The 128,554-nt window shown below is 44.1% G+C and overlaps 8 protein-coding genes across 12 annotated transcripts; 3 read left to right on the forward strand and 5 right to left on the reverse strand.

The window, feature by feature from the left end:
* Positions 1 to 3,439: 3,439 nt before the first annotated feature.
* On the forward strand, positions 3,440 to 5,835 carry KLF2 (KLF transcription factor 2). Its single transcript, XM_009909834.2, has 3 exons — positions 3,440 to 3,523; positions 3,658 to 4,549; positions 4,960 to 5,835. The coding sequence occupies exons 1-3, from the start codon at positions 3,449 to 3,451 to the stop codon at positions 5,133 to 5,135; spliced, it is 1,143 nt and encodes a 380-aa protein (XP_009908136.2). The 5' UTR covers positions 3,440 to 3,448; the 3' UTR covers positions 5,136 to 5,835.
* Positions 5,836 to 15,989: 10,154 nt separating this feature from the next.
* Positions 15,990 to 56,243, reverse strand: EPS15L1 (epidermal growth factor receptor pathway substrate 15 like 1). The gene is made up of 24 exons (XM_054174872.1): positions 56,185 to 56,243; positions 51,475 to 51,520; positions 51,163 to 51,248; positions 50,766 to 50,813; positions 49,568 to 49,663; positions 48,741 to 48,803; positions 47,753 to 47,878; positions 46,651 to 46,710; positions 46,082 to 46,318; positions 45,114 to 45,271; positions 44,513 to 44,669; positions 41,995 to 42,080; positions 40,864 to 40,936; positions 40,302 to 40,463; positions 39,293 to 39,490; positions 38,891 to 39,055; positions 37,314 to 37,440; positions 37,129 to 37,179; positions 36,622 to 36,758; positions 35,044 to 35,104; positions 34,590 to 34,672; positions 33,251 to 33,383; positions 21,859 to 22,064; positions 15,990 to 17,008 (listed from the first exon to the last, which is right to left on the reverse strand). The coding sequence occupies exons 1-24, from the start codon at positions 56,212 to 56,214 to the stop codon at positions 16,862 to 16,864; spliced, it is 2,736 nt and encodes a 911-aa protein (XP_054030847.1). The 5' UTR covers positions 56,215 to 56,243; the 3' UTR covers positions 15,990 to 16,861.
* Positions 56,244 to 58,780: 2,537 nt separating this feature from the next.
* On the forward strand, positions 58,781 to 64,985 carry C31H19orf44 (chromosome 31 C19orf44 homolog). Its single transcript, XM_054175422.1, has 8 exons — positions 58,781 to 59,179; positions 59,262 to 59,900; positions 60,567 to 60,942; positions 61,506 to 61,582; positions 62,722 to 63,193; positions 64,019 to 64,114; positions 64,243 to 64,409; positions 64,862 to 64,985. The coding sequence occupies exons 1-8, from the start codon at positions 58,781 to 58,783 to the stop codon at positions 64,946 to 64,948; spliced, it is 2,313 nt and encodes a 770-aa protein (XP_054031397.1). The 3' UTR covers positions 64,949 to 64,985.
* Positions 64,981 to 77,387, reverse strand: CHERP (calcium homeostasis endoplasmic reticulum protein). Of its 2 annotated transcripts, XM_054174856.1 has the most exons (18): positions 77,287 to 77,387; positions 77,008 to 77,181; positions 76,273 to 76,454; positions 75,871 to 76,008; positions 75,513 to 75,664; positions 75,049 to 75,160; positions 74,617 to 74,706; positions 73,840 to 74,074; positions 73,332 to 73,507; positions 72,531 to 72,927; positions 70,406 to 70,644; positions 69,461 to 69,594; positions 69,082 to 69,168; positions 68,645 to 68,794; positions 68,425 to 68,541; positions 67,856 to 67,950; positions 67,331 to 67,516; positions 64,981 to 66,175 (listed from the first exon to the last, which is right to left on the reverse strand). In XM_054174856.1, the coding sequence occupies exons 1-18, from the start codon at positions 77,309 to 77,311 to the stop codon at positions 66,171 to 66,173; spliced, it is 2,694 nt and encodes an 897-aa protein (XP_054030831.1). In that variant the 5' UTR covers positions 77,312 to 77,387; the 3' UTR covers positions 64,981 to 66,170. The 2 variants fall into 2 exon arrangements, with proteins under 2 accessions (XP_054030831.1, XP_054030830.1); XM_054174855.1 differs by lacking the exon at positions 64,981 to 66,175 and having other exon boundaries at positions 67,323 to 67,516.
* A 4,421-nt stretch (positions 77,388 to 81,808) lies between these two features.
* Positions 81,809 to 86,984, reverse strand: SLC35E1 (solute carrier family 35 member E1). The gene is made up of 6 exons (XM_009909836.2): positions 86,582 to 86,984; positions 86,019 to 86,089; positions 85,483 to 85,620; positions 84,702 to 84,827; positions 83,991 to 84,236; positions 81,809 to 83,394 (listed from the first exon to the last, which is right to left on the reverse strand). Exons 1-6 carry the CDS (start codon positions 86,982 to 86,984, stop codon positions 83,161 to 83,163), a joined length of 1,218 nt encoding a protein of 405 aa, XP_009908138.2. The 3' UTR covers positions 81,809 to 83,160.
* A 2,723-nt stretch (positions 86,985 to 89,707) lies between these two features.
* Positions 89,708 to 112,234, reverse strand: MED26 (mediator complex subunit 26). Of its 3 annotated transcripts, none has more exons than XM_054175256.1 (3): positions 111,899 to 112,234; positions 93,366 to 93,440; positions 89,708 to 92,132 (listed from the first exon to the last, which is right to left on the reverse strand). In XM_054175256.1, exons 1-3 carry the CDS (start codon positions 111,971 to 111,973, stop codon positions 90,438 to 90,440), a joined length of 1,845 nt encoding a protein of 614 aa, XP_054031231.1. In that variant the 5' UTR covers positions 111,974 to 112,234; the 3' UTR covers positions 89,708 to 90,437. The 3 variants fall into 3 exon arrangements, with proteins under 3 accessions (XP_054031231.1, XP_054031233.1, XP_054031232.1); XM_054175258.1 differs by lacking the exon at positions 111,899 to 112,234 and adding an exon at positions 104,476 to 104,490; XM_054175257.1 differs by lacking the exon at positions 111,899 to 112,234 and adding an exon at positions 103,960 to 104,103.
* Positions 112,235 to 113,643: 1,409 nt separating this feature from the next.
* SMIM7 (small integral membrane protein 7) lies at positions 113,644 to 116,074 on the reverse strand. Its single transcript, XM_054175022.1, has 5 exons — positions 115,994 to 116,074; positions 115,870 to 115,911; positions 115,723 to 115,775; positions 114,940 to 115,030; positions 113,644 to 114,397 (listed from the first exon to the last, which is right to left on the reverse strand). The coding sequence occupies exons 1-5, from the start codon at positions 116,017 to 116,019 to the stop codon at positions 114,382 to 114,384; spliced, it is 228 nt and encodes a 75-aa protein (XP_054030997.1). The 5' UTR covers positions 116,020 to 116,074; the 3' UTR covers positions 113,644 to 114,381.
* Positions 116,075 to 116,136: 62 nt separating this feature from the next.
* TMEM38A (transmembrane protein 38A) lies at positions 116,137 to 121,306 on the forward strand. 2 transcript variants are annotated; one of them, XM_009909837.2, is made up of 6 exons: positions 116,137 to 116,443; positions 117,104 to 117,260; positions 117,798 to 117,982; positions 118,662 to 118,749; positions 118,854 to 118,971; positions 119,278 to 121,306. In XM_009909837.2, exons 1-6 carry the CDS (start codon positions 116,320 to 116,322, stop codon positions 119,500 to 119,502), a joined length of 897 nt encoding a protein of 298 aa, XP_009908139.1. In that variant the 5' UTR covers positions 116,137 to 116,319; the 3' UTR covers positions 119,503 to 121,306. The 2 variants fall into 2 exon arrangements, with proteins under 2 accessions (XP_009908139.1, XP_054031149.1); XM_054175174.1 differs by having other exon boundaries at positions 116,331 to 116,443; positions 116,986 to 117,260.
* Positions 121,307 to 128,554: the final 7,248 nt, after the last annotated feature.

Raw genomic sequence — 128,554 nt, forward strand, 5'->3', positions numbered from 1 at the left:
ACACAAGAGCTTATTAGACATAGCTTAGGTCACAGTCTAGTAAGTTTTGTTACAGAACAATCCATAACATCCTGTCCATAGCCATTAAAGGTCTGGTCAAAAAGCCTCCTTTATAAAATTAATTCATGATGTTACATTGATCAAATAAAAGGTCTACAGGATTAAATAACCCTCCCCAAATTAAGAAATGCCTGGGTAGGTCATTTTATGTGGTTGTTTACATCATTTTATTAACTTCCTTTGGAGCAGACTCTGAAAAGTACTAACTGGGAATCTGCAGCTTATAATTAGTAAAAAATTCTATAGTCAACAGATGTATTACAGTTTGAGATGCAGACAGGGAAATCCTTGGATAATGCTTGTCTCATTTAAACAAGTGGTTGGTCACAGTGTTCCTAGCACTGTGATTTTTGTATAGTAGTGCTAAGAGGTCTCCTTCTCAGCTCGTTTACTCTGCTACTATTACGTTTGTTCTAGGTGTAGCCAGGATTTTCTGAGAGCAATCCCACGAGAAAGGACCTTTTTGTTTGTTTGTATGTTTGAGTTCTGTAATGACTCAGAGAGTTCCAGCAGCCAGGTGAGACAGACATTCTCACCAACCCATCTAGCTGCAGGCCTCAAGGACTGTAGCTCACCACACAGCCCATTTCCCATTCTTCTGTTAATATATGGAATCTTGGGTGCAATCCCTGAGAAAGTTTCTCTTGATGTAAAAGAGATCAGCAGCAACACCTAGAAAAAAAACCACAACTCTGCTGCACAAAAATGACTGAGCCTGTGTTTACTTTGGCTGGAAAAGAAATCACAAATCATTTAGCCATCCTCTACCTGCAGCAGATTAACAAATACTTTCTAATCTCACGTTCTTCATGTTAATACACCAGCAGCATCACTCCTAGTATGTGCTGCCATGGGTTAGATCAGTGCCAGGGTCTTGGGTTTAGATGCACACAGCAAAAGACAGAAAAGGTCAGCACAGCAATCACGGACCAAGTGGAAGGTCATAGCAAAGTTGTACTCGGTTTGTGCAGAGCTAGTGACTCACAGTATAAATAAATTCTCACATTTGTCCCACAAGGTTTGGTGCAGCTCAAGTTTTTTAGCTTCACCACTTTACTTGAAAACAAAAAGAAACTAAAGGCAGTGAATTTATTATTTTGTGCACTTGGCTTTCATCCTCACTACCCACTAAACGTTTCCTTTATGCAAAGAAAAAACACAGTTAGGTGACAGTCAGTGCAGTTCTATAAACAAAAGTCCATCCAGTGCCTAATGGAAAAGAGCATCTGACTGAAGCTTCTCAGTGAAACCTGCAGCACAGTTGTATATCCTAGAAACAAAATATTTTGTTGTAGCTGTTGCTGAAATTGCAGGCACATAAACTGACACAGACATTTGGGGTGTGTTATCAGGGGAACATTCGCATTCATTCTGAATTCATCAGAGTATATTTCTTGGCTGACTCACAGCACCATATATACGTATTGTGCACTTACTAACATTTTATTAGAGGAAAAGAGTTTACATTGAGAGATTACACAAGTGTGACATTACATACCTATGAGTCATACATCTTTGTGTACTTTGTTACCATGCATTCAGTATATTGACTCTGCTCCAGTCACAGAAGTTTGGCTGCTCCTCCTGGCCATCCTGTGAACTTTTAAAATAAAAAGTATAGAAAGTTGAACACCAGATATTCATTATTTGAAACATGTGGAGCTATTGAAAAAATAATTTGCTCAACCTAGCAACCGTACTTGCCTGAGACGGCACAGGACAGCCACAAGCTTGGGATGGGTTCTAGCAAAAGGGCTCAAAATGCTCCTGAGAACCAGAGCCTACCAAGAGCCATTGCTCTTTCCTCACATGAGACACACACCTCATAGAAATGAGAGTTGTTCAACATTCTTCTGATCTCCAGCTCACTTAGAAATCCTTTAAGTGATTGCAAAGGAAACATGGAAGAGATAAGGGTAAAGCATAGCTCTTTCTCTGAACAAGCTTTTGAAGAATTTTCCTGTCCTGATGGATTACAATTTTTACTCCTTTAAGAATTGCCACTTTTTCTCTTTCACTCTCGGATGATTGCCAAGCAGCTGTGATCCTCAAAGACAGGAGGCAGGGGCTTGTTATAAAAAATTATTTGCAATAGCTCCTTCAAACTGGGCATCTGAGCTAGAGGCCAAGGTAAAGGCGAACACTCGTCCCTTCTGAAAAATACAGCCCAGGACCACAAACTGGCTACAACCAGAGATCACAGAAGCTGCTTGAATTATCTCATACTGTCATAGGGAAATGTTGATTTTGGCAATCTTTGTGCAGCAAATGGAAACTCTGGTAGAGGCCTGGATTTCCATTAAACACAAGACTCCAGCAAAGTAGCATTAAACACCTTTCTGCCAGTATCAAGATGGGTCTGGAACCTTTAGGGCAACCAGAGACAGACTTCCATTACCAGCTCACCAGTGCATTTACCTGCACGAAGCAGGGACTCTGCCTCCCTTGCTGTGCTTGTTACACCCTCCACTTCCAAACTTGTTTTCTGTGTCCAGTTTCACCATGTATCCCAGGGGTGACACAATGTCGTGGGGCAGCTGCTGTGAGGGGTGTGGGGAAACTAGCCCCTCGTTCACTATGGCTTTCTCAGTGTCCCCAGGGTAGGGACCCGCTAGCACCCCTCATCCCTCAGCAGCTACCTCACAGTCTCTGCTGGTATTTGGACCCATCAGTGTCCCGTCACATCACAGACCATTCCTTGGTGTTTCTAGGGGTGAGGCATCCCCTCACCCCACAGCAGGTCTCTCTAGGTGTCTGTCAGCACATGGTCTCCTCCTATCAGGAAGGATCCCTCAGTATTCCATCATGTCATGGAGAGTCCCTGGAAACACCAGGGCAGGGAGGGATCCCTGTGTTCCCCATCCAGCATTAAGTCCCTCATGATGTCTCGCAGCACATGGTTCCCTCATGTCCTGACATTGTCCCTCAGTATCCTCAAGACTGAGACCCCCTCCTGTGTCCTTTCACACCTCAGCATCCCCAGGGAACGCAAAGACCTGTCAGTGTCCCCTCAGCTCACGGGGGTACTTCGGTGTGCCTGGGGCAGGGACACCTCAGTTTCCCCTCGGCGAAGGACTCCTCTCCACGGCTGACCCCCGGCCCCGCGCTGAGGGGACAGCAGTGAGGGGTAGGGGGTCCCGCTGGCCGTGCCAGCTCCAGCCCAGCTCCCCTCCTCTCCGCTCCGCCCTGCTCAGGCTGGGACCGCCGCCGCCGCGTCCTTTTATACCGGGGCTAAATTTAGGCTGCGCCCGAGCCGCTGCCTGGCGCCCGCCCCGTCCGGGACGCGTTTCCTTCGCTCCCTGCAATTGGCTTGAAGGAGCCCGCGCCCGGGTTATAAGGTGGGGAGGGCGGCTCTCGGCGCCGTCCCGCTGTCCCGCCCGGCCGTACCATGGCGCTGAGCGACACGATCCTGCCCTCCTTCGCCACCTTCGCCAGCCCTTGCCGGGAGAAAACCCTCCACGAAGTGAGTCTCGATCCCTCTCCCGCCGCCGCGGCTCATTTCACGGGTGGGCGGCAGTGCCGCAGTCCCGCTTCTCTCTAATCCCAGCCCTCCCCCAGCCAGCACCTCTAACCTTCTCCCGTTTCTTTCTACCCCAGAGGTGGAAGTGTGACCAGGAGGCCAAGACCCCCGCCGGTTCCTGGGGTGGCCTCTCGCCGCGCAAGGAAGATGAAGATCTCAACAACGTACTGGATTTTATCCTTTCCATGGGCAGTGATGGCTATGGCCAGGGCACGTCCGGTGGTGACTATCCCCCTGCCCAGGGGGAGACTGGCAGCTTTTACCAGACCAACCCGTCCCCGGGATGCTACAATGCCCCAGAGCAAGGCAGCCCCCCACCCTACAATGCCAGCATCATACCAGAGATGATCCGCTCCGAGATGGACTCCAACTACTGCCCTCCCGGCAACATCCATGGGCGATTCTTTGTGACACCCAGCTTTGGGGGCCCACAGTTCATTGACAATGTTAAGCCCGAGCCTAACATGGACAATTATGGGCCTGTCCTGGGTCTAGTGCCCCAGGTTTGCCCAAAGATAAAGCAAGAGGGCAATGCAACCTGCATGATGGCCTATGAGCAGCCCCGTGTGGCCAGCTCTCCCCAGATCCCCGGGGCAGAGACACCCCCGCTGAGCCCTGACGATCTCATGGTGAATGACTGCCACACGCAGATGATGTGCCCCTCGTCCATGTCCTTCCAGCAAAGCTACCACCCAGCCTCCAGCTACCACCACCCACAGACCCATCTCCAGTACCAGAACACCTCCCAGTTTGGGCTTTTCGAGGACAGCCTGCCCTTACAACCTTCTGCTCCCAGAGGCATGCTCACCCCTCCTTCGTCCCCGCTGGAGCTACTGGACTCCAAACCAAAAAGAGGACGCCGATCCTGGCCACGGAAGAGGACGGCCACTCACACATGCACCTATGCAGGTTGTGGGAAGACCTACACAAAGAGTTCGCACCTGAAGGCTCACCTCAGGACACACACAGGTAAATAGAGCTGGTGGCCTTCATCCAGAGAGATGCTGCTGGCCCATTACAATAGCCTGTGTAAACCCATTTTGCAGCCTGAGCTTTAACCTTGTGATCTCCTAAACTCCAGGAGTATTCATGGCTGAGCTATGACAAGTGGTCAGATCTAGAATGTCTTTTTCCTTGGGCATTTGGAGGTCAAGGCTTTTCTAAGCACTTCTAATGCCCTTTCTCAAAAGATAGAGGTAGTAAGGGAAGTGCTAGAGCAGTCTTGTTTGGCTTAAAAGCACTTTGGATGTTGTTGTAGAAGGGCTTGGTAGCAAATAAAAGGATCCACAGAGATAGATGGGGGAGGCTGCCTGGCATGTGATGCTGCCTGGCTGTGGGAGTGCCGCACTGAGTCACGCTCACTCTGCTTTCTCCACCAGGTGAGAAGCCCTACCACTGCAACTGGGAAGGCTGCGGCTGGAAGTTTGCTCGCTCTGACGAGCTCACCCGTCACTATCGCAAGCACACCGGGCACCGGCCCTTCCAATGCCACCTCTGTGACAGGGCATTCTCCAGGTCAGACCACCTGGCACTGCACATGAAGAGGCACATGTAGCGTGAGAGACGCTGACCTGCCAACAGTGGACATTATTAAACTGCTCAGGTGCAGAAGTGATAAAAACTTGTAGCTGGTACTACGTAGGAAGGCACCAATGCTCTCGTGATAGAAGCTGAGGAGGATTTGACACAAGGAGACTTAGCCAGCCATCTCCTGCAGAGAATCTAATGTGACTCTATCAGTGAACCTGCCTGTCTTGGGTGGGAGAACAGGGGTTATTTATGCAGCTTCTGTGAAGGGTAAATTCCATACATCTTGTATAGAAGGAGCTGTAAATATGTTTTTTCCTGATTCTAACTGCCTGGTCCTAAGCTTTAGAAGACAATGTTTGTATGGAAACTGCCTGAAGTTGACCCTAGAAGAGATAAAATGAATGTTTCTGTAGCTAACGATGTTATTTTAGATCTCAGTTGAAGGCATGGCTAAGAGAACACTCGGATGTTAGACTGTTTGTTTCACAGGTGCAATAATATTCTTGTCTGCCGTGATCTACACTATAAGTACAGGGCTTGAGGTCTTGTAAGAAAATAACCTATTTTACTGTAATTTTTTATACATTGTAAATAATTTTATACAGTGAGAGATATTGTATATGTAAATAGAAGACAAATGGGTATTTTGCCTATTTCTGGTTTTATAAAAATGTAATTTTTCAATGTTTGAAAACATGACATCTTTTTAATAAAATAAGTTTTAAATTGCTGGTAGTTCCTTCATTTTCCTGTGAGAGCTCCCCTGGTGCTTTTCTTGCCCTGATGGCTGGGACCAACAACAACCTGGTTGTGTTTTAAATTATCAGCGACTGCAAGAAGACACTTAAAAGCCTGAGCTCTGGATTTTTCTGAGGTACACCACAGAGCTCATCCTTCACCTTGGTGGTAAACAAGGTACAACATGGTGTTTTATCACAAAATCAAGGAGGAAGGTAGATCATATTCTAAATACACTTCCTAAAAACGGTTAAGTAAGCACCACTGTAATTTCAGTCTCATTTTTCTAGTTTATGCTGGACTATTTTAATAGCATCCTTAATGTTTTCCAGATGCAGTTACAGTTTTGCCAGCACCGTGTGGGTTTTTACTATAAATTTAAACACTGCGTTTTTGTAATTACGGAGGCTTATTTTAAGGCATTCTCATCCATAAATTATCCCCGCTCTCAAGAGCTCAGTGCAGGGTTCCAATAGAACAGTAGTGGAATTCAACCATCAGTTCACAACACAGGTGAAAACACCTTCATAACTCATTCCACCCAAAACTTAAATTCACTGATTAATTTGTAATCCCACCTCAACTTCAGTAGTAAAGAACAATATTAACTATTTCAGAGGAAAATAAGAGCAAGGAATCCAGAACACTGGTTTGAAATCAGCTGGCTCCTGCAATGGCTGTAGCAGTGGATTGATGTAACAAGTCCAGCAGAGCCCCTCCAAACACCCTAGCACAGCTGAAAGTGAGAGCACAAGTCCAAGTGATACATTGCTGCAATTACCCTGATGAGGACCCTCTGGTTTTACAGCCATGGTTTAGTGGTGAGCCTTAGTACCTCCGGCACAAAAATCACTGTTAATTAACTATGCAGGGTCAGCCTCTCATCGAAGCATTTTTCTGTAACATCTGAATACTTGGAACTTGAGATTGCAATCAAGATTTTCTGAATGATTTTTTTTCTGACTTTCCAAGTTAGAATACCCAGGAATGAAGTCAATAGGTTTACATTTAAAGTAACTACAAATATAATTATTCTTCTGTGAAAGCAAAGACTGCAGCTGTTCATGTGGAACAGACATATTTTGGGCTCCTGATCACTGACATGGAAGAATGAGTTCCACATCTCAGTTTTATAGCTCTTTCAAAGTGAAATGCAAGGGAGATTTAACACTTCTCCATTAAAAACAAGACTCATTTATTTGCTAGGGGAAAAAAAATTGCATAATTTAATTCCAGAAAGTGAAGATGACTTAAAGATGTTCTAAAATTAGCACATTCATTGTTGCAACAGTTCTAGGTATTTCCTGCCCTTTCACCATAGCAGAAGTTCACATTTCAGCCTTTCTTTTGGTGTTTAGAACCTTAAGAACACGCTGTTTGAAATGAGGCCTTATCCTGTGTAGTCACCTGGCTTTCCCTTGCTCTTTCTGAGGCACTGGCCATGGTTTTAGTTGTTCCCAGGTTTCAGTGGTATTGTGCAATCTCAAACTACTCCCTCTTTTGTAATGTAAGGACACAGCAGTGACCCCTCACTGTGGTGGGTACAGCCACCGGGTACTGCATAGGACCACAGTCACCCTTAGGAAGTGCTCCAGAAGGGCTCTCCATCAGTAGGGGTGAGCTTAGAAGCACTGCAATGCACTTGTCTGGCTCTGCTCATCCCCAGCTCTCTCTCTGTTAGAGAATACTGGGCTTGATGGCTCTTCCTCTGTCCCCTTTTGTGTCCTCCCAAACGACGGAGGTGGAAGATGGCTACAGCTGGTGAACCAGCACAGAGCATCTGAATGCTGCAGAGTGCCTGCGAGCAAGGAGATGTTACTCCATTCACCAACCCCCAAAAAACCTTTGTGCGTCTCCTCTGTAGTACTCACCACAATGGGTTCTCCTTCTCCCTCCTGCAGTACCTCTGCATGGGACCATCCAAGCTTCCCATTGCTCCAGTGAATGGTCTAGCAGAGGTCATAAACCTCTGCTCCTTCTACTCCTGTTCACTAGAACATCTTCAGATAAAGACACTTGTTTATCTGCATGGTAATCAAACAGCACCCAGATCAGGACAAATAGTGGGGACATACTCTGCTGTGCATTGATCACTATGTAAAGATGAGGAGGTCGAGTCCTCTCAGCTTTTAGTTGTGCCTCGACTGAAAATAGGGCCAAGTCATCTTCATACATAAATATAACATATAAATACAGGCCTTTACAAGAGAGGAGGGATGGGAAGAAAAAAAAGAACTTCTAATAAAAGCTCCTGACCAAATTGATGTTATTTAAGGGAGGGCACATAGGATAATTTCTGTGTGGTCTTTACAGGAAACAGCAGGTTCTTGAATCACAAGATAATCTTGCAGCAGATAGAGATGCTGATCTCATTCTTCTCACAGTCTATTACGAGTATTTGCCAGCTCCTCTCTTGCCTTTTTTTCCTCTCGATTGCTTTAAATTTGTTTACCCTAAAATGCATCTATGTGATCCCACCAATCTTCCAAGCCTCCTCCAGCAGGAAATCACTAACACTCTGTAATGTCTTCTCTAGAAGAAGATCTTCTAATAAGAGATCACCACCAGGTCATCATCTTTTAAGTAATTTTATTCTAAGTAACCCAAAAGACCCAGCTCACCTTGTGCAGGGATGGGGGACTTCAGTCTGTGAGTCCTTGGTTACTCACAGCTGTTTCCAAACTGCCTGAAAACATCAACTCTCTCAAAACTTTGGTCCTCAGTCCACAAGAAGTGCCAAAAAGAGTTTGTCCATTCTTCAAATTATAGGATAGTGTGGTTCTGTGGTTTTCTGTGGTAGAAGCTCTGTGGTTTCTGAAGTTATTTTGTGCACCTATAACACAGAGTAGCTGTTAGGCTTTTTCCTAAGCTGAATTTTCAAAGCCAGAATCCCAATCTCCAGTAATTTCTTTTGCTATATTTAAATATAACAACCCTAACAAAGTCATGTAGCCATTGCTATGGTAACTGGCAGTGTTGGGAGGAAACACATAGAGGAAAATTCAATCCCAGCCCCAATGTAATGTAATAGGGAGAGAGCTATCCCTGTTGCTAACATCTGAAACACACACTCGGTGGCCACTACAAACCTTGGAATTCCTGTGTGTCTTTGAAGCAGCCATCCTCAGCTGGAGCTGTAACAGGTCCCACCTGCCTGGGACTCATCCTGCATGCCAAGAGCTGAGTGGTTGGAACTCCTGAAACCCACCTGCAGCTGCCCCGCTCTGCCATGAGTGAAGAGCCAGGCTGAGGCACACCTCCATTCAAGAAAGTGCTTCCCATAGACTTGGGGGAGAAAGGTTTACAAGCCAACTAACAGTAACCTAAAGCATGCAGCCATGCACGGTTCACAGGCACTGGAGGTAACTGGCTCAACTTACTGATTCCCAGAGACTCCTTAAAACTCTGAGTTCTTTGATCCCAACCAACCAATTCCCTATCACTTAGGCTGACAGTGGGAACAGCCTCTGCCACCAACAGTACTCTTAAATGGAAGTGCATAGAGGAGGCAGAGATTTGTCTTGGTTAGGCAGAAAATATATTTGATTTAATCTTTTAAGGCCTGTCTTTTCAGCCAGAATTATTGCATCTTATAATATTTTATGTAGACAAGGGGGGGAGGAAGGGGGGGGAAGGTCATATAATGAAGATGTACTAACTTTACCAAAAATCACCTTTCCAACCCAAGGAGAGCAGAAGCATCAAAGTTTTCATTTAGTCTTTAAATACGCTTCAAATATAACCCCTTTTAACAAATCAAAAATATTGTGCCCTTTGTAGTGACCATAAAGCCAAGCAACACAGAAACCGCAGCTGAACTTACCTATTACCAGTTGGTAATTAGATACAATAGCCATTTAGTAACTTTTACTTTGGTTTCCAGCACTTACAGCTCTGACCACTCGTGGAGTTCTGAGTTCCATTATGCCAGTAGGAATACCTGGAGTATCACACTGGACATCCTCCATGAGATTTAATATATTAGGTGACAAGCGACCAAGCCTGAGACTTAAACACAAAACCCAAACTGAAAAATCCTCAAATTCCTACAACCACTATCTTTACAGCCTGTGCAGGATGACAGTTTGTGTGGGTTTTGATACGAACGATTCTATAGAATCATAAAATTGTTTCAGATCATTAAATCCAACTATCAACTGAACGTCACCCTGGCCACTAAACCACATCCCCAGGTACCATATCCACAGGCTTCTTGAACACCGCCAAGGGTGGCGACTCCACCACCTCCCTGGGCAGCCTGGTCCAGTGCCTGACCCCTCTTGCAGTAGAAAGATTTTTCATAATACCCAGCCTAAACCTCCCCTGCTGCAACTTGAGGCCAATTTCTGTCATTCTCTTACTTGATAAAAGGGAGAAGAGACTGTTCACCATGTCACTACAACCTCCTTTTAGTTGTATCACAAGCACTTGCCAAACAAGTGCTACAGGATGCCTGGGTGCCCTTCCTGCGGGCACAAGGGACAGGCAGGGAGAGCACAGAGGGCTTTGTTCTTCTGTACAGTTTCCTTTTGAAAAGCTGTGATTGAGGACAATGTTTATGGGATGTTAAACAGAAAAAATATGTTTGCAGCTGGAAAAGAGCATTAGGAGAATTTATCAGTAAGGAAGGTCATAGTGTCTGGAAGAAATGCTGCATCAGCACCAATAAAGAGTTTTAACTGCAATCATTAAATGAAAAAAATGCTAACCAGACAGGAGGGAAAAGGTATTCTGGGTGACTACACTGACAGTCATGTACAACAGACAGGAGATTCAGCCCTTTTCTCCCTGTAGTACCTCCTGAGGAAAGATATGACTGTGATTACATAGCTAGGGATGGCAACAAAGGCACCAGCTTAGGCTTCCACAGCACAAGGTCATCTTGGGTTGTCTTTAGGCAGTCATATAACAAATGCAAATTTACTTCTGAGGATTAACAGCCAGGCTCATAGCTTTGAGCACCTTTATGTCAGAGTTCCCACTTCCCAATGTTTCTCTTAGAACACAACACCAATGCTTTTCTCTTTCCAATGAAGGGCCTGTTGGCCTCTATGCAATGCCTGGCACAGGGAGTCCCTTTGGATTAGGCACAGACACTGCAGGTGAAGCAAGTATGTGGGAAGGCATAAGGACAAGAACGTTATGCATGTCAGACTCCAAAAACTCAACCACGAGCAAAACAGGGAACAGTGGCCCATGTTGTAAGTGGAGGTGGGCAGCACACGCCGAGAGGAGCTGAGTAAGAAGTTGTGCCTGCCTGTGACATGCTAGACTCAAATCCTGCCTTCAAAATGTCAACACACTAAAAATATTGCTGAAGAGCAACTTCAGGAGAAACCCGCTTTAGCAATCTGTCCTCAGCCATGCCAATGCAGAGCCAATCAAACAGACAAGAGAATAATGAGCTGAAGTGAATAATGTTGGAGGCTATGATAGTGAGGTGTGTTTTTCCAGCAAGCTGCAAGGGCTTGTCTCTGGTGATCTCTCCAACCCCTCCCAGTATAAATGGCCTGGATGTTTAGCATTGCGGCACACAAATTGTTCTGGAAAGGGTGCGGCACTGGATTTTCTGACTGGTTGGTGCAGACCAAATGGGGCTGGGACAAGGGAGAAGTGGAGTGACCAGAGGGAAAAGAGTGCACAGAGGGCACCAGGCAAGAGAAGAAAAGATCTGAATGCAGAGAATCAAGCAGTTGTTCTAAGCAGGATTCATGGAAATTCAGGATTCATGTGAAATTACGGACACAAAACCAAGAAAGATTGCCGAAGTCTCAGAGCTCCAAAAAGTAACTTTTCATTTATTATATTAAACAATAACATTTATCTTATTATATTAAACAATAAACACATGAGATGGGTTAAAATACTTTTCAATTTGTTATGATATCTGAAAGATAAATATAGCTACAATAATGTACATATTTGGAGATATTAGTCAAATTTAGGTCAACACTGCAGTTTCCACTTTGTGTTTCCACCTCTTTTAGGTCAGAGTAAAGAATGCTATGTTAAAAGGGACACCAGAAGAGCTCTCTGTACTTGTAACAGCAGAAGGAGCTAGAGTCACTAGGAGTTTTCTTTTTAGAGTTAAACTGAAAGGGGCAGGCAGAAGCTGGAAAGATAATTCCATTTTATAACAAATTAGCCTTTACTTATAAAACTTTCAAGTAAAAAGAGCAGTCTATAAACTGAGACAACAGGTGTATCAATGAGTAATCATTAACGGATTTACTCTAAAAATAAATCTTTTATAATTCCACCATACTCCAAGCAAAATGCTAAGGAAAGGTGTTTGTGGAGAAGACTACAGAGAGGCAATGGTTGACACACAACAAAAACTGAGCTGTTCCACTGGTGTAGGGAGGAGATATTTGGACCAGATCATTATTAGCACAGATCAATTACCTTGAACAGAGTTTCCAACTCTAAGTAAGGATTAAGCAGAAATCAAATTTCTGAGAGGAAGGAATAAAACACAGAAGAAGGAAGAAAAAAACCTCTCACACAAGGGCAAAAAAACAATTCTATTTGGACCAAAATTCCTTAGGCCTTAGTTCTACAGAACAAATACTCTTCTCAATGGAGAAACACTAAAGAAGAAATAGTAACCCCAAAAGGATTATAAGAAGAATCCAAGAAAAGTGCATTATCATTGAGCATAAGATGACAAAATAATTTCTACACAATTTCACAAATGGGAATTAGGAAAAAAAAATAGTTACAGTCAGACACAGCTTGGAATTTCTTACACTTTGAGAGCATGTTACAGGAAAAATCCAGCAAGGACTGATGAAGCTCCGCCAAGGGCAGAGATTCATGAGGAAAAGTTTGCCAATATAAAAGTATTTCATACAGCATTACTGCAGAAGTCCTAGTTTTATGAGCATCTGCTCTCCTTGCAGAATGACTGGTATGCTTTACAAGGAGACTATGTGAATATAATCCAGAGAAACCACTCAAGGCAAACGCAGACATACTGGCCTATAGAGGACAAGGTGGGTATCTCAATACCGGTGTCCTATGTGCAGTCTGTGTGCACAGGTTCATGTGGATAATTGTCTGTCTATCCTGTTTTAACTGCTGTGTGCAACTCACCCTTTTCTGTGAGCCATTCCAGCAGTGCTGATGCTCTGCACAAAACACATATGTGCCACTACAAAAGACTACTCAACTCTTTGTGATTGCTCTCTGCACCAGAGACTCCAGTAATTTTGTCTCAGTAGGAAGTAGAATTACATCCATTCTTCCCTCAAAGTCAAGAATGTGACAGACAGTCTTTCCTCCTGAAGGAAAAGCTTAGGTGGAAATGGAGGAAAAAGAGAGCTGCAATCCAGATGACAATTATGTGCAGCCTAGAGAAATGGAATGGAGCCAGAGAAACATGTTTTCCACCTTAGCATGCAACTGGATGGAGAGGGCAGGGGTATATGGGAAAAGCTCCTTGAAAAGAATTTGGGGGGGGGGAGGGGGGGGGAGTGGCTGTGTGTGGAAGCTAGAAGCAAATGTAGGAGAAAAATCATTGCCTCAGCCTAGAGAAAAAAAGCAGAGATCATACTGCATGACCATCACCTGCAAGAAGATCAGAAATTGAACCCACTTCAAAAACTCAAGAAGAATGTGAAATCACATTGGGTGCAGATGACACCTACTTTCTTCTAGGTGTCCCTCTCACACTTGGTACAGCCAGTGAACACAGATTTTCATGACAATGAAAGTAATCCAGAAATAAATGTACCAGAAGTAGCAATTTTGCCTTTGTTTTCTTTCACCAGAACTTTGAAAGTCTAAGAGCCACAATCTAATCAGCTTTTGGGTAAATATCCATTTCTGTAGTCACCTGTTTAGAGAATACATACACATGAGCTTTAATATATAGAATATATCTGCACATTCTACATATTGTCTGTATATACAGATCCTATGTACAGCACAAGGTAGTCTAGACTAGGAGAGTGTGTGGACATGTATAGTATATACACACACCATTATTATATCAGACAATACTCTACATATATACACACATAGACACAGATCATATGGCTCTCATAATGCACACTCCTTATGCATTGTGTATACTCACATTTTACATACCTTGCACTGTACACATTTTCTCTGTCCACATAGCAACACAACGCTTTAAATTTCACTGTTCTGGAGGATGAAGATTGATATCTTGGGGTGGAAGGTTTGCTTTAGAAGAACAAGTGCAGGTATGGTACAAAATATGGAGTTAGAAGAGAAGGTGGATAATCTTCCTTTTTATAGGGAAAACTGTCTTTAATAGGTGGGGAGAAATCACATCTAAGTTTTCTTCTACTGTGGTGCCAACAATTTTGACTCAAATGTTTCAGTAAACCGAAGGTTACTAAATCTAATACACTACATAGAGGGCATCTCAGTTTGCTTGATCTTCTGTTAACTGTCCAAGCAAACGTGAAGAATGAGTAATAAGGAAACAGGAAAATGAGCAATTAGTTCTATCACTTTATGGAATGCTCCATCAATTCACATTTCTGTCTTCCTGCTGGATATCTCAAAAACACCAACCCCTTGCTTTAGAAGCATGATAAATTACAGCATTTCAGAGCACTGACAAAGCAGCAGAAAGTCTTGTTATGGTACATAACTCAGAAAATGAGTCAGGATGTTTAGCTCATCCACCCCATCCCACTGGAGTGACATCATCCAAGGAGTAGCCCAGAAGTGGTTTTCCTTTCTAAAATGGCACTACATATAAAAGGGGTTTATTGGAGTAAAAGAGACACCGCAAAAATTCTGGCCCAAATGAAAATAAACCGGAGAAGCCTAGACACGGATAGAATGTGCTTAACTTCACTGAGAATCCTGCAGCCAGTCCGTTTTGAAAATTGTTCTTTCACAGCAAAAGTTTTATCTCACATGAGCTAGAGACAGATGCAAGTTTGCTCTCAGAGACTTCAAGTCCTGTACACCAAAAGAGAATCTGTTGACATTTTGGTAGGTTTGATCATTTAATCGTATTTTAGAGACAAAAATTACTACAGTGGGAAGGGATTTCAAATCAGGTTCTGTAAAATCAGAAATATTTTCTACTGCATTCTAAAGAGGTCATTAAAAGAGGGTCTTAAAGATCATCTGTGACTGGCTGTCATACCAGAATGCATCTTCTCCACTTCTGCAGGGAATGAAAGATCCACATTGCTTGCCTCCGAAGAGCACCCAGGCAATTGCGGCTGTAAAACTGCACTTTGAGATCTGGGGCTTCACTTTTGTCCTGTGTATTGCTGCAGTTGTAAATGCATGCAGGGGGGAAGGTCGGGGGTGTACGCATAGACACAGACACGTGCTTACCCATACACCTACTCACAACAGCCTGAGACAACAAATTCCACATCTTAGCTGCATTGTAGAGCTTAAAACTACTGAGGAGATTAAAATGACCCAATCTGATTCTCATCCCTGTGTAAGGAAAGCATCCAGAGTAAGGCAATTACAACAGAACAGGGAAGACTATTTTCACTCAGTGAACAGGCACTATCATTGGATAACAAAAACTAAAAGTAAGGAAAGCAAGGACATAAAAAATACAAATGCATGAAAGATGATGATGAAATACCACATTATCAAGAAAAAAGTGAAAATGTTTAAGATGAGGGCTGCATCAGTAAAAACTCAGACTTCAGCTTTGTGTTCCTATAGAGCAAGGACAGGAAACCAGATATATTGAGAACATTTAAAAACTGTTGTGATAGATGCCTACTCTACTTAGACATAGAAGTTTTAGAATTCTTGTCCTCAGAAAAGGCATTTTTAGTAAGCAAGTAATTCAGACTCCTCATATGGACTTATTGCATATAAGACATGCAAAACACTCTGTATTACCCTTACCAGGTGGAAGCACTGAGTTCTACAGGTGTATATAAAACCTGCTCCTGCTTGGACTCACTACCTCAAGCCATACTTTAAAGCCACTGCAGTCTAACAGTATTTCTACAAGTCACACATGAACATGTATTTGGCAAATGAAATCTGCTTCAACTTGGCCTTATTTCAGCTAAATTATGTTTGATTTGTAAGCACATAATAAAAGACAAGTGGAATTAAGGAAACAGAGGTAGGGACTGTCACATGCAGTCAGCTGGGTAACACAAATAACATGGTCTGTGCTCTGGTGGCTGGAGCTAAAGAGGGTAAAACGAGTTGTAGGGATGAACACAGCTCAAGCGTAGTAAGTTTTCCACTGCTAGATTTTAGAGGAAAGCAGCACTCAAACCTGTATCACTGTAATCAGATTTGCAAGACTTTACCTAATGAATTAATTGCCAAATGATTTGCCCAATTTACTATAACTGAATTGAATCCCTCTTGGACATCATCAGAATTGTTAAAACTAAAGTTAAAATTAGAACTTCTCATTTGCAGAGACTTCAAATTCCTACTGTTTTGTGCTGTTCACTATGTTTGCATTGATCACCTATAAACCACCAGATTCTTCTGCAAAAGCCACACCTCCTGGGTGAAAAGGAACCATCTAATAATTAATTTATGCTGAAGGCTTTGTCACAGATGATGCAGATGATGTACTGATTAGCCTACCATGAACTATTAAATGAATGTAACATGTAATTCTATAAACATTCTATTTTTATGACATTTTCTTTGAAATTCAAACTGCAGCCTCAGAAAACCCCAATAGAATTCGGGTAAGAAAAAGCCAGGTTCACAAGCTGCACTTTCCTATATGCAACACTCTTCCAGATAAAGAAATTTGCTTTCAGTATCTTAGGATCATATGTTAAATTTCTTACAAGCAGTAAATTGTATCCAAAACACACAACACAGCTTATACAGTGTTTCCTGCATACTATGCACTTGGAAAGCCACACGGAGCCTAGTTTGATGTAACCAGCCAGCCTTGTTTAGAGTTGAAGGTGACTAAAATTATTTTCACGACATAACCCAAGAGTTTAGTATTTTTATAAAAGCCACGTTTAAAGGTTTCACTTGGACAGGGTGGAGTCAAAGAACCTCTACTTAAGAGTTTGGCATATCAGCCTTACTGAGTGCAATAGCCAACTCAAGGTCTTCTTGTTCTTGTCTCCGCAACCGAGCTAGTCTTTCTTGCTCTGCTTTTTCACTCTCACGCTTTGCCCACGCCAGCTGCTGCTCTTCATTTCCAAACTAAAAAATGAAAATGAAAAATAAATTAATAAATTTACCAAATAGCTTAGAAGAAACTATGTGAAAAATGCAATGAATCAGACTTAGTAAATATATGACTCAAGTGTACCAAGTTGTCCTAAGGTAGTTCTTCTAGATTAAAATAAAAATTCACTCACTGATTTCCTCACTTCATCCTCTATTTCCTTATTTTTTTCCTCCTCCCACCAGGAAACTAACCTATCTGGGCTGCACATCCCTGCATCCATGTTTCAGTTTTGTATGAAAATGGCAAGGGGACTAAAGCCAAACAAATACTCCACAAACACACACAAAAAAGGGAAGTTAGTGGTTTGGGAACATAGCAATCTACATCCATTTTTAAAACTAGCAAATGCTTGGTAAAATCCAAAAGTTATTTACTCTTGTGCAACTCCATTGCAGAGAGTTTGGTTGTAGGATTTCCTGCTGAGGGTGAGGGGGTTTAATAATGGCTGTGGATTTGTGGGAAGTTTCATCACCACATCAGAAGTTACAAAAAGTGCTTCTGTCACTGTTCAGAACAACATGTGTAGAGTTTTTCCAGTATAAAATAATGTAACAGAATCCAGTTTACCTCAGCAGAAGACACTAAAGGAATACAAGGCCTTCTAACAGCTGATGATGCCTAAGCCTGTTTGAGCCCCCCCCCACAAACCCATTTAACTGCACTGCTCCAAAACCATTCCCTTATTATACTCTGCTATTCACCACTGCAGCATGCAGAAGTTTGCTTGTTTGAATGCTTTGCAAAAAGTATTGAAATATGTCATTGAATTAATAGAATTTAATCTGGGACAGTTTAATTTTTGCACTGGCTGAGGAGGATGATGTTAACAGAAGCCTTCATGGCTGCAGGCAAATGTTTGCATCATATCCCATATCTAAAATTTGCTTTGTGCTATCTTTTGAATTATTTTGTTGAATGTGCAGACAAACATAGTATTTGGGGTTTTTGAAAGAGAAAACTATATGGAATTTATAGCTTCAGTTCCCGCTGAATGTACACTGCAAAAATTGCCCTGCAGTCCACAGCAGAGTGACTCTGAAGTCAGCAGAATCTCTTGTTGCAAGGCTATGGCTACACCTTCCCGAGCAAACCTGAAACACTGAGTATTAAATGCAGCTTTAAGTGCTAAATCAGTGCCTGGCTGCGTATACACTGTGTGATGGCCCTATCCCAGCCTTTTCCACTCTGCACTGTAGCTGTAGTTTGCACTTTAAAGGTATTGAATTTATTTCAACCCAAGGCCAATTCTCATCTACTCCTCATTCAGTTAAATTATTCTTTATCTACTTCTGGACACTCACAATTCCCACTTGACTTTTGTCAATATGATTCCTCAGATGTTGATGCATGAATAAAAGACTATTTTAAAATTACTCTTCCTTAAACAAAACACCGCCTCTGTTTTCATTGCTAGCAAAATTTAAATGAGAATGTTTGCATTCAACGTTATTGAAATAAGGTAAGAGTGCCACACATTTTAGGGCATTTTACTTTTAAAAAGAAGGAAGCCTTCTATCATTCCTCATTTAAATAATGTCAGTTGACAGTTAAGATTTAGGAGCTCAATAAGATTTTAAATAGACAATTGGTTTCAAGATACAGGAAAAACAAACTCAATGGAAGGAGGATCAAGAAGTCAAGATGATCTTATAGCCGGGGTAGAGAATAACAGTTCCTATTCTCAGAAACACAGTAAGCTTTGGTCAAACCTTCTGGGGATTCTTTTTTTCATATTGAGAAAATAGTTCTACTTATACAGCTTACATATGAGGGTAAGTATTTCAAAGACTATGAAAGACCCAATTCTGACTTGTTTATGATACACAAATGAGATTTTTTTTTTTTTGTGGTTAAAAGGGCTGAGGAAAATAAAAAAATAAAGGAAAAATAGGCAAGTGGCTCACTGGAAGCAAAACTGGATGTGCCTTATTCCAAGTGGTCATCATAAAGTCAAATTTTCAGGAGCATAACTCAGACCATTAGAGAATGAAATGCACAACAGTTCACTAGAGTCAATGATCCTTGCACAGATTTCCTATAAGAAGGTAAAGTAACTAGATAGGGAATAAAAAAACAATTGATCTTGCATGTTTAAACAAGTCTGTAAGTATGTACCATATCTGTCATTTCAGTTAAAAAAAAAAACTCTTTTTGTTTCTCCTTTTTCAGCAGTACAGTTAGACTGAGGGAATAAATGGAATAATAAAAGCAGACTGCAGTAAAAGTGATCAAACACACAAAAAGCTAAACTGACTTGCGTTTACTAAATTAGCAACTTATATGAAGAAAAACTTTTAGTTTAGTTCCAAGTGCTCTGTTTCTTGGAAATTTAAACACTTTCTGTTGGCAGAAAGACTGCTTTTCTTGTTGTTCTGCAAACTGAAGCTGGAACCTAGAAATACCTGAAATATGAGCTACCACAAGACTTTGCTTCATTCCAAAGAGCCGTCATTAATGCCAGTGGTAAAGTGGAGAATGCAGTGAGAATAAACTTAAACTCTGGGTGCGTGAAAGTGCTAGCAACTCAACAAAAAGCCGAATTTCCTAGAGGGCAACTAAAAACTAGTGAAGTTCCTCATGTTTTTTCTTTGCAAAGGTAAAGAGCTCCAATTAAAAATCAGGTTATCCAGTTACTCAAACCTACACAATTCCATGATTCTGTTCTCAGATTCCAAACTAGGTGTCAAAAACAAGTCTGTAAATAAAATTGATTTAATTTCCATGATGACCAAAGTTTCCCAAACATAAGGTAGAGAGAAGCACAGTACTCCTGCAGCTGCTGAGGTAGCTAGTGCACTTCAGACTTGATATGGAAGGATTAAGAATTTCCAAGTGCAGAAACATACTTGTGTTGCAGGCAAGCAAAAAACACCCCAACCAACCAACCATCAAAGTGAAAAGAACAGGGATCAAATCTCTGTATTTTCAGTCAAGTTCAGTTAACACTTTTTTTTTTTCCCCTTTCTCATAGCATTAGAATGCAATTCAGAAAAGCAATTGAACCCATCAAAATTTCATTTGATGAAGTGCTACTTCATAGTGATTCTAGGTCACTGCTACCCAAGATCTCATTTTCCCTATTTTTTCCTTATCTTTTAAAGTCAATCTCATCTCCTGAACACCTGATGGCACAGCAAATTTAACAGTGGGATGAGGATCAGATTTTGGGTAATTTTTTTTTCCATACAATTGCTCAGTATGAGCCACGCTTTCAATGTAAGACATGCAGCCTGTAAAGCAAGATGACAATAACTGGGAAACAGTCACTCCATTCTTGTCTCTCACTGAAAGAAGTAATTAGATGTGGTTCAAGAAATTTCAGATAAAGCAAGTTTTATGTCTTGTTTTTATTCAGAATGTCACGATTTTGTATACAATCACAGAATTTAACTGTGCAAACTCAACAGGCTAGTACTAACTGCGGTAGAGCATACATAGGATCTGGAACTTTGATGTCTTCAGTATAATAGATAAATTAAAGCACTGAGGCCAGCTAAAAGTATGCACAGATGACCTCAGCTAACAGTATGAAATAGGAAAGTGATACATTTACTATTAACTAGGGGTGGGTGGGAACCAAACAAACCAAAGACATTAAAAACAAGCACCCTGAAAGATTCAGCTTAAAGATCTCCACTTGTTGAACACGGAACTTTGTCCATCAGAGTTAAGTAACAGATTAAGTTGGCAATTTCAGCTGCATGGCAGTGTGACAGAATGAAACCACGTGAAAGGAGAAAGAAGCCTGAGGCTACGGGTGGAACAGATTTCTATCTACTTATGGAAGCAATAAGAACCACACTGCTACTACATTTACAACAATTTCCAGTTCAGTAACACACCTGCCAGCACTAAAATCAAAGCCAGGCTACTTTTTAATGAATGGGTGCTTGGCTTTGCTTTCAAACCTTCAGATAATGTCTTCTGGAGTGCAGTATGGGTGTTTCTATATTGGTTCTACAAAACAATTTTGTTTTCTTTGCCTAAAAAGGGCTTTTCCACAATATCAGTAATTGAAACAAAATTCAACAGCTAAATCATCACAGACTGGTTTGGGTTGGAAAGGACCTTCAAGATCTTCTAGTTCCAACACCCTGACACAGGCAGGATCACCTCCTTCTACACCAGGCTGCTTGAGGCCCCATCCAGTCTGGCTTTGAACACTTCCACGTTTGGGCAACACCTCTGGGCAACCTGTTCCAGTGCCTCACCACCCTCATGGGGTAGAATTTCTTCCTAATGTCTCATCTAAATCAAGCTTCCATTTTGAAGCCACTGCCCCTTGTAATGGCTTTTCATCAACTCAGTCTCTGTCTCAGACACGCATCTTTATGACCACACTCCATCACATACAGCAAATATTGTGACAGGATTGTGAGAACTTTTTTCACAAGCAGTTACAAACATTTTCCCTTTAAGGATTTGCTTCTCAGGAGATAGTAAAATCTCTATAGGAACATTTTCAACAATTGGTTTTTAATCTTTACAGCATTGGCTTCCAAAAATCAGTTTACAAAATAGCCTCCATGCAACAAAAACAATACACAGACCCTGCTACAAAGAATTTGTGAGTAAAGGCACACTGCACTAAAATAACTTAAATGCAAGTAAACCCTTTAAAATTTAGTATGAAACTTCTTTTTTATTGAAATAATACCTTTTATTACAGAATTATTAATAATACAAAAACAATGAGGACAGCATGAAGGTACTAAGAGACAGAAGCCAGTCAACAGTAGGTTTGCAGTTAAAACAAAACCCCAATAGATTCCTGCAAGCAGAGCAGAAAGTGGTTTGCTCAGAGACAATGAACTTAACTTACAGAGCTGAAGTCTGCAAACCCCAAGGAAGAGTCTCTAGAAGTTTTACTTGAAGAGGAGGGAGCAAATGGATCTTTTCCACTAAATGGGTCCCCAAACCCCTTTTTACTTTCAAACGGGTCACTGCTGTCAGCCCCAAATGGCTGGAATGGATCATGGGGCTTGGGAAAATCTGAAGACCCAAGGTGGCTTACAGGAGTACTTTTACCTGGAAAGTTTAGGAAAAACAAAACAAAAGGAGAAAAAGAGAAGTTACTTACCAGGGACATTGCAAACCCCTTACACAGGAAACTGTGCTGATACACTTGAGTATGATCCATTCTTCCTGGAGTGGTTTCAAATGTAACCAAATACAATGGTACTCATCTGTCAATGCACATCATCTCAAACACTTTTTCATTTAAATTGATTTATTACCTCACGCATACACATGGCATTATGGATACCATTAAGATTATAAACAATAAAACACAATACAACGACATTTGGTCAGCAGAATTTGACTAGAATGATTGCTCATTTTCCAGGATTAGAGGTATTTCAAGTTTAAATTTGGGATTATACAAAAGGCAAAATAGTTACAAATGTCTAGCACTAATGATGTCAAATAGAATCAGAGAGTAACTTATCTGGGACTTTACAGAACACACTAGGGGATTATTTTTTTTCCCTGGAACTGTTTTTTCCCCTTCTAGCATCACACATAAAAGGGAAAAGAGACTGATGAAGGAATATCCTTGTTCTGGGGTGCTTCTTTGCAACCCACCTTTTGCAGGGGACTTGTTCTTGCTTTCCACCCCACTAACAAATGGAATCACAGCAAATGTTGTGGATGCTCGTAATAATAGCTACATATTTTATTTCCCAAAATTAGAACCTCAAAGTTTTTAATCTCCTCTGCAAAAAGGACAATTTTTTAGGTCAAACAACTAAACAGAAATGTAGTTTTGTGTTTCTCCTAAAAGGGCCACAATCTAGCCTCAAGGATGGACATCCTCTTTGGATGAACAGTACTGATTATAATGTGTACTTGACAAATAAAAGGAGACTCTAGAAACACTTCTAAAAGGAACAAGTATTTACAAGTTCCCATATAACAATTTGCATTAATAAAGTTTTTTAAACTTTATAGTATTTGCTCAAACCTGTGGAAATCCTCATTTGTGAAAGAGAAGTACAGATCAGCAACCTTGCACTAAAATAACTATCCAGTAGCCTTCCTTCACCTGCTGTAAAGGGAAATATGCCCTAGCATACTTCACCCTATAGTGTCCCAAAAATAGAGGTCAAAATGACACCTTTTAAGCTGCCCTTTTCTTAGTTAAACCTGTTGCCGCTGAAACCACTTTGTGGAACTGGTGACTGTTAATCTAAATGTGGCATTTGCAATGTGTTTGCTCAGCAAAGAGATCACAAAGAATAACTTTGCTGTAGAGGAAATTCACCACGAATACTACAGTTACTGCTAATAATATTGCAGATTTCCACTTTACATCCTAAATGCAGTTTTCTTCAGGTTTTTATGTTAAAGAACAGAAAAAGGTTGTAATTTTGTTACTTTGAAGAAACAGTGACAGAGGGTGCCCACTCTGAACACACCAATCCTGGCATTCAGGACAGAGTCCTGAACAAGCCCTCTTCACTACACTTTGTACATTGCATGCAGTTTGCTGTATCCTGCCACGTGCAGCAAATACAGTTTTGAGGTCTGGCAGAAATTGGTTAGTTCAGACAGATGTTCAAATTTACTAACTTACTAGCCAATGAGTAACAACTGCAGTGTGCCCACGAGAATTGTGACAAATACAGTGGTGCTGATCCCGCCAGCCCCACCACTGTGAGCTAGGATACAAACTGACAGAGCAGTCTGCAAGGAGATGACTATGGCTGCAGGGTGGGACTAATGGCCACGATCTGTGGAGCTGGTGGCTATTTTAATGAGGACTTCATGAACGGTACAGTTCCAGTTTCCCACAGCCTACCCCCATTAAGCCCACTGTTTTATCTCTATTTTTAACAGGTGCTTTTCTCCCCAGTTGCCTTTCCCATCTGCTTCAAGGATGCAGCACTTTGTTATTTTTCACTCCCATCCTTTCTCACACGGTTCGGGGTACAACATCTCTTATCACACTCCAGGGCCCCACACAGTCATGAAGGCCAGCTAAACATCCCATCAGCTAGTCCCTGGGTTCCCACAAACACCTCCACCACTATTATCTTTTCTGACATCCTTGCTGGTTTGCATCAAGTGTGAACCTCCTGGCACACTAAGTGTACACTTAAGCACACAAAGACTTTTGTATTCCACATTTAGTATGCAAGAAAGTGGATGAAATATCTTTATAATGTAACACAAAAAACCCCCACTAAATCACATTAAAAAGTCACCAACTGAACTGAAGGACATCAGTAAAATCATAATATTGCACAATATGCTCTTAGCAGTAACTGAGATTGCATTAATCTGGTATTCACTGGAAATGTTACATTTTCACAGGAGACTGCCCATTGTTTTTGAGGCACAGCAGTATGAAAGCGCAAACAGTTGTAACCCTTTACTTATTTGATGTTTCTGCTAATAGTTTCAGGGGGAAAAAAGTTCAGAAAAAAGCAAAACAGGTCTCATTCTGAAACCACAGCAGTTTCAGCAGTTACCCAAGTGGTGCACCCAAACCACACCGAGGACTCACTTCAGCAAAAAGAGATGATGAACAAAATGGTTTACCACAGCAAATGCTGTTAACTTGGAGCGAACTCCACCCATCTGAAGGGTTTATCTAATTTCATGCCCCACAGCAAACTTGAAGGTTGAGATTTCTAGTTCAAGACACTGGCGTAATGCAATTACAGAATTTGTCTTACTGAATTACAAGATCTTGAAAATGAAATGAAACATGGAGAGCCCTCTCTATGTTCTATGTTTCAACACTGCTCCTAATTCTCTGCTTTCCAGAGCCTCTTACTGAATGATGAGAAGCTGCCTGTATTCATGTGTTTGCAAACTGGGCTCTGCATGCTCACAAGCAAATGGGGGCAGATTGAGATGGCACAACTTCAAGCTTTCACTGAACACACAGTCCTTTCCAGGAAACTTTCTGAAGTGAAAAATACGCCTGAAGAAGACAAAGTTGTGCTATAAAAGATAAATATTGACAGCATGCGTTCACTCCATACTTGCAATTATACCTGAACGTACAATACCAGGGCTCCCACCTCTTACATCTTTTCTCAGGCAGAGGAAGTGTTACTCTAGAGAACTCCAGAGACTGTAGAGTGTGAGGTGCCTCCCAGCACTGCCTTCCCTCAGAGCTCTACCAAATATATGTATCGTTCCTAACTTACTCAGCATGTTTTATCCACTACCTAGCTCTTCCACTAACGTGGAATAGAAAGTGCATAAACTGAGACCTTTAGAACATATAGAAAAATAATCACCAGACTTCAAAATGTGCTTGAAGATTAGTTACATTAAAACCAATTTTCTACAGAATACTCAGAGGTATTTGTCTTCAATAGGGGCTATTTCTGCACTATATTTCAGACTCACCTCTTTGCTGGTAATGCTTTTTGCACAAAATCACATCATGTATTTTTAGTAACAGAAGGAAAAAAATTTCCTATGCAAAAAAGCCCTAAACCTGTTTTTGCTTAATATTTGCAAAATCTACTCTGAAAACCTTTGCCCCAAAGAAATATTCTAAAAAGTACAAACTTCTTGAAAGGTGAGAAGATAAATCATTGCACATCCAGCTGAACAATCTGCTTTGAGACAGAAAAACCTTTCACAATCACTTCTTAAATACCATTACTGTGAGAGATCAGCAAAAACAACAGAATCAAAGGGTGAATGGAATTTTTAGATTGTGGCTGGGCAGGTGCTCCACCCATGAGTCATTTATCCTACCCAACACAGGATGCTTGTGCTCTAACGCAACTGTCAGGGCTTCTAGAAAGGATGAAAAAAATTAAAATAAAAAAAGAAATCTTTCCCGTCAGTCAAACTTTGAGGCTGAAGTTTTTGCTCTCGGCTGCAGATGAGGCAAAAACCTGAAGATAAACAGGCACTGTGCTACTGGTGAATAACTCTGGGTACTTGAGAGGTGCTGAGGAAACAGGTGTGTGGCACCACTCAGAAATAAATAACACTCCTGCACACCCATGCAAGGGAATTAGCGCACACTTTTTCCTGATTCATACAGAGCTTTTGTTCATCACTCCTGGTTACATCCTGGTTACACATGGCTTCTGGCTTCTCGAAAATCGAGTAGCTAAATACACGATGCAATGTTGTATGCAGCCTCATATACCAGGCACGTTGCACACGGTGCAAGCCAAGAAGAATGGCCACAAAAATGTGACATGTTTAAGCATTCTGTATTCATCAGATGGAATTTTCTTTCAAGAAATGAAATGGGTAAATGCAGGCAATAAAGCAACCAAGCTTTGTTTTTAACATGGCTTTTTATGCAAGACACTGAGCAAACCACAAAGTCTTAATTTTCATCTAATGGAGATATTGAAGACACAGCATAGAGAAACAAACACTACTAAAAACCAAGTGTATGTTCCCATCCCTGGAGGTGTTTCAAAGCTGAGGGACATGATTTAGCACCAGACTTAGAGTTATAGAATGGTTGTACTCAATTATCTTAACAGCCTTTTCATACCAAAATGATTCTATGAGTCACTAATATACAATATACTTAGTATGAATTATAATATTTACACATATTTAAAAAAAAAGCTAGAGTGGTAAAAATAATTGGTTTGATTAAATAATCATTGCATTCAGAAAGCACACTGAAATTGGAAAATACGTTTTCTCCCCGTGTTTTTAGGACTTTTATATTCTTTCAAGGTTAGAAAGGTCAAAACCACTATAAGCAAGCAATAAAAATTTAGAGGAGGTTGAAGGTTACGCACTGGTTAGTGGTGAAGGTTCTCCCACTAATATCACTGGTTAACAGCACTGTTATAACCGCAATGTGGAATGCATGGTGCTGCATGAAAAGGAAGTGGTAAGGGTGGGGCAAAAGCAGCAGGTCTCACGATCAAAGCACTAGAGCATTGAATTTTACTTATAACCCAATCACTGACACCCACACAGCAACTTCCTGTACTTTAAAAAAAAAGAGAGAGATAAAAAAAAAAAATAAAAATCTGTTTCTCTCTTTTTGTAATCAACAACTTTTACCTAGAAACTACTTAGCGGTGAGCTCTGACTGATTTCAATCTGCAGCTCTGGGCAGAAAACATAATTGTTCATCTGTGAGAACGTACAAAACCCATTTTAACTGACAAGTTCCCATCTATCAGCTCTTTCAGATATTTTTATTTTTAATTACACGAAAGTCCTACCAAACCCAACAATTAGCGTTAAGACGTATAAAAGTGCAGTAGTGTTAAACACTACAGTGAATCTTCTGTGAGACAAAATAACACCTCCTTGAAAATCTACAAAACTCAACTGTGACAAAATAATTTGCACTGGAATTTAGATCCCTGTAACAGGGCACCTTTTCTAAAGCAGATCAGTATACACTACTATTATTTTTGTTAGTAAAAGCAATTAATGTCATGTTACCAAACCCCAAACACAAAGCACAAGCCTGTTTATATTTGGATCAATTTTTGGTGCTTTCTAAGCATTATTTAAAATGCTGCATCAACACATACAGAAAACCTTCCACTTCTCTCCCGAGAAACCTTCAAGTTTTTCACTACCACCTGGTGAATATCAAATTACTTCAGCCAAGTCTCATGGGAGCTGTACGAAATCTAATGTCCATTAGGAACTGCACGGACAGCAAATGCATTCCTGAAGAGAAAGAACATGCACAAACTGCCTCGGGGATTTTATTAGAACAGTCTAGTCAGCGGAACTGGGGCTCTTGCTCAGCCACTCTTCCTCAATCTAAAAGGAGAATCTTAAAGCAGGTAAAGGACAGAGAAGCTGGTTTTTCACATCTTTGCATGTAAGAATAGAATAGAATAGAATAGAATAGAATAGAATAGAATAGAATAGAATAGAATAGTTTGGAAAAGACCTTTGAGATCCTTGAGTCCAACAGGTATGTTGGAGCTTTGATGTACACCCATATCTGCTTCTGAAACACCTTCTCCTTGCCTTTCTCTGGTTTTATTCATTGATTTATCAGCCTTCCTTCAATTCTGTTTAAAGATTCTGCAGTTTACCTTTAGTTATATTGAAAAAACACAATAGAGCATTTAATCAAATTTCTTTTGGACCAAGCAAGCGTCAGTTTAAGACTCTGTAACATCTAAAAGGTCAGGAAAGACATTCAAAGAGGAGTGAGGAAGAAGCTAAATGATTTATGGAGAACAGAGATTCATCCCAAGATACAGCTTTAAGGGGATTATCCCATGACTGTCATCTTCTCTCAACCTTAGTTTTCAAGAAGGGAAAGATACAGATCTCAAGGGTGTCTAATCCATGCCACCAGTAAGTGTTTGCCTATCCCAGACAGTGACAACCACAGACAGCTGTGAAGCAGCTGCTAATACAGTCAGATGATAGCTGCTTCTCAGTGTCCAAGCTTTGAAAAAAACTAAAACACTAACTCAACCAAATCAAACCAAAACAATCAAGCAGTCTTCACTTGACAAGCAGCCAGCACACAGGTCATGGTTTACAAGGCTAAATAAGGACTATCTACTGCAATTCTGCTACTGACAAAGATGGTAGCAGCAGGGAAGTTCCCTTAAATATCCAAAGCCTTTCTGTGAGAGCAGTTAATCTGAACTACATAAACCTTTTTGACAGGTTTATCCAGGTACACCTGAAGGCCTTTTGATCAGACCTTCACTAATGGTAAACAGAGGCTCTGTTTGAAGTGTTTCCCTGGCCCTATTATCAGTTCCAAAGTTGCCTCTGCCTTTGTAAAGAAATGAGATCTGACAGACAACTCCTCACGCACATGGGCCAGGTGGGAACTGTGGCACACTTTGGCCATGCCCTGGTCCAGGACACCCTGCAGTACCTCAATGGACTGATCAGGGGGCTTGTGACACGCAAGCATCTGGAAAACTGCACAAAGAAAAGCACTGAACTGGGAATAATGTCTGGTGGATTTTGCCAGTTTCCCCTATCAACAGAAACCCAGACTCCCAGCACGGTGGGGGGTCACAAGGGACCTCTGGAGACTATTGAGTCCAACCCCCTGCTAAAGTAGCATCACCCAGAACAGGTTGCCCATGTTCAAGTCACTTTGGAATCTCTCCACAGAAGACAACTCCACAACCCTTCTGGGCAGCACATCTCCTCCTTAGGAAATCAGACATCTTTCAATGCTCAACGAAAATATTTGTTAGGAGTGTCTACTTGACAGCAGAATATTGAGGACAAGTAAAGCTTTCTATCGGGTCTTCTTTGCACCTGCCTAACAAAATGCAAGCAAGCCATGCAACTGCTTTTCAATATTAAAAAAAAAACAACCAAAATCTTCTAACAGAAATGAGAGTTTTACTGGGAACAGAAAGGCAAACTACAGATTTGCCTGGTAGTAACTTACATCTATCCATCCTTCAGCAAGATCTTTATCACCGACTTGGTTTTTAATTAGACAGACCAATGAGAAAGGTAAGAAACAACGGAAGTTTCTTGTCTGTTGTTTGTTTTCTGAGCAGCTTTCCCATTTCTAACAGCCACTTGTACGCCTGTATCTCTTGCTAGAATCACACTTTATTACTATATAATTTCTCATGCTTGAAGTAACCACTGAAGATTGTCTTAGTTGTGGAAGGAAGGGAGGAGTGTAACTGCATAAGCACAGGAGGCCCATTTGCTTAAAAAAAAAGAAAAACAAAAAACAACACCCCTGCTTTGTTTCCTCCTCAGCCTATTTTATCATAACAACATTTGCTTTTGGTGTCTCCCAAGCAGAGGGGAAGGAACACGTTTAAACTGATTTTTTTAAAAAGCTGATTGAAGGTTGAGTGCACAAATCTAAATTAAAACCAAACCATTAAAGCTAAAATCCCCAAATCTCTCCCTGTGTACAAAAGAGGGAATCAAGAGACAATCTCGCTGGGGCCTGGCGAGTTCGTTTTAGTCCTGGCTCACTGGAGAGGTCCCAGAGGACTGGAAGCTGGCCAACATGGTGCCCATCCACAAGAAGGGCCGGCTGGATGAGCCAGGGAATTACAGGCCTGTCAGCCTGACCTCAGTGCCAGGCAAGATTATGGAACAGGTCATCTTGAGTGCAATCACACAGCACTTACAGGATGGCCAAGGGATCAGGCCCAGCCAGCATGGATTTAGGAAGGGCAGGTCCTGCCTGACCAACCTGATCTCCTTCTATGATCAGGCGACCCGCCTGGTGGATGTGGGCAGGCCTGTGGATGTAGTCTACCTGGACCTCAGCAAGGTCTTTGACACCGTCCCCCACAGCAAACTCCTGGCCAAGCTGTCAGCCCATGGCTTGGATGGGAGCACACTGCGATGGCTTAGGAACTGGCTGGAGGCTGAGCCCAGAGAGTGGTGGTGAATGGTGCCACAGCCAGCTGGCAGCCAGTCACCAGTGGTGTGCCCCAGGGATCAGTGCTGGGCCCCATGCTCTGTAACATCTTTATTGATGATCTGGATGAGGGCATTGAGTCCATCAGCAGTAAATTTGCTGACGACACCAAGCTGGGGGCAGGAGTTGATCTGCTGGAGGGTAGAGAGGCTCTGCAGAGGGACCTCAACAGGCTGGACAGATGGGCAGAGTCCAACGGCATGAGACTGAACACATCCAAGTGCCGGGTTCTGCACATTGGCCACAGCAACCCCATGCAGAGCTACAGGCTGGGGTCAGAGTGGCTGGAGAGCAGCCAGGTAGAGAGGGACCTGGGGGTGCTGGTTGATGGTAGGCTGAACATGAGCCTGCAGTGTGCCCAGGCAGCCAGGAGGGCCAATGGCATCCTGGCTTGCATCAGGAACAGTGTGGCCAGCAGGAGCAGGGAGGTCATTCTGCCCCTGTACACTGCACTGGTTAGGCCGCACCTCAAGTACTGTGTCCAGTTCTGGGCCCCTCAGTTTAGGAAGGATGTGAGGGGTTTGGAACACAAGCCCTATGAGGAGAAGCTGAGGGAGCTGGGGTTGCTTAGCCTGGAGAGAAGGAGACTCAGGGGTGACCTTATTGCTCTCTATAACTACCTGAAGGGAGGTTGTAGACAGGCGGATGTTGGTCTCTTCTCCCAGGCAGCCAGTACCAGAACAAGAGGACACAGTCTCAGGCTGCGCCAGGGGAGGTTTAGGCTGGATGTTAGGAAGAAGTTCTGTACAGAGAGAGTGATTGCCCATTGGAATGTGCTGCCCGGGGAGGTGGTGGAGTCACCATCATTGGAGGTGTTCAGGCGGAGACCTGATAGGGTGCTTGGTGCCATGGTTTAGTTGTTTAGGTGGGTTGGATTGGTTGATAGGTTGATCTTGAAGGTCTCTTCCAACCTGGTTTATTCTATTCTATTCCGAACGCCCAAAACTCATGTATGTTAGTCAACCCTACAGCATGTACTTCTCATCTCTGCTCCTACCACACTGTGTTTGCTAGAAATAATCATGTTTTGAACAAGAAACAGAAAGCAACCACGTGAAAGAGATAATATAGGTATATTCAGTATTTCACTCCTTCAACTTTACATAAGCCCTTTAAACAATAAATTTTATGTAGACATTTCTTCAGTAAGATGGCTACTTACATATTCGCCTTGAAAAACAAATAAAGAACATTGTTCATAATGGCAATAAGATTAGCTTCAGCTTTTATATTTCTGCTTTTATTTATTTGTGTCCTATTAGTTGATATTTCTCAACATTACATATAATGTGTTTTTTTCAATTACTGAAGGCGCTCTAGTACTTCAATAGTGGAAAATATTTACCTGAAGCAAGAATGGAACAGATCACTTCAATAAGTTTTCCACAGTTCTAGAGCATTTCCTGACAAACCTTCATCAATACTCATCTACAAAGAACCCCCCTAATTTGAAGGCTGCAGTATGCATCATCATCTCTTGAGCAATAAAATCACAGTAATAGGAGCAAAATAATGCCTGCCTAGAAGTCTTCTGTGTTAAATAATATTTTTCCAATCTGTGGGTTAGGTAATGAAATTGTCAGGATACCCCAGTAATAGAAAGCAGTTTCTACCGTATCCAAGGAGACAGTTCCAGCGTAACTGGTTTGAAAACCAGCCAGGTTAACACCACCTGTTTTAAAGAGAATGGGTGCAGGGTGCCTGCTTTGCTCCAAAATGCAACAGCAGAAAGGCAGACAAACTACATATTTAGACAGGGAGACATTAGTAGTAGATGTGTTTTCTTCCTATTGTGCTTCCTAATACCGTCAGTGGATACATGAGAACATTAAATGTTGACCCACGCTGGATGTAAAATTATGTGCCTATTCATTAGCATAATCAGGGGTTTTGATCCAACTGAACATTCACTGCTAGTATTACCTGAACTATACCACTGTTGTTAAAATTAGACTTGAAACTATAAGCTCAGAGTAGCTTTAGTTCTTAAGACAGTTTCACTGGTATCTGAATAGTTTGGAAATCAGCTCTAGGTAGGGCCAACAAGTAGAAGTTGAATCTCCACTAGAAGAGGAATCTCCATTCATCTCTATTAAATCTCTCCAACAGAGAAGATTCCTACCTCTCTTAAGAATTTCCAGACATCATGGACTTGAAGCAGGAACAAGCCATATGTTCAGAAAATGGGTTATATCTCAATAGTGTAGCAGTATGTGAATGCAAGGAGAATCATATCTGGACAGATCAGGCAAGGTTTGCCTAGCCCTATACCCTGTTCTTGTTAGCATCTAGAGGCAGATGCCTCAGGAAGACCATCAGTACAAGATACAAACATACAGCCAGACATCAGACCACCTTGCATACACCCAGCAACACTGGAGCCAGAGAGAGTATTTTGGCTATTGGCAAACCCTATTGCCCCTGATGGATGTCTCTTCTATGAATTATCCAGTTCTTTTTTAGGGCCTTTTAAATATTTTTGCATGCATCGTATTTTCTGGGCAAAAACAAACAAACAAAAATCTTATGAGTATTGTCTAAAAACAAACCTCTTTGTTCATTTCAAAGGTGCAATGACACCATTTACTAATTCCATTTGTTGCCTTCTTGGAAAAGGTAGCATTTCCCACCCCCATTTTTTTCTGCCACAAGTGATTTTATGGCTGTCAGACCACTCCCTGATCATCTGTTTTCCAATCTGAAGAGTTCCAGCCTGGTTTACTGACAATTACTGCTAATTAACTGATTCTCTCATCTATTTCAACCATGTAGGAAGGTAAGATAATGAGATAGAAGACTGTCCGTATGTCCCCAGTAATGGAGGGAACTGGCTATTAAAAGAAGAAAGCCTCCTTACCACTGGGTGGCTTGGGTCGTGGAGGGACATTTTTCTTCGGTGGCAAAGCTGGCATGTCTGATTTCCTTTTGAAAGGGTCATCTGGAAATCCCATCCCTCCAAAAGAGGCAGCAAAGGGGTCTGAAGTTACTGACTACATGAGAAAAAAAATGAAAAGATAAAAAAATGTAAGCACATTGTGGAATAGTTGTTGTTTCATGAAAGCTACAAGTTAACTTGAGTAAAAACATTCACTTCAAAACACGAGGACAGCTGTCCAGAAATGTGTCAGTGGTGTGAGAGGCTGGCACCCACTGACAGAGGTGCAGGGATTTCACTACATTCAGAGCTGCTAATACTCTTCATCGCTAAAACACTTCTTGGACTTTTAGTCCTAGCAAAAAGCTGATGAGAAAAATAAAAGGAAGTAAAACTCTATTTTTTACTATTTGGCAATGAACAGTCATAGTACAGCCTGGCCTTCACTCTGATAAACAGCACCATAACAGAAACTTCAAAACTGTGGTGGATTGCAGAATGGAGAGCATTTCCCCAAGCTTTCCTTAAGTTACACACAGCTATTTGTTTTCTTTGTAATAGCTCAGGGAAAATTCCAAACCCATGTATTTAAAGTTTCATCTTTCCTGTATTCAGTTGGCTCATGTGAAGGGCTCTCATACTGATCGTAAAAAAAAGGCACAAAAAAGTATGCCAGGCAGGCAAATTTATCATTCTGGAAAGAAAAAAATGAAGAATTCTGTGGGCAAAGCAAAAACTCGTAGCTGGACCTTCAGAACTAAAACTCTGAGCTCAAGGCAAACACATCAATATTTGCAAAGGCTGCTGCCACCTCGTGGAATCAAAACCCCCATCAAAGCCGGTAAGAAAGAGCTATGAATTGTCAGCACAACTTGTTTTCCACCTTCCTCTGGCTCCCCATACTCACAGAGAAGTTTCAGAACAAGTCAGGATACTCTCAGAGATGAAGTACCTAAGAAGCAGACTTCAGGACTTAGAGGAAGGTCAGACACGAAAATATATTAGTATCTGGAACAAAAGCCTTTTCTTACAAGTGAGAACTAGAAGTTATTTCTTTGGCTTCTCTGGTACTTGAAAATATTTGTGAAAAGTTGATTCATTGCTACTGAGTCTACCAGCCTTGGCAAGACTTTGCCACATCTGAGATGGATGGAAAACGCTTTGCTAAGTAATTGGTGCAGCTGCTTATTAGAAAAACCAAACAACCCAACCCAAATGAACCCAACCCTGAAAAGTTACAGATGTATCACATCCCTAAAAAACAAAGAGGTATCTGTACACACATTTTTAAAAGGACAGATGCTTTCCCTGTAACCTTTACCTCTGACATCTGCCTGAAGTCTGCAAATCCCTCACCACCACTGAAAGCACCACTGCCAAAGGGATCCAGTGTTCCAAATGGATCTGAAACAGATACAGAACCCCCCCACAATGTTATTTAAAATAGTATTTAACAACTACAAAGAATTATTGGTGCCAGTGAAGCACAAAACTAGGCAGGTGATTAAAAAGCACTTGCGTTTTGACCTGGCATGAGATATTAAAAGAGAACTCCATGAAACAATAGGTTTTCTACCAGTTGTTTGCAGGAAAAAAGACGAGTGGAGTATACAGTGTATGTGAAGACTTAATCTTCATAATCTGTAATAGGGCTGCAATGATTTTTGCCAACCGTTCACAGGACACTTTCTTCATGCTCAACTTTTACATTTGATTCTTCTTTCATAAAGAAATACCTCCTTAGTCATCTTCAAAAGCAAGTTTTTTCTTCTTACCTGGACCTTTTGAAGAGACACTGGAAGGCGTAAAAGGATCACTGCTTTCAAAAGGGTCAGGCTAAATAAGAACAGATACACATTACTATTGTTCTGCTGTACTGTGCATTTGTCTTTTTATGCATATTAAAATCTCTTGCTTTAAGACAAATGAATTCCAATCTCAGACCACTCTGTTCAGTGGCCATATAGTAGGATGAAACTGGCTGATTATATGAAATTTGCATTATTAGTGCATTTGGCTATTGATATCCTTGAACAGAACACCAAGCATCTACAAGTGAAACACATTTCAAGACCAAGTGCAGGGTCCTGCATCTGGGTCGAGGCAATCCCAGGCACAAATACAGGCTGGGCAGTGACTGGCTGGAAAGCAGCCCTGAGGAGCGGGACTTGGGGGTGCTGGTGGACGAGAAGCTCAACACGAGCTCTCAATGTGCACTTGCAGCCCGGAAAGCCAATCAGATCCTGGGCTGCATCAAGAGAAGTGTGACCAGCAGGTCAAGGGAGGCGATTCTCCCCCTCTACTCAGCTCTGGTGAGACCCCACCTGGAGTACTGCATCCAGTTCTGGAGCCCCTATTACAAGAGGGATAAGGACGTGCTGGAAGGTGTCCAGAGAAGGGCCACGAGGATGAGCAGAGGGCTGGAGCACCTCTCCTGTGAGGACAGACTGAAGGAGTTGTGGCTGTTCAGTCTGGAGAAGAGAAGGCTCCGAGGTGACCTAATTGTGGCCTTCCAGTATCTGAAGGGGGCCTACAAGAAGGCTGGGGAGGGACTTCTCAGGCTATCAGGTAGTGATAGGACTAGGGGGAATGGAATGAAGCTGGAGGTGGGGAGATTCAGGCTGGAGGTGAGGAGGAAGTTCTTCACCATGAGAGTGGTGAAGCCCTGGAATGGGTTGTCCAGGGAGGTGGTTGAGGCCCTGTCCCTGGAGGTGTTTAAGTCCAGGCTGGATGAGGCTGTGGCCAGCCTGATCTAGTGTGGGGTGTCCCTGCCCATGGCAGGGGGGTTGGAACTAGATGATCCTTGTGGTCCTTTCCAACCCTGACTGGTACTATGATATCATACTGAAATAGAAGCAATATTAGTTTCCAGAGCAAAACAAGGAGTGTGTCCAGTCTCTGAACAACAGAGACTGAATATTCATAGCATCAGAAAGTCATTGTGGTTGAAAAAGACTTTTAACATCAAGTATACCAAAGCTGGTGCTAAATCAGGTTCTTCAGCCTGTCTCTGGCTTTTAAACATCTCCTGGGATGGGGATTCAGCCTGGGGAGCCTGGTCCAGTGTTTCAGAACCCTTTTAGTGGAGAAATTTCTTCTAAAATCCAATCTAAACCTTCCCTAACACAACTTAAGGCCATTTCCTCTTGCTCCAAAGATCAGCCATTTACATTAATTCAGAGAGTCTCTATATCACTTCTTTATTTTAAATAAGACAGTGTTCAGTTCTATCCACCTTCAGAAGTCTGCTGTTAGCTATGTACAACCCTCTCTCCAATTCACTACATGACTGCACAAACAAAAGCATTGATGAGATGGAGGCAGTGGTGTGAATATTCATTCATGATACTGACCTTGGAGGGTAAAGCAAGGGGTTTTGTGAATGGATCTGAGGTAAATGGGTCACTCTTCCCTGGTTTCTTGAAGAAATCCTCAGGGGCAGAAGTATGAAATAGGTCACTTTCCTTAAATGGATCACCTCCAAATGGGTCTAGGAGGAGTAGTAAAAGGTAAGCAGAATGTAACACCTTGTGGGTCCATCATGAACCGTTCTGTAATTGACCTGTAATTTTTCTAATTAAAACATGTAACAACTTGGTAAATTTGATAAACTTCTAGATATCTATTTAAACAGGGTATTTACTAAGTTTGAGCAAGTACATGTTTATGCTAGGGCTACAGATTTATTAAAGAATTACATGCATGACATTAACATATTGATCCTGAACACACACCCTGTCAGGTTTCTTTATGCCCACATGCAAACCCAAAATCTGAAGCCAGGGAAATCTTGTAAACCTTTTGTGTTTTGCAAGAAATTGTTTATATCACACCTGTCCTATCATCAAAAGGGCTTTTACCTGCTGCAGCAGGTGGCTGTTCTGCAAAAGGATCATGCTGGAATGGGTCACCTATGCAGAACAGAAAAAACATTTGTTTCATCCACTATTTAGTAATGTGATTAAAGTCTGTGATTAATGTGATTAAAATATAATTTACTCAACAATTGGTCTTTGAGGTCTCAGGTAAGCCATTGGTCACTTACTGCCTTTGAAAGGGTCTGCTCCCTTAAATGGGTCAGATTTGAAAGGATCCTCTGACTGGAATGGGTCTGTACGCAACTCCTGTGTATTATTGGTAAACATCAAGGCTTTATTCTTAAAAGGATCGTCCTAAAAATTAAGAAGAGAAACATTACAGCAGTTCACCATGGTTAAAGTCCTCAGTTATTCATTCAGCAGAAAATCTACAGCACCTTGATTCCTGTTTAAAGATCTTAACAATTACTTCCTAAACTTTCAGAGTAAGTGGCTTCTAAGCAAAAGTAATTACACAGTAGAAAGAAATATGTAGCCTAAGACTACACAGAACATGAAAAGATACAATATATAAAACAATAAAGTTTAACTGCTGAAGAAGTCTTAACTAAAAAATTTCCAAAACAGCAGGAATGGAAGGAGGAAAGAAAGGAGGGAGAGAGGGAGGAAGAGGAAAGAATTAAGCATCAGGAAAGGGACAGAATGATTGAAAAAAAGATTTACTATGAACATGTACTGGAGTTTTTGCCCAGTAAGTGGTTCTCAGGTTTTTGCAAGTAAGAGAAAGATCTGAAAGTTGCAACTGGAAATTAAAAATCATGCTTAGGCCAGCCCTGCAAGCATAGAAACTGAGCACTGAAGTGTCTCTCAATGTCTTGCTGGTTTCAATCTGCACTTTTCTTCTGAGCACTTTAGTTTTATAGAGAAAGTGTAACATAGCACATAAAAGCAGCAGGCCTGCTGAACATTTCTTAATATACCATGGATTACACATATTTAACTTCATACTGAACCCATGGTAAGTACTGTGCTTACAAGCAATCTGGAAAATGCTTCCCTAATGCAGAAGCACCAAGTAGATGTCCAAATATAATCAAGCAGGTATACATCTTTTGTATTTAAAGCACAGAAATAGGCTGAAAATTTGAAAAATCTTTTGCTTTAGAGTATTATTAAACGTCCAAATGAACAATACACAAAAGAAATTGAAAAATTTGGAAGGATCTTATGAATGGGGAAAAAATAAAAGAAAACAAAGGAGACAAATGATGCTGGAATTGTTTAAGCAGAAGATAACCATCTATGTATTTTGAGAAAGGAATGTGTTTTTCTGAAACATCTAATAAACAGAGCTCAAGGAAAAGGAGAAATTTGTATAGCTTCTTTAAGAAATATGTGATTAAAAGGAAGTTTACAACAAGAGAAGGTGCCACCCTGGTAAACTGGAGAGCTTAGAAGAAAAACACCAAACATCCAAAGTGGAGAAAAAGTCCTAGCTACTTCCTGAAACTAAAGGTGTGACAGGTTACAAATGAATGTTTAGCATGACCTTTTCTTTTGTTTCCAAAAACCACAGTTTGCTTACATATCCCTGCTGTTACAGTTCTATAGGCTCAAAATCCTAACAAAAGATCTAACCCAAAGCTTAGGGTTTGCCACCAGCATTAAAACCTTTGCCCTCCAGGGCTCACGATATTGACCACCATAGCAAAAGCCAACTAAAGAAACATCTTAACTAGTTCAGAATAAGAGCAAGATGCGAACCTAATTATCGTAAAATACATTAAAAATAGTAGGTTTTTACCATAGCTCCGTAATTGCTTCTTTCTGTCTGCCCAAGGCCTTCACTTATGTCTGCTAAGTTTGTCAGACTACCACCATGAATCCCATTGAGAGCTTCGTTACATTCTTCTATACTCTTATTGACTTCTTGATGGCTCTCTTGAAGCTGAGAAAGTTTACTTCTTGCCTAAGTAGAGAAAAATGCTTTGGCAACTTATTCAAATCATGGTTGCCAGACAGTTGTAATTTTCCCCCCACCAAACTCAAACTGGGAATTAATCTACTAAGCAAAAAAAGGCCTCTTTTTCCATGAACTACCTGTTGGTTTATTTTTAATCTTCTGAAAAAATAATCTTTCTAGCTGATGTGCAACTCTTAGCCATTCAAGAAGCAAAAGAGAAGCTGAACAAACTACAGTGAATACCTGGTTTATTTCATCCTGTGTTGACTTTAAAGATTTTATTATTGTTTCAAGCTGCACTTTTCCAGCCTGGATACTCTGCTCTAGCTGAGTCTCTTCTTGCTGGAGGCGATTCAGCTCTGCTTTTGCTCTGTTAAGGTCATCTTCCTGTAATTTTAAGTCGGATTCCTGAGATTGAATCTGCATTTTTAGTGATGAAATCTGAAACAAAGTGTTAAAATAATCAGAGTGAAATTTGAAATAAATGTAACTTAAACTATAAGACTATATGGAAAGTTGTAAAGCAACCTATCGACTGCTAAGGAAGAACTTGATGTAACTGCATGCTTCTTATGTTATCCAAAATCCTTGAAAAAACTACACAGGACATTCAGTAAAATCAAGAAACAGTAAAGGAAAGAAACACCACACTAATTATAAAGGCAATTAAAAGGTGTTTCTTAGATGGTTACTTTGTAATTTTCAGAACTTGGCTTGTGTTCCATCCAAGCTTTTATCAAGTATTATAAAACAACAGATTTTTAATGTTTCCAAGAGTCAAAATTACACAGCTGCATAGGCCTCTCCTCATACACTTTCTTACATGACCTTACACACTAAGTTTCTAAACTGGAATAATACATCAGCTACTTTGGCAATTGTATTCCCCGAAAACTCACTTTTAACTCACAATATTGACGAAGTTTAATGACCAAATAGGCACCATTGCCTAGGGATTGTCTCCTGAGTCAGGAATACTGCATTAGGTAGAATGTTTCATATGTCCAAAGAACAGCAATGCTCTACATAGAAAGGGACCTCTGGAGATCACCTGGTTCAACTCCCCTTCTATGACTGCTATGAAAGGTATTTAGATTAGCAAAATCCTTTCTTGGACCTCTGTATTTGTGTAGAAATTGCTATTTATGGTAAAAACGAATAAACCAAGCACATTTATTCATTAAACAAGTAGAATTTCCTTCACCAAAAGACACAATACTCTTGAGCATGCCTGGAATTAATGCACACTCACCACCTGTGTTTCTTCCTGGCATTTCTGCCTCACATCATTCAGCATATCTTTCAGTTTGGCTTTCTGCTGGTCCATTTCATCCAAGCGGTCTTGGGCATCTTGTTTCTGAGCCTCTAGCTCTTGCAAGTTACTTGTCTCCCTATCTAAATCATTTTGCAGTTCCTGAGGAAAATTCCACAGTTTGTTACTTACATTTAGCTGCAGTCTTACAGGAATGATCAACAATAGACAAAGTGGCTAGCAAAATCCAGAAGATTTTCTATGTCTTATAGGCTACTGCCTGCACGTGCATGGTCTGTTTCTGCAGAAACTTGTTTGAGACACCAGGAAACAAATCAGTGCCCACATGATGGACAGAGACTGTGACACAGCACAGAGCCATCCTAATTGTCAACAATCTCCTAAATTACAGTGTTAGTCAAACAGATCTTTAAGTTACAGGAAAATCCCATCAGAGGAAAGACTTTCCCAGAAGCAACATAAGGAAAGATAAAAGAAAGAAAGCTTAATTCCCTGTATGTTATTTTAGATTACAATGAAAAATAATAAACAGAATTTTTACCTGAACTTCATTGGTTTTCTGTCTGATTGATTCTTCCCTTTCCCTAATGTCCTGCTCCAACGAATATTTTTCTCTGTAAGATATTCGAGCACAAGATTAGTTCATGGGCTTAATGATTAAAGAATACAACACATACATACAGACACAAAAATCAATTCACTATTATTCTGGAAACACCACACAGCCAAAAATGACAGCCCATATCCACATTCTTTAAAGGAGTAAATGTGTCTATGTGTCAATTATTCCTCATAAAATACTCTGTTCCATAGCCCATCTTCTTAAGTTACCTGATCAAATCTAAGATGGCTTTCCAGAATTAACTGTAGGTTATGAGTAGGAGATTTGCCATCAGCTCCAGGGAGGCCTCAGACCAGCCTTTCAGTATTTGAAGTGGGCTACAAGGGAGCTGCAGAGGGACTTGTTACAAAGTCTGGAATGATAGGATGAGGGATGATGGCTTCAAACTGGAAGAAGCTGGATTTAGATGAGACATTAGGAAGAAACGCTTCCCCATGAGTGGTGAGGCACTGGAACAGGTTGCCCAGAGAAGTTGTGGAGGCTCCAAGTGTTCAAAGCCAGGTTGGATGAAGCCTTAAGCAAAGTGGTCTAGGAGGAGACGTCCCTGCTCATAGCAGTGGGGTTATAATGAGGTGGTCTTTTGTTGGGAAATGGTTTGAACATCTGTGCAAATTAGGCCTTGAAGGACTTTCTGTTATTAATATAGCAATGGAGTAGGAGTTGTGGAAAAGTTCTGATGCTTGGTATGCTGAAGTCAAGCTGCCCCTTAGATGGGAGGCAAACAAGATAAGGAGCTGAGAAAAGGAGCAATTAGACTGAGCTACAAATTCCACAGAGTAGTGCAAACAATGATGTAACCCTTTTACAAAGTAACCAATAGTGTGTGTTAAATTAGAATAGAATTAACTATGTATGAGATAAGACTATAAATAAGGAAGTGTGGAACAATAAAGTTGGATTTCGTGGATCATATTGATCGTTGGCGACCCCTTCTTGCGACAGTCTTTAAGGTCCCTTCCAACCCAAACCATTCTGTGAGTCTATGAACTTCAATCACAAGCAATAATAAACTGGCTAAAAAAAACTGAAAAGTAATGGACACATCAGTACCTCTGCAGCTGTGCAATTTCTTGGCTAATGTCATCCAGTTCTTTCACCCCTGTAAATTCTCCTGATCCAACAGAACTTGAACTATCCTGTTAAGAATAAAATACTCTGTTAAAAGGCCAAGTCATAAGAGATTTTCCTTTGCAAAGGCTGAGGAGAGAGGTGGAAAACAATCCTCATCATGTGCATTAGGAAAAGTCTATCTGAGGCATCAGGTTATTATGCAACAACCACTGAGCATGCCACACAACTCTGCCTGCGAAACACAGTAATTTTCTCTATGCCCATGGAACAGATGGGACAGGAAATACACAGCAGTTAAAGGACATGCACGATGTTGACAGCAAAACTGCAGGCAATAGTAGAATTAAAGAAGTCAGATTGTAATTTCAGTCACCTTCTGTTCATGCAAATATCTGCTATTATAACCACTTCCCAGAACATCATTTCTACAGCTATTCAGGCGTAGAGCAGGGAAGATGCAGAAAGTATCCCTTGCATTTCAGGCAAAAAAGTTGTGATTAGAAGTGATTAAGAAAGGATCTCAACATTTGGTACAAATTTTGTCAGTAGCACAAGAACTTCTTTGAAAAAAAATATAATCACTGCAACTGAGTGAAAACTACAAGACTGAACTCACTGCTAGGACAAGCCAGGAGACCTATCATTTTAAAATAGCATTTTGAGTAGAAGAAACACAGCTTGCTTGTTTGCTCACTTTGAGATTGCTGTGACAATCGCAGAAAGTTTAGCTTTATTCAATATAAAGCCCCCAAGAACCAAGCCAACAAACCACATACAGCACAGTAAAATTTTTTCATGCAAAAATAGGTGGATCTGCAACTTAAATGTGTTCATTAAGTCCTTTCTTTTGGGTGAGCATTTCTTTTGTTAATATATCATTAAGTAATTATAAATAACAATGGCAATCCATACTAATTCATCAAGATAGCAAATCAAAAGCTTATACTATCAGTTCCTTATTTTCAAGCTCAGCTTTGCTGAGACCTGTACTGTAAGCTGTATAGGACCATAGTAAGGTGTTACTCAATTTGATTGTGAAGTTCAATTGAGTGGCTACACTGATTGGGAAAACACAGTCATTGCTCCACATGAGCAGAAAATTGATCTGCTATGTGAAGAGTACCATGGTTTCTTTCATGTGATAGTCAGCTAAAACCAGAGCAGATTTTTAAAAAAAATTTAAAAATGAGAGAGAGACAATGAACTGAAAATAATGGGAGGCTTGAAGCTCTTGCACCATGGGGTATTTATTGCCGACAGCTCCAGAGAACTAGTCCATGAGAAACTTTTATGTGCCAAGGCTCAGTTGCCTGTCAAAGACCTTCCAGCCAGAACAGCGTATCTCAAATTGTGGAAGGAAGCAGAATCACCAGGTCAACAGCCAGTCCTGGTAACTTCACACTGCTGTGACATTATCACCATGCCAAGAGCAAGTGTCACTGAACACAAGAGCAAAGAGACAGCAGAACATGAAGAAATAAATCCCTTGATGTTACAAGTAGCACATACAAACAAAATTCTTTTGGACATTAACAATTACTCACACGACGCATTTCTGTTAGTGCTGAGATCTCAGTTCCTACAGGGGTCAAGTAACCTGTCAGAGTCTACAGGAAAAGGATATAGGAAAAACCTTAAAAGGACCAGCAACAACAACAGTTAAAGTATATGTAACGGCTTTCTGGTTAGGGAAAGCCAAAAAGGGGGGAAAAAAATTACCTTATAGTTGATAGAAAAAATTATATTGACATGATAGAGGTATTTATTCATTTAAATTTCAGACATACACACTATTGAGGACAGGAGCAAAGCAGGGTTCAGTAAAGCAGTACTAACAGCAATAGACATAGGACTATGGACTGTCATGCTGCAGGGGGTGAATCAACCACCAGTTCCCAGAAACTAGGCACTCTTCATTTAGCCATTCAAAAATTTTCTGTTTTCATGGGAGGAATTTAGTTTTGATCATGGTCAGAGACAGGCTATTAAAACAGCTTTTAAGAGTTGCTTTTTCCACTGTGAGGGTGACAGAGCACTGGAGCAGGCTGCCCAGGCAGATGGTGGGGTCTTCTTTCCTGAAGACATTTAAAACCTGCCTGGATGTGTTCCCGTGTGACCTGTCCTAGATGATCCTGCTCTGGCAGGGGGTTTGGACTGGTTGATCTTTCAAGGTCCCTTCCAGCCCCTAACATTCTGTGATCGTGTGAAAGTTAAAAAAATTCCCAACAATTCTCTATGACAAAGGAGTCATGATAGACTTTTCTCAGCATTATTTTTCCTTTATTAAATATTCTACTGATTTTTCTTTACTGTCTTGCACTGTTAAACATCTGTGTATATTTTCAAATGTTAAAGGATTTTGTAAGAGGAAATAAAAAAAAGGCAATCTTTTACCATAAAACTACAAAAAAATTGTTATTTGTAACATTAACACTCAAAATTCATTACCTTCAAAGCACAGAAGCTCAGTATTATCCACAAATAATCCATGACATACCTGTATTGGAGTGTTTCTCTCTGTGGGAGGGATCATATCTGGAGACAACACTTGTGGAGGATCAATCCCTTTACTGACCTTCTGCTGAATGAGATACATTGCTAGTGCAAACTGATCTTTGCTCAGCTTTCCCATCTGTCTTGTGTCTGCCAAAGCCCTAGTAAAAAATAGATCATACTTATAAACAAGAAAAGCTTGTTTCTTCTCTACCAACAAGCCCAAAATACAGATATTCATGTAATTTCCTTTCGATTCAGCCCCATCAGAGCTCGATTATCCTAGTGAAAGAGTTCCATAAACAGAACAGGATTTTATTAGACTTATTAAGTGAATAGAATAGCATTACTCTGAGAAAAAAATATTTAGAGTATTAGAACTCCAAAAAACAATCACAATTCACAGACTGACCTATACTCCCATCCCAGAAAAGCAAAGTAAGTATTTATTTTGCCTTTGTTTTTCCATAAAGTCTACATAATGTAGTAGGGCAACAGAAGATATTGGGGTTTGCTTTAGTTTGTGGGATTTTTAACATTAGGAACACAATTCTGCATGGATAGATCAGCACATTACAAAAACACAGCTACCAGGGAATTCTTACCATATATGTGCTAGGAGATTCTGAGACAGACCTGAATGCATAAAAATGTCCTTTACTTCCTGTCCACTCACAAACCCATCCATGTCTGTGTCTGTTTTTAAGAAAATGTCATCATATCGCACTTTTTCAGATACGGGTACCACCCAGTTCACAGAGGGCTGGAAGACAAGGTTGTAGATTTCAAAAGAAGGTAAAGTGTCCCTATCAACACACAGAGTGTACACAACACCATTCAGATATGCTGAACACCTTGCAAAATCAAGTCTGATTAGTAAACACGTATTTCCGCTTTTCCCATTAATGTTTTAGCTTGATCCTTTCAATCTGAATTAGAAATGCTGATGAACAGCTATTGATCAGGTAAAAATTCTTCCCCATGAGAGGGGAACAGATTGCACAGAGAAACTGTGCAGGCTCCAAGCCTGAAGTGTTCAAAGGCAGGTTGGATGATGTGGCATATTAAGGGCCTTGAGCAGCCTGGTCTAGTAGAAGACATCCCTGCCCATGGCAAGGTGGTGGAACTAGATGATCTTCAAGGTTCCTTCCAACCCAACCCATTTTGTGATTTTATGAAAAGCATTCATTCGTTGGAAATATGGACCCAACTAGGTATAGCAAGTCCTCATGTTAATAATGCAGGAGCTTTAAAAGATAGATTAATGATTTTTTTGGTATAGAAGCAGATAGATGAATAAAATCTTTCTGTGGTTTCACTTTCTGTGAAAAGTGAAAATTCCCATTAGATTTGCCACCTCATGGTCCCTCCTCCTAAAATTCACCTTTCCTTCCTCGAGTCTTCCAAGTCTTAGCATTCTCATTTCATTTCTTCCACCCAAATCACCCAACAACGTATTCTCAGAAAAGCATTCATGAGGCAGGAATTTAAATTAAAAAAAAAAAAAGAGATGTGGTTTTTTCCCTGCAGTTTACTGATACAAAAAAACAGGGGGTGGGGGGGTGGAAATTACCTGTGCTTGCTTGATGCTGTGCTTGGGAGACAAACTCCCTGTGCTGTTTAGACTGTTGACACTACCATGAGAAGGGGTAGAACGGAGGCTATCTTTTGGTGGAGGACTTGCAGGGAGAACAGGAACTGCACCAGGAAAGACAGACATCTTCTTTCTTTTAGAAGGTGGTATGAGAGAAGGGGGTAATAGTGAAGGAACTGGCTCTTTCTCAAGGGCTCTATAAACCAAATGCATTGCCTGCAAAGGCAAAAAGGTCAGACAACATTAACAATTAAGGGAAAAATAAGCAACACGATTTTCAGTGTTTCATTTACATGTTAGTAAAATGAAGACTGAGATCAAAGACTTAAAATCAGAGCAGACAATTTTGCATGTAATTCCAAAAAGTTTAGTCTTGATGACACAGGGAAGAGTCAATACATGGATTTGAGAAAGGTTATTTAATAGCTCCATGTGGACCATTTACAACAGTCAACTGCAGCAGAGAAAACCTGCAGTGCTCCTGAGGAAAATGACGGCCTATTTGCTCTAGCAGGCACACTGCAAATTGAGAATTCAAAGCAACCTACCACAGCAAATTCGTCCTTGTCCAAGTGACCATCTTTATCTATATCACTGAGATCCCAGACCTACAGCAGTTATGATAAAAGTACAGTCAATAAAACTTGCAGGAGACTGAGAAGGATATAAAACTTTTTGTACTCTAATACTTAGCAATCAGCTATCACAGTTGAATCATCAATATGACTTGGAGACAGCCAAGAAGAGTGGACAGAAAGCTAAGAACTGAGGCTCAATCATCTGAACTCTGCTCCCAGCTTTATCATTGTACAAATTTAAGCTCTTTGAGTAGTCCTTTGCCCAATTCCTCAGTCCCCTATCTTGTTGGCAAACTCTTCTGGAACAGGAACATGCTTCCTGAACTTCTACCATGACAGTAACAAGATAAACACAAAGCCTTTCAAGACTGAGTACTCCATAATAGTCAAGTACAGAACTAAAACAAGTCATACTTAGATTTTGTAGATAACACAGAGAAGAGGCAGTTCTTCCTAAAGCAAATGTATCATGCAGATAAAGCTCTTACATAGAATGTATCCATTCTCAGTCATATCAATAGGCAAAACATTAAAGAGAGTGTTTTAAATGGAAGCAAATCAATGCTTTAAGGTTTGCTTCCCTTGCTAACATGCAATGCATGCATTAAAGTCAGATCTCAGAAGTATTTATAAATACACTTGAAAAAAATACTTGACAGTTTGACAGCTACAGTAAACTGGGATGTTTTAAAGTGTTCTCTTGTACGAACTGTGGGTAGATGTAATACCCAGTCTTATCACTTGTTTGGAAAAAGGACAACACGATGGAGTACAATGCTGTAACAGCTACTATGGCTCTGGAGAGCTAAGGTTGTTTTAAACAATCAAAAGAAAAATTTTCAGCTCCTAAAAAATGAATACAGACATAATTAAGCAAATCTACTCTAGGGCACAAATTACTATTATTCTTATTTCAAAGTGGAAGACTTCAGAGCCTACTTAACATTCATGCTTTACAGCATGCACTCAATGTAAAATCTCAGCCAAAACCTGATCTTATGTTGGTAAGTTACATTTAAATATTTAACATTGCAACTATGAGAAGCTAGACAGAAGTAAACAGTACACTTACCCTTCCTAGGATATCAAGAGGTAGCTTTGAATTCATCAGTACTGGTTTTACTTTGTCTCCTGAAAGTAAACCATTTACTGGCAAAAGGCTTTCAAAAATACCATCAAACTTTGCTTTTTCTTCCACCTAGTTGGTAAGAAATAGCCTGAATAAGTAAAAAAGTGTGCCTGTGTGAGTGTTGAAAATGAGAATTTTCAAAAAGTTAAAATTGGTCAGTAATGTATTGATCCTAACTTGCCAAGCTTTCTTGCAAGTGCCAGCACACTGTATTTAAATTTAAACCCCATGGAGCTAGATTTTAAGAACTTAACTTCAAGGCTAAAGTCACGAGAGCTAAGAGCATACAAGATGTGTTCCTGCAGTTTTCTAAAGGACAAAACATTCAGATTCAAACACTGCTGCCTAGATTTTAAACAAACTTTGAAAAATTCTGCAGAGCTAAACACTATTATTCCCAAATAATTTGCTTCCCACTTTAAAGTACAACATGCTAAGAACAAAAATAAATACAGAAATCAGCATTAAATATCCCCATGTTATGTATCAAATGTCACTTCTATACAGCAAAATATATATATATATATATATGTAGTATCACTGAAAACTAATTAGAACACATGAACTCAAACTTTAAATTAATAGTTCAGGCTGGATTTTGTGAAATGCTTTGCTGTTCTCAGTGGGGTTCCTTTATATACACGTGAAAGTGCCTGCTACTGGGATTCTGGATGAAATCCAGGCAGAGGATTAAAATTCATTGTGTCCTAAAAACATCACACCACAGGTTGTCAGAGGCTTGTCTAACACTTATTTCAAATCTAAAACTACAGCTCAATATTGTCGATTGTGCACAAGTCTGGCATCAGAAAGGGAGGACTTTTGAAATGGGAAATGCATTGGATACTAAATTATCTCACTGTCAAAATTACAGGCAAGGAAAATATTTCCTTTTAAAGAATGGATGGAATATTTTGTCTTTCACACTTACCCTAACAGCCCAGTGAGTCTCTGTTGAAGGTGGTGTGATCAGCAAAGGACTGCTAGTATCATGCTAAAAATCAAAGAAGTTTTCATTTATATCTGTGTATATATATACACATATATAAAACACATACACTTCTGTTTCTAATCCTTACTGTTTCAAGAGATATTTATAGACATGACATTTAACTACCCGTAAGAAAGGCACCCATGTACCCAAATAAAAAAATGTAAGTCACACTGATTTGTACTGTGACAGTACTTTGATAAGGGCATTAGGTCCACTAGGTACCCCAGAAGGGAACTAAGACAAGCCAAAAGAGGTTTCACAGCAGCCACTACATGCAAAGCTGCACTCATACCCTCTCCTACACACTCACGTTGACCTAGCCCAAAATGTCTTTTTTCTCTATAAACATAGAATTTAGCCACATCAGCTTTCTGACCACACTGACTATAGTTAAACTTGCACCAGTTTTGCAGTGCAGGAAGGGACTGATACATCTTACTCAGGAAGCCAGGGCTATGGCAGCTGTGACTGCAGTTATCATAAGGAATAGCAGCCTGAGGTCTCAGAAGCAAGACATTCATGAAGCAGATGATAATTCTGCACTGGAACAGGTTGCCCAAAGAAGGTATTCAAAGCCAAGTTGCATGGGGCTTTGAGCAACCTGGTCTAGTAGGAGGTGTCCCTGCTCATGGAAGGGAGTTAGAACTAGATGATCTTCAAGGTCCCTTTCAACCCAAACCATTCTATGATGCCATGGTTCTAGCACTCCAGCTAAAGCCTTAGTTCTCATATAAAACATACAAACATTTTGATGTGTTACTTACAAATTTAGGAGGTGGCACAGTCAAGTTCAGACTGCTCAGGTTAACGTCATGACCATTCTGCGCACATGCTACAAGGCGCAACGCAACGTAGAAACCCTGCAAAGAGCAATGTTTGCTGTCAAACCCAGCCCGAGTCAGTCTCCAATGACCCACCGATGTACATGTGCAGCTCAGGGAGGTATAGCAACAACAGCAAGTTCAGTGACAACCACCCCATTGCTCTGAAAGATAATTCAAACAAATCTTTACAGTAGCCAGAACAAAGAAGACAACTTCAAAGCTATGTTTTAAGAGGGACTCTCCCATGGTAAAGTAAACATCAACAGTTAATTTTTAAAATAATTAATAATATTTTGAAGTACATTATGCACATCTGCAAGTAACTTGGTATGCAATAGTCCAAGCCACATTTAGTAATGCGAGTTGTATTTTTTTTCATGCAAGAAAGACTTATAAATAAACCTTAAAATCATAGTTTGCACTGGTACAAGACAATAACCATCTATCTATGTATCACAAACACTGAGATAGAATTTAGATCTACATTTCTCAAGCAGCCTCACTAAGTAAGATATTAGGATACGAGGCAGTGCTGGGAAAAAAATCATTTTGTAAACGAAAGCTTTAGAGAAACAAGCTCAGGATAAGCTTATCCTTAAGGTCAGCGCTGGTGAGGCCACACCTTGAGTACTGGATTCAGTTTTGGGCACTCACTCCAAGGACATTTTGTTGCTGGAATAGGTCCAGAGAAGGGCAACAGAGATGCTGAAGGGTCTAAAGCATAAATATTACGAGGAGTGACTGAGGGAACTGGGCTTGTTCAGCCTGGAGAAAAGGAGGCTGAGGGAAGACCTTCTCACTGTCTCTACAACTTCCTGAAAGGAGGTTGGAGCATAATGCAGGTTGGTCTCTTCTTTCCAGTAGCAAGTGATAGGACAAGAGGAAAGAGGCTCAATTTGCACCAGAGGAGGTTCAGGTTGGACGTGAGGAACAATTTCTTTCCCGTGAGAGTGCTCAGGGATTGCAACAGGCTGCCCAGGGAGGTGGTGGAGTCCCCATCCCTGGAGGTGTTCCAGAAACATGTGGACACGGCACTTGCAGACATGGTTTAGTGTCTACAGCGGTGTTAGGGTCAATGGTTGGACACCGTGATCCTAGACATCTCTTCCAACCAAAACAATCCTGTAACTTAATTTACCTGCTTATCCAAGTATCCTTTACCCTCTGGATCAGCCAAATCCCATATCTGTGGGGATAAAAAATAAAAGCCACTATGATTTTAGAATAAAGCTTAACTCACCTGAATAGCTTGTATTGAGTGCCTTCTTGAACTGTTTGTTGCAACTTTCAACTTATGACATACAATGTTATTTAATTCTGAAGTTAGCAAACATGTCACACAAAAGCTTCTTCTTTTAGCCCCCTATGAACCTCAGAACAATGCCTGCGAGCCATCATCAATCTGTGGTTAATGTACATTCCATAGATCTGCTTTGCATTCCACTCAATTCCATTTTGCAAAGCCCTTCTCAATGATAGCTGCAGGTAATCAAGAGTACAAACAACTACTGCATTACCTAATTCCATCAACTTACTTTTCCAAGGATGATATCAGATAGACCAGATTTTTTAAGAAACAGTGCAGCTTCACTTGCCCCTACTCTCCCTGTGTACGTTGGATCTACCTGAAAGACAAAAATTCACAGTTTATTGAAGCATGTCTGTCATGAAAGCAGAGATAAGAAATTAAACACCTCATGTCTAGGTCAAAAGGAGCTAGACAAGCATGCATTATCACCCAGCATAGAGAATTAACAGAGGTTTAGCACTGCAATGGGGAAGTCAAAAAGAGGGAAATCTTGGGAAGGAGGAAATTGCACTTAAATTTTAAATTCTTTTTTAAGAACCTACCTGTTTGTAGTACGTTTCATATAATGGATTCCCAGTAGAAAACTAAAAAAGAAGAGAGATGTTAAGAAAGCAATGAACTGCAATCAGCCCACCCTTAGGGACCAGGAGAAAAGGAGTGGAAAGTACTTTGTATATGACTTTTGTTAAGGAAGTACGCTAGTTTGCTGTGCTCCTAACTGGATGCTTCACATCTAAGTTTAGGTTAACAGAGATCTCCTCCTGAACTTGTAGCAACAGACTACTGTCACCTCTTAACACTTCTTATTCACCAGTATTCATACTTGCACTTTTAATTAACAACACTATGTGGTCATAAGGCTTTTTAAATAGCTTTGAAGTATTTGCCAAGGTGTTTCACATCAGTTTGATGATCACTGATATCAAAAGCAGAGTTTTCAACATAAGGCTGACCTACCTCCTGCACTGTAAATATACTTATGGGGTATTTTCAGCAGACAATTACACACAGAGACAGAGCCCTGGTGTCAAAATACACCTGTGTTTATGTATTTTCAGGACTCAGATCTTACCTGAAACACAACAGAGTAACAGCAGAATGCTTAATAAACAAATGTCACAATTCCCTGACAATGTTTGAGGATTTCAACTTGGTGTTACCACTGCACTACACGAAAGCAGAAGACACAAAGGTGGGCCCTGCCTTTTCAGAAAACTGAACAAGCCGATTCCTCTTCCCTCTTGCTGGTGCTCCAAGCAAATGGGAACTGAAATGCCAACAGAGGGCAGAAGTCCAAATACCCATCTTCTCAGCTGCCTCCTATAACTGGAACACAAGCTTGGCCTATCACCTAGCCAAGTGTAGGTTATAGGCCAAAAGCAAAAATGCTACAATCCAGCCTCAAAGAGTTCACCCCTTGGAGCAGTCAGAGGCCTTAAAAAGCAAGCAACAAAACAAGCCACACAACTTCTCTCCACGGCACCAGCCAGACATCTAACAAATCATTATTTTTGCACTAATTCTGATTACTGGCATGTCACCTCCCGAATGCTACCTTCTTCCTTGCCATCCACAGTTTTCCAGAGGTTCTGCCTGCACTGAGGGAAAGGGAAATAGAAACATGACAGAAGACCAGTGAAGAGCGTGAAATTTGTTTCTGTGCAAAGAGAATCTTCCTTTGAATTTACAACAAAGACACCAAATCTTTATTTAAGGAGACATCCAAAATAATTATAACCTATTCATCTAAAGCATGAGAACACTGAGCTCTTTCAAGATCAATATTTCACCTTGGCTAGAAAGATTACATCCATTTTCAGAAGAGTTTCCTAAACATCTTCAATGTACTTCACATATCCATCAACAAAATACACCATTGCATTCTCCACCAGTATGCTCCAGAAGCTCTCAGTCTTGCAGAAGCTGGACATGAGTTCAAACAAAGCCGCAATCATAACTCATAAATCTGACTCATCTTTTTACTGGCTTGTAAACAATCAGCGCTGTGTTCCTGAACAAAGTAGGAAACACGTTCAATGAAAGGTGGAAGTAGAAAATAGTCTGTCCGGCTCGGAATGCGATCTAGTATGTTTGCGACAGCTATCACCAAATTCTCGGCTATCAGAGAAACTGGCTGAAAACCAGCTACAAACTCCTCTAAGTAACTGGGCGAGTATCCAAGAGCACGTGGAGACGGGGTCCATGCCAAGATACAGAGCAAACCACTCCAGCAGCACCACTGAATGATCTCACCCCATAACCATTCTTGCCATCTTTATCTGATATTGTAAGCCATGACACACAGTTGACTTACCTGACAAGAAGTGGCAGGAATCCAGTGTAACATGCTTAAATGATGTGAAGTTTCTTCCACAGCAATATATTCTGCTGGAAAGCACTTCATCACTCTGCTCTACTTGCAGAAGACTGCAAAGATCTCTGACTGATTTACTTCAATGACTGTACCTCTATGATGAAGCCAACCAGACAAAATGGGCTGAAGTAACAAAAATAGCAGAGCTACCTATCTACCATCACCACATGTGACTGTATCACTATTGTTCAGGATTCTGTAATTTGAGGACACCTGCTGATGAAGAACCTACACAAGACAGTGTAGGTTCCCTGGCAATCAGAGAATAACATTTAGAAGGGTCTGCAGTTGGTGAGTGGTCAAAGGATAGAACCTGCTACAGAGTGACTCAGTCTGACTTTACAGTTGGATGACCCTCCAGTTTCTGTGCCTACTCACCATTCCCCAAAATGTCAGCTATGGCCAAGACTTTACAGGGTCTCTCAGACACTTCAGAACACTAGTGTCTTTAAGTTGATTTGCTGTACAAATTCAAAGTTCAAGTCTCAAACTTGCACTCCGCATTTGTGGGACACAGTACACACACACAGATCCATCTCCATGTCCCTTAACACAGTTCTGGGAACAAGACAGAAGTAAGATTCTGCCACCAGAACAATTAATAAAGCCAGCTCATAGCAGCCCTCTCTCCTGAAGTCATTTCAGGGCCACAAAGAACTCTGATCAGATGATGTGCTTTCCTGGGTACCCTCCTGTCTCACAACTGTCTTTCAGCCACTCTTGTCACATCATATGATGCATGAAAAGGCGGGGGGAGGGGAAATCAAGGTTGTCACAAATATGAGAGCCAAAAGAGGTCTGCTGCTGCCCCAGAATATTTACTGTGGCCCTTAATCTAGTTGCCAAGTATCCTCTCAGATAACTGATTTACAAAATGATCTGCACTCTCCCAGTATCTCAAGCTGTGCCAGGGGAGGTTTAGACTCGAAGTGAGGAGAAAGTTCTACACTGAGCCAGTCGTTCATCATTGGAATGGGCTGCCCAGGGAGGTGGTGGAGTCACCATCCCTGGAGGTGTTCAAGAGGAGATTGGACATGGCACTTGGTGCCATGGTCTAGTCATGAGGTCTACTGAGACAGGTTGGACTCAACGATCCTTGGGGTCTCTTCCAACCTTAGTTATACTGTGATCTTTAGCATAGAACAGAATCATAGAACTGTTTCAGTTGGAAAAGACCTTTAAGATCATTAAGTCCAGCCATGATGTAACTCTCCATAATGTCCAGAAACTGGATGAACGTGCTTGGCCCAGTGGAAAGACCACTGATAAAGCAATCAAATATTGCAAAAGCCAAAGCTATCAGAGAAACCTAACAACTGGAATTGGCTTCATTTAACTCCAAGAAATTAATTTCCAGGCTCGTTCCTCAACTGTTTTTATGCATTGCCAGTTGAAACACAGGGAAGTGAAATAATAGTTTGCACACTGCTAGACATCCAAATGCTCTTTGATAAAAACTTAACTCCAGAGAAGAGAACCATAATAAAATTCATCTATGAGAACTTCCACAACAACAAACTCTTTCAAGTTGAGAGTTTATTTTACATAAGGATTCTGCACGTCACTTCATTTGATTTTTTTTTTAATAACAGTTTGTGCATGCATAGATGTTTTTGGCTGCTTCTGAACATGTTAATTTAATTAAACAGATGTTCATCAGGACACAGCTAAAAAGCTGTGTGCTCTTTTAATAAGGCACACGGCAAATGACGTATTACCCAAGCACCATATAACTCTATTGAAAGATAAGTTTTCAGAGTATTATAATTAATGCCCCATTACCAAAAGAAAATCATTATATGTAAACAATCTGAACTACCAGTAGCAGTTATTCCAAATATCTGACTGGCCTGGCCACGGAGTAAAAAATAGTTTTAATTCCATGGCATTGGGGGTGGTGGGGAGTTGCTTCGCTTTTGTTTTAAAGCAAAAAAAAAGTTCCATAATCTATGAAGATCATCAGTTTAAAGAATAAACTGCAATCACACGGTTTAAGTTTAAATTATTTGAATAAGGAATGAATTTAAAAACTCTTAACACCAACAATAACCTACCCAAGGATCCCAAACATTAAAGCAGATCTCCCAGAGGCATGTCACCCTCCTTGCACGACCCAGGCTCCAAGTGTCTTCCACCTTCCTGCAGAAGACATTCTCCTGCTGATGGGTAATACCGTCCTTCCTGTTTCTCCCTATTGAGTACTTTACTGGCATACCTACACCTATAGCTGTAACTACCCCCACACCTTCCAAACATTTAGCTGTTGGGTTGTCATGACTGTGCAGGTAGCATTAACACCGTGTTACAAAGACGAAAACAGGGAAACATGACCAAAGCCAGAGTCACAAGCAAGCCCTATCCCTCCCGCAGCTCAAACCTTGACTTCAGTCCACCGTCTGTGGTTAATGCCCGCTGCTCAAACCCAGAGCCTGGAGCCAGGGGAGGGAAAGCTCTCAGAAAGCCTCGGTGCTGCCGTGCCTCTTCCCCAAGCACGGCTCCGGGGGCCTCTATGAGGAGAGCGCCTTTTGTGCCCCCACTCAACCGGACGGCGCCTGTCCCCAGAGGCTCTGCCCCGGCCCGATTGCAGGAGACAGCCGGGGACCACTCGCCCCGCTCCGGCCTGTTCCCCGCCGCGCACCGAGCCTCTCCCACCGCGGGCCGAGCCCTCCCCTGGCCGCGGGGAGAGGCAGGGCCTATGCCCCAGTGCCGACCCGGCCCCGGATGCACCCGCCTAAGGAAGCGGGAGCAGCACCGGGGAGGGCCCGACTCCCCATCCCCGATCGGTGCTCAACCGTCGGGACCAGGGGGCCGCATCGCCTCTCAGTCGCGTTTCCCCTCGGCAGCGTCCGGCCGTCGGCGGGCCGGGCTAGTTACCTGCTGGCTGAGGGGGATGAGCGCCGCCATCTTCCTCCCACTGATTCGAGCAGCAACCAGGGCGGGGGGAGGGGGGGCGGGGCGAGCGGGAAGAGGGGCGGGGGGAGGGCGGGGGCGAGCGGCGGCGAGAAAGGAGGCCGTCTGCGCCTGGCACCGTGCGACCCCGCTGGCCCGGGCGTCGGCGGGCGGCAGCCGGGGCTTGCCGGGCTGCTGCTGCCTGGCAGCAAGTTGAGCAGCTCAGGACACGCGGGAATAAAACGGAAACAAAACCGATGCGGTTTATCTGTCCCCGGCAGCCGTTCCTCACGCCGAGAAGCTAGTGCTGCTCTCGCTGTCCCGTCCTGCAGCAGGCTCTGCTCCCAGCCGCGGCTCTCCTCCAGCGAAGCTGGCGGTGACCTACCTACGCTGTGGACAGAGTAGATCTAGGGAAGACTGCAGCTTCTGCCAGGGAACTGAATCAAAGCACTGATCGACCTTTTAACAGCATGACCTGCATCCAGCGTTCTCCTGGACAAACCTATTTGACTTAATTACACTGAATCTTGTCAAAACTGACCTCACTATGATTCCTCTACGATCACAAACAACAAAGCTAACAATGTAAATATTGAACAGCAGCCTGAACGAGGCTAGATCATTGTGGCCACCGAAAAGCCGAATGAGCAGAAATTTGTTGAGGAAAAAAAGGTAAAGTGTGACTGTTCTTACAGCAGAACTTCAGTCCTTCATCCCACAGCATCAGTGGACCTGTTTTACAGAGGACAGCACTCAGACAAGCAGAAATAAAAGAATTTGACCTCAGTCGTCCCACAGGCTGGAAACTGGCCAGGCTGAAGTTGGGGGTTCCACAGATCCCCCCAGTTCCCCTCTCCTTGACATACAAACTGTCCAGCCACTGTCAGGATAGCTTAAAAGTAAACATGAAATAATCATGGGCTCTGGGAGCCCATCTTCAGGTTTTGCTACATCTACAGCATTAATTCTTAGGGGCTGGGATGGAAATACAGAACTGAATGACCTGAGAAGGGATGAAGGAGGTGACAAGAAGTTACAGTAAATCAGACAAAAAATATGCACATCCTTGATGGTCGAATTCCTCCCACCATCACCCTTCTGGGATGTGGACACATACAATTTATTTTAACACAACTTCCTGGTACTGAATGTGCTCATTGCTCATTTCTGAAATGAAAATAATAATTAAAAAGAAATCAATCAATAGACTACATTTAAACTGTTTCACCTAATATCCAATCTAAACCTCCCCTGGCACAACTGCAGTAACCCCTGAAACAAGGTGTACAATAACTACAGCATCTTAGCAAAGCTTATCTTCTTAGTTTGAAGCATGTTGTGAAACATGCTCTGCACATTTGACATGCCAAAACCTTTAATGAAGTAATGGAAACCTTATTATCATATTTCTTTAGCAAAAATGAGCATGAATTTTACATTGAATATTAAACCATAAAAGTGTAAAACAGTCCAGGACCTAGTATTTTATTATGGGTATTTTCAATACATTTTAGCAGGATTAAGGTATTTTATTAAAAATTACAAACTGGTCACAAAACGTAGTGTTTAAGATTTTTTTTTAAATCCTGGTTTAATACCACTATTACAAGCCATAACTGAGATGTGAGCGTCTCTCAACTAACAACTAAAGCTCTTCCTCCTTGTGTTCTTCACCGCTTCATCTTTTCTGTCTTTTTTTCCTCTCTAGCTCCTTATTATACAGTTGCTCAAAGTACTTTTCTTCTGTAATGCCTTCTTTTCTCCTGCTCTTCCTCAGTCTGCTTCTTCTCCATTTTCTTTTCAAGACCTTAATATTAAAGATTGCCTGGTTTTGCTGCTATCAGTTATGAACCTCTTGGTTCTTGATCAGATTAGGCAGACTTTTTTAAATCTAGCAATAAAGAATCAAAACGGGCACAATAATTTCATTTTACCTTGTTCCTCCCTCTGTTTCATCTCCAAAGTCCTCTGCACAGACCTCATAATCTCTTGTCAAGTTGTCAAAAACTGCCAGCCCGCACCTCTGAAGGAATAGGGTAAAAACCACCCTAGGATGCCTCTTTGTTTTCATTTTTTTTTTCTTTAACAATGTGCTTATATCATATATTCAGCGTAAAACAATTGTGTCTCGAACCCCACAGATTTTTGCAGATTTTCTTCTGCAAAAGATTCTCCCGTTTTGGACAATTGTTTTCAGCAACCAAGTGAGGGGAGCTCCCTCCCCATCAGCTCCCACACTCACAGCCCTTACTGGCAGCTGCCCCAATGCCTTCTCCACCCCCACTACCTTCACCCAACCTCCGTCCTGGAAACGCACCGTGACCTAGATAGAGCCCAGTATGACCCCGAGGTGCAGGACCGGGCCTAGCACTGCCACAGCTCACACACCTCCAAGCCACATCGACCCGCAGCTTCGCGCTTTCAGGGCCTCGTCCGTCCCATGACAGGATCTGATTGGCTGCGCTTCCTTAACTGTTTGTGAAGCGGGATCAGATTGGTTCAGCAACCCGCGGGGAGGAGCGGGTCGCCACGAGCCCACGCGGCGAAACTGTAGTCGGCGCACTGGTGGGCTGGTGGCAGTATGCCTTCTCGGGATTGGTTGGCATGCGTAGGTAGGAAGGCTGTGCGACGAGCCAATGAGGGACTGGGATTCGGGGGAGTCAGTGTCTCCGAGGTGCAGCAAGGCGCTTACTGCTCTGGCCTCGGCCTGGGGGAGCTGCTGCTTCCTCAGGGATCTTTGTCCTGCATAGCTCCGATCGCTCGGGCGCAGAGGGCACCTGCGAATGGAGGACAGGTGAGACGCCAGCGCTCGTCCCGGCCTCCGCGCTGCCTCAGCGCTAGCCGTTCTCGGTCCGTGCCTGAGCAGCCGCGGACCCCGGGACAGTGCTTGAGCCGTGCGTGGGGAGGCCCCACAGCGGAGAGTGGGAAGAAGTGGCCCGGTACAGGCTGGGACGAGGGCAGGGCCGTGGGGAGCAGCAGTGTCTGTTCAGTCCGGGGAGGTAGAGCTGAAGTGGGGCGCCTGTCTCCGCCTCCGACGGCTCTTGAAATCCTCTTTTCGGCAGGGACACAGCGTTATTCCCCGCAGAACCTTCACATCCGGGCTCATCCTTCTTCCTCGCTCCTGTTGTGACGTCTCTGTGACTGACGCAGAGTTGGAGAAAACTAGAAGAGCTCCGTTCAGCCGCAGCAGATTCCTAGAGATGCGCAACGAGAATGTGTACGGAAGCCAGCGGTGCCAGACGTCGGGAAATGCCGCGCACGCAGTTAGCGCACAGGTAGCGAGGAGCACTCCGGGTAGCGCTTTTCACACGGGGTCGAGCTCAATTCTGAGGAAGGTGGCACAACTGGAAAGTAAATTCATGAATCGAAGAAAGCAGATGGAACCACAAAACACTGATTTGGGTCTGAAGTCTTTAGTTGAAGAGTCCTCTTCATCTCCTTCCAGTCATGAACACAGGGCAAGGGGCAAGAAATACCAGAAGAGTTGCGCTACTACCAGTGGGAACATGACACACAGCACTGCCTGTTCTAAAGAAGAGGAAAGCATCCAAAGCCTTAAAAAGAATATTGTGATTAAACAGCAGCTCGGTTTGGATGGTGTTGAAGAAGAAATGAGAGAACTGATGGATGGGTCTTTGGATTTTTCTTGTAGAAATAAGAATTGGAGGGGTGTTGTGAGTGATTCTAAATGGGGTGTACAGGTAAATGCAGACTTTTCTGGATTATGTATTTTTATTTACATTTTCAGAAAACTGTGTTCAATTTGTAGGTCACTTTTCATTTAGATAACACTAGAAACAGGACAGGCTTGTTTGTCATATGAATTACAGGATCAACAAGGTTGGAAAAGACTTCAAGGATCATCAAGTCCAACCTGTCACCACAGACCTCATGACTAACTAAACCATGGCACCAAGTGCCACGTCCTATCCCCTCTTGAACACTTCCAGGGACGGTGACTCCACCACCTCCCCAGGCAGCACATTCCAATGGCCAACAACTCTCTGTGAAGAACTTTCTCCTCACCTCCAGCCTAAACTTCCCCTGATGCAGTTTGAGACTGTGTCCTCTTGTTCTGGTGCTGATTGCCTGGGAGAAGAGCCCAACCCCCTCCTGGCTACAACCTCCCTTCAGGTAGTTGTAGACAGCAATGAGGTCTTCCCTGAGCCTCCTCTAGGCTAAACAATTCCAGCTCCCTTGGCCTCTCTTTGTAGGGCTTGTGCTCGAGGCCTCTCACCAGCCTCGTTGCCCTTCTCTGAACACATATGATTTAACTTCACACTTTAAAATTACTGTGGTTTGGGTTTAGTAATTTACACATAATAAATGAGGTAACACATCAATTTCTTTTTTGTATTCTGCAAAAGGGTAAGAGTCCTGTTTCATCAGGAATGCCTCCTCCATCTCAGAAGGCAACTTCACCAACAGTATCACAGTATCACAGTATCACAGAGGTATCTAAAGCATCTTACTATAGCGAAGACTTGATGAAAAATGGTTTTGGTGGAATTAATTCACCAACATCTTCATTGGCCAGCAGAAACCTGTCAGTACAACATAACATGAGATCTCAGTCACTGTCCTCTGTGAAAGACAATACTGTAAAGATTACTCTGCCTCAAACAGGCAACACCTTGCAATGCCAAATGTCACTTGAAAGTGACAGAAGTGAAATAAAATCATTGGATAACTTGTTTTCCAAAGAAGCTGATTCAGAAGATTCCATTAGCAGCAGCTCAGATGGTAAGTTAGTTCTAAAACATTGTCTGGGTAGACCTGGCGTAAATGGTGATGAATTGGTTGATTAAAGATGGACACCCCACACCCCCTGCCATGGAACATTTGGAAAGGATTCAGTGGTGTAATTTTACAGGAATCAATGAATTACATGGATCTGTTTCTTTTTTGCTGGTGTAGTTGTAATTTTCTTGCCTTTTGATTTAATGGGTTCAGTTTAATGATGCTTCTGTGGGAATGCTTAACTGTCACGTTAACAGCAACATTGAGAATAGTTTTTAAGTATCAACAGGACAATGTTCTAATGGGTCTGAGTAAGAACAAGGGTAAATGAGGGGCAGCAAGAGCCCACTGAGCTTGGGTTTAGCAGGTGCACCAGCAGACAGAAAAGAAAACTTTACATAAGCTGCTGCTAAGTTCAATGTTCAGAGTGACTGACTGCTCTCACTTTATAGTATTATACTTTAAGGATTGCAGGCCTGCTTTATTTTGTTCCTTTTTCTTGCTTAAGAGAAAGTGTATTGTAATTTATATGCAAATACCCATGGCAATATGTCATTTGATTGCAGGCTTCAGACTGAATATTCTGAGCCTTGATGATTTGGCACCAAATACTACCAGTGCGGCAGTAGAATTAAAGTGGAAAGTAAGTGGAAATTCCCTACTAGCACCTATTCCTGTTATGCCTTTGGTGGAGGGTGGATATTCTAAAGTATTTCCATTCTACTCATGGGCTCTCTGCAGTGGGCATGTCTCACTCAGCTGAAAGATCAGAATTCTGCAGTCTGCTGAAACCTGACCACATTTTCACAGTATCACAGTATAACTAAGGTTGGAAGAGACCCCAAGGATCATCAAGTCCAACCTGTCTCGACAGACCTCACGACTAGACCATGGCACCAAGTGCCACGTCCAATCTCCCCTTGAACACCTCCAGGGACGGTGACTCCACCACCTCCCTGGGCAGCCCATTCCAATGACGAATGACTCACTCAGTGAAGAACTTTCTCCTCACCTTGAGCCTAAACCTCCCCTGGCGCAGCTTGAGACTGTGTCCCTTTGTTCTGGTGCTGGTTGCCTGGGAGAAGAGACCAACCCCTTCCTGTCTACAATTACCTTTCAGGTAGTTGTAGAGGGCAATGAGGTCACCCCTGATCCTTCTCCAGGCTAAACAATCCCAGCTCCCTCAGCCTCTCCTCATAGGGCTTGTGCTCAAGGCCTCTCACCAGCCTTGTTGCCCTTCTCTGGACACGCTCAAGTGTCTCGATGTCCTTCTTAAACTGAGGGGCCCAGAACTGGACACAGTACTCAAGGTGCGGCCTAACCAGTGCCGAGTACAGAGGCACAATGACCTCCCTGCTCCTGCTGGCCACACTATTCCCAATACTGGCCAGGATGCCATTGGCCCTCTTGGCCACCTGGGCACACTGCTGGCTTATGTTTAGGCGGGTGTCAATCAGCACCCCCAGGTCCCTCTCTGTTTGGCAGCTCTCCAGCTACTCACCCCAGCCTGTAGCTCTGCGTGGGGTTGCTGTGGCCAAAGTGCAGCACCCGGCACTTGGACTTGTTAAATGCCATCCCATTGGACTCTGCCCATCTGTCCAGTCGGTATCCTAGTGTCTGCAGTGCTGTAGAGTTCGCAAGGTGACACAGAAGGGCAGTGTTTTCATTTCATAGAACAGCAGCTGACCCTCAGTGCTATGCAGCAGACCAGATGAAGAATGGAGGCACATTCTAGGTTAGATTTTGCTGGTTCTCCTAACATAGAGCTGTTTTGTTTTATAGGAGACAGACATTCAAATTACTCGAGGATCAAACAGAAATCCAAAGAAAGATACATCCCTGGTGGCAAAAGAGCAGGCTTCCCTTAAAATGACAAGTGCAATAACTGGTATGAATGATGCTTCTGAAGGGGATAGTGAAAACAATGTGACAGAAGCTGAAATCTCTGAACATTTAAGTGGAGTTTCTGCAGATTCCCCTAGACACAAACAGGATTATCTATATCATGATGAGACAACTGTTAACTCAGAATATTCTGTAGACTTTGGAAGGTCTCTTGCTGCAACAGACAGAGGAGCTGTATTGAAAGAGTCAGAGGAGTATTCTGAGAGCTGCACCTATTCTGGAAAACGCCCATCTTCAGCATCGTCACCTTCATCTACCAGAAAGCTGTGTGGCCAGGTGTGCAGAGTCACTGTCAAAGAAACTGGGGTTCAAACAGGAGATCCCTCATTCAGCTACTGCTGGCCAAAGGGTAAGTTCATGAGATATTGCCCTACTCAGAGAACTTTTCACATTTATATGGTAGCCTAGTCATCCTTTATGGAGTTTGTAGTTTCAGTACTGGCTTCCCCTGGCAGACATTAAAAGCTTTCTAAAGCCCAGCATTCAATTCTGCTGTCAGTAGAGACCATTAGGATGGGACAACAGTGCAAAAACTTGGAACTGATTTCAGCTAAAAAAATTCCAACAGGAGCTTTGGCTGGCTGAGCTAGTGTTAGTTAGCCACTAACAGCTGTTAGTGACAGCTTGTGGTAGCCCGAGTGGTGTTCTCAAAAGGAATTGAACACTTCAGTTGTATCTTTCCTGTCATAAACAATCCTGTTGCGTTGTTCCTGAGGGTATCACCTATGGTAGAGTTCTTCCTTGCTTTGTGTCTATTTCTTGGGCAAGCACTAAAGCTCCATTTACAAAAGGCAGAGGTGACTTGCCTCTCTTTTTATTCCTCCCTCTCTTCATTTAAAGGAACAAATGGTAAGAGCTGCTTCTTCCCATGCTCAAGGAGAAAATAGCACCTCAGGTGTATTTGAAAACAGTAGCTTTTTCAAGTAGAAAAAAAAAAAACCTTTATTTGTACTGTTCAGGGTTAGAAAAGATGCCTCCTGCAGTGGCATGTAGCATGAACTTAAGAGTAAAGAACCTATGGAGGTCATAGAAGTACTGGAGCATTTTGTTAATGACCAAATTCCCTGTTAAGCTCTAGAATGGTTCTGTGGCAACAGCTGAAGCTGAACTGAGTTCTAGCACTCACCCTTTCCACCCTCCAAACCCAGTAACTCCCTTTTTATCCTATTCACAGCAAACACCTCTGCAGTACTTGACCCACCTGTAGGAAACAGTTATGTTGATCCAGTACCTATTGCCAGTCATGTCATCAGCATGGATGCAGTAGAAGGTACTGAAAAACATGTTTCTTACTATTTGACTCAATTTTATGTATCTAACCCCCCCACCTTGGATTGTTTAGTACTTACTCTTGGCCTATAACATGTCACTGAGATACGTACTCTCCATTTCTTGCAGCCCTGACAGCATATAGCCCATCAGTTCTTGTTTTAAATGCCATGTTGAAACAGCACTTGATGATGACTCAGAAGTTCCTAGAGAACATTCAGCACCTTCACTTATCCATTGTGGAGTCACTGGAGAATGAGCAGTTCCATTACCATACCCTGGCAGAGGCTAAAGAGGTATTTAGTATGGACCAGGCAGCAGCCTAAACCAACTAAGGGCATGTTCTTCCCCAAACGCTTCCAGTAGTTGCAGCAAACACATTATTCATTAATTAAAGTTCATGTTATCACTGAATAAATGACTTCATTTTAGTTGTCATGAGGTCTTGGGTGACAGGTTAGACTTGGTGATCATTGAGGTGTTTTCCACCCTTACTGAGTCTCTGATTCATAGACTCGTGTGATGTTTGTGTCCATATTAGTAACAAGTCAGGAGTTTATACAGTATGGAAAGAAGTCTTCCTGGAAGCCACAGTTTTGACAGACTTGAGCTGCTGTGCTCAAACCAGTGACAATCAGTTTCTGTGGCTAGTATAGGAAAATGCAGCTGTCCTGACATGAAGATTATTATTGAATACCTGAAAGTACTTGCCTACATAAAGAAATTCATGTATTAACCCTTTTTGCAGTACATCAAGGCTCACAGATCTGCACCTCTGAGAGTGAAGCAAACACGTGAAGAAAGTAGGAGAGCACAGAAGGAAAAGCTGCCTTGACTCTGGATTTTAAATAAAATTTCCATTTACACATCTCAAGCTAAAAGAAGAAACCCATCCAAACTGCACAGGTAGTTACTACAGATCCTTCCAGTACACAATTTTTGTAGGTGCTATGTATCTTAATATACATAATTTATTTTCTGTATCTGAATTTTGTAACCAATGTGTGTGATAGAGGGCCAGGCAGAAACTTTCAGCCAGACTATGCCAGTCTTCAACAATACAGAAACCAAGAAACCACTTCCTACTAGAGGGAGCGTGGTGTGTGCATGTTTATCACTTAGATCGTGCGATCTGTGATCACATCTGTGATCGTGGTCGAAGTGAAAGTCTCTGTACTACTGCAGCCAAGGAACGTGATCACAGTCAATAGAAGACCAGGGCAGGCTGTATTTAAACAGTTTTGTGTATAATTAACCTGGTTAGTTTACTAGAACACCAAGCACAGGAAAGTTAAGATGAATTCGCTGCAAGAAGGCACATAAACACCATCGGGGAATCCATTTGTTTCCAAGTACGAGCCACCAATTTATTTCTAGAAAAATGTTTATTGGAAGGCAAAACAATAAAATTCACAAGATGGTAACATACAGATGTTGTATGCTGATTCACAGACAGTTACAGTTCCACAGCTACAGCAGATCTAGAACAAACTGATAATTCACCATAGTAACTGGATGGGTTTAAGAGGGCTTCTGCTATACAAACAAATGACTCTGGTAGAGGTTACCACCACACAGACCTCGAGTGGAATGCAGTGTCAGGGTCTAACATCTTTAGCTGGTGGTCTCTGGAAACACTTACAAAAGGGTTGTTTCTCATTTAGTGTAAAGGAAGTTTCCGAGAACATTTCATTGTTAGAAACCTGCAGAGCAGAGAAAATTATTCTCTTCTACTGAAGTCTAAGTAGCTTTTATTAAAGGGTATATACAAAAATATAAAAAGCTTAAAGAATGTCTTCCATTACAAAGCGTTGAACATCCCTTAGAGCGCGTGAAAAGCTAGAGCAGTGAACCCTTGTGTTCTGACCAGAGGTGGGACTGCAGCAGCTGGTGTGTAGGGGCGTAAGTTGTATGGTAGGTTCTAACAAGCTCGCACAGTGCTCATAGGTCACCTGTACTGGAACTAGATGCGTCATTCCCCTTCTAGACATTAGGATACACTGCTCAGCATCAGTCTGACTTGATCCCAAGGCAGCACCCCTCCACTTCAAATAGAATTAACCTTTTGAGAGAAATAAACATACATTATAGAACTAGAGAATACACAACCATATCAGATAACGTCTGTATACTATAGGAATGAATAATCACAAAATCACCATCTTGCACCAGAGACAGCTTGGACAGGCTTTAATTCTGGTAGAAAACTAGTAACTAATTTTAAAATGTTGGGAAATAAATGGAAGTTCTTAAACTCACTAGACATGTCAGAGGAACGATTGCCCTTTGTTAAACACTAAACCCCCAACTGTTGAAGTACATGTCCTAGCTTTCCATTTTTTCACCACAGTTCTAAATGTGATTCATTTGTCACTTCCTCCAGACTTTAATCCGGATTTATACAAGTTTAATGTTTTGTAGAAGATGCAAGACATCTTTCTTCAGAGAGTTATTCAGGTGGTGAAGGGTCTTGTGTTTCACGCTTCACTGAAACAATAGGGAAAAGAGTTCTTACACATTCTGCAGTGACCTATGCTGTCTGAGATGTTTCATGGAGTGAGCTCTTTTAAGAAGGACTTTTTCCTTTTGGGTTGTATTTGAGTGTATTTCATTGCACAGAGCTACTGCAGCCACAGGCAGAAATGACTTTCCATTCAGCATGCCAATTTTTTTTCCTTAGTCATTGGCAGGTGTAGTTCTACATAACACAAACTCTGCAAAAATCCATCTTTTGGGTCATTGTCTCCATCTCTGAAGCAGCACCTCCACTCTCTCTGAACCATTTCTTGCACTGCAGTGAGTTTAATGGCAGTTCTGGCTTTGGCAGAACACAGCTAATTGTAGGGAACTCAAGAGTTGGGCAGGGCCAGATGGCACGCTCTAACTTCATTCCACCAGCCCTCTTGTGGTATGGCTCCCTCTGCTACTGCTCCTAGGTTTTGGACGGTAACACTCAGAAGACGCAGGCTTTAGGTTTGCAGCCAGGAAGTGGCTGACACAACACAGGCTCATTAATTACTGTTTCAGAAATGCAAATACAAAACAACTCCTCAAAATGAAAAGATGCCCTGTTCATCACGGCCTGTCCACTCACCAATTTTTCATCCTACCCCTTACATCAGAACTGAAGAGTTACCAGTCTTTTGATTTGGGTTTCCACTCTACAAGTAAATATCAAGCTGCACATATTTTAAATTGCTCAGAAACATTCACTTACATTCATCTCTGGCCTTCATGCGTGCGATAAATGAGTAACTTTTATTTCTTCGGTAGTTTTCATAGGGGTCATCTAATGCAACTCCCACTCCTTTATATTGATCCCATTTGTCTCGGATATCCCCTCCTTTAATTGGATCCTGAATTCCTTGTTCCTTGGCTCCCAATCCACCAGATCCACTCCACCCTGCAGAAAGGGCATGACAGTGCAGTCCTGTAACTATCACATCGGCATCACCCCTAATAACTTCCAGGAGGGCAAGAGGAAAGAGAGCACAAATCCAACCTGTCCAGCCAACCCTGCTGATCTACACTGATGCCAAACTCTCAACCCTGTCTTCCGTTTCCTTCCCAGAAAGGCAAATACCAACACTGCTTCATGTTCTACATACTCTGAGTAACTTTACACTGACCTTAGAATGCCATGGGATAACTAGTTATGAATATGCATTAATTAAATGTCTCAAAGAATGTACTGCCTGATTTTGTTTTCTGGCCCCAGTAAGATTCTACAACAGCATCCTACCCATTTTCACTAGCATTTGATGGCCTTTATTTTCTTCTCCCAGCCTTGATTCAGGGATAGCAGGCCCAGAACTGGAGCCCAAGCCAGCAGAGGAGCTAAGGAAATAAAAAGAACAAATTAAGGAACAAGTGATTATGTTCTGACAAAGCAAGGCTGTATCTATTCTGTTCAACATTAACACCCAATGCAATCCCATCCACTCTGCTAAATAATATTTTGTAAAGCTACTAGATGGTGGAGTTACAAAGGTGATGGAAATGCCCTCTACCTGCTTCTCAGTACAAGGGAAATCAAACACTGCAGTTTCCTTACACAGCACCCAGAGGACTCCTCCTGCTTCCTTGGAAGGCATACAAAGCCTTCAGAGCTGCACAGTGTTTTGTCACAACAAAAAGCCACCACAACAGAGCAATATTCTCGCTGGAAGCACACAGAGCATATCGATCATTTCTGCTTCTGCTTTTCTCCTGTTTGTTGAAATGTTTATTACACGCAGCTGATGAGAAAGGCCCTTGTTGGGACTTCTCCAAACAACCCAGGCAAAAAGAGAAATAACCAAACAAGCTTACGGAGGAGTGGGGCTGCGAGACCGGGATCGGCGCCGCCTTCCTGGCGAGTACGATTTTGACCTTGATCGGGAGCGCGATCGGGAGCGGCTGTGAGAAGAGCGGGACCTGCTCCGGCTTCTGCAGAGGGAAAGCACGAGATCAGACAGGCAAGCTACCGGAGCAGCACCCAAGGCTCATTGGCTGGCCACGGTTCCCAAAAGTCGGCCCACTGCGCTCTTACCTGGACTGAGAGCGTGAATAGGATCGTGACCGAGAGCAAGACCGAGAGCGCGACCTCGAATAGGAGCCAGATGACTTCGATGACCGTGAGTTGGAGCGGGAGGACGAGCGCCCTCGGCTTTTGGACCGGCTGCGAGACCGAGAAGGCCCACTGCACAGAAAAACCAGAGACACACCCCTGAAACTTCTGGGAGAAGCATGACAAACATGCACACTTCTCATCAGCTTCACATCACACACAAGCACTGTATTTCTGCAGCAATCCAGTGAAAACCTGAGTGCAGCAAAAACTATTTCCTGGAAGATAACAAAAATTCCAGCTCAGATATTCCATCGGTATGTTGCTGACCAGACTTTCCCTCTCCATTTAGCCCAAGGTAATTCTATCACTTTCCAACCAACCAGCATACATCAGAAGCAGCAGACAGGATCTCTTACCTATTTCTCTTCTCCTGACCTTTCCTCCGCCTTGCTCTCATTTTAGCTCTGAAGAACTCGTACAGTCCGTTCTGCTCCCAGCCTTCACTGCAACAAATCAACCACACACAGAGCCCACATCTGTAAAACTTCACTTAGATCAACAGAGACATTCAGGATTTCCACCAGATTTTGTAGGGAACAAAGGGCCCAGGGAAAAAAAATCTTGCAAGTGTCCTTGTTAAGATCAAACAGTCGTGCAGTTTAAAATACAAGAGCATTGAATTCAGCATTAAGAGAACCAAGACACAGGTGAAGGAAGAGAAAGACACTTCGTGGTTTCAGAGAGATTCTCAGGGGATTTTCCTTATCATATATTGTCAGCTCTACCCACTCTTACCTGTTTCTAGGCCTGTCATGAGATGGTGGACTGTAAAATGCCTCAACTGCAGCCAGTAGTCTCTCACTGGGGGGCATTGGGGGTGGAAGACGAATATCTTTAGGGTCTAAAGGTTTATACTCATGATCTTCAAGCTGCCAGAAACAAAAAAAAAATTACATTAGTATCGTGTGTCATGGGGGGGGGGGGCTATCTGAAGAGAAAACCCACACTTTTAACTCTCTAGGGACCTCACATTTCACTACTAGGAAAAGAAAAGTCATCCAGAAATAAAGATTATGTAGCTGACTCGATGCCTTTTTGCGCTAGCGTAATCATTATCAGTTCTCTGAGAAAGGCCAGCACTGCACAGGTTGCAGTGTTAACCGGTTCCCAGGTAGATAAAAGGCAGATCTCATCTATCCACTTTTGTGCTAATTTGCTGGCTGGAAGCCTGGCAAAAGTTGGTGCATGCTGAGAGTGACAAGAAGTTTGAGATGGAAGGGTCACCTCAAACACACAATGTATAAATCTATATCCCCAAAGATGCTGGTACAGAGACAGTTCCTGTTCTCCATCGTTCTCTGCTTGTATATGTAACACTAATGTTGCAAAACATCTCTGTAAGAACTCTGAATACTAAAAAGTAGTACACAGTGGCCACATCAAAGCTGCAAGGTCCCTCTGGTCACCTGAAAACCATGGGTAAGATTCTCAAGAGTAGATTAGTCTTTCACATACGTGAGATCAAACAGCTTTCCTCAGGACACAACCCTTGAAAATGTTAACATTTCCATTACCTTCTCCCCGCTAACCCTGCCCCTGTGTGCCCTGTGACAACCTCTGCTGAGAGCTGAGGAATGGAAAGATTTGAAGTCATAATGTCTATGTTAAGACCATTCCTGTTATTCATATTTTATTTTGATCTTTGAATCCTACTAGTCAGGGCTCATTGCAAGCACTTACTTTCACCAGTGGAGCCATCAGTCCAGCAGGAAGGTCGAAGTAGGGAACGTTTGGCACCAGGCTGGGATCGTCGTGGTTCATGTGAGGGGGGCCCTGTCGCCGCATGTGCGGAGGCTGCCCGTTAAACCCGTGCGGGGGAGGCCCAAAATCGGGGTGCTGCGGCCCTCCCCAAGGAGGGTGCTCACTGATTCCAGGATGAGGCAATCTGTGACCAGGGTGATGATGAGGAGGTCCAATTTCTGCAGAGTGGGAGGGTTAAAACATTTTATTTAGCTACAGAGAAAGGAAAGCAAATCAGAGATGTACTTCAATTAGTGAGTTCATCCTAAAAAACAATCCTGGCACCCAGAGCCTTGCAGATAGAGAAAAGCAACACAATTGGAGAACTAGAGGCTGGCTACTACAAGTCCACAGTCACAAGTATCTTGCAGTGCATCTCCCTCCCTGGCCAGAACAGCTGCTTTGAAGACATCAGGATACTTTAACCCTATGGCACTGCTTACTTTGGGCCATACCATGGACACAGGGTACCACAAGAGAGAGATGCTCATGAATAAAAGCTTCAGATGAAGCAGGGCAGCTACTGATGGGATCTGCTTCTGCAGCCTAAATACACAATTGAATCTCAGCAGAGACCTGTAAGTAGTTCTGACTCGATGCCAAATCACCATATGTAAAGAAATAAATATGGCAGGAATTAACTCACATGAGTAGGTGACAAGAAAACATTTTGTTTAAAGAAGTATTTTGAGAAGAGGTAGAGATAATATCCTGTTAAAACAGAGAAGAGAATGACATCCACCTAATCACTGATGGATGAGCCATCTGCCATCAATGCCAAGACGCCTTGCTGAACTCAGTGCACTACACAGAGAAGAATGCAAGACTGAAAATCAACATCATCTGCAGCAGGACCAACAGTTTTTCCAGGCAAAGCCATTATAGCCTCTGCCCAATCTACCCAAGTTATCTTCATCAAAACTTGAGCAGTGTGTCAGCATGGCTTCAGCACTTCCTCATTTTAGACATCTCTTTTAATAGATCCTCTCCTCCAACAACTTTCCCTGGAACAACAGATGTTTGAGATCACCACTACAATCCAAAAAGGAGCATCTTTTTTTCTGAGCTTAAACCCTCATCTCCCCCAAGACAAGAAGTTGTTATCCCTACTCCCTAGCACAAGTCTTAATAAACCCCTAAATGAAACAAATCCAAAGGGTGGGAAAGAAAAAAAGAACAATCTCTGCTGGAGAAAGTTAATCTCAATCCTAAGTATCTAGGCTCTTATTAATTGGTTTTCAATGTTTGTCAGATTTGTGGCACAGAATCTTTTAAGCTTGAAGTAGCAAGTCTTACAAAGGAACTATGTTGTTGTGCAAGTGGTTTGTCCTACAGAATCACAGTGGACTTTGCCCTGATAAGGATCATTCCAAAATAGTCATAACTTCTGCACGTGAAACACAAAACTACATCAGGGCAAAACTACACCAGACTGCACCAGGGAGTTCACAGCCAAACCTGAGCCACAAAGGCCAGGCAGGCGATGCACTGGCTGCACTCAGACATTCCTGTGCTCCAGCAAGAGAGCAAATCAAACAGGAAGAAGAACTGGGGGCAAGGATCGGTTCAACAGATACCATCGAGCCACACAACATTAAGGCAGACACTTACAGAGCTTGTCAGTAAAAATAAAAGAAGAGCCTGGATGAGTATATACACAACAAATATTTCCAGCCTGCCTTCCTCTTAACTTCCTCCACCTGTGGAGGGCACAGCTGAAGAGCCCTGGTCTGGTGTGCAGAAGATGGAATTTATAAGCAAACACCACTTCTCACCTTCAAGCTTACTATTTTATAGTGAAACAGTCACAAAAGGGGCATGTGTGGAGATGCTGACTGAAGCTGGGATTAGAGTGTCTTGTTATCTGCATCCATTAGGGAAAGCAAGCAAGCATCTGACTTCATCCTGTGTTGTCAGCAGTGCTGCCCAAGCCCCCAGACTCAGCATTTCTTGGGAGAACCACAAAGTCCACCACAAAACAGCTGTCACCCCAAAGCACTGAAGAATTTTTGTAATGGCAACCAGCATTGCAAGGTAAGAAAACCTGGCCTGGTACACACTTTACCTTGAGGAAAATCCCCCTGGGGGTAATCAAAACGATGAGGATAAGGAGGCCTTTCAAAGGGATGGCGAGGTGGAAAATCATCCTGCATGAAGCGAGGTGGAAAGCGGTTGAAATTATGCGGATGCGGGGGCTGGTTGAATTGGGGATGTTGCTGATGTGGAGGAAATGGGCCTCTGAAGTGAGGTGGCCGCTGCATTCGAAATGGAGGTTCCCTTTGACCCCCACCCCATGGAGGCTGCTCATGCTGGTTGTTCCATGGTGCTTCAAACTGGTTGTTCCACGAAGGATCGGGCTGGTTGTTCCAAGGTGTCTCTCGCTGATTGTTCCAGCCTTGATCTCTCTGTTCATTCCACATTCCTTCATGGTTGTTATTCCATGGAGGACAGTGAGGTGGTCCCTAGCAGTGAAGAGAAGATTGGTCATTGGGCTACAAAACCAAAGAAGCTATGTTTTCAAGTAAATCTGGCCTGTTAGCAGCATGCTCAAGTGAAAAGTACTTTCCAAACACAAGGTCTGAACAGCTGTAGCTTCAAAGAAAAGACAGGAAAGGCCAAACTGCTACTGAAGCAAGCAGCTCTATACCCAGACCAGCACTTCTTGTTCTCCCTGTTCACAGGGAAAATCTGATGGCTGACAAAGTGAAGTATTATTTATACTTTGAATTGTCTCAGAATGAGAAAGCCTGGCCTTTGAATCTGGATGTGTAACTCTCAACAGTTTTTCACCACACTGCCACAACCCAGATGGTCATTCTGAGCCTCCACCTCCCTCTACATCTTGCTTCAGAACTGGTTTTCTTACCTGTTGTTGGCCCCATGGTGCAACAGGGTGAGGCTGGTCAAACCAGGGTGGTTTATTTGGAGGAATCTGATCATGAGATCCAGGGCCACGTGGTCCAGAGGCAGAATCCTGCACTCCAGACCCTGTTGTGTCATAGTCTGTAGAACCAGCTAGAGGCAGTTGGGATTTACCATCATCTGGAACACAATGGGGACCATTATAAGCATCCAGCTCACATATGATTAATAAAATGCCAGCCCACCTACAACAGGCTCCATCTTAATTCCATTCAGTGTGTAAACGTTCTGCAGAAATCTGCTGCTGGGAGAAAGGGTTTCTGATCTCTTTAGCATTGTTTATGTTTACATTTGAGCATCAGACTGCACCAGCTGCAAGACTCCAGATAGTTTCAGGCTTTCACCTGAACCAAGCCTGCATAACCTGGCACCTCTCTACTGAAAAAGGAGCAAGAATACCTCAGTGTTGCCACCCACTGGTTTCTCCACAGGTCCCCTGAACACATTAGTACCTGCTTGTGTAACCGGAGCAGATGGTGGAGCAGAGGCTGGTGCTGCTGTGGGGGCTTGAGGTGGGGGTGTTGATTTCACCTCATTCTCTAGAGGTGGAATTTGTATTTGCTGCTGTTGCTGCTGTGTTAAACTGTTTACAAACTCTTCGTGTTGAGTTTTCAGGTTCTGGATCTGCTGTTGGAAGGCTACTTGTACAGGCTGTACTACTGTTGCGTACTCAGTGATCAAATTTGCCTGAGAAAAGGAGATAATGAAGAATAACAAGTTAACACTGTACCTAACACCATTATCCTCCCTGCTCATTCAGAAGCTCCCTCCCAAAAAATGCCTGAGAATGCAGGATGACCTGCAGACAGAACCCAGCCATGAGATATGGAGCTCTGGGAAGATTTCTGAATGATTATCTGAAGGCTGGAATCCACTGCCTGCATTACTGCCCAACTTTCAAGTACAGCTGAAGCTCAACAGCATCCATTACTAATGTAAAAACAAATAGTTCCTGCTGCCACAATAGTTCCTGGTCAGTGTATCCAATTTAAAGCAACAATTTCTTTGGTTTCCTTTTCACCAGATGTTCATTCTCACTGCCATGACTGTAGCAATTACAAACCCAAACAGACTTTCCAGGTGGAATCCAGCAGCTGGGTCATTGAGTGTTTGAAACCACAACACTGTTTCACTTTATTTTTGTTAGTATTTACCTTTCAAAAAAGGAAAACATTTCCTAAATTTGTTTTCAAAGTATTTACATAAATAAGAGTTCTTCTGTGGCTAACCTGATACTGGCCAAGTCCAAGAGCCGGGCTCTGTAGCTGCTGTATAATTGACTCATCAAAGTACCCATTTTTCTCCCATAGTTGAAGAAGCTGCATAAGTTCAAGAGAGAAAAATCTTTTAGAAATGAGGAATAAAAAGAAATTGAGGCACACCATTTTGATATCTCTACCTTTGTCAAAAGACACAGGATTTCAGCCCTTGTCTTTCAACCACCGAAAATCCAAATGCATCCATCACAACCTTTAAATAAAGCCTAAATGCTTGTAAGTTCTAGTGTAAGCATGAATTGAAACACACACTGTAAGAGATTTCATGAAGACAATCACACTAGAATATTCTCAGCACTCCTCTTCCATCCTCCTATTTGTTAATTTGCCTAGCACCAACCTAACAAAGCAAAGTATATTGTTAAACCTAACCCAGATACTCACTCTGGCAATTTTCTGTTGCTTATCCTCCTCCACTGCTAGAAAACTGGTACAGTAAATAGGCACAACCACCTTCTGCAAAGCAGCCAAAAGATCTCGCGCTTGCTTCCGCTGGCTTCGGAAAAGGAATGGGAAGAAAACGGTTACTGCCTTTCACTAAGGGCATCCTAAGAGTCAGTCCATCCCAACTTCCACTATACTAAAAGTAGCAGATTCAGAAAATGGAGACTTTTCCCCCTTTACATTTTTTCTGTAAAGCCTCATCTGGAGGGAAAAAAACACAAAGTAGGAAATAGCTGAATTTGATTACTAATGCACTTCTCTTTCTGCCAGTTATGTACATTTTAAGGCAACTGCTAAAAAAGTAATACATTAAAAAGTGGCTAGCCAGGCTAACAATATATCCAGCAGAGAGAGACTTTACCAAATTCATCTAAACAAACTGAAATCTGTAGTTTAGTTCATACCAGTGATGCAATACATCATTGATTAGGTAGATGAGATGTAAGCGAAGCTCAAAGTGGGCTCCTTCTGCCGTTATGCGATTTCGCAGGTGCCCAGCCATCAGCTCACAGTGTGCAGGAGATTTGGCATTACTAAACATCCAGTTCTTGCCAGCCTCAGAAAAGCAAATTTTAAACATTTTAAGTTAGTCTAACATGTTCACATCACACAGACTTCCTAGAACTCTGAAACAATATTGGGGAGGAAAGCTTTGAAGACACAGCTACCATCTCACTGCATGACACAACAGAGAACCTCAATATTCAAATTATCCTTAATCCACAACATCACAAAAGAATTGCTCCGATTCAGATCACTTACTGAAATTGCATCTTTCGTGCACGTGTCAATTATTGGCTGCAACAAGTTGTCAAATTCATTCATATCTAACTGGGTTTCCTCCAAAACTTTCTGCATTTGTTGCTCAATGGCAAGGGCTACTGCTGATGTGACTTGTTCCTGGATAACAGGTGAATGAAAAAGAAAAGATTACGTTTCACCCAACATTCTTTTGAAGAATTAAGAGTCTGTATCCCTGTTCTCTTAGCCATCAGTAGCTATCTCAAAGACCTTTTAACAAGCAACATGACCACATGTAGCAGCCTTCCAGTATTCGAAGGGGGCGATAGGAGAGCTAGAGAGCGACTTGTTGCAAAGGCCTGGAGTGACAGGAGGAGGTGTCATGGCTTCAAACTGGAGAGCGACTGCTTATCTTAAACCAACCTGTCTCATTGCAAGGAGATGCTGCTCCTGCTGCTGCAGGTTCCACTGACTCTGCTGGATAAGTTCTTCTACGGAAGGAGTACCCTGAGGAGCTGGGATAGGTGCAGCTGGTGGGAGAGATGGTTGTGGCAGTGGCTGGATCTGTGCAGTAGCCTCAATATCTTGACTTTGCTTGCACAACACTATCAGACAAAGCAAACTTTCAAAGTAAGCCTCACAGAGAAATCTACCACCACCACATACAAGAAAACAGTGATGATTCCAAAGCAGACCCACGTTCTTTGTGTAACTGCCTAAGCAAAATTAGAATTGTGCAGCCAAGGTGGGACAGGGCAGAAGAGGAGCATCAGCAACTCTTCACACACTTTCAAAGTAGTGACTCCAACACAAACCAAGCCCCAGAGCTCCTGTGCTGGACCACCTTACTCATGAGGGCCCTCGAGATGCTGGGCTTTGTCGTGAGCCTATCACCTGTGGTGCAGCCCTGCCTATCTCCAGACCAGCAACAGGGGAAGCATTTAGAGCCGCAGGCTGCGCTCGGCCCACTACCTGAAACTTAAGAGGACAGGGAGAGGCTGCAAATCAGTGCTGGCGGGTCAGAGCGAGGCCAGGAGGGAGAAAAGTGGCTCTGCCAGCCGGGGCTGAACGGGTCCGGGAACCAGTGGTCGCGGGGGAGGGGAACAGAGCCAGCCGCGGCCCTGTGCCGGCCCCGCACAAGGCGCGGGCCCCACTCACGCTGCTGCTGCTCCAAGGCCAGCTTGTACTTGTAATAGCCGTAGAAGTCGCCTCCAAAGAGGAAGGAGAATTTGGGGTTCTCCTTCTGCTTCTCCATCGTCATCTTCTCGAACTCGGGCCCGTTCCGCGCCACGAACTGCGCCAGCTTGTCGATGACATTCCGCAACTCCTGGTCTGTGGAGAGGCAGCGCCGTCAGCTCCCCGCCGGTCCCACCGCCGCCTCCCCGTTCTCCCCCACAACCTTCTCTCCCTTCCCGGCCCAACCCGGGCTGCTCTCACCGTCGGGCGGCAGCGGCATCTCCATGGCTGCGCGGACAACGGGGCGCCGCTGCTAGGCCCCACCGGCCGGAAGCGCCGTGAGACGCCAGGCGACACGCGCGGCCGCGCTTTACGGCCCCGTCGCTATGGAGACGGAGCGCAGCGCAGGGCACGTGCAGCCGTTCTCTCATCCCCCCCCCCGCCCCGCCTTCCCTTCCCTCCCGCCCCCCCCCCCCCCCTTCCGCTCCCTTCTCCCCCGGCGCGCGGCGATCGGGACGAGGCATCCCGAGGGGAGACCCGGAACCGGCGGCAGGCCTGGGCCAGGGCGTCTAAAGACCTCAGGCCGCTCTCTCAGTGCGGTAGGAGCCATCACGGCTCGTAAGTTGTCCTTCCCCAGCGCCGCTGGGGGAGCTGAGGCCCGCAGCAGCCGCTGAAGGAGAAGCTGCTTCTCATGCCGACCTCCTCAGCTCCGCTCCCCGCTGCGCGCTGAGCCGCCCCGCCAGAGCACTCCCCTCGGAGAAACATGTGGTTCCTTTACGTTTAAAACATCACCTCGAAGCTACAATTCTAACAGCATTAAAAGACAGCATGGCATCTAACATGTGTTTTATGCTGAGGTACAACCCATTGCAGCGGCACGTAAGGTGAGCAGGCCCTTGGCGTGGGGTGAAAAAGGAACACGGATGTGTAGGAAGCTCAATAGGCAGTGAATGGAACAGTTGAAGGAAGGAAGTGCAGATGGTATGCAGGGGCATTACTGAAGCAGTGTTGCTTCCTTTAAGTGAATTGGTTTAAGATAATTGGTTAAAGGTAATTATACAGTTAAAATGCTCAAGTAATTTCTGTTTCTTAACTCTCCTTTTGCAAATGAAACTCCATTATTTTTCAAAAGGGGATTCAAATTACACCACATTTACATACCTGCTGAATTTAGGAAAACACTCCTTCAAAAGCAGGTACTGATCTGATGAGTTTCACATCCAAGTCACAACGTACAAGGCAGAAATGTTCAGCTTTCTCTACTTAAGCAATTCAATAAATCCCATAAAGCCTCATCACACTTGAAAGACCACTTATGTGAGAGTTTAACATCAAAATTTGAAGTGGGGTCCAAATTATTTTGCTGTCCTTGAATATTCTAGGAAAACAATCTACAAAGGGAAGTGATTGCCTGTGAATTGTAAGGCCAAAAGCAAACCTGAGTGTCCCTGTGCTCGCTGGGAGCTATAATCACTATCTCACGTTTCAGGCCTTAAATTACACTTTACAAGATTTCCTTTACACAGATAACACTCAAAGACATCCTCACAAAAAGGCAGAACTTTTTATTCTTAACAAGACGTACCATGAAGACCCCTCTTGTGTATCTACAGAATGAAAACTGAGAAAGATGGAGGGTTCCATATATCCAAATAACAAATGAAAAGAATAAATAAATCAAACACAGACACTGAGAGTGATTCTACATCACTTGGCAGTCCTGAAAATGAACACAGATCCCAGAAGACCAGGTTAAGTTCAAATCTTAGTTTATCCTTAAACTTCTCAAAGGTCCCGCTGCAGCTTTCCATCCCAACAGAGATGTTAGAGCTTTGTACACTGGAGTCCACATGCCATTCTCCTCAGCACACAGCAATGATTTATCCACAAAATGCCCCAAAGGCTCTAGTTACCTGACAGAAAACTCTGCCAAAACCAAATCCAAACACCTGATTTATTTGAGCTAGGAAGGAGTCCCAGTAGCTGGAAGTCACTAGAATGGTTACTTCCCATCAGCCCCTGAAGGATCCCAGCTCTGGCAGCAGCATGGAGGCTGGAGTGGTGCAGCGCAGGTGATCTGGCCAAGTTAAGAGCCACAACATCAGAATGACACAGTTGAAACAAGAACAGGAAAACACAGATATGTTCATCTGTTTCAGCACCAGATTTCATACAGTAAGTGCAGTGTGGTTCTGGTAAACCCACTGATAGTCACCTCCATTTCTAGAGTACCAACATTAAACAAACCCAACACCACTGTAAAACAAGGGCTGGCGACATCCACCTGAAAATGTGCACTTGTACATGGAATCATGGTGTGATTCTATCACACACTTGTCATCTCGCCACAAACAAATGCTACCAGCCTGTACCATCACCACAAAGATAATTCAGAATTACTTGTCACAACTTACAGCATGGTTCAGAAATGGAAGCCTTAGAAAAACAAAACTTCCCCTTTATTTATATTGCACCTTTTTCACAAAGAGCTACATGGCAGAAGTTGGTTCTGCTGCAAAATGCTACATCAGGAAAATGTGGATTTGAATACACAGGAGAAAGAAAAGGTCTTGAGCCTCAGGAACCATTGTGAGTTGACCTCAAATTCCCAATGCTGCTTTTACAAATCACTGTATACCTACAAGGCCCAAGTGTTGCCTCAGTTTTGGTTAGCATTCAGTTATCTTAAAAATTCACACATTTTACCAGATGGTAATAATGCTCTAAGCACTACTGGGTAGTTAAGATTGAAGCTGTAGGGCAAATATTTAAGGGATCTTCAAAGAGCACCAGATATTTGGTGGAGCTATCAACAGAAAACATTCAGCAGCCAGAGAGACTCTGGTCTTACTAGAAACATCCAGGACTGGTTTGGGAAGAGTAGAGAATGGTTGGATTGGTGATCATCAAGGTCTTTTCCATCTGAAACGATTCTATCCATTTCCCAGTTTTGTAAAGTATGGCAATGTTAGAAATACACAATGGAGATGAAAACACTTCTAAGGATACCAGCAACCAGTGTCCTAACGTTGCTTATGGCATCCTTTCCACCTGTGTCATCGTCCAGTATCACACCCACACAACAAAACAGGAATCCCATTCCTCTGGAGTGACCATCTCATGTGGCACTCCCAAAGCTTCCTGCAAACTAAAACGCCCACCCAGCCCTTGTCCTGGATTAGTGACAGGGTCATTGCACATGATTCTCTAGAGATGCCCTTCTTATTCCAACACTCCACTCTTTCTACAGACCTGTGCACACATCAGTAGTTTACAAACCATGTTAGATAAAACTCTTCACCTTGCCAAACAAAACCTCAAGTGGTCCAGCATTAAAATATGTATTTCAACAGTAAAAGGAGCTTCTTTTACCTGAATGTGGGCAATATTGCTTAAGGACTCAGCAAAACCACCTCAGTAACCAATTCACTGCTTCAATGACATGTTCTATCATACAAAATGATCCCTGGTGACCACAGACCTGAACTAGAACATGAACACTGTCAGACAGGCTCCAGGGAAAAGATTCACTCTCTAGGCCCCAGAGGAATGGTGTCTTCCTTTTGGGTCAGCCCCTTTTTGCTCTGCAAATCATTTTATTTCAGAGACAGTGGGACTACGAGAATGGGCTGGAATTTGGGACAACGTATCTTTAACAGAAAGCCCTCACCTGCTGTTGTTCTTTTGACAGAAAAAGCCAAGCTAAAGTCCTGTCACAGTAAGTGTGCAGTGTAAGCTTTCTCTGAAAATGGTCTCAAAAAAGATCTGGTTGTGTTCTTTAAAAGGAAACCATCTGAATATATTTAAGAAAGCCTCTATCTGTGAATAAAGTATGCAGAGCTTTATTTCAGGTAACAGTTCAAGTTGTGTGGTGATGGTACAGCAGCAGAACATGTACAGGTGAATTCACAGCATGGCTGTACATCCCTGGGGCTCCCACTGCTACTTCCTTCTGGCATTTCATCTCCCTAAAAAGCAGGGAAGAATCAGCCCCTTTTTCCTAATGGAAATCTGAGGCACAAAGAACACAACGAAGCCTTTGCAGGAGTCTAACAGTTCACAGCTAGCTCGCTTTGAAAGCAGCCAGAGAACTTCAGCCCCTCTTAAAAATCTGAGCAGAAACATCTCACCCTCAAATCAGTCTTATGCAGAGCCAGAACCTAATCCAAACCCAAAGTCCAGACAATCCTTTTCTTCCCTGTATGTAAAAGCACTTAAACATTGGGAAGTAAGTCTCAGAAATACACATTTTGCACTTTCCCATATTGAAAAGAAACAACTATACACCAGTTAAAACTGGACAGGCAAAAGGAATTTAATCTGCAAGAATGCTTGCATGAATGCTTGCAAGAATCCTCATGATCTTGTTAACCTGGGCTAGGGAATAATTTATTTAGAGTTTCTAAGCTAAAAGCCCAGGTTTTAAACTAGCATGAACAATTTCAATTACAACAAAGCCAAAGAAGTTCGGTTTGCAAACATTAGCAGCATATTTAAACCCATCTGTGAAGTTTCAGAAGGACCATTTCCTCTTTTGGACTGTGTGGTGGAACTATGTCCACAGTAAGCCAAAAGGGTAAGATCAGCTGACTTTGCACTTAAAAAGAATTTATCATACAGAAAGTAGCCAAATCATCAGCTTGTATTGGTCATTTTTAAAGCAATAAATAAATGAAGGGAGGGTTCAGTACCATACCCCAAATTCTGTCACTGATGTCAGCATTAGACCTCTCTAGTAAAAACCTAACAAGCTATCGGAAGTGTCACTGTACAACAACTCTTCTGTTAAGGTGGCCTCCAAAATCTCATTTTGCTAGAGCAATGACAGTAACCACCTGCTTCAGTGAACCTAACATTCAGTTGGATCTGTTCCTTCGAGCACAAATGCAGTATCTGACTCACAACCACCAACTTGTCTAGAATTAACTAATAGAATCAGTTCTTGATCAGAAATTATCTATTTACTGCCGATTCAAATCATATTTTCTGAACAATTTCCTCTGCGCTGGGAGAGCTGCAGGAACAGAGCAGGACACATTTAACTTCTTTCAGTGGAAAGCAGAAGTCAGGCTACACAGCACCCAGCAACTCCAGCAGCAAGAACTGAGAAACTTAACCCAACTAGAAGCTAAAAAAGTAAGACTTGGGAAACAACTAGAGATCATGATTATTCAAAACAGTGCATTCATAATATATGAATCATGTGAGAGAGAGTAATTTATGCATGAAGTGGAGCGGAAAACAGCTGAAACCATTCCATTCTGAAAGCAACGGAAGAGTTTTCTAAGAACAGGCATGAAGCCGGTAAAAATAATCACATTATTCCAAACACTTTATTTGTGGAGGTGTTTTCTGTATGGCTGAGGAAGAGCAACGGTGAAGTTACAGGACTGCTCAGAGAACAATTATGACCGTAAGCCACATTTGTGACCTACAGTGACTGGGACATCAGCGTTCTTAGAGAATTCCATTTCTCTACACCTGAAGTATGCTTCTTGATGAGATCAATCATCCCATCATCCGCTCTTTCAGCAACACTTCTGGTCTGTCATCATAACCAGAAGGCATAGGCACAAATCAGTTGATACCCACATGGAGTTTTGTAGTTGCTGGAGACAAATACAGGTCTACCTATCTGCAACTGATAAAAGTCAGCCTCCTCCAACAGACAAATCCTGGTGACCAGAAGGATGCCTTAAATTTCACTTCTTTCTGAATGTTTCATTAGAAGAAAGTATCATTAAAACAAAGGAAAGAACAAATTAAAGGTGATGTTACCAGCGTGGAAACAAAATACTGGCCAGAACTGATCTGCCAAAAGAATACTCAGTTGACAGACTGAAAAGGAGGAGCAGTGCAGCAGGTATTTCACTCTGTGGTTTTGTATGGGCATTTCCCCAGGATCTGTGGACAAGGGCTGCACTCTGCAGTAAGCTCCAGAGGTGGCCCCAGCTGCTCACACCTACAGCCTGCTCAGCAGAAGCCAAGGGTCTGTACCGCTTCCCCTCCCCATGCATCTTCCCTTCCGCAAGAGCTGTACAATAAATGGCTTTACATTCATGGATGTACTAAAAAGTTTCTGGTAATGCTGGGGACACTTGGGTATCACAGTCTATATACCTGTCTGCCAGGACTCTAGATATCAAAACGATTGAAGTTGTAGGCAGTGGGATAGTTCTGCCGGTTGTACTGGAAGTGGTCTGTTAAGACGCTGGTTCGGCTGTGCTGGTAGTCTCCATGCTGTGCAAATGCTGTGAGTCCGTTCTGAGACTTCTCGGGAGCGTTTCGGTGCCGGTCCAAATTCACAAGGTCTCCAGTTGTGACTGGAAGGAGCTGCTTCTTTGCCTCTTGGTTTGCATCGTATTTTGTCTAGGAAAGAAGAAAAGAAAGAATTTTTTTGTTCGTTATCATCTTACCAACAGGAACAGTTAGAAAGAATCCCAGCATGCTGAGGGTTGGAAGGGACCTCTGGAGATCACCCAGGCCAGCCCCCTGCTAAAGAGCAGGGCACCCACAGCACCTTGCCCAGTGTCACAATGGCCAGGTGGAGTCGGAAGCTCTCCAGAGGAGGAGACTCCACAGCCTCTCTCGACAGCCTGCTGCAGGGCTCCAGCACCCTCACACCAAAGATGTTCTTCCTTATGAAGCAGCAGCACACAGTCTACCATTACACCACTATCTATACCTGTTAGAGTCTTCAAGTATTAATGGCTTCATATAAAACTCTCATTCCTCTCAAATGCCAAATCAGGAAACTGCTCTTTTGCACAAGATTTGGGTGAGTTACTTCTCAATCTGCATTTTCCAAGCAAACATTAGGTTGAAGATTTATCTTTGTTAGAGGGCTGCAATGAAGTTTTAAGCCATGCCCTCTGTGTTTATGTTCTAAGCATCAACTTCTTGTACAAACAGTAATTCAAAGCTACTGGACTGTTCCAAGTGAGTTTCATGAACAAAGTTCTTACCTTATTATATAAGAAGACCCCCAAGATTGCTGTCATCATTCCAAGGACATTGGTGCTTGTAACTGGATTGCGAAGCATGATAAGGGACACGGTGATAACCATGATTCTTTTTGTGGCATTTGCAACAGAGTAACTGAGTGGGCTGATCAGGTTCAAGATACTGAAGGCAATGACATTCTGGGCAAAATTACAGAATCCACTGATTATAAGCAGCATCAAGGTCCAGGGCCAGTGAGACATCGTGCTCTGTTATAAAGACAAACATGTCAAGAAAGAAAAAGTTATCTCATGTTTCAGATAGGAGACAAAGAAACACAAACACAGCTTAAGTCACTTCTGCTACTGGGTAGGTAAAACCTCTGCAGCTTCACTCTAAAGAGACACCCAAGCGTGTTACATCATTAAACTATCAGCTCTGAGAACTTGTAACACACGTCCTGGGTGCACCTGCTCTTGCCTCCAGCTCAAAATTCCCAAGATTGTGCTGCCACTGGTGCTCCCTCTCCAAACGCCGGCAGGAATTCTCACAGCAAGATAAACAGGTGAGCACAGCACTTGTTTTGTGAAACAGCTTGCAGGTGTTTCACAACAGCTCCTTCCGGGCTGATGAGGAACTATACTGAAACACTTCAGTTTACTTTTTTGGTATGGCTGGAGGTGCCTATTTTTTTTCCCCCTCCTCAGTAGCAGCCTCCCAAACACAATACTTACCAGGTCATTCTCAACTAAGAAGGATGAGAGATCTACCAAAACCCAGGTGGGGATCATGAAGAACACAGCATGGCACCCAAGAATGTTCAGCAACCGAAGGTGGTGTATCCGGGAATCTCTTAACACCTGACAAACAAAGGTTATGGAACAATTCTCTTCAGCTGCTGCAGAGATTTGGGGGCCGCATAACAGTAACAGATGACAGATAAATTCTGAGAACCATAAATACTGTTACAGTAGGAATTTCCTATAAGGATAACTGAAGGAAAACAGATGTCCATTGGAAAAACAAAGGTTTCTTGAGCAGTGACTTTTCCTATTAACGAGGTAAGGGTACATTTAAAATGTTCTGCAAACAAGTTACAAAATAGTCTGAAAGGATTCAAGATACCCTTTTAAAGTTTGCTCCTGTCAGTGCCACTGACTCACTCACTACAGAGAGAGGTTTTGACACAAGATACATTGAGAGCTTTCACATAAACTGTTAAATTTAAGCATTATCAAACTGTCAGGGGACAAAAAAAAATCCATGCTAAAGAGTAAAGAAAAAGTTCAGGATAAACACTGAGTTCTGTCCAATTTTCAGTGTAAGAGCTTTGACACATGGGAAGAGCCATAGAGAACAGACATGGAAAATACCAAGTCTTACTTTAGGCTTGGCTAGAAAGTCACCTTAAAAAAGAAAAAAAACCCAAAAACATGTATATGCCCTGGAAAATATTTAACTGCCCTGCTAAAGAATTGTGCTACTCATCAGGGTTACAAGCAACAGAATTGTTACCTTCTTTGAGAAGATGTTCTGAAGTGAAAAACACAGAGTAGCAGCAAGTGCACTGACGAGCCCCCACATGTCAAAGGACAGTTCCGTGACAGTGGCCAACAGGACACCAGTTATTATGGGGATCAGAGACAAGTACACCTAGAAGAGGAACAAAGGGGAGTAGCTTATGTCTCTGAACTTTCATTTCAGCTGAGTGAGTTTTATTTCAACCACTGCTCCGGGGAGGAAAAGAAAAGCAAGAATAAAGCAACAAAACCAGAGACTAACTTCCATACTGTTGTAGTCTGAGGACATTCAGTGACTACAAGTCACACAGTAAGAGCTGCAGTGTATCAGGGAGCATCACCTTGCTCAGCGTACGGACACGTTTTCTTCATGTTGACAATAAAATAAGAAGGAACTTGTAAAATCTGCACAACCTAGTTTCAATTAGAAAAATCACCCAGCCAGCCAGAGCCTGAGCTTTCTGGATCCCAGCCACCAGAGCCCACCACAAACACCAGCGAGAGAAGAAAGCGCAGCAAACCTGTCCGCACCTTGGTTGTCTGCTTCTCCTTCATGATGATCCGTGACAGCAGAACCACCCAGATCGGCATCGTCGCCTTCACTGAGAACAGAAAGAAAACATCAGTGGGGATGCAAACCTGGGCCGGTTCCATGAACTGCCATCAGCAGAGGCTGGGTGCTGGGGATGGAGGAGGGGCTCAGAGCTGGTCCCATCAAAGCCACAACCTCAGCCCACGCTGGGTCACCCCTCCCTGTCACTGTGCTGGACAGATTCTCAGTGCTCTGGGACACTGCACCAGGCACCATTCGAGCACATGCTGGGCATCACACAGGGCACACACCAGGCTTCTGGTCACTGCAGCAGGTACAAGTATGCCCTGGCGACCAGCCACTGCACTGAGCACCCAGATGAGCACATACCAGGCTTCAGGTCACGCCAGCAGGAGCAAACACTGGGTACCAGTACAAGCAAATGCTAGGCCCCAGGACACTACCTTGGACACTAGTGTGAGCACACACTGGGTATAAGGACACTGCACCGGATACCGGTACACCCCACCGGGGGCTGCCCCCCACGTCCCTTGGGTCTCACCTGTGTGCGCGTAGGAAACCGGAACCCTCCAGAGAGAAACGTGCGCGGAGACGGAGGCGAAGTACTTGCCGAAGGCGAGCGGCAGGATATAGCGAGGGTAGGCGCGGGGCGGCAGCTGGGCCGGGCCCGCCGGCGGCACTCTCCAAGCGCGCAGCAGCGGAGGCAGGAGCCCGCACAGCCCCAGGATGTGGAAAAGCGAAACGGTAACGGGCCGCGGGAAGCCGCCGAGCAGCAGCTTGTTCACCACGTTCCCGCCGGCACTCAGCCCGTACCAGGCCAGGCAGAGCGCCGACACCCGCGCCCCCTCCCGCAGTGCCGGCCCCCGGCCCCCACTCCCGACTGCTCCCGACGCCGCTCCCCCGACGCTGCCGCCGCCGCCCGCCGCCGCCAGCGGGGCCGCCATGGCTCCCTGCGCCCCCCGGCCGCCGCCGAAACGTCACCACCGCCAACGCGTCGCTTCCTGGGGCGGGCAGCCGCCGCCTCAGTGCCTACGGGAGCCGGGAGGAGCCACCGTGCCGGTGCGTCACTTCCGCCGCGGGCCGAGCCGCTCCGGTCTGCCGGCGGGAAGCCAGTATCGCCCACCCCGTAGCTCCCAGTTATGGATTGCGTCCCCGCCGCCAGAGCGGGAAGAGGCCAAGGCCAGAGGCCGCTGTCCACGCGGCTCAAAGCCACGGCTTCAGGCCCTCGCTCCCTTGGCAGGAGCCCTCCGCACCGCTGCTCGCTGGTGGTGCTCGAGTCGAGGCCCAGAGGGAGCGTGAGGGGTTAAAATCACCCAGCAGAGAGCGCGGGCGCACAGAGCCCTCTTTTCTGCTGTGGTTGGACAGGACGGGCGTGCTCCGAAGCAGAGGATGGGCCATAGTAAGTGTAGCCACTGCAGGCTGCCTCAGGAAACCGAAAGGGCGGTGGGTGCAGCGACCGAGCAAAGGTCGTATTCAAAGGCAACGGCACAGCTGCTCCTGACTTTTAAAACCAACTCAATGCGGCTGAGGGAGCACCTGTCAAGCCGGAGTAGGTTCTGGAGCCTCTACATCATTCATATACCCCTAAACTCCCACACTTTAGGTAACGGTGACTCCCAGAAGACGTGCACCGAGCCTTTGCATGTCACCCACTGACATGAACGGGCAGTACGAATTAAAGATTTTAGGATCAGAAAGATAAGTTTGGCAAGGCAGATAGGAAAAACCAGCAGCAAAGAAATTGAGTTCATGCAAAAATGAGAGTACACAGGAGATACGCACATGGTAAACTTCATTTGAACTTGTTTACAAAATTGACAAAAAAAATACCACCTTGTAAACTTATTCACATTTGTTTTTGCTCACAGAATGGGTTATACTCGCATGCTGAAATAAAGATTGTCAAGCCTCCTTTCACCCTGGAAGACATCGGAGTGAGTTGACCTTTACAGCAGAAACAAACTTGGTATGAACAAGCTTCAAAGCCTGCATCGAGTGAATTTCTTTGGGGATTTTGTCCCACCAGGGAAGGGGCTGGCTCTGGTACCTGGTGCTCCCTCAAGCAAGGCAAGCATCAGCACGGTCAGTTTGTGACCTGGCGCTATATGTGACCAGCTTCAGGCATCACCTCTCCGAGCGTGGTCCACAGAGGCCACCGATTGCATCAGAAACGTAGCAGGGGGTTCATAATGCAACACTTTGTAATTTCCTGAAATTTGCCCTCAGAAGGGCACAGACCATTCAGGGAAAGCAGGAGGAGCAGGGAGAGATCAGATGCACAATATTTTTACATGAACAAACCCCAAGCACGTTCCAATGAGCAGTTTTTCAGTCCTCCACCATCAAATCTACCTCTCTGAGCTGTGAGACAGTAAACCACACTGCTCAACTTCATCAGCCGCAGGAGGACAAAACAGGAGTAAACTGAAAATATACTTGGCAACATTTTTTGGTAACCACCGTTTCTGGTTTCAACCTCAGATTTCATCAGCAGAAGCAAATAGACATCAGTGAAGAACTGGAGACACCCACACATTTCAACAGCAGTCAGACCACAAAACCAGGAGGTCTGAACAGGAATGACTTAAATCAAACCAACTGTATTCCAGGGAATGAACCAACTTAACACATACCTGGTGAGGAACAGCCTCACCAAAGAGCTTGACTCCGCTCTCAAAGGCGGGAGAACTGCCAAGGCTCTTCAGTGTAGAAGTAAAATCCAGCACAAATGGGTTAACAGAGTTAACATCACTAAACCTAGAAACTATTTTTGGTATTGCGTCCCCTCCCCTCTTCCCCTGAACAGGAGCCCAGTGCTGGGGACTGCAGAAAACCACCAGTCCCAAATGTTAAAGCAATTCCAGTTAATAGAAACCCTTCGCTTTCTACGCTGAGCCAGACTCCCTTAGAAAGCATCTGAACAGTTAAGAATAATATATTATAAAGTTACTGAGGGAAAAAGACAACCTAGGATCTCTTTTGGACTCTGAGGTACATTAACAGCAATTGGTTTATATCAGTCTCCAGACTCTGGAATGCAACCAGAGTTAAAAAAAAAACCCCAACATAATAAATCCAACCTGTGTGAGTGAAAAACCACCAATGCACTTGGAAGACATCTTGGGTATCCCTAAGAGCCAGCTGTCTGCTGCGTCAGATGGGACCTGGCTCCCCCATGCCACTCCAATGGGGTCAGGAATCCCTCAGCTGGTCTGAACTAAGCAAACCTTGACACAACTGAGATCTGTATAAAGAATTCACAAACTGGTTTGTGCAAATTTTTTTTTTTATTTCCACATTTATATCACAATGTGTCCACTTAAAGGACCAAATAGCAAAGTTGCTCCCTTCTGCATCCCGAGAACACAGAAGTCTAGGTACTGTACATTCACTAAGGCTCTTTGTTTTTGCAAATTGCGTTTATGATGGATATCCATAAGGCAAACAATATCTAAAGGAATGGTAACAAGTATACTTCCAGCATACAAACAGGCTTCCTTTTTCCCTCTCACAGTACAGTTACAAACTTGTAGCACCCTCATTACATTTAGATTCTAGAAAAGGTGAATTTTCTTGCTCTTTTTTTGTATGTGGGTTTTTTTTTGGGGGGAGGGGGTGGGTTGTGGGGTTTTTTTTGTTGTTTTGTTTGTTTGTTTTTCTTCTTCTGAGTTTCATTTTTCTAGAAGTTTGCAGGAAGGGAAAAGGAGGGAAAATACTTGGCTGGTGGTGGTGGAATCAAAAAATATTGTTAAACATCTAGTTTTTGCAGCATTTCTCAGAGACTGGATTTAAACTGAAACCAGACTAAAAGATGTGGATGCCTATGGAATGTTGAGCTGAAGCCGGTTGCCCGGCCTGCAGTGCAACACCTGCCATTTAAACCCCAACCTCTGTACCCCCTGACTTGGAAACAAACACAATCGTGTCCAGGGATGTGATACAAATAAAACTACAGGTTTTGCACATTGTCTCTCCCATTATCTCACTGCCAAATAAAAACCCAAATCAAGTCAAATAAATAGATGCATATTTTGTTAGGGTAACTTCCACAATTTTCTCTGTACCTGCCTGTAATCAGATTCTGGCATTCAGAAAGTGCTGGAAATCCTCTTCACTTCTTGGGGACTAACACTTTTTAGAGCTGGCTCGCTATAGAGTTTTGAACTCAATTTATCAACCTTCGTATGCCTTCCTTTGCAATTGTTAGTAAACTGGTAGCAGCATTTCACAAAAGGAGAATTGAAAGGACAGAGCTGTAAGGAACCAGCTCCCTCACACCCTCTGCTCATTGGGCCTGTGTGTCCAGGACAGGAGGCTGTTTTCTCCAGCGTTAAGTGGCACGGTGTCTGCCCTCTCTGCTAACTGCGGGTGTAAAAGCATTTTTAGCACAACTGTACTCAGTCTAGGCAGACGTAAGGCAGGATGTTCAATCTACCATCATCCCCGTGTGGATCTAAGGATATGCACTGTGTCCAATCATACCAGTTACCCTGTGTGTCATAACAACCGTTCACACCTGGCCAGTTATGTTCACGTATCCTGTCGAGGTCATCACTCGTGACCTCTCTTGTGACCCCAGGCAAGTCTGTAGGTTTGCTGTTAGGAGCTAGAACATGAGTCTTTCTAGCCTCTTTTCTAGTGCTTTCCTCCTGCTTTAAATATTCAGACATGAAGTAGTGAGCTCCTGGAGTCTGTACTCCTGATGAGGACAGCAAGCTACTCTGTCTGTTTAAATATGACTGAATGATTTCATTTCTGGATAACTCTTTCCAGTTCGTTTGTTCAAAGGGGCTTTGCAGGTTGGGTTTTTGCTCCTGCTTTTCTGTTTCTGTCCTGTGCTGTTCAGTAAGTGCAGGGATTTCTACCTGCAAAGAATCTTTCTGTGTTAAAGGTTTTATCTGTCCTGTCATGTGATCAAAAGTGAGTTTTCTTTCTTTTAACCTCACTGGTTTCACACCCCCTTCTGTCACATGCCCATCCAAGTTGACTGTATAGTCTCTGGGTCGGTACCTTTTTTTCTTTTTACTGTCAGAACCTGAAGCAGCATCATCACTGTCCACTTTTGAAGTGTCCTGTGAAAAGCTCATGTGTGGTACAAGAGATTCCCCAGGATGGGAGCTGGTTTTGCAGCCGGGAGATGTGTGCTGTTGAAGTGTCCCTGCTATGTGCCTGTGCTGGCTTTCAGAAGGTACCTGCTGCTCCTGCCAGTGCTGAGATGCCTCAGGTACTGATTGCTGAGATAACTCCAGTCTCTTTGCTGGCATGGGAGGTGTCGATGGTTGCATCAAGGATGGTGGCGGTGATGGCACCTGTGCGGTATCCAAGAGCTGAGACCTTTGAGATGGACTAGGCATGGAATCCTTTGGTGAGTATGTGGTGTGCTGCCGAGCAAAAGTATCGTGCCTGACATTTCTGGGGCTAAAGGAGGAACAGCGAGGACTCTTCGGTTGGTGCAGGCCCGTGGTTTCTTCCAATTTATCATGCTGCTGAAGCACTGCAGTCTTTAATAATGAGGAAGTGCTTGAAGGTTTTACAAGTCCTGGAGAACTGGTGTGAGGTTTGACAGCATTTACTGGGATCTTATTGTGTTTATCGTTTTCACTGAGTTCTGTCCTGCTGCTCTCGGGCCCTGCGTGTAGATTTATGTCTACAGGACTGGGAAAATTTTCAGGACTACCTCCAATTCCATTTGTTGGAGGGGGTGAAGAGTTCTGTAATACTTCATGACTAGCTTTGGAGATCTTTGGGGGAAGAGGGCCCTGATGCCCATCCCTGTGTTCACCTTTCTTTTTCCGATTTCCTAGTTTCTCTGGTTTTGGAGAGTTTAGTTTCTGGATATCGTTCCTGCTCTTCAGGTCGCTGATCGGCTTTGAGCCAGCCACAGCAGGCAGCTGTGCTTCTGGCTTGCAGTTGTGAGCACCACCGTTGGCTGAGCCGGGCGGGTTCGGCAGCCCTCTTGGCACAGGGTCATTCTGGGTTACAGGTTCAATCAACTTCTGCCAATTCCGCAGCAATTTCTTGGCACGTTTGGCAAGCTCTTCATTGGATGTCTTCTTCCTCACCTCATTGATAAGCCTCCCAAGTCTCGTTTCCTGTAAGGAAAGGAAAGTAATTTTACAAACAGGTGTCACTGTAAACAACACTCTTGAGGCACATTTCTGCTTTGTAATGCTTGCCCTCAGAAACACCCAGAGAGGAACTAGCAGTAGGCCAGCTGGCCCAATGTTCTGCCACACAATATGAAACCTGCTGCAGGTTTTGAGTCACCCTGTCTTTATTCCCTGGCTAAAGCACCAGAGTTGTGACCAAAAAAAAAAATCAGAAAGGAATTCCTTTAATCAGCAAGAACCTTAAATAAAAAGACATAAGTTCAGATTCAAGAGGAAATATAACAGCCAAGGCAGAAAAGGTTACATGATGAAAGTGTAAGATATGTAAAAAGAAGCAAGATGGAAAAAACTTCCAGAAGCTTTGTCAGTCACAGCAGCACGCTGACAAAAATCTGTTTCACAACCCTGCCCAGCCAGGGCGTGCCTCCTCAGTATCTTGAAGGGGCAACAAAGACCAATTTAAACGAGCATTCCCAAAGCTCGTTCCATAAGCAGAAGAAGAGAAATGTTTGACTGCTCCTGAAGCACATTTGAAAACAAAGAATTGGTCCGCAAGTCAGAGTACTTAAGTATTAGGCACCTTGGAGGACAACACAGACCAGGCTATGAGGGAAATAGGTGATACGTATATTGGTGAGAATTAATAGCCCTTAAGGGCCAGAAATAGGAATAATTTCAATATAAAGATATGGGGGGAGGGAGGGGGACAAATCACAGCTTAGCCATAAAAACTTTTTTTGGCTGTTTCTGAGAGCATGCAGTGAGGCTGCACCTGATACACCTCGTCCCAACAACAAGACCAGGCCCTGAAACTTGCTTAATTGAGTTTAAAATTCATCTTACAGACACAGAGGAACTATATTCTTATTTTGGAGTCTTTGGTGCTTGGTGAGCAAGCACCTAAAAATGTGACCAGTGCTTCAGCAAGCAGAGTGGCATTGATGAATGGAACAGAATTAATCAGTAGCAAGTGATGATTAATTTAGTGCCCCATACAAACAGAAACTGTGCTGCACAGAATGCTGGTCTGAAATCAGAAAGAATCACTGTGCCTGCAGTGAGATGGCAGCAGCAGCACCAGAGGGACAAAAGAATATCTTAACTGCAAACTCTTTGCAAGCAATCTATTGTTTCAAGAAAAGCTCTGATGGATATCAGGCAGAGAAAGCCCTTTTATACAGACAGAAATAAAGGAATGTTTAGAGGGTGACATACCTCAAGTGCCTCTTTGGTAATGGGGTATTTCTCCAGACTGGAGATCACTTCCAGCACTGCCACCATGTTATGGATCTGCAACAAGGAAAACAAAGTCACTTTATGTTTCACCTACAGGTCTTAAGTTATCAAATGTGATTCAAGACCTTCCACTTTATAATTGCTGGAAGCATTAATCACAAAATTGTCACCACACTGTCTGGCTTTAGGGAGCTGATTGTTCAAAAAATAGGGACAAGGACACTCCACTGACCTAGTTGGAAACTGCAGAAGCTGTAACAAACGTTCTTCTGTAAAACTAAAAGAAATGTTAGCAAAAAGACCAGCACGACTCGTCAGCAGAGTTCTGAGACCCCCCACCCCAAGGTATGTTACTGTCCTGCACCCAAACTGGAAAAATGAGTGCCAAGTAGACCAAGAACAGCAACAGACCAAAAGCTGTATTTATTCCCCTAGGAACTGCTTCAGATTGACAGAAGTCACCGCCCTACAGCTTTGTTCAAAGAATCGATGGCCCCACTGCTACACATCAGAGCCCACCCACACAGCAATGAACTCCTCCGAGTTCAAGAGTGGAGGAAGCAAGTGCTGTGCCCAGTAGGTGTCCTCAGCCCATCACTGGACCAGGCAGAGTTATGGCCACAGCTCCTCCACAGCAGCAATGGCTCTAGGACTACATTTCCTCACGTGCAAGGTGGTGAGGAGTGGCTGCAGAAAACCCCATGGCACTAAACCTGCCTCAGGTTTCCTGATGGGCTTCACTGCAACCTTTACACACACACGAGTAAGGGCCATGCAAAGGCAGTCGACACAGTCTGTTGATGTGAAGCACAAGCCTGGCTGCTTTAATGACTCCTGTGAGAAACGCCTAACCACAGAGATCCAGGTTTCCATTACCTGCTGTTACGAGCACCGAAAGCAGGAATTTCTAATTCCTCTTTGTACGTAGATTTAAATGATAAGCAAAGGAAAACTTGAATCAGAGTCTCATTTATTGCTTAATTACATTTATGAGTCAACTGGACATGAACTGCATCTGAGAAAAAACTTGCAGCAAGAAGCCCTGCAGAGATCCCACATTATCCTAACGTCTTCTCAGAAGCACAATCAGGTAGCCCTACCCTACCCACCACAGTCTGCTCCAAGTGAGTAAGAACTTGCTTTTGCAGTCAATTTTACCCTTCTGATAAAATGCAGCAGGAGAATCAGGAACTGAAGTCTCTTCCTTCCAGAAAACCTTGTGCACTTACAATGTTTCTTCCACCACAGCCAGACTGCTTAAGACTGGGGATGCTTGGATCAAGCTGCCAGCAACAACAAACTCTGCTCCATTTTTAGATTTACTTTTATCAAACTGTTGTTTGAAGTCTAGATAGGGACGATCGGAACTCTTACAGGTAGTCAAACCAACCTCAGACCAAAGATGAATTCATTTGCCATGGTCTTTTCTTCACTGAACTGCAACATCTCTACAGATACTTAAAATTCTACCATCCAGTCATGTCTGCTAAAACTCTTAAACTATAAAGCAGCAGTAACATATTTTGACATATTTTAATTCTTACTATTTCACTTCAGTGCACTGCTTTTCTCTGTTGTACTCTCACGCTGTTCTAGTGCCTCGGAGGGGTGATTTAGCACCACAATTTAAGTCACACAACACCAGTGGGTTGGTTTGTTTCTAGAACCAGAGCACTCAATAGCTACTGCTCAATTCTGGGAGTTTCCAGACACACACTTTTAAACTTGCAAAACATGATACTCTCCTTCCCAACACGTACTTCAGCCTATGAATGGCCAGGGTGCAATGAGGCTCCGTGTGTCGCACACACCAATAATTGGTACAATTATTTTTGCTGTTACTGGTAATCCCCAAATATTTGTTACTTAAATGACAAACTGGTGGCAGAAAAAAATTATTAGCCTGTCAGAAGGTCAGGATGGGGAAAGTGATACCCACACAGGCCTACAGAAAGGTGAAAGCGGTCAGGGGATTTCCAGTAACAGGATTGCCTTTGTTCAATACACCCAAACACACAGAGATGGATGCCCCCAAATGCTAAATCACCTACCAGGGACCCGACTGTTCCAGGACTGATGAACTGCTACTTCACTCCCTGCTTGGAGGGACACACGGTGCCAATTACAGAAGTGAAAGCTGCCTGACACTGCTGAGTCTGTGCCAATCACGCAGCTTCGGGTAAAACACAAAACATCCCTTTCAGTCTTCACACATTTGTAACCCATTGAAAAGCTGCTGCTGCGCTGAAGCAGCCACCGCCACGAGCGCCAAGGCTCATGCTCCAGATGAGCTGCAACAAGCTCCGCATTTTGTTTCCCTTCTTTTGGACCTGCAAGGAAGCACGGTTCTTAAAAAATAAAGTACAAAGTCCAGGCAAGTATAACAACTCCACTCTTTCCCAGGAGTTCTGTGGAGCTTCCCTGTAATGCTTCACCCAAACTGAGAAGCTCATAACGAAAACTATATTCACCTATTTCAAAATAACGCAGACTGTGACATTTCTTGTGGTATAGTTAAGCACTATGACGAAACCAACATGAGCTCCCCAATATGCCTTAAATATCATTTACACAGTATGATGACACCTATTTCAGTAACAGCAGCACATCAGTATCTTTACCTTTATTGGTTTAATAAGATTAACATATTGTCACATAACTGACATCAGACTGAAGTTACAAAACCTTCCAGGACATCATCCTACTTTGAGCAGCACCAGAAATAAGAATTCACCAACACAAGCTGCTATTAAAAATGCTTATTTGCCACAGGGCAAATAGGCAAAGTAACAAGGCAGAGTAGGACACGGGAGTTTGGCAGCTCTTGCTCTCTTCAGACACTGGTCAGGAGTACAGTAGTCTAAGTCAGTGTCTCAGAACTTGCACGATTTCAGGTTTCCGTTTGTCTACTAACACTGCAACCTGCTACTATCACCCCGAAAGAAGAATTTACAAAGCAACCCCAAGAGCTTGCAGAAAACAGCTAAGAATAATCCCTATGGAAGCTCTCTAGTGCTGTTTCCACGTTGGGGAGATTGGCTGGCATGCAGACTAATTCACTCGAAAGTTTACTGGAGAACATCTGCTTTAAGTCATCTCTGGTAATCCTTCCCAGGCCAACCCTAATGACAGTCATAGAAAACAAATCTTATTTATTTCATGTAAGTCTCCTTAAGTCATTTGGCCATACCCTGGAGCTTACAACTGCTATCAGAGACCTTTGCCAAGTTAAGCACTAAATGTTTTTCCTATTGCCTTGGACAAAAATGTGGGTTTCTGAACTCTCTGGAAAGGATCAAGCAGCTTAATTTCCTTTTTTGATTGCCATCTTAATGATATTTTAGCTTTTATGAATCAAGAACAACTCAGTAACTAAGTTCAGGGTGTTTAAAAGGACAAGAAGCGTGTTTGAGAGGTTTAACATCCAGCTATTCCCTGCCTCCTTGGCCTGTAGATTTGAAAACAGCATCTACACATGAGCTGCAATCACTATTTCCACATGCCAGGGGTGAGGAAAGGCTGTGAGCACCAGCCTGCTGCGATGTGGTTTATGCTGGACCAGCACACTCCAATGTTATGCTTTGAGTCTCTATTTTTCAGACCAGTCCAGATACAAAACACAAAAGTTCCAAGTCTAACACCTTCCTTTCTTTCTCAGGACTGCCTCACCACAAAGGACAACCTGCAGCAGTCTCTCAGATACTGCTGTCTACAAACCAAATGTTAAGAGAAACACGCAACTGTAGTCACTTGAATAAAGCAATTTATTTGTTGTTCTTGGTTTTGGGTTTGTTTCTTTAAAATGCACACAATTAGACTATGAAAGATGACAAACCAGATCCAAGCTAGTAGGGACGATGTTGCTGGGACAGTTGTACAGGCCTAGAATAGGAGAAAGAGCAGCAGCTCATTCCTTGTAAAGTAAGCATCTGGGAGTAAGATGCAGGGTTACAAACAAAACTGCCATGAAACGCCTGTCTGAGGGGATTCTGGCTAGAAAGGCTCTTCTTGACTCTCTCACACCTAAAGTTCATAGGAGAGCAATAAAAGGCATCTTTTGACACAGTATCATCATCCAAAGGGTCACATCTGCAGCTTTAGAAGTTTCTAAAGGATATTTAACTTGGCTGGGTATGTCCGGAGTCACTCATTACAGATGCTTTTCTAAACCCAAGTGTAACACTGGCATCCTCCTGAACTCATGAATTACAATCATCAGCAATCTGACTCCTTCATAGGCATTTGGAAATGGACAATGCAGATCAATCAGAAGACACTGGCTTTGAGAGAATGCTCCTGTCATCATACCTCGACTGACTTCCTCAGAACATGCCATGAAGACTCATAATTTTGCTAATTTCAAATACATTTGTACCCTTTTCCCACCTGTGGTATTAAAGCAATTTCACAAGAGCAAGCAGAGAAATGGATCCACCATGGAAGACCAAACAGATCTTTCCATCCGCAGATACAAACCCAGCTCTCTAGTGCCAAGCTGGTGTTTTCTGCTGGCAGTCAGTAAGAACCACAGGATGGTCTGTACCAGGGCTCACAGGACCATTTGTACCCTTTTTCTTGACTTCCCCCCACACCTAGGGACAGCAGCATTTTACTGGATAGTTATAAAAACTGTCATATATCCACGGGCCAAGGCTATCCCTCTGTAGTTCAGGTTAATGCTCAAGAAAACTTCAGCTCCGAGTCACTACTGTTGACATTGCCAGCAAGGCAGAGCCGATTCCCAGGGAGGTAGAGCAACAGCAGTATCATGAGCCATTCCAAAGGCAGTACAACTGCCTTGGACACTTCTGGGTTTGGACTCTCCAAAAGGCTACTTCATTGCATAATAACCTGAAAAGTGGAATAAGAAGAGGAGAGAAGTCGCTCTTCATATTAGGCTTTATTTAGACATGGTGATGAAAACACAGCAGTTTGGTGTTTATTTAGCACCTCACATGGGCTGCAGTGGGTATCAGATACTAGCAATATACATCAGCAACAGTCAGCCAGAATGTCTTTTTTCAGAGACAGGCTAAACATGCAAACATTTAGAATTCAAATTACAACCTGCTGATATTTAGTTCAGTTCCCCTGCAACTGATCTATTAACACTTCCCCCTACCTCTCAGTGTGTCATGACATTGTCGCAGGACTTGGTACATGAGATACCATTCTCAGAAACAATAGACCAAGATGACCGTGTGCTGCTTTGTTCATCATTACTGAAGACATATGGAAGTCAGTTTGCAGACTTCAAATATTCACTACTACACAAAAGGCATTCTGAAAGTTGGAGGCGACCTTTAATTGTATTTAATAAAGCCAATCTTTAAACAGGAAGGTATCAATTATTTGTTCGCAAGTCATTCACTGAGTATCTTTTGCAGCAGAGAAATTCATCAGGGATTTGTGCTGCAAAACAACAGGTAGAAGAAATGCTCCTTGACTGCCAAGAGCAGCCAGAGAGGTGGCTGGGCACAGCAAGTGCTGATCCTTACCTCTGGACTTAGTTTCCAGGTTGGATTTGGAGTCAAAACAAAGTGTGTATTTTATCTGTGCTTTACTGAATGGCAAAGTACCATCATCCAGATACCCTCCCACATACACTTGACAAAAACAGTCTCACCACACAAGAGTAAGGTCAGATTCCAACAGAATTCCTCATTGTGAAGAAATAGGCAGATCTGAAATACTTGCGCAAGAGACTACACTTCACCCTTGGCCACCTTCTGGCAACAGGTACGCACAGAGGAGAGGTGCAGAGAGACTACAGCAGCCGAGAGAACAAAAGGAGCTTGCCAGCAGGAGAAACAGTTTGTGCTGACAGGTACCCCCGAGACACAGATCAAGCGGTTGGTGCATGCCATCAACATTCAGCTCCTCCCTACATGGTCCACTCCGAAGGAGCCTTCTCACCCTGGCAGAGGTCCTTGATTCAGCTGGACAAGGCAGGGGAAACCCTCAATGAAAGGAGTATCCTTCCGTGAAGTCAATTAGAAAGGAAAGAGGTAGTAACACAGATCATGGACACAAGACAGATACAGAATACATCAGTTCACAGAGCAGTGGTGGCACACTGAGGGACGTCTCCTTGCACTACAGGAAGAGGGCTTTAAGGCAAAGAGAACAGTCAACAGTGTAACACTTTTCTCCATTCATATTTATTAATCAGTAATTGGAAGGACATTCTTAACAGCAGAGTGAATAATTGTCTGTCAGCTTCAACAGTCACTAAACATTTTGTGCAGTATCCTAATTGTGCCTGTAGTGCCTCCCCCTCATTGTACACAAAGCAGAAGATTCACTGCAACATGATGCTCCACGCTTTTTTAGAATAGAACAGAACAGAATCCCACATTCCCCCCCCCAAAATAAAAAGAAAGAGCATGAAGTTGGGCCAAACCTGTCTGGGGAACATGGAACATTTATTGTTAAAATGAAGGTGAATTACGTGAAATGTGACTGCACTGGGAAAATGGGTGGCAGAAATTCAAGGTAACAGAAGAGAGGAGTGGGTACTGCTGACCAGGGCCAGGAAGTCACTGTCCCAGCAGGGCAGAAGAGCCTTCCTGGTACATACACAGCATACTGCAAGCAAGCTAATTTCAGTCTTGTTTTTCACTCAGCTGATAAGGAATAGTATAGGACTCAAATCTTGCTGGAATTACACGTTCACTTCCAGACACCACAGATCAGGAAGAACGTATACAAAAAGGAGTTCAGAGAAGAGCAGTGATGTTTGGAAAACACAGTTAACCAGAAAAAAAAGTTTAAGTTCTCAGTTCAGAGTGCTGAACAAAATAGACAGAAGAGACAAATAAAACTCATACGAAGGCTTATTTCAAGCTATTAGTCATAATGAAGAAAAGGGTGATTGACTCTTTCATGCTCACTGGCTTCATTTGTAACAAGACAAATATTGATAACCCCTTAAGACAGAACGACAGAACCAGAGAGCTACCAATGCACTCAAGTTAAGTCCTCCAGTAGTTCCCTATAGAGGTTGAAGAACAGATTAAACAAGTCTTGAAGCAGTTGCTTTATACAAGTGATGCTACTTCAGTGAAGCTGATGGGACCACATAGCTTCTTGAAGTCCCTCTTATGATCAACACCTAGGGAACAGATACTGAGCAGCAAGTAGCAGGAATACATTCATAGAATCATAGAACCAATAATGTTGGAAAAGCCCTCGGAGATCATCAAGTCCAACCTGTCACCACAGACCTCATGACTAACTAAACCATGGCACCAAGTGCCACGTCCAATCCCCTCTTGAACACCTCCAGGGACAGTGACTCCACCACCTCCCTGGGCAGCACATTCCAATGGCCAACGACTCTCTCTGTGAAGAACTTTCTTCTCACCTCCAGCCTAAACTTCCCCTGGCACAGCTTGAGACTGTGTCCTCTTGTTCTGGTGCCCATTCCCTGAGAGAAGAGACCAACCCCCACCTGGTTACAGCCTCCCTTCAGGTAGTTGTAGAGAGCATCCATTTCTATCTAGGCCAAAACAGGAATCCTAAAACATGTCCTCTTAAAGATTACAAATAGGTAATTATGAAGCAGTTAGTATTATAAAGGACCTGAAAAATCCTACACTTACAAACTGGCTGTCCCCCTGGCCCCTGCAGCCTCACTAGCCCAGTGACCGTGACTGCAGGAGCGATGCCCAAGGCTGGCCCAGCCTTCACAGGCAGCTCATCACCACTCAGGCTCTGCAGTCACTTCATGGCACTATTTCAGTCACCTCACACTGACTTGCCTCTCAACATCCCACCACCTGAGCATGTTTCTAATGCAGCACGATCCCACCAAAACGAAGCATAATAAACCAAAATTAGCCACAGAAACATTCATCCAATGTCTTCAACAACATCACAGAACAGGAAAAAAAAAATCAGGCTTAAAATGTGCCACTTCTAACTTAGCTTGGGACTAAGGAATGATTCATTCATTCAGCCACAGGTCTGTGCTTTGACTGCAGCTGTCTGGGGCAAAGAAAAGCCAACGCTGAGAGTTCATGCAGAGCAGGCGCATGGCAGCTTCCACTTCTCCTAATCCCTGTCGCTATCTACCCGCGTTACAGCACCAGCACAGACCCCCAGCTGGGCTACGAGAATGACCCTTAAAAGCACTGCCCGGACAGAATCATTCTGCAATCACCTGCTTCATCTTAATGCACTTCGGAGAACTAGTGGAGATTTAAAATTATGCAACACACATTTAAGGACGTGATGAGAACAGCTTCAAAGGGTCAAGAGCTTCCTGAAGTTCTTAAATATGTTACTCACCACATGGAATATCTGCTTAGAGCTGTTTATATCTGACTAATACAGAAAAGGGCTACTAATGTCATCACAAAACCAGCTTTTCTCTCTTTTCTTGAAAAATTAAGCCAACTTTCACTGCACTGGTGTACTTCTAACTGGAGCAGCCCCACTAGGGAAGCTTCTTAGCCGGTTCTTTAAATGATAAAGGAGGTTAAGCAAGAGCCTCTTGAATATGCTGCATTGAGGAATTTCAGAATCCATCAAGAGTGAAGCACGCTATGCTTGTGTGACTGCTCAGGAGAACCGAAGCACAGCATGCTTCTGCACAGAACCTGAGAAAAACACTCTTACCAACTGGGAAAGTTTTAAATACCAAGTCTGGAAGAAGTCACTGTACCTCTGCACAGCAGTTCCTAAAAGAATTCACATCAGCACATACCACAGAGAGGTTTTATGAACATACAAAAAAAAAATGCAATCCATTTACCCATTCCCTAGAATTGCTGATCACCAAATCCTACATAAAACGCTGCTGCAAGTCACCCATTTCCAAACAGCTCCCCACATTCTCTGAAGACTGTGCAGGTTCTCAGAGAATAGATCCTGTGAGGAAGGGGACTGCTCCCCTCTGATCATCAGTCGAGAATGCTGGGCCATTCCACTCGGTGGCACAATCATTAGCAGCTACTTGGAAACGAGAGTTTTCTACCTTTGTCTGGAAGAAAAGCCACATCCTTCCCTAGAGGAGATAAGCACAGCACCTTTCATCTCGGGGCTTATCCCTTCGAGGGCTACTTTAAGACCAGCTCCACTACAGAACAAATTTGCCAATGTGGCCATAAGAGGAAAAAAAAGAACCCAGTCTCTCATCATTTTATTTAAACACAGAACACTGGGGAAGCTGCACCTGGCACTAGTTATTTCTAACCCGGTAGCAGAAAACTTCATGATTTCCATGTAAGAAAGCCCCAGTGGTGCTCAAGTCCCTTGGGAGCCTTTGAAAGCCAGTGAAGACAATACTACACAAAGTCAAAACCCATGGAACGGTAGTGTTGAAAGGGCCATCAGATCAGCTAGTCCAAACCTTCAGCTAGTGCAGGTATGCCTAGATCAGGTTACCCAGAATCACAATGGCCAGGTGGGGTTTGCGTCTCCAGAGGAGGAGACTCCACAACCTCTCTAGGCAGCTTGCTCAAGGGCTCCAGCACCCTCACACCAAGTAAGTTTCTCCTTAAGTTCGAGTGAAACCTCCTGGATTCCAGTATGTGCCTGCTGCCCCTTGTCGTATCACTGGCCACCACTAAGAAGAGCCCAGCTGCATCCTCATGACTTCCACCATTTAGATGTTTATATACATCATCTCCTGTGTCCTCTTTTCCATCTCTCCATGCTGTTCAAGAATCAACTGCAATTTCTCCACGGACAAACTGTACTATTGAGGCACATGCATTTCTGGTACTTTCAGGATGGGACCTTAGAGAGACCTAAAAATTCCACATTCCCTCCCACGGAATTAATACACCCAGCACAAGGAGTGTGGCCTGCTGACTGTGCTACCCAGTTCCAGGAGCTCTGCTCTCTGACAGCTCACGTTACAGAAACCCAGTGCTGGTTGGTAGATGTGCTGAAAGTTTGCTCACTGAAGGCAAGCTGCACGTTTGCATCAGCACTCTGGGAAAAGCCCATGCTGCTCTCTCTCTGCAAGTGCCACACTCCTTTAAATAAAATAAACAATTTAGACCTGCAGTAGAATCATGATACTCTGCAAGGAGATTCTGCATGAGAACAGTATGTAAGAAAGCAGCTCCAAAAGTGCTGGCTGTCACTCTCAGACAAGCCTTCCACCACTGCACAACCATCTTTACAGCACCAAGTTTCAGAATATGCCCAGTTGAGTATATTGCTGAATACTAGAGACAGACTCAGACATAGGATTCCTCTCCTCCCCAGCTGCTATGTTAGAAAACCACTCCACTCAGTAAAACCAAACTAATCACCTTTTACTTCCAGGGGTTCCTCTACAGACATTTCCACCACTGACCGGGCATGCTGAAAATTGTATTCTTGGGTATTCACAATCCCACTCAAGCACACACCACTGCCCTGTGAAAGCCATGCCCCAGAAAACGCTGACACGCTGTGAAATTTAGCAGATTATGCCTCAAATTAAAGCAATATGCTGGCTCTTAAATATTGTTCTAAAGGCTGAAAGCATGAATTACCTGCAGAAAGAAGAATTTCGCTGTTAGAAGACTGAATAAACAAACCTACATCTCCATTAAAATGAATGCGATGTGCTTACCTTTACCTTCAGTATTTCTCCAAGGACCAAGTGGCTAAGTGAGGCCATAACACACCACATCACAGAGTGTGGAAGTTATCACCAAGCCCCAAATGGGTGAGGCAAGATAGCAGTAACATGTTATCAGCCAAAACAGATGGGGAGGTGGGGGGTGTATTTATTATACTGACATTAATGTGAACGCCAAATCCAATACATAGGAGTAATGATGCGTTAGAAGAAATGCTGCTTAATTAACACCAAATTTCTGCAGCAGGCAGAATAGATTCCTCCTTTCCTGAAACTTTTGTGGTTCCTGAGAAAAACCTCCACTTGTCAACCTTAACAGCTCCTTGAAGAAACTGGAAAAGGCTCCCCTTCCTCAGAGTGCTTTGGCTGTTCTGAAACCACTTTGATGAGGAGCCAAAGGTGCCAGAATGACAGTGTTGTTGTGTCATCTGGCCACAGCAAAAATCGTCAAGAAAGGCAACAACGCATCCCTTACACACGCCTAAACTGGGCTCATCCTCAACTCACCGCACAAACCTCTAACAAATGACAGATTGGAGCTTCCCTCCTAAGCCCAGCCTCATGAAACACAGGCTGAGCTGAAATGCTTCGTATTTTCCACAGGACAGATTGGGTCGCTCCCAGCTCAGGAGCTTTGTTCTCTGGGAAGTTTGTTTCAGCAGTGCTCTCCTGCCAGGTTGCACATCCCGCATCAGTGTCTTTTCCACACTGGTTCATGGTGACTGTTGGAGATTATCTGTGACAGAAGAACTATACATAAAAAGTTGGTTCTTCCCTTCAGTAAATGGCTTCATCTCAATGTGTGAGATGGGTTATTTCAAACCTCACAGCACTTCCTCCCTCTGGCACTCTAAGTGTTCATTCCCCAACAAGATTCCACACTGTAGCATGTGCAGACAGCTTCTTGCTGCAAAGTTTTATCACGTGTATTAAAAATGCCTGATCCCCTTTAATGAAACAACCTGACAGGCGGAGGGAGGGATGGATGGATGAATGGATGGAGCTGCTCCACAGTAGCTTGAGCTTGGTACCACTTGCGGCTGTCACTACCACACTGTCACCTTTCCCCACCACACACTGCTCTGTGCCCAAACCACCACCTCCCCAAGCCCATAAGGAGCCAGGGCACAGAAAGAGGCACCAGAGGGCACCTTCCAGGTAGGGTTTGGCCAGGTTTGCTCCTTGGCTGGCCTGGCACAAGGGAGAGAACAGGAATGTGCAGCTTTAGGTGGGGAATTGGATGGGGACCACAGCAGCTCTCCTAGTGGGTGTGGCTCCCTTGGCAGTTTCAGCTGGTACATGTTTAAGCCAAATCAATTCAGTTTTTGTCTGTCTGGAACATGAGCTACACAGGCTTTAGTGAAAGGTGATACACTCTCAGAGCCACAAAACTAGCAAAGAGCATCCTCCTGGCTATCCATAAAGTTTCCCAGAGTTTACCCAGGAAGACCTGCCGAGCTGTCCCAATACTGCATCAGCACAAGCACAGGAGCAATCCCCAGACATCCCCGAACCACACAGGTGACAGTGAGAATAATGCCTCCACAAACAAACCCCAACCATAAAGCCTCCACATAGTCCCATACCAGCCTGAAAAGGCATCAGGGAAGTACAATGAAGCCAGCAAACAAAACTCCACCTCTTACCTTCTGTATTTAAACACTTTACCACCAAATTCTGGTGACACACCTGTTTGTGGAGCTCCAGAAGTTTTATCAGGCAATTGAGCTACATGAAAAACTACTTGGGGAAAAAAAATAAAATACATTGTCTTTAAACCCTGATCAATTCCCAAGTTCAGTTCACCCAATGATCCTGCAAACTGCTGCAGCAGCAGACGAAATGGGTGTGTGGCAGGAATAAGAGGTGGGTGTTAGTGAAATTGTCCCTGCTGCTGAAACAAACACTCAGATTACAGCTAGGAGAAAATGACTCCTGCCGCCATCACCCCTACAACCTGCCCAAGGAATTAACAACAGAAAGGCACTTTAGCATTTCCCTTGCTCTGACCCAAACACCAGCTACTTTTGTTTGCTCAGAATTGTCTTAAGCAGCCACAACCATTGTAAAGTTCTCACTCCTGCAGAGGGGTACTGTGCATGTGAAAAGTTTTACGTCTCCTCTCACAGAGGAACAGGCCCAGGATTAACCAGACGAGGGCTAACAGACTGGAAGAACTCAGTACCTGTGTAAGCACCACAGGCACTGCTGGAATATACTCCCACCAAGCCAAAAAAGCTGTTTTGGAAAGAGGTGGATGGCAAAACTCCAAAGAAGGCCAAGAAACCAACTACACTACCGCTCTCAATCTGGTGAATGAATGCAAGCATATTCAATAGTTTACAAGGCAGAGCACCAAAAGCAGCAGCCACCCTCTTTTAAGGGTGTTTAGACTGATGAAGAACCTGAATGCAATGCAACTTAGTGCAACAGGCCCAAACTTTCACATGGAAGCCAGGACTGACCTGATAATGACACTTCAGACTCTACACACCAAGAAATGCCACGACCACCTGCATGTTTCACCACACACCTGAAGCACAACCTCGATGCACAAAACATGACATTGCTTGAACCAAGACAACCTACAATAAGGAAATAAGGTGAGAGGTACTACAGGCTCCAGTCCTTGCACACTGCAGCCTCCTCAAAACTGCTAAGCTTATTAAGGCCTCACAGAAAAGGATCAAGCTAAAGCAAAAGCCATGCCTAGTCTACTTTCACCCACACATAGCAGTTCCCTGCAACCAAAGAAGTCACCAAGACCCTCCTGAAGCGAATCACCACTGTTGTCCTCCACGCTCTACCTTTCTGTTACTACAGCAGCATCTGACACCTCTGCACCTGTTTCACACCCAGTTCTCAAATGCACATTTACCACTGCTGATCCAGGCTTTTGCTTCTAGGACTTTGGTAAAGCAGTCAATACAGAAACCAGCCACGGAAGCATCTTCAGCTGCAGCTCAGGCATTAACTGGTAGATTATCCCAAGCCAACACGCTGCTTACTAAGACAGGGAACAATTTATCATTAATAATTCAGATCATGGACCTCTCTGGAAGGTCTGAGCAGCAAGGCCAGATGAGATACTGCAGGAATGGCAGCCTGACTTACAATCACTTCCAAGCACACTGCGAGCATACTATGGCTTGTTACTCAAACCAAAGCTGGGTTTGCAGTGTGGAGAGCCATTAATGGCTAATAATTAAATTACTGCCCAATATTTACAATAAGGGACAGATTGCTGCATATTCAGGATGAGAAACCATTTAATTTCAAGCACAACTCTTAACTCTTGCCAGTTGGAAACACGAGGCAAAACCAAACAGGCCCCACTATTCCTGACAGCAGGTAATAAATTCCCCAAAGAGCACAGAGCAGAATCTAACAAGGTAAAGGTGTTCTGCTGGGTGGAAGAGGAGGTTTCTAAGCACACTGAATCCAAAGGGAAAAGCATCACTCCCCCAGAAACAAGGAATATCTCCTCTGTAAGACCTCAGGCAACCGCTGCAGTAAAGTTTTGGACACCCTTTGCCACTTACTGTTTCTACATGATTCTTCCAGGAAAAGGATTTTCCTACAACAGACTTGAATCAGCCATCATTGTGAGTGATGCCACTGAAGTCCTACTTCCCTCCAGCACAAGTCTTGGTACGTCCTCCCTAACACACTAGCTTTGGAAGGAAGATCATGTTGATAGCTAGTGCTTAAGTCCTGCAGCAGAAGAAGCTTGTCCATATGTTTTTCCAGAGGAAAAAAAAGAATAAATGAAGATACAATGCCAGACATCCCAGTGGGCTCCCAAGATGAGGCAACTATTTAAAAATAGCTTATTTCTTATAGGTCTCCTTTGAAATAGAGGTTACCTGTGTAAATTCTGACCTAAGTGTGGGAAACCAAGTTATAAATACATTCTGCAGCAGCTACTGGGGTAAGGCTCAAGCACTGAGCACGTGTGTGCAATTAACACATCTTTCTGGAGCCAGCAGTTCAAACAAAGATGAACAGTCAGCACAGAAGATGACTTCTCACAGCAAGCAGGTTCTGAAAGCTTGGGGACCAGATTATTTTGACCAGTTTAACTCAATGCAGGTAGAGAAACATTCTCTTCATTTTGTTTAAGGCAGGAGCTCAGAGTTAATCAAGAACTGTAGGTCCCACAAAGACCCTTACAGCCACACCACAATGAATATACACAGCTTGTATTAGAACATGTATCAGTGAAGCTTATATTCACAGCACCCTGCAGCAAGGCACTGCAGAGAATCACATCATCCCACTTCCTCAGTCTCATAAACTGGACTAGTTTTGACACACTTGGAACACTAGTTTTCACCCTCTCCAGAAGCACACACGCATACACACACTGACAATTACATTGAAAAGCCTGAGTGAAATCCAGGCCTCAAAGCTTGTCTGTCCTGATCACAAGGAAGTCCACCACAATAATGAATACTTTTAAGTTTTGGATGCAACCACTTTCTTCAGAAGATTCCAAAAGCCAGAAGAAAGCAGCCAGAGTCTCCTGTGAGCCGCCACGAGCACAGCAGCTTGTGCTGCAGGAACGCATCGGGATACGTGATGTGCTTACCCAGCTGCCCAAGCGATTCACTGCAGAATCTGCTTTTAAGCATGTCTAAGGTGTAAGTTTTCCTTCTCTTTGTGGAAGTGTCACAACAGGTAGTTGTATGATTGTTTGCCAAGTCACCCAGAAATGTCTGAGACCTCTGTGGGCACAACTGTCCACTACACCACTTCTGCTCTCTTTCCAAGGAATCGAATAAACCAGGTTGGAAGAGACCTTCGAGATCATCATGTCCAACCTATCATCCAACACCACCCAAACAACTAAACCATGCAACCAAGCATCCTGTCAAGCCTCGCCCTGAACACCCCCAGCGACGGCGACCCCACCACCTCCTCAGGCAGCCCATTCCAATGGGCAATCACTCTCTCTGTGTAAAACTTCCTCCTAACCTCCAGCCTAAACCTTCCCTGATGCAGCCTGAGACTATGTCCTCTTGTTCTGGTACTGGTTGCCTGGGAGAAGAGACCAACATCTGCCTCACTACAACCCCCCTTCAGGGAGTTGCAGAGAGCAATAAGGTCACCCTGAGTCTCCTCCTCTCCAGGCTAAGCAACCCCAGCTCCCTCAATCTCTCCTCATAGGGCTTGTGCTCCAAGCCCCTCACCAACCTTGTTGCCCTTCTCTGGACAAGCTCCAGCAAGCCAACCTCCTTCCTAAACTGAGGGGCCCAGAACTGGACACAGTACTTGAGGTGCGGCCTAACCAGTGCAGTGTACAGGGGCAGAATGACCTCCCTGCTCCTGCTGGCCACACTGTTCCTGATGCAGGCCAGGATGCCATTGGCCCTTCTGGCTGCCTGGGCACACTGCAGGCTCATGTTCAGCCTACCATCGACCAGCACCCCCAGGTCCCTCTCTGCCTGACTGCTCTCCAGCCACTCTGACCCCAGCCTGTAGCTCTGCATGGGGTTGCTGTGGCCAATGTGCAGAACCCGGCACTTGGATGTGTTCAATCTCATGCCGTTGGACTCTGCCCATCTGCCCAGCCTGTCGAGGTCCCTCTGCAGAGCCTCTCTACTCTCCAGCAGATCAACTCCTGCCCCCAGCTTGGTGTCGTCAGCAAATTTACTGCTGATGGACTCAATGCCCTCATCCAGATCATCAATAAAGATGTTACAGAGCATGGGGCCCAGCACTGATCCCTGGGGCACACCACTGGTGACTGGCTGCCAGCTGGCTGTGGCACCATTCACCACCACTCTCTGGGCTCAGCCTCCAGCCAGTTCCTAACCCATCGCAGTGTGCTCCCATCCAAGCCATGGGCTGACAGCTTGGCCAGGAGTTTGCTGTGGGGGACGGTTCAAAGGAAGGTTCAAATGGAAGACAGCCATCTGCCTGCAGGCATCTCTGAACAATGAACTGATTTTTCTGCCACCAATTCTTGCCCTGGACAAGTATGTAACATATATTAGTCCTAAACATATGAGACTACTGACCTGTGGAAAGCTCAGCAGAGCTCTGGCAGCTGTGTGATTATTTCTGGTCCCCTCATCACAACCCCATCGTGACAGGTTCACAACATAATGTAACTTTAATGTGCAGAGAAAGAGAAAAGCATCCGTCACATTTATTGGCCATTGGAATGTGTTGCCCAGGGAGGTGGTGGAGTCACCATCACTGGAGATGTTTAAGAGGAGACTGGATGAGGCACTTGGTGCCATGGTTTAGTTGATCAGATGGTGTTGGGTGATAGGTTGGACTCGATGATGTCAAAGGTCTTTTCCAACCTGGTTAATTCTATTCTAGTCTATTTCCTGGCTTAATTCAGCACAGCCACAGCATTTTACAAAGGAACATCAGAATGAGAGTAACTCTTCCTACTGACAGTTCTGAAGTTTAATAAAATTCTAACAGATCTGTGATTTCTTTTAAGTAGGTTGAAACTTGGTCTAACACAAAGTGAAAAATTTGAAGCCACAAAGAGAACTCAGCAAACAAAATCCATGAAGCACACTGATGTTTCAGCCAGACACACATTAAAATAGCACAAACTGAAACAACTTAGGCACTAAAAGCTCACAATTACCATTGTAAGCCACTACTGTTACCTGACTGTGTAACATCACAGCTCATGACAAAGGTACACCACAGGGGCTTACTGAAGAAGTTACAAGGTCAGGGTGATTTTTTCTTACTTCTCATGTCACACACATGCCACTCCAGAATGTTTCTACGTGGCAATAATTTTATTAGCTAATATAAGACCTCATTAGAAGTCCATTACAAAAAAATCACTTTTTCAGACAAAAGCAGGTACAACCTTAATAGAATCAAAACACCACTTCACATTGCCAGCCTCCTAGAGTAACACACATACAAGTGTGTTCAGCCTGAGGTGCCCACAGCTGTCCCACAAACTGCAGATGGCCAAGACAAATCCACCTTTGCATCCTGCTGTGGTGACTGTTGGTCTAAGACTGAAAAAGCTGACAGATTGCAGGCTCTGCACTCCTCTCACAGTAATAAACACCTAAGCAGAAAACTGCTTTAACGTGCCAAGCCCACCCCCCCACCAGCTTAAAAGGAGTAAACGATGTTTCAGGTAAGTGCCATTTCCACATTAAGGAGAAATATACGCCAACTTCTGTGCTTACACTGCATCGCAGAGGCAGCAGATAAGCTCATTAGCGTGCTACAGTAAAGGGTAACAGCAAAGACCGAGGCTGCTCACTGCTGGAGCAGCCCCAGATCTCTGAGGCCACCGTCGAAGCCCTCCCGACGTCCACGGAATCCGAGGTACCTACCCCACGGCAGGGCTAGAGGCGGCCACAGGGGCCGAGGAACAGGTGGGCGCCCCGGAAGGTCCCAGCAAGCTGCGGCGGAGCCCGGCCCAGAGCCCCCTGCAGGCCGCGCCCGAGCCGCGGCCTGGCGTCGGGAGGCCGCCGGGCCGCACACCGCATGGCCGGGCAGCGCTAACCGGGACCCTGGGTGCCGTGCGGCGGCGGGAGGCGGCACGGCGAGGGGGCGGACACAGTCCCCTGGCAAGAAGGGATAAGCCTCCGATGCCACCGCCGGGGCGGCCCCGCGGTCCCAACTCCGGGGAGCGGGCGGCGAACCGCCGTTGGCACTGGGACCCCGGGTGGGCAGGACACCGAGAAGCTCCCCACTACCGCCCGTAGTGGAGGCCTCCGGTGCCGGAGAAGGAGCCCGGCTGCAGCTGCGGTCCCGGCGGGAGGCGAGGCGGCGGCGGACGCGTGGCCCCAGCGGCCCCTCAGACGGCGACGGGGAACGGCGGGACGAGTGTCCCGGACGGGTAGTTAGTTACAGGGGGGGTGCCGCGGCGGCGGCCCGCGTCTCCGCACTACCGGTACGGGAGCCTTGGGGCCCGGTGGGCCGTACTCACGTTGCTCTGCGGGTCGATGGCCTGCAGCAGCCGGTCCCTGATCTGCTGCGGGGAGGGGGCCGGAGCCGCTGTCATTGCCTGGGCGAAGCGGGGCGGCTGCGGCCGGGGCGGGCGGGCGGCGCGGCCAGGCCGGGCCGGGCCGGGGCGGCGGCTCCTCACTCGCCGGCGGCGGCCTCTTCTGGGAGCCGGAGTCGCATGTTCGCTCCCCGCGGGGCGGGGACAGCGGTGGTCGAAAAGGGGCGCGTTGGGAACCACGACGGCGCCACCGGGCCAGGCCAGACCGTTCCGCTCGGGGCCAAACTCAACTGTGGGCAGGAGCCAGCCCCGCGCAGGGCACCCTGGGACACGCCCGACGCCGTAGCGAGCGGCGCGCCCCTGACGTCACGCCGCACAGTGACGTCACGGCAATCGCACCGGCGGGCCCGGAGCGCGCCTGCGCACTTGGCTCAGCGGGGACGCGCTTGCGCTGAGAGGGTGTGGTGAACGCTGAGCGGGGCGGCGGGGGCGGCACTCCGGGGAGAGCACCGAGCCCCGGAGCCTGGTCCGGCGGGGAGAGCACCGAGTCCTGCGTCCCCGCCGAGCGCCAGCACCCCGAGCGCTCCGGCTGCTGCCGGCCACCAGCGCTGCTGCGGGGCAGTCTGGGCGAGGGGCGGTCCGGAACGGCTGGTGGAACCGAATCTCGTGGGCAGAGAAGGTCTGAGAAAATAAGTATCGGAAATAAACCATCGCGACTCAGATTGCATGGACGGAAGGCAGGACCTCACTTTCTCAGTGTTTTTGGATAAAGACACTTCTGGGCATTACCTGGAAAGGGCTAATCTTACACAACATGAATAAATGGTTCTTGGTACAGACATACTTACCTTGTCACATTTCTTATCCCCTTGATTCAGAGGAAAGTACAAGTCAAATACCAAGAAGGTTTTGATAAGCTTAGAATGACAAAATGGACTGGGTACCTAAGCAGCTGTAACAAGGCAAAAGGTTTCCTACATCACCCTGGCCAAATGACCAGCCCAGCATTTAAACCTTCCAAAGCCTTTAATAGCTCAAAACTAACCCTTTTCAAAGCACCTGCTTGGCAGCTGCATCACAACTTTTACAATTTTGAGCAATTGTAATCTTGAGGTGACAGCATGCTGCAAGCCACACCATCTACTTAAGAGTGATAAAATTGTCATTATTTCTGTATCAGTAGAGCGTGATCATCCTGTTTCTTTTGCTGTGTTCAGTGTTGCTCAGAAAGCAGACTTGGATCCACACAGCATCAGCCATTTTTCCCAACAAGAATAAAATCCTCAAGTCAGAAGCCAAGCCCGAGCACCATGGTGACAAGTCCACGGGCCTCTCATGCATTATGCACAGCTGGTGATGGCTATTTTCACCCCTCCCCTTTACCCTGGCAGGGAGATTTGGGGTTGGCTTGATAGCATCCAAATAAAATTCAAGGTATTTGCTAAAATCTACCCTCAATCATTTGAGTGAGGCATCTCTCCTCCTCAACAGTCAGCTAAGAAAATTTGAGGCCAAGGAAATTCCACTAATGGTTTCATTTGATGTGAAAGACACCCAGCACTGTGCTGGTGAAAGAGACTAAGTGAGCATAAACAAAATTCAAACAGCCAGACACAATTGCAAGCCTAGCTAAAATGTCTCAAAACCCCCCTACACTGAATTGATTTCTCTTGTAACAGAATGAATGTGGCATCTAGTAAACATTTTTAGCCTTAAATAGAACAACTTTATTCAACCAAATCCAAGATCATTCCAAAACTATTCCTTAGCATTGCCTTACATAATTATTTTTGCTATGTTTCCTATAGAAAATGCCCTAAATATTGCTTAGGGGAAAAAACCAAACCAACACAAAACCAATTCTCTAAAATTTTAATTTAAAAAGCACTTTCTTGGAATAACAGCAAAAGATGAGAATTCCATTTGATCATCTGTTTCTAGTTCTCCAACAAAACTAAATGGAACAGTGTGGAGTTACACCAATTCTTTGCTCAGCTTTATAAAAATCAGAATCACAAAGTGCAACTTCCAGGTTTCCCAGAGGATGGTGATAGCAGAGACATCAGAGTTGGGAGGGACCAACAACACAGAGCTTTAAGACTGCTCTTCAGTCATGCTCCAATTCTATTCTGTGTGCTGGGCACCGTGCTCTAAGCCTAGCAAAATAATTTGAAGTACTCTTTATTTCAGGAAAGTTGAAATAATCTTACTTTGAGGATTTGGGCTTGGGGGCCTAAAGGCTCAATCCCCTCAGCAGCAAGTGACTCAGTGTGCACCAGATGATGACACAACTGTCTGAAGAGGATGGATGTGTTCCGTCCCTGGAGCACGACAGAAGCTTGCACCAAAGAACAGGCCACGGTCCCAGGGCTGTGTTTTAAAAGCATTGTATTCTTCTACTTTATAGAAAAGTTATGTTTACAGCCAAGTGTCTCCTCCATGGTAATAGGCATGTTTGTGGATGACTTTCAAGATCCAAATATCCTGGCGGATGCAACAGGAAAAAAAGCAGGTGAGAACTGGGTAGTGCTGTGAGCAGAGATGCCCACACCCCTCCAGCCCACCAGTGCACCCCTGGCCTCAGCTTTGCTCCCCCATACATCACACCATACAACTACATGAAAGGATGAAGCCTGCCTGCCTACCAGAACTAAACCATCTGGTTTCCAGCGACTCTTCTCAAGGTGGATTCCATTCTAATAATTGGGGGTTTCCTACCCTAAAATGAAAACATCCCGCAGGTCAAACCGAAGTGCCTAATGATGTTTTCTCACCAACCCACCACAAGAAATGCTCTAAGGCTGAATGACTCACACTGACAGAGGAGGTTTTCATGCACCACAGGTGCCCACATTAGCAAAACCTGTGTGAGGTCAACCAGCACCTCTTTGAAGATTGAAATAAGTGAAATGAAAACACATTATGGAAGAAGACAGTGGGAAAGAGATCTGAAAAGAAATACACATCACGAAAAATCCCAACATCCAGCTTCCAGCAGACTCGTGAAGCGACACAATGTTACTTACACGATCATGCAGAACATCATGAAGATGTTCCACAAGGCAATGAAGATTCGAAAGTATCTGAGACTCAGCAAGAACTCCCTGATATTATCACCTAAAAAACAGAAGAAACCTTTGATGTCAAAAATACCCAATACACTGGCAAGTCATATTTTCAACACTACTGGAAAAACTTAAGCAACAGACAGAGGAAAAAGAACCAAATAGGTCAGAGAACAGCCTGAAAGTTGAAGTTTTAAGTAAAAGATCCATGCTGCATTCAGGGCATCCCTACTATGGGCAGATGGGAAAACAGTAACTGATATGAAATGATCACACTATTAAAAAGGAAAGGACACATTTTGTGGCAATTTCCAGCCTTCCTGTGACTTCTAAGCAGGAAGCAGAGATAGGAAGGAGCAGTGCAGGTACACACCAAAACGGGAATCAGGCTGTTAGCAGAGCATTGCCTCCACAGCACAGGCAACTACAGTCAAAACTGGAGAAAGAAATGTGCCTTTTTTGCATTTCTTCTCAAACCACTAATTTGGGATCAATAGTTTGGGCTGCAATGCCTGTGTATCAGCATCATCGAGGAAAATTTTAGGTTCCAGTTTAGTAAACCAGTTATTCCATCCCTAGAGTAATTCACATCCATCCAGTTTTGGGTTATTGTACTTTGGCGCCTTAAAAATGCTTTAGCCAACAATTTCCTTCGAAAACGCCCGTCCCTGTACAAATTTCGGCAGCGCAGGGGCAAGGACACAGGCTGGCTGTGCCCAGACCCCGCTCTGCGGCTCCTGATACCGGTCGTGGGCTCCCTCGACTCCTCGCCGAATCCCTCCGTGTTCCTCTTCCTCCTGTGGGTAAGGGAGGGACACACACAGCGTATGAGCTCCGGTCGCTCCCCCCACCCCCGGCGCCTCCCTGCTCTCCGCCCTTCCCGCCGCTCACAGCCTGAAGTTGAGCACGGCACCAGCGTTCACCAGCAGCGTCCTGCGGGAGAGACAAACAGCGCGTCAGGCCCCGGCCCCGGGCCCCGGGCCCCACACCCAGGCCCCGGCCCCGGCCCCGCTACCCGCAGAGCAGCAGATCCCCGATCATGGCGGCGGCTCCGGCGGCGGAAGCGGAAAGGGCGGGCGGACGGGCACTGCTCGCAGCGGCGCGGTGCCGGCGCGCCCCGGGTGCGGCACCGGCGTAGGGGTGAGGGTCTCCTCCGCGCCCGGACAGCGATCGCGCAGCGGCGGCGGGACAACGAACCCGCCCCGCAGGCCTGGGCTGCGCCGGCCACGCCTCCCGCACCGTCACAGCCCGGTTGGGCTCCAGGCCGCACCCCGTGACCGGCCCTGCGGGGGCGGGGCCAGAGGGGAGGCGACCGGCGGAGGACGGCGGCGGGCGGCTGCCATGGAGCTGGTGGGGGCCTTGCAGCTCGGGGAACTGGCGGCCGCCTTCGCCGCCCTGCCCATCTTCCCGCTCTTCGACACGGCCTACTTCATCGTCTCCGTCCTGTACCTCAAGTACGAGCCAGGTGAGCAGCGCTCCGCGCCCGGAGCCGTCAGCGGGGGCCGGGGAGGGCCGGGCGCCGGCCCGGGGCTGTTGCGCGAGTGCTGGGGAGCAGCTGCGGCGCTTGTCGTGTTTCCGGAGGCACAAAGGTGACATTTGGTGCCTGCGCAGGTCGCCCTGGGCTGTACTCGCAGCCAGTGTGGCCCGAAGCCTCACTGCGCCGCTGCTCGGAGCTCTGACACTTGTGTCCAAATACAAAAGCAGAAAACCCCAAGATCTCCTCACTCCTTTTTTGAAAACTAACCTTGAGTTTTGTTTAAGATTAGATTCAACCACATTCAAACATTTAGGTGCAGCCACTTCGTTGCTGCTATCCCAGGACAATGATTTCAAAGGAAAAGTTGTCCTTCACCGTTGCAGTAAGTAGCAGCAGATGCAGGAGGAACTCTTAACCAATTCTTAACTTCTAACGACTCAGTGCACTGGAAACGAGCTGTGATCACACAGGCCATTTCTGGGCAACATCTGGTACTTGTCCAGATTTCAGAGCATGTATTTGCTTTACAGGCACCTTTCTTTGGCCGATTTTCCTGAAGAACATCCACCATAAGCTTCTTTCTTACATGGTCTTGAAGATTCTGCTTATTTGCTGAATCCATCTTCTCATGGAGCATTTGCTTCACAGGAGCTGTGGAGATGTCTCGAAAGAGCCCTTTTGCCTCCTGGCTTTGTGCCATGCTCCACTGCTTTGGAAGTTACATACTTGCTGATCTGTTACTGGGAGAACCACCCGTTGGTTACTTCAGCAGTAACTCCAGTGTCATCCTGGCCACCGCAGTCTGGTAAGTCTTTTGCCCTTCACCTGAGACGCTGCTGGCTGTGTATGAAGCCACCTGGTGTGAAGGGAGGTCTTCTGCTGGTGTGACACACGTGTATGAATTATCATGTGTGGATTAACTGGGGGAAACGAGGGGCGGGGGCAGTCTTGCAGTCTTCTGTATTCCTAGATCGAGTTTCTCTGAGCAGTTGTCTAATGCTGGTCCAGTCCACCAGCTGGGCATTCTATTCATAGCTGCTGCAGCTGAACTATGGCCAAACCACACGAGTACCATGCCCTGCATCGATACCACATTTAGCAGAGGAGTGGCACATGCTGGAGTCTGGGGGCATTTTACTCATTGTGTTAGTGTAATGTCCACAACTTAACTACAGTTATTCCACAGTTAATTTCCTCATGGTTATATGTAGTTTAGACTGACAGAACTATCATTTTCCTCTCCCTGACATAACTAACCACACAGGACTCTTAATAAATCCTCTCTGTGTCCCAGGTCAGGACAAACAAATGTGTCCTTAAACTCTTTGTGGTTTTGTTCCAGGTATTTGATATTCTTCTGTCCCATGAATCTCTTCTATAAGTGTGTGAGCTTTCTGCCTATGAAACTCATCTTTGTGGCAATGAAGGAGGTGGTCAGAGTTCGCAAAATTGCTGCCGGAGTCCACCATGCTCATCACCTTTACCAGCATGGGTGGTTCATCATGATGGCTACTGGATGGGTCAAAGGTGAAATGACAGATATTTTTAATGTGGCAGGGAGGCACCCAGCCCTGTGGGGAGGGATGGGAGAATCTGCGGGTGAAGCCTGCGGTGACTATGTCGCTCAGTGCTGACCAGTGGGCTGGTAAGTGGATGTGGTCAGCTGGTTTCAGTCAAGTTCCGCAGGTTTTTATTCATGCTTGCAGCGTGGTTGGCAGTTGAGTCATCATCTAACTTTAATGGAGGTGTGAAGAGCTGCAGTCAGTATGGAATAGAGGTGCAAAATTTGGGGCTTTTGAGCAGCATGGTCTACTGGAATGTGTCTCTGCCCATGGGAGAGGGTTGGAACTGGATGATCTTCAAGATACCTTCCAGCACAAACCATTCTGTGATTCTGTTTTCCCGATGCTCTTGTCTCTGGCTCACCTGTCCCTTTCCAGGGAGGTTCTCTCTGTGTTGAAACAGCCCAGTCAGTTTTCCTTTAGCTTTTGGGTTGAGCAAGCATTAGAGCACCAGTAAATGGAACAGAGGCAAATTCCCATTCCTTGCACTTTATAGGAAGTCTAGAAAGTGTTTTGAAATTTGGGAAGACTGTCCTGACCTTTTGTTTTGCTTAGGTTATCCTTGCCTCTTGGGCGTTCAGAAAAGGCAGCAGAGCTCTCTGCTGCTGTGGCAATTCTAGCTGCTCACGTTGACTGTTTCACAGGTTCTGGTGTTGCCTTGATGTCTAACTTTGAGCAGCTACTGCGTGGGGTCTGGAAGCCAGAAACAAATGAAATTCTTCATATGTCCTTGTAAGTAGAGTGCCTGCAAATTCTGTCAGACCCAGGGTGGAAAATAAAGAACAATTCAGGACAGGATACAAACCTCCTAAAACAGGTTTTTATTTCTCTTCTAGCCCTACAAAGGCCAGTCTGTATGGCACAATCCTCTTCACTCTGCAACAGACTCACTGGCTCCCTATCTCTGAAGCCAACCTCATCTTCTTTTTCACAATGTTCATGATAGTCTGCAAAGTAAGTTTACAGCAGGTTCGTTGCTAACAAAACCAGAGAAAGGGCACATACATAAACTCAGAGATGTTCACCTTCCTGAGCTAGCACTGAGGTATTGGCTGTACATGCCATGAAAGATCCGTTCTGGAAATTGCAGGCTAAAATTTACATCATGTAGGCACTATGGTAGAAGATATTTGTGATACAGCCTTGAGTCATGAAGCAATAGGGGCTTTTATCTGGAGTAAGTAGAGTGCTCCTTATAGTTGGTATTTCATGGCTGGTGTGTGTGCTCTTTAACTGTAAGTATTCACTGTTGCCTGGCAGGTTTTCATGACGGCAACTCATTCTCACGCCTCACCTTTTGCTCCAGTGGAAAACTTCCTCTGCCCGGTTTTCTTTGGCTCTGTTTCCAGTGGACACACTAGTCACCATCTTGATCATCACCATGGGGCCTCCCATGAGGTTTCCCATCCTCCACCTCCTCCTGCAAAGTCAAAAGAGGAGCTAAATGAAGGCACAAGGAAACGGAAAGCAAAAAAAGCTGAATAAAAAAGCAAACACACAGTAAATAGGCCAAGAAACTTCTTCCAGAGCTGAGTCTCAAAGCCACCTGTGACCTTCTTTATCCTCCAGTCCTTCTCTGTCAGACTCCAGAGGAGAGGTGGAAGCCAGGACATTGTCAGGCAGTCTCTGAATTTCATTTGTGCTCGATGTGCTTCTGCTTGCTTCTTGGTCTCTGTTTCTCTATTCTGATCACATTTTCAGGGATCTGTTGTTCTGTGCCAGAATAAGTGGGTGCCAGTTTTCAAGCTGTCGGTGGTTACGATGCAGCATTTTCAGTTGATGCAAAATCTTCCACTATGTTTATTTCTGAATGGAGCCAAGTTTGTGCTCCTGCAGGGCTTAAGTTCCTTTGAGTTTTCATCGACCTTTTGGAGCCCTACCAAAACAACAAACTGGTAAGACACAATCACTGTGGAAATTTGGTTTCATACTTGAGGAAATTAAAGTCTCACATGAGCCTGATCTCATTTATCCTCGCTCCCACATCTGCCATATCTCCAGTTAATGCAACATTTTATATGCAATAAGGATAGCAGCTCTGGCGTCCTGGCCAAACTCTTGCTTCTTTCCAAGTTTCCTCTGATCCTGAATGGATAGAACATTGTCACTTTCTTAAGTTTGTGTCTGCAAGAGGTTTGATGCTGTGAAATGCTCCACGTGCTATGTATTGGTGCTGTTACTCCTATGAACTGTTGCGTAGCATTGCTGCACATTGTCACTTGGTGTGTTCCACCTCAGATTTGATCATAGTTAACTACAGAACAAGCACGGTTCTGATTTGTTTGCAGTCCTGTGGGATACAGGAAGGGGGTGTGAGTGTAAGTATTTATTACTATTTATTTATAATTGCCAGGGCACTGAATTCATGGACCTGGAACTGGCTTTTTTAAAAGGCAGCATCTTTATGTAGAGAATTGGATATTTCTAAGTGTGGTCTGTGGCCACAGCTACATGCTGGTGTGTGCTTGAAGGAGTGCTGTTGGTGTGCTGAAGGACAGCCCTGAATACTCTTGCTGGAACATTTCCTATAATCTTAAGATAGAAAGGCTGAAGAAGTGATTTCACGCCAGCTGCTTAAGACTCTTTTTAAAGGACTGACAAAACCACACCAGCTGAAGATACTATCTTCTGTATGTCCCTTGTGGCTGAAGTACTGGTCTGTGAAAGCAGCTTGTGCCCACTGTGTGAAGAATCTGAAATGCCTTGCATGGCTCAGGGAGGAGTCTGTCAGTCTGTCCATCTCCTGCTTTGTGAATACTGCCTTTTAGAGTAGTTTGAAGCTGTTCTAACTGATTTGTTCTTACAAGTGTCCTCATCCAAGGGCTGGATCACTGTGGTGAGAATGGCATGCATGGGGATGTGGTGTTCAGTTAAGCAGCATGTTGCCATCCCTAGCAGCAAGGTTTGCTGGTATCATCTTGCAACTGGGAATATAAATAGGAGGACTTAAGAAAAGTGTTCTTTGTGTGTGTGTATTTCCCTGTTCAAAACTAAAATTGAAGGTTAATTAAAAGAAATTCTTGTCCACAACCAGATAAAAGCCAGTGCAAAAGGTCAAATGCTTGTGGGTTTGGGTTTTGACAGTGCCTTAATTTTGTGAGTTTCACTCCCCTTCGATAAAAAACAGGAATTCTTCCTGACAAGTCAGCTCTCCAGACACTGGTCTACTGAAACCTGATGTATCACTAGCATGCAGGCAACAATCAGTGTTTTATGAGGTCTGATTAAAGGGGAGTCTTGTTTTACAAAAGCTCTGAACAAATAAAAATTGTGAAGTGACTCTGACCACTGGCACTTGAGGAAATGTGTTTCTTTTGCTCTCACCAGGCCCAGAGGCCACACTCCTCGAACTGCTTAATGTCTCCTTGACCTGATGACAAAAGGATTCCAACTGGAAAGAGATCAGACTTTGATACATCCTACAAGTACACCTGAGCACGTTAAAAATGAAGTAATACAGTGAAAGCTCCATTGCTTTTCTTCTATTTGTAGCATTAGTGTCCAGTAAGACCAAAATTTCAGGGAGGGAAGTAAGGAAACTAACTTCCTGTGGTGTTTGTAGCAGTTATTTTATCTTTCCTTTGTCACTAGATGGGCAAGGATGACATTCACCTGTGAGAGGAGACTGTACACCTGCAGATACAGCCACGCACACACACAGTTCTAGCAGATTTACATGGTTCAGTATGAAGCCCATCTAATGTCCCCACCCAGACATTGTGATCCTGGGCAAGCTGCTGTGGGTGTCCTGCTGGAGCAGGGGGTTGGACTGGGTGATCTCCAGAGGTCACTTCCAACCCCCACTACACTGAGATTCTGTGATTCTGGGGTACCTGGCTCACCAAATGTGGACCTGCAAAGGTCTGGTTTTTCTGAAGGGTTTCACTTGTCTCCCCCCAGATCTAACTCTCTCAAAATGTCTATTGATAGCCCTTAATTCCTCAGAGAAGTTGATAAGTTGCCTTGGAGTGTAGGATTTAAAGTCTTGTATGACCCAAGGAATGGCACAGGGTCAGTGTAAGCCTCACACGTACCACGTGAAAACACCAGTGAAAAGCACTAGCACATTTCACATGGTTTAAGCTTTCTCCTCTCCTCAGCATTATCTCAGGACCTGGACAGAACAGTAACACTCAGGTTGGTGCAGGGTTGTTTCAAGTGGATTGGAGAACGCTGCAACGTGTGCAGAGTCCCAGGCTGTGCTGGCCCTGAAGAACACTCCCGGCTTTGAGCTCTGCTGTGCCAGAGCAGGAGAGGAGCCCAACAGGGCTTAGACTTCATGGGACAGACGTCATTCCCTCCAAAGATGTCCTGATCGGATAACTCCTGACACAAACTCTAGTGAGAGGCAGCTAAATTTAGCAACAGGTTTAATCCTCCAAGGGGCCCTGGCTGCAGGATGGAAAAAGCAAAGTGTTTCAGTTGCTGCTTTCAGCATTTCTTGTCGAGCAACAAGATTTCCCTTTTCTGCTACATGGAATGAGCTAAACCCAGGGTCTACAGCTTTTCAGCGTGGCAGATCAGCTTCAGAGGGAAAGCTCTGTGTTTGAAGGGAAAAACCCTAAATTTTTCACAGTAAATGAACTAAAGTAAAAAAACAGGGGGCAAAAGGAAAGAACTTGTGTATTAAAGAGCCAGCATGAGAAAAGGCAAAGCCAGTACACCAGAGCACAAAGCCTGAGCAAAAGTGCTCATTTTCCCCTTTTCCTGTCATTCTTAATTGCAGTAGGTACATTCTTCCACATTTTGTCCAAAGAATAAACAAATTATATAATCCAGCAAAGCAGAAAGACCCAGGGAATAAAGATGGATGTTACCTGGCATCTCCCAAGCAACAGGCAAGTTGTTCTTTTTAACACTTGCCAGGTGATTAGCTGCCAAATGCCTGCTGCTTCTTCCTGCTGCCTCTGGTGTGGCTGTGTGCCGCCTTAAAGGTGGAAAGCACTAGGTCAGTGCCAAGTGTCAGCCTGAAGAGCACGTAGGACACAGAGGAGCATGAAAAATCAGAGCTTTATGATTTTCACAGCAGCACATCTTTATTTGGGCCATTAGCTGTAACTGTCTATGGTTCCTGTGCCATTGTTTGAGGGACCTAACTGGCGACTGCAAGACGTACAACAGAGGATTATATGGAAGATAAGGTGGGCATCACTTGGTGCAGCTTTTTGCTGCAGCAAAGATTTTTCTCTCAAGATACATACACTTATATTCTCTCAGAACATACACCTATAAAAGATCTTCTAGAAAGCTCACCAAGATAATTTGGATTTAGCATAATCAGAGTACCACAGTATAACTAGGGTTGGAAGAGACCTCGAGGATCATCGAGTCCAACCTTTCAGCTCTACCAGGAAGAGAGGATACTGACAAGCAAACTACTGGAGGACACAGGCTGTTGCTAATAAAGCTGAGACAGTCACTGCACACAGAGGCCTGTTCAGGATGCTCTTACTTGGCCCCAAGGACATCTGGTTTGTCCTGTGTGCCTATCTACTGTAAGGAAAGGAATTTCATCAGACATCAGTGTGGTTCTTCCTTGTTAAGCACCCACAAAATTGCCTCCCAGCTAAGAGTTTAATCCTGCTCTCATGTGGTCTGTGAAGGCAGCAGTCTGTGAGCAAGCTGATGGGGGGACAATGGCTCATGGAACAGACAGAGTGGGAAAACAAGTTCCCTGTCATGCCAGAGCCCACAGAGCCTTCATGACTCACAGCTGCTATTCGCCTCACCTCCGTGACATTTTTGACAAAAAGATGTTGGTAGTGAGTATCTTGGAGCCCAGTCTCTTTTACACTTCTGTCTTTGCATCTTTCACACATTATCCCTAGAAGAAGTACCATTTCTAAGATTTTTTTTTATCCTGATCCTTATCTGTCTCCTGTGTGTTCCAAAAAAGAACTGGAGGAGGGAATTTTTCAGAGAGCTTGTGGAAGGAAGAGTTAGTGTGAGATAGTGATTTCATCTTAGCTTTAGGGTACAGGTAAGGCTATAGCTGTGGAATGCAGGAAAACAGGTCTGCTATGTTTAGAGGCTTGAATATTTTTGTAGCCTGAGGAAATCCAGAATGTCCCTGGAAAAGATTTGGGTTTGATTTGCAAATCACAGAAAGCTCAGCAGAAACTGTAACACACCTGCTGCATTCCTGAAGAAAGCAAGCTGCTGCTTTTCCAATTATCTCAGCCCCTGAAGCTTCCCAACTGGAGCTGGCAGATCCTGACTTTCCAAAAACAGATCTGCTAGATGGGGACTTCTGGTCTCACTGCCACCAACTGCTTGAGTCAGAAAGCGAGCTAAACCTCCTGGGTTAGCGACAAGAATTGGTGTGATCAGTAATAATGACAGGTACGTGTAGTGTGAGATGCCTGTAACATAGCACAGATTGCAGTGCCTTGAGAAACAGTCCAAAATTCCATGATTTTTAGAGTCCTAATGTTGACTTAAATTAGCTTTAGAATAATGTAGGCTAAACCCTAATGTAGCCTCTCTGCAGTGTTTGCTTCTGGAGGTAAAATGCCTCATCTCCCTATTTGATTTATGATAGATTAGGATGTGTGTTAATCTCTTCTTACTTGGCTGGGAGAGTGTGGGGACTAATCAAGCACTCTCTGAAAAAGGAGCCCATAAAGACACATACCCAATTTTTCTCTAATTATTTCTCCGTATGCAAAAGGAATACAGACAAGAATAGACACCAGCCTCTTAAATCCCATCGCATGAGAGAAACAGAACACAGCAGCTGCTCTGGCTGATACTGTTTTTCTCTGATATGCCCCATTCAGTTTCCTGGAAAAGGCAAAAAAGCTACACAAGTAAGAGATTATGGTCTTCTGTGAGAAAGTGGGGAAGCAGAAACTGTTTCCAAGGCACTGAATCTGCTCAGCTGGTGCAGCACCATCCCTACTTCTGCAGGATGTGGAGAAAGCAGTGTTTCTTCAGGGAAAAACTCCACTGAGCACAGACTGAAACAGCAACACACTGCCGGCGCTGGAGAGCAGAGCAGTGTGGAGGAGAGGTGCTGAAAGCATGCTCTGAGAAGGTGAGGTGGAGACACCGAGTGTGTCAAGGCCTCTGCTGAGATGTTTGCACCAGTTACCTCCTCTCCCTCTGCATTCCAAGGGCATTTGGACAATGATTCTAATTTTCTGTTTGTTCTCTGTTGAGAGCTGCAGTTTCCTGCCTTTGAGCTCAGCAATAGGGTGAGCAGTGCAGCAGCACAGACAGAGCCCCCTCAGCACAGGGGGTAAACAGGTGGGTCATGGAGGTTGTCCTGCACCATAAGACTCAAACCCAGGAGCAACAGCCAAACAGCTTGCTGCTGGGGTTCTGCTGCTAGCTGCAGTACCCCTCAGGAAGCCTTTTTCTTCAGTCTCTTTGATTTCTACCTCAGTACTGGTTTTTAATACATCTTGAGCATTTTCTTTCTACATTTCACCCATGCTTCTCTGGAAGGGATGATGCCCCACTCCAAGCACAGCCATAATGCAGCAAGTGTTTACTGTGCACAGTTTAAATGCCTTTTAGTAAATTCACTCTTGCATAGCCTGACAAAGGGCAAATAGTGCCAGGGCAAATGCCCTGGGAATTAAAAATCATGCTTGAAATGGCTGAAAGTGCCTGAACCATGGCTGACACTGGTGCTGCCAGGCCTATGTGGTGCTAAAACAGAGTCCACTCTTTCCAAGACAGCCCCGATGAGTGAAGAGAGGCACCTCAGGTGTACACACCTCAGAGGCAGCACAATCAGCGCCCTGGAAGGAGGCAGTGGGGATTCAGCCCAAGTGCAAACTCTGGTTGCTATAGCGATATTGGTCCTCTTCAAACACAGATGGATCGCTCCAGGATGCAGGGAAGTTTCACTGCATCTCAGCACAGTCAACCATTTTCTACTGTTCCTATCAAAGCTGATGAAAATTTCCCAGGTTTTCCTTCAAGAAAAAAAAAAAGCAAGCCAGCTTTCTGGAGAGAGGCATCACAGACCACTGCTCACTACCATTACTCATCTGCCCTCCAAGGAGCAATTTGCTGAGGAGGGAGTCCAGAGAGCAGTGGGAAGATGGTTCCTTCCCGCTCCCAGCCCTCCAGCCTCGTCCAAATCCTCATTAGCTGTTTCTTCAGGTAAATAAGCTGAAAAGTCCTGAAGCTGCTGAATGCATCGGACACTGTCTCTGCTACAGTCTGCAAGGTATTATGATATGGAGAGCACACTGTGCTTAGCAGAGAGGCTGTCGGCTCACAGCTTCCTTTGAAAGTGAAGATGCCAATAATCTGCTGCATTTTCTATACAGCTTTTTTCTGCCACATGCAGTTTGCAGTGAACACATCAGAGATGGCAGAATTCTGCACTAGCCCAGGAACCAATGGCATTTGCAGTGAAGCCCAAATTCAGCCTTAGGCTCTCCTGTACAGAAGTAGCTCAGAGCAACTCAATTTCTTTCTGCACACAAGACAGAGAAATTCAAAGGCTTTCTCAAAACCCCAGGCAAACACAGGTGGATTCCCATCCACTGCTCTAACAGCAAGAAATGTTTGTGAAGAACTTCTCTTCTTGGATAATATCCAAATATTTCCCACTTCCTCTGCCTACTGGGACACAGTTACCAGACTGAGCTCCTACAGCAGTAACTGGCAGTGGGTATCAATGACTCAGATTTTCAGGAATTGCAGAGCTCAATTTCCCCTTCTTCTGAAATTCTTTTGCTTAGACAAGCTCTCAATTGCCCAAAAAGTGTTTTTCAAAGACAGAAAGTGATGCAGCATCTCCTCCAGCAGGATGTAACATGATGAATACCCCATTTGGACAGTGAGGTGTTTCCAGCTGAAGCAGACAGACTGGTTAGCACTGACAGAAACTGTCAGAGCTGCGATTTATGGAAGAAACCGATGATAAGTGCAGACAACCTGACATTAGTGAGCAGGTAAGGACACAGCTACTGCCACAAGTTTACCTACACCACCTGGCCAAGCTGGGGAAGACCTCATCAGGAACAGTTTTGGGATGAAGAATGTGATGCAACTGGGATCCATCAAAGACTCATAAAGGCCGCATTCTTGCAGAGCCTCCATAGCTGACATTTCTGCTTTGCCAATAGATATTTTGTCTATTTGATCTGAGCAGTTTACCACGTGTGCAGTACAAGCACCCATCGGCTACCTGGAGTCCCTTGCAGCTTTAAAGGTAACTAGAGAAGACGTTATACAGTGCCAATTCTTCTCCTCAGAATACCCACTCCTCCCTCAAGAAAAATCCTGCCACACCACTACACTTGCCCATGTTTACACTGTCTCCTTCCTCACATTAGTCCAGTGCCTGGCCAGATGAGGCCAGCTCAGTTCATCACATACCATACATCACATAAAATACAACCATGCCAGCTCAGACAGGTCCACCAGTCACACTCTAAAAGGCTTTTTTGTCTTTGGCCCCTTAGTGTAACATACACAGAAGCCCTGGCCAGGCTCCTTTTCTTTGTGCCTTCCCACCAAGGTAATCGGGGGGCTGTGCCAGCAGTGTCTGAGCTGGTACAGTGTCTGCCCCTGCTCTGCTCTCCTTCCACACTGTGGATTTCTTCAGGCACCTTGTGGGCCCCTACACACCATGCTCACCAGATTCATCAGAGGGAGGCTTAGGCCTGGGGACAGATACAGCCCACAAATGCATCTAATGGTCCATCTGTTATGATGGGCTCCAAAACACCAGAATAAACAAACGGAGCAAGGAGGAGAGAACATCTATCTGCAGGAACAGTTTTGCCTGACAGGCAGGATAAAGGCCCCTTGCCGTCATGCTCAGTCATGCACCAGCCCATTCACAACTGCTTCGACAAATGAGGGTAAAGTGGGTCATTTTGTTGTCAGGACAACAGAGGCACAGCTGACCTAGATATGTCTGAGGGAATCTAATGTTGCTCTTGGCACAGACTACAAGATTCAGACAGGGCAGGGGTGTTCCAGCTGGGGCAACACAGCATATTAACAATCTCTAAATGTCTCTTATCTGAGTGTAGTATCAAAACCAGCCTCTCCTCTTTGTGTATGATGGCAAGTGTCACAGTGATAACATTTGGTTCGGATCACTGGCTGCTGGTGGCAGGTTCCCAGGATGGTTCAATGCTTGTCTGGAACATGTAAGGTTTTGAGATGCTGCATGCTCTTCCTGGGCACTCTGGTGAGCCTTCTCCACTTTTCATGATTGAGAGGCTCTTTTCATGTCTGAGAAGAGCTCTGACAGCTCCACAATGCTTGTGCTGTAGGCACACAGACACCTCCCAGCCACCAGCACTCTCCCAATGCTGACAGCACTGAGAATCCCTCACTTTGGGAATCCTTGTCTTATTTTACAGCTGAGGAGAGGTGCATCAATGTGTTTGGAAAAGGAACCTGTGCTGTTTCAGCTGCCGTGGATCACAGCTGCACATTTGGAATCTGATTTCTGGCAGATCAAGTTTATTACACGTACTGATGAACAGCCCTCACATCACCTTTATGTGGATGAGGAGCACTGGTTGTGCATTTCTCCTCAGACACAAAGGTGTCTTAA

Source organism: Dryobates pubescens, chromosome 31 (genome assembly GCF_014839835.1).
Source record: "Dryobates pubescens isolate bDryPub1 chromosome 31, bDryPub1.pri, whole genome shotgun sequence".
Lineage (NCBI taxonomy): Eukaryota > Metazoa > Chordata > Aves > Piciformes > Picidae > Dryobates > Dryobates pubescens.

What these genes read in the sequence shown, in the direction of transcription:
- SMIM7 (XM_054175022.1), bottom strand. Translation starts at nt 116,019, where the DNA reads ATGATCGGGGATCTGCTGCTCTGCGG. An exon ending in GCCGTGCTCAACTTCAGGCT is followed by an intron (nt 115,776 to 115,869) that starts GTGAGCGGCGGG and finishes CCTTACCCACAG; the next exon opens with GAGGAAGAGGAACACGGAGG. An exon ending in GTCGAGGGAGCCCACGACCG is followed by an intron (nt 115,031 to 115,722) that starts GTATCAGGAGCC and finishes TCTGTTTTTTAG; the next exon opens with GTGATAATATCAGGGAGTTC.
- SLC35E1 (XM_009909836.2), bottom strand. Translation starts at nt 86,984, where the DNA reads ATGGCGGCCCCGCTGGCGGCGGCGGGCGGCGGCGGCAGCGTCGGGGGA. An exon ending in GGTTTCCTACGCGCACACAG is followed by an intron (nt 86,090 to 86,581) that starts GTGAGACCCAAG and finishes TTCTGTTCTCAG; the next exon opens with TGAAGGCGACGATGCCGATC. An exon ending in AGGAGAAGCAGACAACCAAG is followed by an intron (nt 85,621 to 86,018) that starts GTGCGGACAGGT and finishes TTCCTCTTCTAG; the next exon opens with GTGTACTTGTCTCTGATCCC.
- CHERP (XM_054174855.1), bottom strand. Translation starts at nt 77,311, where the DNA reads ATGGAGATGCCGCTGCCGCCCGACG. An exon ending in GATGCCGCTGCCGCCCGACG is followed by an intron (nt 77,182 to 77,286) that starts GTGAGAGCAGCC and finishes GCCTCTCCACAG; the next exon opens with ACCAGGAGTTGCGGAATGTC. An exon ending in TCAAATGCTAGTGAAAATGG is followed by an intron (nt 67,517 to 67,855) that starts GTAGGATGCTGT and finishes CCCTTTCTGCAG; the next exon opens with GGTGGAGTGGATCTGGTGGA.
- TMEM38A (XM_009909837.2), top strand. Translation starts at nt 116,320, where the DNA reads ATGGAGCTGGTGGGGGCCTTGCAGCTCGGGGAACTGGCGGCCGCCTTC. An exon ending in ATCCTGGCCACCGCAGTCTG is followed by an intron (nt 117,261 to 117,797) that starts GTAAGTCTTTTG and finishes GTTTTGTTCCAG; the next exon opens with GTATTTGATATTCTTCTGTC. An exon ending in TGTTCATGATAGTCTGCAAA is followed by an intron (nt 118,972 to 119,277) that starts GTAAGTTTACAG and finishes GTTGCCTGGCAG; the next exon opens with GTTTTCATGACGGCAACTCA.
- MED26 (XM_054175256.1), bottom strand. Translation starts at nt 111,973, where the DNA reads ATGACAGCGGCTCCGGCCCCCTCCCCGCAGCAGATCAGGGACCGGCTG. An exon ending in CCATCGACCCGCAGAGCAAC is followed by an intron (nt 93,441 to 111,898) that starts GTGAGTACGGCC and finishes TCCTTGTTGCAG; the next exon opens with ATCCATAACATGGTGGCAGT. An exon ending in TTACCAAAGAGGCACTTGAG is followed by an intron (nt 92,133 to 93,365) that starts GTATGTCACCCT and finishes CTTTCCTTACAG; the next exon opens with GAAACGAGACTTGGGAGGCT.
- KLF2 (XM_009909834.2), top strand. Translation starts at nt 3,449, where the DNA reads ATGGCGCTGAGCGACACGATCCTGCCCTCCTTCGCCACCTTCGCCAGC. An exon ending in GGGAGAAAACCCTCCACGAA is followed by an intron (nt 3,524 to 3,657) that starts GTGAGTCTCGAT and finishes TTTCTACCCCAG; the next exon opens with AGGTGGAAGTGTGACCAGGA. An exon ending in TCACCTCAGGACACACACAG is followed by an intron (nt 4,550 to 4,959) that starts GTAAATAGAGCT and finishes TTTCTCCACCAG; the next exon opens with GTGAGAAGCCCTACCACTGC.
- C31H19orf44 (XM_054175422.1), top strand. Translation starts at nt 58,781, where the DNA reads ATGCCTTCTCGGGATTGGTTGGCATGCGTAGGTAGGAAGGCTGTGCGA. An exon ending in CATTAGCAGCAGCTCAGATG is followed by an intron (nt 60,943 to 61,505) that starts GTAAGTTAGTTC and finishes ATTTGATTGCAG; the next exon opens with GCTTCAGACTGAATATTCTG. An exon ending in CCCTGGCAGAGGCTAAAGAG is followed by an intron (nt 64,410 to 64,861) that starts GTATTTAGTATG and finishes CCCTTTTTGCAG; the next exon opens with TACATCAAGGCTCACAGATC.
- EPS15L1 (XM_054174872.1), bottom strand. Translation starts at nt 56,214, where the DNA reads ATGGCGGCGCTCATCCCCCTCAGCCAGCAG. An exon ending in AGACTCACTGGGCTGTTAGG is followed by an intron (nt 47,879 to 48,740) that starts GTAAGTGTGAAA and finishes CTTACCAACTAG; the next exon opens with GTGGAAGAAAAAGCAAAGTT. An exon ending in AGAGAAACACTCCAATACAG is followed by an intron (nt 42,081 to 44,512) that starts GTATGTCATGGA and finishes TATTCTTAACAG; the next exon opens with GATAGTTCAAGTTCTGTTGG.